The sequence below is a fragment of the Musca domestica genome, unplaced genomic scaffold (assembly GCF_030504385.1).
Source record: "Musca domestica strain aabys unplaced genomic scaffold, Musca_domestica.polishedcontigs.V.1.1 15, whole genome shotgun sequence".
Classification (NCBI taxonomy): domain Eukaryota; kingdom Metazoa; phylum Arthropoda; class Insecta; order Diptera; family Muscidae; genus Musca; species Musca domestica.
Window position 1 is genome coordinate 12,421,669 of NW_026712207.1, and position 111,616 is coordinate 12,533,284.

The 111,616-nt window shown below is 34.4% G+C and overlaps 2 protein-coding genes, 3 non-coding genes and 1 pseudogene across 5 annotated transcripts; 3 read left to right on the forward strand and 3 right to left on the reverse strand.

The window, feature by feature from the left end:
• Window positions 1-2,186: 2,186 nt before the first annotated feature.
• Window positions 2,187-2,352, reverse strand: LOC131801320 (U1 spliceosomal RNA). Its single transcript, XR_009341785.1, has one exon. It is a non-coding gene; the product is annotated as a U1 spliceosomal RNA (small nuclear RNA).
• Window positions 2,353-2,862: 510 nt separating this feature from the next.
• On the forward strand, window positions 2,863-3,026 carry LOC131801314 (U1 spliceosomal RNA). The gene has a single exon (XR_009341780.1). It is a non-coding gene; the product is annotated as a U1 spliceosomal RNA (small nuclear RNA).
• Window positions 3,027-3,885: 859 nt separating this feature from the next.
• LOC131801318 (U1 spliceosomal RNA) lies at window positions 3,886-4,050 on the reverse strand. The gene has a single exon (XR_009341783.1). It is a non-coding gene; the product is annotated as a U1 spliceosomal RNA (small nuclear RNA).
• A 1,174-nt stretch (window positions 4,051-5,224) lies between these two features.
• Window positions 5,225-5,359, forward strand: LOC131801315 (U1 spliceosomal RNA; annotated as a pseudogene).
• A 5,971-nt stretch (window positions 5,360-11,330) lies between these two features.
• Window positions 11,331-90,399, forward strand: LOC101896165 (Sporozoite P67 surface antigen). Its single transcript, XM_005181268.4, has 5 exons — window positions 11,331-11,490; window positions 29,271-29,385; window positions 85,792-85,988; window positions 88,835-89,201; window positions 89,590-90,399. Exons 2-5 carry the CDS (start codon window positions 29,383-29,385, stop codon window positions 89,941-89,943), a joined length of 921 nt encoding a protein of 306 aa, XP_005181325.1. The 5' UTR covers window positions 11,331-11,490; window positions 29,271-29,382; the 3' UTR covers window positions 89,944-90,399.
• Window positions 90,400-106,332: 15,933 nt separating this feature from the next.
• LOC101897219 (cuticle protein 7) lies at window positions 106,333-107,663 on the reverse strand. The gene is made up of 3 exons (XM_011293278.3): window positions 107,439-107,663; window positions 106,839-106,982; window positions 106,333-106,673 (listed from the first exon to the last, which is right to left on the reverse strand). Exons 2-3 carry the CDS (start codon window positions 106,968-106,970, stop codon window positions 106,395-106,397), a joined length of 411 nt encoding a protein of 136 aa, XP_011291580.2. The 5' UTR covers window positions 106,971-106,982; window positions 107,439-107,663; the 3' UTR covers window positions 106,333-106,394.
• Window positions 107,664-111,616: the final 3,953 nt, after the last annotated feature.

The window sequence follows — 111,616 nt, forward strand, 5'->3', positions numbered from 1 at the left end:
CTTCTTAGGTCCAAATCTGATATTGTAGATCTCGTTTTTGAAATAATGTCATAAAGCCCTGCCCAAGTGTCTCCTTTGGTTTTTGATCGGACGCTTTTATCTTTTGTCCATCGTGCTGATAAGTATTCAAAACAAGTTCACGCGGAAGTTATGGCCAATTTTACCCGCTAAATATAATCCAGTGGTCATCCAAAATGGCAGATTGCCCTGCAAAATCAGGAAAATTTTAGTTTTTTTTTTTTTTTTTTTGGCAATTTGAACCCTTACATATACATCTTCGTAAACAATAGGGTTCAAATTTGACCCTAAACCTACCAAAATTCAAAATTGAGTGAGGATCGGACATAGTGTTATGGGGTGTAAAAAGCTTTTTAAAATGCCGAAACAAGTAATATATCGGAGGTAAATCCTCCTTATCATTTCTACTAAATTTTATGGTGGCATTTCTGTCTTAACCGATATTCATATAAATCCATCCTATTCGAACTTTGATTTACTTTTTCCTCGGCTAAATTCGTTCGTATGTGCCGAAATCCATTCAATTTGGGCATATATAAACATTTGGTGCAAATAAACTTGAAATCGAGTAAAGAGCTATATTCAAATCTGAGCCAATGCCAAATCTGGCTTAAGCTATGTCTGAACCTATTTTCAAAAATTTTACCTACTTTCTTCTAGGCTTAACTTGGTCGTATGTGTCGAATCCCATCCTATTTGAAATAATATTACACAGTTGGTGGACAATAAAAGACAAATCGGGCATAAATTGACTAAGAATGATTCTAGCAGATCATCAAAGGGAACTATAGATCTATCTCGCTTCCTTCTCCATGTTACAAACAAATGCACCAAGTCATAATACCTTGACCACAGTGTGGTGTAGGTATAAAAATCGCATGCAATATAAAAAATGACAAAAAATAATGAACAGGCCGAATTTTAAATAACCTCCATCATTTGGAAGGAATTTTGATATTAAAAAAAACTGTTAAAATCCTTGAAAAATACGGTTAAAATCATAAAAATACCGAACAGGTACAGAGAGGTACTGTTATTTGAGGGCTATACGAAGACCTGGAATATAGTACTATTATATGCAGGCTATATCTAAAAGAGGACCTATATAATTTTAATACCAAAAGTCCTGCAGACCAAATAAACATCGGAGTAAAATTTCATCAGCATCAGCAAAATCAGACAACTTTTATGGTTTTGGTCAATTTCAATCACTAAATCATCTCCAAAAGGAATATGCTTCTCTTTTGGCTCTAACCCCACCTCCATGCTAAATTTCGTGAGGTTCGGGAAATAATTGCGACATGTACGTGATTACAAATTAATATGGACAGACGGAAAGACATACACAGCTAGATCGACTCAGATCGATCGAAACAAGGCCAAGGGACCAAGAGGCATAACCTGACTTCTTTTAGTCGCATGAGCCCAGATTACATCGCAAGGCATTATTGGTGTCAGCATTGCTAAGTTCAATAAATCCGTCCCGAAATTCCAGGGCATCTGATACCAAGACACAGTCAATTCGTCAAGGAAGTAATAACGCTTACCATCAGCGTTATTACTTCCTTCACGATATAATCTGAAGCCCAGGCCTAACTGGGTGAATGTAACTCAATATCGACGTATAACAACCCTACCTTCAACAGGCTTCGTAAGGCCCTATGCCCCTAATTCAGGGGTGCTCAAGAAGAAATGTCTGTTTTCAGTCAAATTTCTCTTTGTTTATTTAAATCAAGAACAAAACAGTGTTAAGTCATTATTTATACAAATATTTTTTATCCATTTGCTTTATAAACTATTGCCAAACATTCGTGTTTAAAAACAATTAAATAGAACAGTAAAATATAAAGAAAAACAGAATTTTAATTTTCTCTTTAATTGTCTCTTTTTTTTCTTCATGTTCTAGAACGCGGTTTTGAGCACCCCTGCCCTAATTACATTGTGGGGCATTATTGGTGTCTGCTTTGCCAAGTTCAACAACTGTGTTCCAGCGCATCTGATGTCAAGTCTCAGTTAGTTATTTCTCCTCAAGCTTTGCCTCTGTCGACCAAACATAAATCCTCTCATGCCTAAACCTGAAGCCAAGACTCTTCGATGTTGACACCAATTTGGAGAACCAAGATTGCAGTGGAACATTCCCTACAAATTTATCTCATGTATCGGTATATGTCGGGACGGCGCGTACGCCATTCCCGGCTAACAAAAATTACACGCACGAGTTATTCACATTAGGAATAATCGCGGAGGTCAACTCAATCGTAAAGTGCAATGATTAAGCCTCACTCCGGGGGAACCGCCTTCATGATCACGGTAACCCCTACGCCAGGTAAGTATGCTTTGCTCAGCTCTTTCTGAACATCTTAAGTGAGTGCAGTCATCAACTGAATGAGAATTATTTGTGTGTGACAAAAATGCACTAAGAGACATTGCCACACTAAAGGAAAGGAATGTAGTAAAAATGAGTGCAGAATCGTTGTAAACCAAACCAACAGTCAGAATATTTGGGGTTGAAAAGATTTTTAAGTTAGGATAGGTAGAAACTATTTCATTCTCTTGAACAATTAAGGATGGAAGGGATGGAAAAATTAAAATACAAAACTGTTTTTTTCTATTTATGTTGGCAAAGTTCAGCGTGTGCGCAGTGTGATTTCCCACAGAATGTTTGCTACCTACATACGTTGTGGATAAATTTGAGAAATTCATCCCTAAAATAAACTGCTGAACCAATTACTGGGTTGTCTCGTTTGCACATTTCCTTTTGTACTTCTTTTGGTTTCAATGTTACATCAGCCTTAACAATTAAATGTAATGAGGAAATAATTCTCATTAAGTTTATAAAACTTCATATTGCCTGGCGTAGGGGTTACCGTGATCATGAAGGCGGTTCCCCCGGAGTGAGGCTTAATCATTGCACTTACGATTGAGTTGACCTCCGCGATTATTCCTAATATGAATAACTCGTGCGTGTAATTTTTGTTAGCCGGGAATGGCGTACGCGCCGTCCCGATTTAATTCTGATAAATTTGAAAACTTCAATGGGATTATTTTAGTAGAGGTAAAAAATTGGCTATGACAATTATGTAATTATAGATTAATATAGAAGGCTACAGTAATGCTGCGGATTCGGAAACATTTTTTTAGAAAGAAAATGATGACGAATAATGTCTTTGAAGTATTGAACTTGTAGTTTATAGATGAGATGAAGAAATATATGTGAACAACCTGCAAACTAGCTATTTACGTCAGATGTAATTTCTTTTTTCGTTTTTTTCAGTTGTAAATGTAAAAGAGGGAGCTGCTGATAGACGAAAAGAGACTTATTCATAAACAGTTTGTGTTTTTAATAAGTACCAATTTTTCCTTTTACACAAAACACATTTGCCAATTATAGATACGTAACTGGATCTTCCTTCCTGGATCACAAAATTGAAAATTTTTATCGACTTTTGATTTTGCTATTGGGGCTGATGATACGACTTCCTTTCAGTCGACTTTTCGTATTGAAATGTTTTAAAATCGACTTTTGCTTATAAAAAAAAGTTGGATTTCGATTCTGTGATCACAGATAGTTGGTGGATTTTTTTACAATTAAGTGCTTGAAGGTCAATATAAATTCCACTATTTGTTGACCAACAAATCCTGGCGTAGGTTTCGACTTCGGTTTGGAAAGTAAAATCAGGTGATTTTGGAGGTGTTTTTATTGAAGGAAAAGTTTGAATTTTGCTCTTGACTACCTATCCCTAGAAAAAATAGAATCTTCGCGGATTGTTAAGTCAGCTGTTGCTTCGAATCCTTCGCATGAATTTAATACTTTCCAGAGGAATTCCCAAGGGAATTAATATAATTTTATCATATGTATCGATTTGCGTCGGGACGGCGCGTACGCCATTCCCGGCTAACAAAAATTACACGCACGAGTTATTCACATTAGGAATAATCGCGGAGGTCAACTCAATCGGAAGTGCAATGATCAAGCCTCACTCCGGGGGAACCGCCTTCATGATCACGGTAACCCCTACGCCAGGTAAGTATGCTTTTCGCTGCCAATGGGATACTACTTTAGTAGAACGTTTTCTCAAGTTAATGAGAATTATAACCTATATTGAAATCTAATGCTTGCGTTGTTGCAGTATTGAAAACAAAAACTACCATGGATGTGTGTACATGTAAAGGGATTTCAGTATTAAGAATTTTAGGGGTTGAATTTTTCTATTTGGTAACAAGTATTTTTCACAGAAATACACACACACAAAACTCCGCCGGAAAAGAGGCATAAAATATCCCTGCGGGACTTTTTTCAACCAGTTGAAGAAATCGTTAGTTATAAATGCATTATTCTACAACTAACTTCAAATTGGTTGAAAAGTCATCTGGATATCAACCACTTTAAACACCAAAAGGAAAATAAATTGCAAAAACAAAACACATATAAGTTCTCTAGAGAAAAAACAGCCCTAAAAAACAAAGATGATTGGTTATATCAGACTACTTTGCATAATACATTTCCAAAAATACTTCGATATAAATGCAACGTGCAATAATACAAGCTAGTGCTGCTAACCTTAATACACAAGTACATATGCTTAGAAAAACAGTGCAGCCAGGATATCTGAAAATAGCACTCCTCCTTCAAATAGAAAACAAAGAATTTGATTAACAAAAAAAAAAAAAAATAAAATAAATAAATAAATAAAAAAATTAAAAAGGAATTTTTGAAATTTTTTTACATATTTTTTAACTGACTAAAAATTGGCTTAAAAGTAATTGGTTTATAGTTAGTTTAAAAGTAACTAGTTTATATTTAGTTTCAAAGTAATGCAGGAATGGACAATTGTCCACTGCCTAGCTCATCCCCATGTTAAAATAGTTAGTTGGCGTAAAGGAAATAAATCAAAAAATAACTAGTTGTGGTTTTATTTAAACTAATTTTAAATTAGTTTTAAACCAATTTATTTCTCCGCAGGGATTGCTTTGATGAAAATTTTCCACCCTTTTTAGCTGGCCTAATACAAAAACATCAATTCTACCTAACCCAACATATTTTCAACCCCTAATACGTTTATTGTGAGTTAAATTTCCTATTTTCATTAAATTTCTTTGCTTCGATGCAACAGGGACAACTTGTTTACTTTGGTTATTCAAGAATAATTCTCATTTATTTGAAAATTGTTGTCACTTAAGATGTTCACTGAGAGGTCAGTAAAGCATACTTACCTGGCGTAGGGAGTGAGGCTCGATCATTGCACTTTACGATTGAGTTGACCTCCGCGATTATTCCTAATGTGAATAACTCGTGCGTGTAATTTTTGTTAGCCGGGAATGGCGTACGCGCCGTCCCGACATATTCCAATACATGAGAATTTTACAAAAGCTAATGGGTGAGATGAAAAAACTGCAACCAATTTCAGACTGCTGTCATTGCTAAGCCACTAGTCCGATAGCTGTTTAAAATATTCCAGTGACAGCTCAATATATATTTTTTAAAACATACGAAGACATTTTAGTGAGAATTTTCCGGAAAAAAAGTTATTCGTGATAGAATTCAAGCGTGTTATAGTTTGATTTCTTTATATTCGGCAGGAAAACCACAAGTTCCAATCGTTAGAGCATTCCAGCATTTAAATGTGAATAAATCTTTTTTGTCTCGTACCATCGCTCGTTACCGTGATACTGGTAGCGTAGCCCGACGTCAAGGAAGTGGACGGAAGAAAACAGCAACATCAGCAGAAATGGTTCGAAAAGTAAAGAAGCGACTTGATCGAAACCCACGATGCAGTGGCCGAAAAATGGCTCGTGAGCTGAAAATATCGCAATATTCAATTCGGCAAACATTGAAAAATTAGCTCGGGGTAAAGCCATTGAAATTCCAAGAAGTGCGAGAACTTACACCGCAATAGAAAGAAAATAGACTCAAAAGAAGTAAAGAGTTGCTTCGCTTGGCCGAAAGTGGTGAACTGCCGAATTCGTTGTCCAGCAGTATGTAAACAAAACAAAAGGATCGTGTTTACTTGCCAAAAAGCTCAGCTGAAAATCTGCACCTTCGGTTGGCCACCAATACCTTCGGTGTGGGCCGCAATAATAGCCGATGGTCGCTCTTCGCACGTATTTATCGATCGTGGCTTCAGAACAAATGCCGAATATTATCGCCAAAAATATTTTGGAGGGTGTATAAAGCCTACGGCACGCAATTTTTTGGCCGCAGACCTTTAACATGCCAACAGGTGGGACTCAGCAGCATCGCACTCAGCACGCGCCACCCAAGAATGGTTACAAAATGAGGTTTCTCTCTTCATTTCCAGCGCACAATGGCCACCATAATCTCCGGATACCAATCCGTTGGACTATTGTGTCTGGAATATTTTAGAAAGCAGGTATTGGCACTTAAAAATACCAAAGTGTCGATAACCTCAAGCAAGCGCTTCGCCGGCAATGGGCCAAAATACCGCAGAGCAACATTCGGGAAGCGTATGACGGTTTCATTGGCCGTTTGAAGGCCATAATTCGTTCCAGAGGTGACCAATTTGAAGAAATCTAAACTTATTCTAAATTTTGATTTTTTTTCTGACATTCAATAAAATTAAAAATATATGTAAAAATTACGGCGTTTGACTTTCTTGCAATTTTTTTATCTCACCCTGTATACTACTCAGTGTAGGGGCTAAAGGAAATATTGATATGTCTCTTATGATAGGTGCGTTCTCATCGAATGAAAATGCAGCAGCTGAGTACTAAGTTTGAAGCTTTTATACGTCACCTACAAATCAATTAGCGCGCACACACGCCCCTTCATCTGATCGCATAAATGATGCTTTTAGCGATTTTAAATGCACCCATGACGTAAATTGCTAATTAACAAGAATTTGAAATATTCGCTTCAAATAATTAGGGTGGTTTTTGGCGAGATGCAGTGATTTCGAGATAAAGATCCCGATTGGGTATTGAATAATTTTACTCGCAATGATTAATTTAAGTTATAGCATCTCCATATAAAGAAAGAGCTTCCTTTAAATGGAAGTGATGCGAAAGGGAAAAGCAAAAAGGTCGAAAGACATGCTAATAAATAAATTAAAAACAAAAAGAAAAACAAATAAAACACAACATTATCGCCTCAACGAATCTCTTCGTATAAAACTGCTGTTTTACTTCCACTGATTAATTCATGTGAATTATCCAGCAATCACAGAACATCTGATGACAGTGGAATATTTGGCTGCCCATTGTGTCCCGAAGAGAAAAAAATAACAATTTAATTTTTTTATATTTAATTTGTTGTTATTGTTATTTATTTATTTTACTCACATTTCACCTGGCGGGGGTTGTTCGTTTTTTTTTGGTCTTCCTGATTCGTTTTAATTTTTTTTTGGGAATATCTCCTTATCTCTTCCTGAATAATATATTCATTTTGTTGTATTTATTTTTAATTACATTTATTTATTTAAATAAATTTCAATATTTATTGGAAATATATTGAAAATGGAAATGTGCTTATTACGTTGACAACCTATATAAAGAATATTTTATAGCCCCTTCAAATTTTGAATGATTCCATTCAAAAACGCCTACTATAAGAGTCGGGATATATTATAGTTTCCATTCTGTTTTTGCCGTAGATTGTCATGATTGCCTTGAACTCAGGAAAAGTTTGTGCTGAAGTTCAATTTATAATTTTTGGGAAATTAGTAATCATAAACGAGTCATACTATTGATCTACACATTCTTGTGGTGTCTGATATCAACATTTTCTAGAAAACTTTCGACTTATTTTGGGATTTGGTTTATGTAAAAAAGTCTTTGTCAGAGATTCTAAATATAGATAGGTTCAGATCTTTATTTCGACAAAGTCACTTAAAACTCGAATTAACCACATGACATTTAAAATTATGATCAACTCAGTGGTTCCAAAAATTTGAAAAATTTGTCATATTGTAGCCTTTAAAATTTTGGAAATTCTTAAAAAATATTTCAAAGACATTTTCTGAATATTAAAATTTAAAGATTTAAGATTTAAGCCGCTTAGACTGGGAAATGTGGCAGGACCTTCACAATATCTTAAGTCCGTTGTTATTACATGCTATTCCATCGAAAATTGGACCTGAAATTAGGAGGTGCTCATGGCTATATCCAATAGGTTGAATACCTACACTGAACCCAGGTATTTTATACATACACGATCTTCTATTGGCTTTAATATTCTAAAGACCTTTTATAGGTCTTCCATACATAAAGGGCATTTACATGTTTTCCGTACAAAGAGTATTTTCTTTCAATAATTCTTGGACTCCAGGGAGTCCACAGAAATGAATTTCGAAATATTTAGGTTCAACTAGCGTACTTCAGAACTTCCATGTTTCTCCTTTAGACATGTAGCAGATCTTTTGCCATCCAGATAAAAAATAATTTCTGCATGTGCTTAATACATAAGAGACCTTCTGTACGCCCTTCAGATTAAGAAGACCATCATATGAAGGTCATAGCCTTCTGTAGGTCTCATCACATAGGAAGCCCCTGAACATAATTTGAAGGAAAAATTCAATAATATTCTTGCGTGAAATCCACGATGTCTTACCAGAAAATGCTTGAGGAACTATCAAAAATCCACAATTTCAAAAAGTCCTTGGTCATATAGACTTTTGAAAATGTTCACATTTTTTTTGTCCTGATAGTCCTTGAAAAATGTATTTAACAGAAATATCACCACTTTGTTGCCTGGGAGCTCTTTAATAAAATCAACTCATTACTTTTTTCGTATAAAGTCTTTGAAATCCACAACGTTCTCAAGAATATCCTTAATGTTTATCCTTAAAATCCATTACTTCTGGACATAAAGTTTTTTTTTTTTTAAATGTTTAATATTTTTATATATTTTTTTTTTGGCATGCAAGTATTAATAATTCAAAGTTCAGGACTTTTATTCCTCACAACACTTTTAGTAGGTGCGTTTTTAAGTTTGATTGGGCAAAAAAGTTTGCAACTTCAAGTGTCCAATCAGGGTGAGATAAATCAATGCAACAAAGTTAAACGCCTTGATTTTTACATTTTTTTTTTTTTTTAAATTTTATTTTATTAAATCTTAGAATAAGTTTTAATTTGTTCGAATTGGTCACCTTTGGTACGAATTATGGCTTTCAAACGGCTAATGAAACGGTCACACGCTGCCCGAATGTTGCTCTGCGGTATTTTGGCCCATTCCCGGTGAAGCCCTTGCTTGAGGTGATCGAAACTTTGGTATTTTTTAGTGCCAACCTTGCTTTCCAAAATACTTTAGACACAATAGTCCAACGAATTGGTATCCGGAGAATTTGGTGGCCATTGTGCGCTGGCACAATAGTCCAACGAATTGGTATCCGGAGATTTTGGTGGCCCTTGTGCCATTGTGGAAATGAAGAGAGGAACCTCATTTTGTAAAAATTCTTGGGTTGTGCGTGCTGAGTGGGAAGGTCTGCGGCCAAAATATTTGCGTGCCCTAGGCTTTAATACACCCTCCAGAATATTTTCGCCATAATATTCGGCATTTATTCTGATGCCACGGTCGATTAATACAAGCGGAGAGCATCCATCGGCTGTTAGGGCGGCCAACACCATAACCATTGCCGGCGCTTGAGTTCTGCTGGCCATCCGAAGGTGCACATTTTCAGCAAGTAAACACGATCATTTTGTTTGTTTACAAATTGCTGGACAATGAATGTTTTCCCATCGGAGAAAAATAAATTCGGCAGTTCATCACTTTCGGCCAAGCGCAGCATCTCTTAAACTCTTTTGAGTCTATTTTCTTTCTGTTGCGGTGTAAGTCCTTGCACTTTTTGGAATTTCAATGGCTTAACTCCGAGCTCATTTTTCAATATTTGCCGAATGGAATATTGCGACATGCTCAGTCGCCGAGCCATTTTTCGGCCACTTTTCGAACCATTTCTGCTGATGTTGCTGTTTTCTTCCGTCCACTTCCTTGACGCCGGGCTACGCTACCAGTATCATGGTAACGAGCGATGGTACGAGACACAAAATATTTATTCACATTCAAGTGCTGGAGTGCTTTAACGATAGCTTGAGTTCTATCACGAATAACTTTTTTTTTTTGGAAAATTCTCACCAAAAGGCTTTTATACGCTTGTAAACAATATAATGAGCTGTCACTGTCGAACGGGTGGCTTAGATATGACAGCAGTCTGAATTTGGTTGTGGTTTTTTCATCTCACTCCGTAATAGTTATATCAGACTTAGAACAGATATAAAATTGATAATATTGGGCGGAACGTCCTCCTCCTTGGAGAAGCAACAGTTGGAGAAAACATAACGCATGGCTGAGGGTATACATCTGTAGGCATCAAATCGATAAAGAGAAAGGCTCTTCAAAATATTCCTTATCTATGGTGCCAAAATGTGAACATAAGTTATAATTTTCGCAGAAAGGGTTATTAGTTTTTATGAGGCAAAATTCGGTTAAATTTATTTCCAAAATATGGCTTAGTCTTGAGAGATACTTAATATAGAAGTTAATTTGTATCTGGGTTTACTACAGAAATCTGAAAATCAAACTAAATATCTATCAAAAATATGGCAACGTCTGGTGGTAAACATGAATCTCCGCTATCGAACGTTGTTAAGGCAACGTATATAAAAGGCAAGAACGTATATAAAAGGTAATAAATAGGTTAGTGGAAATACCCACAAGTCCCTTTTGCAGTTTGTTATACCAGGTAAATATCATATTTATAAATATTTTAGAATTTTTTGTATTATGATTTCAAAAATACAAAAGACTTAAGACACGAGCATTGTCCCTTCAAGACATACTAAGTTTAGTTTGATCTCAGTTTAGTAATTGACAATAAATATTGTAGAATTAGAGGTAAATACAATACAAAAAAATATTAAACAATAATTAACACCGGCTTCAACATTCCTACAACCATTTAACGTTGTGTTTCAGCAACATGTTGTTCAACACCAAAGAATTTCATTTATTTCTACTAAAAATGTAAACAATTTCTCCATTACTTCAGTTCCACTCTGTTTTGGTTGGTTCTTCGCACATAACTATTACCTTGCTGTGGGATGAGCGGCTGGCCAACTGTCTCTCAAACATGTTGCCGAGAGCTTTTTCGCTAGACAATGCCCTTGTTGTTGTTGTTGCTGCTCTGAGAAAACCCGGTTTGATCGGTTGATGTACTCACTCTTTTGTTTGTTGTCTGGCTGCTTGTTTTGATGAAAATACAATAACCGCTTTGCTCAGACGTGTGTTGTTTTGTTTTATTTTTTTTTTCGCAGCGATGTTTGCTGGCGAAGTACGATTTTCATTTCTCAACTGTAGGGGGAAAAAAGACTTGGAGTTGAATCGTTTGCATTTAGCAAAATCAGTGTGACTCGTGTCTTCAACGTGTTTTGTCACGCCAAAGCGTATGATCGCGTAAATCGTTTGTCGAGAAAACAAATTTATAAACAAACTGCCCAAACTGTGTTTGTGAAAGAATAATTGTAAGAATTATTGAATGAAAAAAAAAATAATTAATAAACAAAATTCATAAGAATATTAAAAAAAATAATTGTTGGAAAAAAAAAAATATTAAAAATTTACAACACGAAAAACAAATTTAAAAAATATAAAAAAATATTGTTTTTTATTGAAGACAGTGTTGTGTGAAAAAACAATAAAGCATTACAAATTGAATGGAATACATTTACTTTAAGGAATAAATCATTGCATCTGAACTATTGGTTTGATTCTGCAATTAAAAGTTTTATGCGACTTTTTAATCGAATGAATGGGTTCCTTAATATTTTTTAATGAAAATAATAAAATGTTAAATGTCTATTTTTCTTTTGAGCAGGCTTAAGCCCAAAACTTTTTGTTCTATAAATGTTCAAATTTTATGTTCTATAGGGTTCATGGACCTTCAGACCCCAAAAAAAAAAAAATATTGAAACTTTGATAATAATTTTTCTGACATTCTTTCCCAATACGATAAACAAAAGACTTAAGACACGAACATCTGATCAAATCTTACACACAAAATCTCCTTAGGTTATTGGCACAAACACATATGATATATTTAATGAAAGTGAAAGAGCTATTTTCTGTAACATTTGTTTATCTTGTTTGACAAAGACATCCATTGGAAAGTATGACACATGTATAATATGAGGTCGAATCAGCTTGATGCAAATTTGCGAACATTGACAGCAATTAAATTATTCTTATATTTGCATTTGCTCATAATTACAGCGAACATGAATGTGAGGCCAAACGAGTTAATCATATGGATACTCTTGAAGATCACATGGAAATTTCTCCCGACAAGAGATTTTGCGAGGACGAATTATTACCACTATTACACTTCAAATATGTGATAACTGAATTTTATGAGTATAGAAAGAAGTCAGGGTACATTGTAGCTTGGTACATCGATATATTTTAATCAAATTTAGTTCGAGTTTGGAGAGGGTCAATCTCGGTCCACTCTTTCTGGTATCTTTCCCACAAACGGGTCCTAGGTCCTTCACGGTACTCGTCTACCGGTTGTCTAACCGTCTGATTTTTTTAACTATACAGTTTTGGAGAGTCTTTCGGGAAGAATACTACCTTGGTCCCTATCCTATTTAAGTCCCTATCGTGATTTGTAAAGTTCGGGGAATCGGAGACTGATTTCAAATATCATGGGAGTTAAGATTATTTGAATTCAAGTGGGACCTAAGATTGTTACGACATCTAAATTTTGACCAAATCGCCGTGTTAGATCTATAATTTTTCAAAAAAATTTAACATTGTCACATTGATATAAGCTGAATTTATTATAAGAATTTACGAACTTTGAAGAAGAAAATCGGAGGAAGTTGTTACACTTTGGTGCGGTTATTTTATTCAAAATTTAAATACGTTGTGTTGATAAATATTCAAATTAAATAAATTTTTATCAGAAATTTTTTATCAGAAGCATTGGACTGTACTCGAAAAAAATGTTGCTGAAAATGTTACGCTGTACAAAGCCTGGACAAAATCGAAAACATACGTCAACAGTAGCCTCGCGCCGCATACCCACCCAGCTTCATAATCCAAAATTATTGCCACATGCAAGATATTACAGCAGTATTAGTTATATATACGTACATATTTGCGAGGGTATGTGCAGCCATTCAGATTTCAAAAAACACTAAAAATTACGGTACTGCTATGTGAAGCTTATGTCAAAACGAATACATTTTTTGTAAAATATCTAGAGGTACACCCACATAAAAAAAAAACTAAATCCAAACCCTTCGAACTACCAAAAAAAGGATAACGTTATATGGAACCTTAACCAAAGAAATAAACCTCGGACCATGATTTAGACAGAATTTTCGGTCTAACCCTCCTAAATGCCCAAATGGGGTTATAAAGGGTGAGATAAAAAAACTGCAAGAAAGTCCAACGCCATAATTGTTACATTTTTTTTCTAATTTAATTGAATGAAAGCAAGAAATGTCGGAAATGGCATCAAATTTTAGGTTTGTTCGAATTGGTCACCTTTGGCACGAAGTATGGGCTTCAAACTGAAGGCTAATGAAATCGTCACACGCTGCCCGAATTTTGTTCTTCGGTATTTTGGCCCATTCCCGGCGAAGCGCTTGCTTGAGGTGATCGAGGTGATTTTTTTGCGCCAACCTTGATTTCCAAAATCCTCCAGACACAATAGTCTAACGGACTTTTTCACGGAGATTTTGGTAGCCATTGAGCGCTGGCGCGTGCTGAGCACGATGGTGCTGAGTCCTGTTGGAATGTTCAAGGTCTGCGGCCAAAATGTATGCGAGCCCAAGGCCTTAATACACCCTCCAGAATATTTCCGAGATAATATTCGCATTTATTCTGATGCCATGGTCGATTAATACGAGCGGAGGGCGACCATCGGCTGTTATGGCGGTCCACACCATCAACATGGCCGACGTTTGAGTTCTGGTCTCATCGGAGAAAACCAAATTCGGCAGTTAAATACTTTCGGCCAAGCGAAGCTACTTTTTAGTTCTTTTGAGTCTAATATTTATTCACATTTAAATGCTGGAGTGCTCTAACGATAGCCACTAGTGTCTTTCCGGCCAAATATAAAGAAATCACAATTTCACGCTTGAATTCCAACAAGAATATTTTTTTTCTGGACAATTCTTACCAAAATGTTTTTGTACGCTTGTAAACAATATAATCAGCTGTAACTGGAATAATTTTAATAGGTGTCGGACGAGTGGCTTAGAAATAACAGCAGTTTGAAGTTGGTTGCAGTTTTTTCATCTCACCCTGCAATTTACCATAAAACTTCTGTAGTGTTATGCCCTTGGAATACAATCAACGATTTCGTCGAGATACTGGGATATTGGTTTGGACTTCATCAAAAATCATTCGAAATATCAAGGTTGACTGTCCAATTTTCGGTTAGTAGGGCGTATAAGCAATGTCTTCACTCAAATTGTGATTATTTGGCAATCTATTTTTCCAAATTTCTTTAAATTTAAGTCTATAAAGAAGGAAACAAGTAAAAAGGGGCTTTAAATTCGACAAGGCCGACATTTTTATATCCTTCACCATTTAGAAGGACCTGGCAAAATGTTAAGAAAAATACCGTTTTTCGACATATGCTATAGTACCCATGAGGACCTTAAAATACAAAATTTAAAAACCAAAAAACTGAAGTACCGTTTTATGCGCGGTATGCGAAAACAATCTTCCAATACGAAGTTTGAAACAATTCCGGTCTACAATATCGCTAAAATCACCCAATTACCAAATATTTAGAAGTGCTGTTATATGGGGACTATACGAACACGTGGACCGAAATGATCCATTTTTGAACTCAATCTGAACCAAAATACACATGTGTGCAAAATTTAAGCCTTCTATCTCAATTCGTTCGAAAGATAGCGTGATAACAACAGAGAGATGGGCAGATAGGCAGACAGGGTCTAACATGAGTTTTTCGAGGAGTTACAAACAGAATGACGAAGTTAATATACCGTCCATAGTATCACCCTCCACGATACTATGGACGGTATATTAACTTATTTTAAATTATATTCGAAACTTTGGCAGAAGGCTTCAAAATACCGAAAACCGGGAACTACCATTAAATGGGGCAATACAAATCAGCCTGCATATACTATGAAACTTTGTGCCAAATTTAAAATTTTAGTTTAAATAATGCGGACTTTAGCATGATTTCACCTGACAGATAAGTGGACATCTCTAAATCGTCTCATAATTTAATTCTGATCAGACCCATTTTTGGGGGTCTCCGACGAATATTACGAGGTGTTGTATGTAGAGGGTATAAAAATTTGGTCCATTTCATCCCCTGAATATTTTGCGAACTTCTCCAAAAATTATAGGCCTTTATTAAAACCGTACCCTGACTCCATCTAAAGTCAAAAAGTGGATCTGTACTCAAAATTTTCATAAAAAAATAAACTACCTACCAAAAAACCGATTGCCAAAAGCTCTCTAAAAATTAGAATACCATCAGGAGGCACCAATAGCTTCCGCTTCAACTTTATCTTCAAAGATGACATGAATAATTCACCAAGAAACATTGCCTGTAGGCTTATGAATAGAAATACGGAAACTTGAATAGAAAAAATTAGGGATTAAAAATATAATAACACCCAGACTTAGTTAAGTTATTTTTTCAACTCCGACTCAAACAAAATTACTCGACTCCGTCGCTGGTATGAGGTAGGATTTTCGCTTAAACTTTCAGCATTAGCAATTTTTGTATATTCAAAATAAAAGTATTTTAAAAATCTCGTAAAAATGTTATTATTGTAATATTGTGAATCTTACATGGATGTTTTTAATTGGAACAGTCTTGTTGTGATCATTTGCCTTGTTCTTTAAAATTAAATTTTATGAACAAATAAATGGGAGCACAAATTCAGAAACCAGTTCCTGTTCCTTAATAATATTTTTACGCATTCCATTGTCGCTGTTGTTGTTGCTGTTGTATCAAAAAATTGCATCTGAAAACGCAAATTTTTAGGCTTTCTCTCGTTCGCTCCGGGTTTTTATTACCCTTCGAAGAGCATTGACCAGCAACACATGCCCAGCCGTTTTGGGCCCATAATTAGTAGAATTAATTTATGGCGAAAGGTTTCCTTGTAAATTCACCACATGCTGCAAACACCCAAGATAGGCTATCGCAGTCACGAGTTTATGAACCTCCCAAAACGCACCCTCTCCAAGGCAGACAAAACAAACGCGAAACAAGCAAAACAAAACAAATTGGTAATGTATGCGGCGTAATAATTGCAGCACCTTTTGCCTTTTTGGAATTATCGCAAACATGTTGTGTGACACTTTTTTTTTCATTTGACTTTTATCAAAGCCGAGCGATCTTCAAATTTACGATTTATCTCCGCAGACACGAGGTTGCAAAAGAAAATAAAACCCACGAGGAGGAGGAGGAGCAGCAAAGAGGGGTGGAGGCGAGCAAAGAAGCACCGACAAATGAAAGTCATAAAATAAATGCATGAAATAAAGCTATTTAAAAAAATTAGTTTGTCGGCTATTTAGGTAATACCTGGTTGGCTCACAAAACACCCAAGAAAACCAAATGCCATTAAAGGTTAACATTTTACCGCAACGTCATTATGAAGATGAATGGTTTTTGTTACGGTAATAGTGATATGGTGGGTGAAGAGATTTCATTGCGGGTTCCCTACGACATTCGGTGGTGTCAAATGAATTTGGGTCACCGATTTGTTATACATTGTCAAATATAAATCTGATTGTCAATTAGGTAATCTTAATAATGACTTATGAGTCTCTCTTTGGGTCTTATAGAAGACCAACATTTGGACTTCTACGAGAAGACCTTTCCTCACGCTCTTTTCTGAGCAAACGATTTAATTTTTTTGTGAGGAGACTTTCGTGTCATCTTTGAGATGATCTTCGAATCTTCTGTGAGAAGATCTCAACGGGTTTTCTTTGATAAGACCTCCATCGGGTCTTCTATGAGAGGACCTCCATCGGGTCTTCTACGAGAAGACTTCTCATAAAAGACCTCCTTTGGGTCCTTTGGGTCTTCTTTGAGAAGACGAGAAAACCTCTTTCTGGTCTTCTATGAGAAGACCTCCTTCGGGTCTTCTATGAGAAGGCCTCCTTCGGGTCTTCTATGAGAAGGCCTCCTTCTGGCCTTTAATGAGAAGACTTTCTGGTATTCTATGAGAAAACCTTCTTGTCTTCCATGGGAAGATCTTCTGGTCTTCTATGAGAAGACCGTACGGTCTTCTATGAGAAGACCCTGCGGTCATCTATGAGAAGACCCTCTATTCTTCTATGAGAAGCCCTCTTGGCTTCTATGAGAATACCTCCTTGTCTTCTATGAGAAGACCTTAATTGTCTTCTAAGAGAAGACTTTAATTGTCTTCTAAGAGAAGACCTTAATTGTCTTCTAAGGGAAGACCTTAATTATCTTCTAAGAGAAGACCTTGTGGCCTTCTATGGGAAGACCCTCTGGTCTTCTATGAGAAGACCTTGTGGCCTTCTATGGGAAGACCCTCTGGTCTTCTATGAGAAGACCCTCCGGTCTTCTGTGGGAAGACCCAACGGTCTTCTATGAGAAGACCCTCCGGTCTTCTGTGGGAAGACCCAACGGTCTTCTATGAGAAGACCATCTCCTCTTCTATGAGAAGAACTTCCTCTCTTCTATTAGAAGACCTTCAATATGGTCTTCTTTGAGAAGAACTTCTGGTCTTCTATGAGAAGACTCTCCGGTCTTCTGTGGGAAGACCCAACGGTCTTCTATGAGAAGACCCTCTCCTCTTCTATGAGAAGAAGTTCAATATGGTCTTCTTTGAGAAGACCTTCTTCTCTTCTATGAGAAGACCTTCTTCTCTTCTATGAGAAGAACTTCTGCTCTTCTATGAGAAGACCTTCTCATCTTCTATGAGAAGACTTTCTACTCTTCTGTAAGAAGAACCTCTGGTTTTCTATGAAAAGACCCTCTGGTCTTCTATGATCTGGTCTGGTCTTCTATAGTCTTCTATGAGAAGACCCTCCGGTCTTCTATAAGAAGACCCTCTGGTCTTCTATAAGAAGACCCTCTGGTCTTCTATAAGAAGACCCTCTGGTCTTCTATAAGGAGACCTTCTGGTCTTCTATGAGAAGGCGCTCTGGTCTTCTGTGGGAAGACCCAACGGTCTTCTATGAGAAGACCCTCTCCTCTTCTATGAGAAGAAGTTCAATATGGTCTTCTTTGAGAAGACCTTCTTCTCTTCTATGAGAAGAACTTCTGCTCTTCTATGAGAAGACCTTCTCATCTTCTATGAGAAGACTTTCTACTCTTCTGTAAGAAGAACCTCTGGTCTTCTATGAAAAGACCCTCTGGTCTTCTATAAGGAGACCTTCTGGTCTTCTATGAGAAGGCGCTCTGGTCTTCCTTGAGGAGACCCTCTGTTTTTTTGTAAGAAGACCTTCCGGTCTTCTATGGGAAGACCTTCCGGTCTTCTATGAGAAGACCCTACGGTCTTCTATGAGAAGACCCTACGGTCTTCTATGAGAAGACCCTACGGTCTTCTATGAGAAGACCCTACGGTCTTCTATGAGAAGACCCTACGGTCTTCTATGAGAAGACCCTACGGTCTTCTATGAGAAGACCCTACGGTCTTTTATGGGAAGACCCTACGGTCTTATGCCTTCTTCTATGAGAAGACCCTCCGGTCTTCTATGGGAAGACCGTACGGTCTTCTATAAGAAGACCCTCTGGTCTTCTTCTATGAGAAGACCTTCTGGCCACCAATGAGAATACCCTCCGGTCTTCTATAAAAAGACCAGCTGCTCTTCTATTAGAAGATCCTCTGGTCTTCTGTGAGAAGATCGTCTGATCTTCTATTAGAAGACCCTCTTGTCTTCAATGAGAAGACCATGCAGTCTCTCTGCTATTTTGTCTGTTCTTCTTCGACTTCCCTGAAAAACCCTCCGGACTTCTGTTCTGAAGTTATGGGAAGACACTATGATTTTCTATGGAAAGATCCTGTTATCTTCTCTGAAAAAAATGTCAGGTCTTCTTTTAGAAAACTGTCTGGTCTTTTTTCAGGATGTCTTCTGGTCTATTATGATAAGATATTCTGGTCTTATAAAGGACGAATATCTTCTCTGCTCTTCTAGTTTTTGGTTTAGGGAATACTTTTTATAATTTTAATAGGAAAGGTTTGAGAGACATTCGATATTCTCTACGAAGCCCTTCCCGTCTTTTATAGGAAAACTTCGAGAGACTTTCGATCTTCTAAAAAAGGATCTCTTGATAAGAATACCCTCAGATTTTTTGTTTAATGTTGAAGAATGGAGGCTTTCAGATTATTTATTAGTCCTTTAGTCTTTTATTAAAATTATTTTTGGTCTTCTATATGAGATCCTCTCTTATACAGAGCTTATGGATCCCCATAACAACTCCTTCCATACATCTGTCAGATATTCCCAAGCCCTCTATAAGCCCAGGTTCTCGTTTTCTCTGAGAAAACCTACTGATGTGAAAATCCAATGAGACCTTAATCAGAAGTCATTTCATGTACAACCCACTGATATTTCTCTGAATGGTTTTCTCTGAGTAGGGCATTCCTTAGCTGATTATGCCTTCTTGAAGTTTTGTTGGTTTGTTTGCTTTTTCACCAAGAGAAGGTGGCACGCATTAAGGTCACAACATTAATGTTAATGTCCAAAATTGTTATGGTTAACATTATTTTATGGCTGGAAGAAGATTTATGTAATTTGCGAAGAAAAAAAAATAAAAGAGTTTTTCTTTTATATTTCAGTTAATTTCCAACAAACTACCGTAAATGTTAAAGGCATAAAAGCCATACAGAGGAAGTAACAATAAAATGCGATTTTCAGGGACTACTTAAATATCTTTAAGAAGTAACGTTTTCTTCAATGTGTCCTTCTAGCCAAAACGATCACTTTTATTAAAATAAGCACTCAACTGCATACAGACCGACCAGATGTTAAGTGTGTATTCTTCCACAAAAATCGTGCTGTTAATTAAAAATAATCATCACGTAGTTTGCTCATATTTTATCAAATCATCAAAAATTTACGCAAAAATAAAGAATCAACTCAACAAAGCAATTCGAAAAAATTGCAGTGGTCAAGTTTGTTGCTTAAGTCTTTTGTTTTGGTCTTAGCACTTCCATTAAACGCCAGTCGACTACCTTCCTTCCCACGACTGCCGTTCAAGTTCTTTTGCACATAACTTGACCATTTTTCAATATATTTGACATTAAAATGTCATGTCGGATTTCCAATAACAACAGCAACAACAACGCCGCCGCCGACGACGATGGTTAGCAACAAATCACAGTGATGATAAAACAATAATTAACTTTTCTAAATACATTCTGGGCCAAAAGCGCACAACAATAACAACATGTTTGTTTTACAGTTGCTTGCCAACTTTATCTGACGAGAAAAAAATCACAGCAAACCTTGTTCACGGGTTAACAGTTTTATAACAAATTTCCACTAGAAACGCACATTTGCAGTTGGAAGTGGCGGGTCAGCGATGTGATCGGTTTCTTGATATTGCGATAGGGCGGTTAGTATGAAAAAGTTGGTTGTGTTGAAATAAGGGACAACGATTTCAATAAGGTAAATTTAAATTGGGATGTGAATTTAGGCTAGTCCATTCATTAAAGTCGGATGTAAACTCAATGTGTTTAAACCACCGTAATGAAGAAAATTTTGAATATTGAGAATAGTTTTCTCTACTTCTACTAGCTAAATTTATTTATTCGACACACCATTGAATACAATAACAATCTTAAAGAAAAAAGTCGTTACGTTTAATAGGTAGCATTTGATTTTTTATACCCTACACCACAAGGTGGTCAGGGTATTATGTCTTTGTGCATTTGTTTGTAACAGGCAGAAGGAAACGAGATAGAATCACATTCTGAGTCGATTTATGCATGTCCGTCCGTCTGTCCATGTATTTTTATAAACAAAATACAGGTCGCATTTATTGCCCTATCCAGATGAAATTTTGAACAAATCAAATTTGTTTGACCTAAGGACGAACCCTATTGAATAAGGAGATAACCGGTCAAAATTTAGATATAACTCCCATATATATCTTCGTCCGATTTGCTTTTTATTGTGCGCCAAACGTGTAATATCAGACCGAATAGTATAGAATTTTACACATACAACCAAATTAGGCCTGAAAATAAGTATGCCAAATTTTATCGAAGTCGGTTCAGATTTGGATACAGCTCCCATATAAAACTTCGACTGATTTACATTTTATTGTGCACCAAACGTCTAATATATGTCCAAATGGGATGGAATTTGGCACTTACGACTGAATTGAGTCTAGAAGCTAGTATGTCAAATTTGGTGAAGATCGGTTTAGATATAGCTATAGCTCCCATATATAATGTTCATCCGATTTGTTATATTTGTTATACACAGCCATAATATGCACTCCGTGACAACGATATTCAGGGAAATATATCAAATACAGCTCAGAAATATCTTTGCCAAATTTTATTGAAATCGGTTCCGATTTGAATATAGCTCCCATACATATCTTTATCCGATTTCAAATTAATTCTGCACCAAATGGGCAATACAATTCCGAATTTAAAAGATACAAATGCTTCGGCATATGTAGTCCTTTGAACTTTAAATTATAATTTAAAGTTAATTATAATTATAATCATTGCGTGTATGTTGAATTCTCCCATTAAAACGTTTAATTGTTATGCGGAGCTCTACTAAATTAGCAAAGTGGTGTAGGGCATCATAAAGTCGGCCCCGTCCGACTTTAAGACTTTCTTTACTGGTTTTAAAATATAGACATTTTGTTAATCAGCGCGCAAATGGTCAGCACCTTTTTCCGGCCAAAATTCTGAAATTCTAAAATAAAAAGAGCCCAAATTCGGTTTAGTCATTGCAGAGGAATTCAGCGTACATGAATTTATTACTAATTCGTATTTTGAGTGTTTTTGTTTTTCTTCTTCCAATTAATAAACGTAGGATATAACAAATATTAGTTTGAAAAAAAAAAAAAAAAAAAACGAACCCAATATCTCTTACGGTTTTCGAGAAATTGATTTTTAGTTCTTCTGACTTTTGTTTTTTTTTTGTGGTTTCCTTAGTTTTAATATGTCTGCTTTCGTGCACTAAAAATTTAGGTTTTGGCAAAGGACTTTGATCCCTGAACCATTGTGTGAAGCAGCAATCTTCTAAATATAAAACAATGTAAAATCTGATTTAATTTCTTTGCATATTTTGGAGTTTAATAACGAGGCAGATCTAGAACTTATTCCCGGTCATACAACAATCCACAGAAATCCTAAAAAGAGTCTTTAACTCACAATTGATCTGAAAAAATGTCTTAAGAATACTGTAAAAAGGAGAGGGCATTCGGTCAATAACAGACTTGGCCAATAAAAGAATAGATTTGAAGACACGAAATAGTCTAAAATTCTTCTTCATAGCACCTCTGAAGAAATCAGTGGCTTTAATTTCTTATGTTTATATAGAACCTGAAAAGAACTCATTCATTATACAGGGTGATATAAAAAACACTACAACAATGTCAAACGCCATAATTTGTACATTTTTTTTTTTTTAAATTTTATTGAATGAAATCAAGAAATGTCGGAAATAGCATCAAATTTTAGAATATGTTCAGATTTGTTCGAATTGGTCACTTTTGGCACGAATTATGGCCTTTAAAAGGCCCATCAAACCGTCAAGCGCTTGCTTGAGGTGGTCGACACTTTGGTATTTTTTAGTGCCAACCTTGCTTTCCAAAGAGACTCCAGACACAATAGTCCGGGTCTCTCTGAATCACATTCGTTTCAGGACATTTGGAGCTGATTTAAGGTTGTCCGTCTGTCTGTACAGGGTGACATAAAAAAACTGCAAAAAAGTAAAAGGCCCTAATTTTTACATTTTTTTAAAATTTTATTGAAAAAAAATCAAAAAATGCCGGAAATAGCATCAAATTTTAGAATAAGTTTAGATTTGGTCACCTTTGGCAAGAGTTATGGTCTTCAAAAAGCCAATGAAACCGTCAAACGCTGCCCGAATGTTGCTCTGTGGTATTTTGGCCCATTTCCGGCGAAGCGCTTGCTTGAGGTGATCGATAATTTGACACTTTTTTGGTGCCAACCTTGCTTTCCAAAATACTCCAGGCACAATAGTCCAACGGATTGGTATCCGGAGATTTTGGTGACCATTGTGCGCTGGAAATAAAGCGAGGAACCTCATTTTGTAACCATTCTTTGGTGGCGCGTGCTTAGTCCTTTTGGAATGTCCAAGGTCTCCGGCCAAAATGTTTGCGTGGCCAAGGCTTTAATACACCCTCCAGAATATTTTCGCGATAAAATTCGACATTTATCCTGATGTCATGGTCGATTAATACGAGCGGAGAGCGAAAATCGGCTGTTTTGGCGGTCCACACCATCACTATGGCCGCCGCTTGAGTTCTGGCGGCCAACCGAAGGTGCACATTTTCAGCTGACCTCTTTGGCAAGTAAACACGATCATTTTGTTTGTTTACAAACTGCTGGACAACGAATATTTCCTCATTGGAGAAAACCAAATTCGGCCGTTCTCCACTTTCGGCCAAGCGAAGCAACTCTTTAGCTCTTTTGAGTCTATTGTCTTTCTGTTGCAGGTGTAAGTTCTTGCACATTTTGGAATTTCAATGGGTTCACCCCGAAGTTCATTTTTCAATATTTGCCAAATGGAATATCGCGATATGTTCAGCTCATAAGCCATTTTTCGGCCACTGCGACGCGGGTTTAGATCAAAACGCTTCGTTACTTTTCGAACCATTTCTGCTGATGTTGCTATTTTCTTCCGTCCACTTCCTTGACGCTACGCTACCAGTATCACGGTAACAACCGATGGTTCGAGACACAAAAGATTTATTCACATTTAATGCTGGAGTGCTCTAAAGATAGCCTCTTTCTGGTTTTCCAGCCAAATATAAAGAAATCACACTATCACGCTTGAATTCAATCACGTATAACTTTTTTCCGGAAAATTCTCACCAAAATGATTTTGTACGCTTGTAAACAATATAATGAGATGTCGCTGGAATAATTTTAACATCTGTCGGTCTGAAGCTATCTGAAGTTCGTTGCTGTTTTTTCATTTCACCCTGTACTGATAGGATACCTAAAACTAACATGCTGTTCCATTCACTGAAAATATAAAAATATACTTACTTTAGAATACCTTTATAGGCTTCTGAAAATTGCCTTTTTTGTTAACAAGTGAAAATAAGGCATGTATAACCTCCCCATCAGTCCGACACTTATACTACTGGTCTTCCTGACTACCTCAAAGGTACATAAATAGATTTCGATATGATTTTCACCATAAATTAAAATTTTCGATAGTAAAAAATATCCTTAGTTCAACCGGGCCGAACTTTTAATACCATATGACAGGAACTTGAAAATGAAAACCACTTTATATTGGGGCTATACGAAGTCAAGGTCATGCATACGCAATTTTTTGTCATGTGCTGTTATTCCTAATAAGATCTTCAAATACGAAATTTTAAACAATTCCGGTGAATGATGTCACTAAAATCATTAAGATATTGAATATCGGGAGGTACCGTTATATGGGGGCTATACGAAGACGTGGATCTGAATTTTTTGTCATGTGCTATAGTACCTATTTAGATCTTCAAATACAAAATTTGAAAGAATTATTATCCACTCATTCAGGAAATCAAATACCTCCCCTCTAGTATTTTTATACCCTCCACCTTGGAAAGGAGGGTATATTAAATTTGTCATTCCGTTTGTAACATCCTTAAATATTCGTCGTAGACCTAAAAAAGTATATATATTCATAGGTAGTGCGCCAAAATTTAGCAGAGCAATTTGTATTGTGTTTAGGATGGTTGGTATGGAAAATGAGATATATCGGTCCACGTTCTGGTATAGTCCCCATATAACAGTACCTCCCGATACTCGGTATTTTGATGGTTTTTGCCACAATTTTTCACCGATTTGTCTAAAAATTGATGTTTGTGGGTCATAATGGGTCCTAGTTCGTGTAGCGAAATATTGTATGTATAGGTCCACGTTTTGATATAGTCGCCATATAACGGTACCTCCCAATATTCGGTATTTTGATGATTTTTGACACATTTTTTCGAGAATTTCTCTGAAAATTGGTAGTTGTAGATCATAATGGGTCCCAGTTCGTGTGGCGAGACATTGTAATTTTAGGTCCACGTTTTGGTATAGCCCCCATATAACGGTACCTCCCGATATTCGGTAATTTGATGATTTTTGACACATTTTTTACGGATTTGTCTGAAAATTGGTATTTGTAGGTCATAATGGGTTCTAGAACCTTTGGCGAAACATTGCATGTGTAGGTCCACGATTTGGTATAGTCCCCATATAACGGTACCTCCTGATATTCGACATTTTAATGGTTTTTGCCACATTTCTTCTAATGTTTCCTTTACCCTAGGGTGGAGGGTATTAAAAGTTTGGCCCGGCCGAACTTAATGGTTTTTACATTTTTTTTACAAAATTGTTGGAACATTTTCAATAAGATTTTTGAAGATCTCACAATTCATTTACCAATAGCTTGACATTTATAACATTGTGCATCATTTTAAGGTTGTTCTCTGGACTAAAAATACCTGCTGAGAACTAGTTGTGTAAAACGCCTCAAGAGTTTTTTCTCTTGGAGATGCCAAAAAAATTGTTTTCCCAGACTGTTCTCTGTTCCCAAATAATTTGTTTTGTATATATTTGATTTAATGCCAACTAACTAAATTATCACACCCACCCCGCTACTAGGTGTGACTAGGTCATCTCTGTAGGCTCATTGTATTTCTGACTTGTCAAAAAAAAAAAAAAAAAACTCTACAAGACATTTTAATTGATTGTCATAAAATTGTTGCTGGGTATTTTTTCGTTGATTTGCTAATGTTTCCGAATGCGTACACACAATTAAATTAATTTTCGTTGCATTCGAATCGATTCGAATGCGATTTGGCCAAGGCGGTGTTGCAAAACTTTTGGGACATTTTTCAATCAGTTTATGGTGGTGGAGTAGATGTTGGCTGGCGTGTTTCTTGTTTGCATTTAAAGTTTAGCTAAAAATTCCAGGCCAAAATAAGGGGCAACAGATAAAGACTTGTGGGTAGCGGCTACTGCGTTGGCGATTTGGGGAGAGTTGTGAGAAACAACAATCGAGACGGGCTACAACAAATTAACCACCAATGACAAAATCATCGCCATCACTGCTGACAGCGAGCAATGAATACCGATTGGATTCGAGTTGACATTAATTACTGGAATGTGGTCATAAATCTTTGCAATGAAATTTTATACATAACTAGCAGAAGCAACAACAACAACAACAGCAACGATAACAACAATGCTTATGCGATGAAGTGTAACTGTAATTGGCAGCTGCTTTGATAGAATTTCATGTTATGAAATGTTATGTAAAACAACAACAACAAAAAGGGCTTTAGAATTTTCTGTTTGTTGCGATCCCGCCAAGATTTTCATTGTCGTTGTTGTTGTAATGCATTGTTTTCGTTTCCACTCTGTCAAATGAAATTTAATCAAATTGTCTTTGTCGTCGAGTTTTTTTTTTTTTTTTTTGCATTGATTCCCTTATGGCTGAGCGTACGAGCGCCACGAGCATTGCTATTGAATTTGAAACTAGCATTCAATACTAAAAATAACAAATGTTGAAAATCTAATAAAGCAATAAACATATTAAACAACGACAGTGGCAACAACAGCAACAACAACGCCAATAACAATGTAACTAACAACCTGCTGTTGGACAACAAACGAACAAACATTGATGCACGTTTCCAGTTCCAAAGGTGTTTGTTTTCATTACCTTCACATATCAGATAGACTAACAGGTAGGCAGGCAGGCGGACAGACAGACTAGAGTTACATCAATGGAATCACAATCATTGATGAAATAATTGGAGGCTGCATCTGGGAATCGAACTGGGTACCGAAACAAATCATGTGTACAGTGGAGCAGGGTTAGGATGAACTAAGGATTTATATATTATGCTTTATTTTAAAACAAGAAAAAGAGCAGTAAGTTCGGCAGGGCCGAACTTTGAATACCCTCCTCCATTTTGAACGAATTAGAAAATTTGAAAAAAAAAATCCATTGAAAATTCTGTTAAAATCTTTAAAATACCTAATATCGGAAGGTGCCGATATATGGGGGAATATACGATATTGTGGACCTATATAGACATATCTATGTCTGGGGGTAAAGTACTCACATGGAACTCCTTGTGTGGATTTTCAGATAATTCCACTAGGAAATGTGGCTAAAATCATCAAAATCCCGAATATCGGGGGTACCGTTATATGGGGGATATACCATACTGTGGACCTATAAAGACAAATCCCTTTCAGCGGGGTAAAGTGCTCACAAAGAACCCCTTGTGTGGAATTTCAGACAATTCAATTGAAAAATGTGGCTAAGACTATCAAAATACCGAATATCGGGGGTACCGTTATATGGGGGCTATACGGTATCATGGACCGATATAGCCCATCTTCGAACTTGACCTGCCTGCAGACAAAGGAGAGATCTGTGCAAAATTGTAGCCTCCTATCTTAATTCGTTTAGACTGTAGCGTGATTACAACAGACGGACAGACGGATGGACATGGCTAAATCGTCTTAGAATTTTACGCTGATCAAGAATATATATACTTTGTTGGGTCTAAAATGATTATTTCGATGAGTTACAAACGGAATGACGAACTTAATATACCCTCCATACTATGTATGGTGGAGGGTATAAAAACTGCAACCAACTTCAGGCTGCTGTCATTTCTAAGCCACCCATCCGACATCTGTTAAAATTATTCAAGCATTTTGCTGAAAATTTTCCAGAAAAAAAAGTTATTTGTGACGAAATTCAAGCGTGATAGTGTGATTTCTTTATATTCGGCTGGAAAACCACAAGTGACTATGGTTAGAGCACTCCAGCATTTAAATCTGATTAAATCTTTTGAGTCTCATACCATCGCTCGTTACCGTGATACTGGTAGCGTAGCCCGAAGTCAAGGAAGTTCACGGAAGAAAACAGCAACATCAGCAGAAATGGTTCAAAAAGTAAAGAAACGACTTGATCGAAACCCGCGTCGCAGTGGCCGAAAATGGCTCATGAGCTGAACATATCGCAATATTCCATTCGGCAAATATTAAAAAATATTCCATTCGGCAAATATTGAAATTTTAACAAGTGCAAGAACTTACACCGCTACAGAAAGAAAATAGACTCAAAAGAGCTAAAGAGTTGCTTCGCTTGGCCGAAAGTGGTGAACTGCCGAATTTGGTTTTTTTTCCGAAGAGAAAACATTCGTTGCCCAGAAGTTTGTAAACAAACAAAATGATCGTGTTGACTTGCCAAAGAGGTCAGCTGAAAATGTGGACCTTCGGTTGACCACCAGAACTCAAGCACCGGCCATGGTGATGGTGTGGGCCGCCATAACAGCCAATGGACGCTTTCCGCTCATATTAATCGACCGTGGCATCAGGATAAATGCCGAATATTATCGCGAAAAAAATTTCTAAAGGGGTTATTTAAGCCTTGGGCACGCAAACATCGTGGCCGCAGATATTGGACATTCCAACAGGACTCAGAACCATTGCACTCAGCACGCGCCACCCAAGAATGTTTACAAAATGAGGTTCCTCGCTTCATTTCCAGCGCACAATGGCCACCAAAATTTCCGGATACCAATCCGTTGGACTATTGTGTCTGGAATATTTTGGAAAGCAAGGTTGGCACTAAAAAATACCAAAGTGTCGATCACCTCAATCATGCTCTTCACCGGGAATGGGCCATAATACCGCAGAACAAGATTCGCGCAGTGTGTGACGATTTCATTGGCCGTTTGAAGGCCATAATTCGTGCCAAAGTTGACCAATTCGAACCAATCTAAACTTATTCTCAAATTTGATGCTATTTTCGACATGTTTTGCTTTTATTCAATAAATTTAAAAAAAATCTTAAACTTATGGCCTTTGACTTTGTTGCAGTTTATTTATATCACCCAGTATATGCGTTTGTAGTCATTTTTTAAACCACGACACTATCTCACTTTTTCAGTTTGCAAAATAAGGGCATTTGTAATTTAATGCGATCGATGCATTAAATAATTAAAAACTAAGCTATTGAAAGTGTTTTGTTTTTGTTATTATTTATCGTCTTATTGAATTGTAATCCAATTGTCTCTATTTTGCATTTCCAGAGCTGCCAGCAACCAATTGAACATCGGAAGGCGATAAGACGGAAAGGATTAACTGCACCTGGTTATTTGAATCGTAGACATTCTCTCCTCCGTACACAAATACACACACAAAATGGTAAGTTAATATATATGTTTGTAATGTTTGGAGTTGAAACCCCGGCAGGAAATAGTATCAGTAAAAAAATTAAATAAAAGGGAGAAAAAAATTAGTTCAATTGTTTTTAATTAGACGTGAATGCTACAGGGTTTTCTAGTTTGCTTTTTAGTTTTCTATCAGAGTTCATCATTAATGCATCTTGAACAGAGTACACAAAGGCGATTTAATAAAATAAGAAAAAAAATAAATAAATGGTGGGAGCGTTTATTAAGGGATATATCAGAAATCTCTGTATTTCTCTGATATTTAATACAGTATATGATTTTTAAAGCTGGCGTAATATGGGCTTGCGAAAATGTTTTCCTTGACTTTATATGTGTCATGGTGGAGGGTATCAAATTTTCGACTCTCGGAACTTATAACTTTTTTTACTTGTGTGATTTCCTGTTACCATCTTGTTGTCCCTCCACCCTAAAAGATTTCCATTTCAACAATTTAATTTCTGTAGGGTACATTAAGTTTGTCATTCATTCTGATGGCAACTCGTCGAAATATTAATTTTAGACCGAAATATTCATTTTTAGAACAAAGTACAGGGTGAGGTTAAAAAACTGAAAGAAAGTCCAATGCCATAATTTTTAATTTTTTCTTTTTTTAAATTTCATTGAATGAAAGCAAAAAATGACGGAAATAGTATTAAATTTTATAATAAGTTTAGATTTGTTCGAAATGGTCACCTTTGTCACGAATTATGGCCTTCAAACGGCCAATTTTTTTCAATATTTGCCGAACGGAATATTGCGATATGTTCAGCTCACGAGCCATTTTTCGGCCGCTGTGAAGCGGGTTTCGATCAAGTCGCTCCTTTACTTTTCGAACGATTTCTGCTAATGTACGAGACACAAAAGACTTATTAACCTTTAAATGCTGGAGTGCTCTAACGATAGCCACTTGTGGTTTTCCAGCCAAATATCACACTACCACGCTTGAATTCCACCACGAATAACTTTTTTTCAGGAAAATTCTCACAGTATAATAAGCTGTCACTGGAATTATTTTAATAGCTGTCGGACGAGTGGCTAGGAATTTACAGGAGTCTGAAGTTGGTTGCAGTTTTTTCATCTCACCCTGAAACGCATTTTTGGACAGGAGTAAATCTACTCATAGGAAACCCAAAATATTCATTTGCAACTTTTTTTTGGGAGAAGTTTTACAACCTCCAAGAAACCGAAATGTAATATTACAGCTGACTTGGTTCGAAATACCGAAAAATCAGGAGGAACCGATTTGTTGAGCTTTATCAAAAAGTGGATAAACTTGCATTGCATTTTCAATACCGAAAATCCTAGAACCTATCAAAATATCGCACAAAAGACAAGAAGGCGGACTGCTGCTTTAAAATGTTTGAATTTTTGTCCCAGGAAGTCTGTAAAAACAGCCAGTAAATATAAGCAATATTGTCAGTCAGGAAGCTTGGAAATGAATCGTAAAACATCCACCGTTTTTGATCAGGAAGTCGTTGTATAATGGACTGATTGGCAAATTTGACCTAAGATATAGATACGATTTGATAATTATCTGGATTTTCAAATCCCCTGGAAAATAATATAATTAAATTTACGTCTTTAATTGGGAACCATGGGTCCAGGGTTCCCTTCGCAAAAAACATGCATCTGGTCTTTTGCTAATGTTGTTAAAATGTTGTCATGGTATATATAGAAATAATTTATGTGTACAGTGGATCTGCGAATAATTTTGGCCACTATGTAATACGAAAAAATTCTCATTCATTCCAGGCTTTTATTTTAATGGTTAACGACTTAAATAAAGTGTCTTTTATTTTACCGACGAAATGCTAAAAATAAATATTAATCACTACCTACTATTTGGACTCATAAAAGAGCACCTTATTATTTTAGGAGCAAATTTAATAGTCTATAACAATTTTCCAATTAGCAAAGCCCATCTTCATATAATAGCATCAGCAAACTCGAGGTCTTAGCTGATGGTAAATGTAGGATGCAATGCTGATGATGATGGTGTATTTCATTTGTGACCATCGGCATGACAAAAAGGCCAACCATTGAAGATGCTGCAATATTTCCGCCACAAATAATGAATGAATGAACGAACAAACGAAGGAATGAATGAGGCATTAATGTTCGAATATGTAGTTGACCCGCTGAACCTGGCCATTAACACCTTTTGGTCATTAACGTCTACAGCAACACAGCCATTGAAGTTTGCGTACATTTTGTTTTGCCTTTTTGTTTGCTTTTTTTGCAAATAAACATTTAAAGCTTATTGTTAGATTTGCTAAAATTTGCTGTTCGTGCATTGATCAGCAAGTTATGTTTTTGATAAAAATGCCAAATATTCTCAGATAATGTGGCTAGGAAATGTTAACAAAATGTATTTTTTTTTGATTTTTTCCAACATTGCAAATCATGTTTGTCATGAACATCAGCCACACTGTAATTATAACCAAAAATCATCATCATCAATGGGCAATTCAGTCATTGATGTTGAAGACACATGTTTGATGATGAGTGGGACACAAAGTCGAGTTATGTAATTACTTGCAATGTGGAAGATTTTGAAACAGGTCATAAAGGTTATCTTTAATCGCATAAAGATATAAAATCTGACATACGGATGAAAGGACATGACTTAATCGACATAGAATTGTATGGTTATCAAGAATATATCTATGTAATTTCTTGGGTAACCATTTTTACTTCGAATAGTTAAAAATGGAATGCCAAGCTTAATAGGCCCCCGCCGAAACATGGAAGTAAATCAACAAAATAAACCATACTATCGTATGGCTTTTTGGTAGATATCGCCTACAATGCAGAATCTGCTCAGCTTCGAGCTAATTTTACTCCCACTCGAAAGGGAACAAAACATATGGGCTCGTGTTCGAGAGGAAAAAAAAAAACATATACTCGCGGGAGTACTTCCGCTCGAATTCAAGCGAGTTTTGCTCTATATGCGTTTTGTTACAAAATAGATGGAAATGCTAAAAAAATGTGTTAATGCTTTTCCAAAAAATGATGAAGTCTAAAAGTCTTCCAATCAACTTTCAAAATAAAGGTATTTACACCCTCAGTCATATGGCTACAGAGGGTATATAGGATTTGGTACGGCCAAACCGTGCCTCATCCAAATAACGGTTTTAGACACTAGGTCTCTTTGGATCAAATCCATTTCAGGGCACTTGGAGTCGATCTAGTGGTGTCCGTCTGTATGTCTGTCTGGCTGGCGCGTACTTAACTCTCGAAGGCAGTATCCGATTTGGTCCAAACTTGGTAAATCGTAAAATCATTTCTAAGCTTAGATCGAGTTCGGAGATGCATAATATCGATCCACTCCTCACCCACAAAAGGTTAGAATTTTCAAAGACAATATTTGACTGCACAGAAAGAGAAAGGATCATCCGATTTTGCTCTAACTTTTCAAACCCTAATATTTGCATCAGTGTTATATCAGGTGCGAAAATGGTCAATATCGATCCACTCCATCAAATACCTACCTCACAAAGGGATTTAATTTTGAAACAATTATAACTCTGATAAAATGCGACATAAGAGTCCGATTGTCTTAAAAATTACACACATCACAATATTTTTATTAACCCAAGGTCTGGTGTGAAGATGGAATACATAGGTCCACACCTTCTGGTACTTCCCCTATAAAAGTTCAAAATTTTGAATGTCCACGAAGCTCATAAAACGCCAAATTAACATCGGATTCCATTCAGACTTGGTACATCTCAATATTTCTATCAAAACAAGATTTGCTGTGACGATGGGGTACATCGGTATATTCCTTCCGGTACCTCCCCAACAAAGTGGCAAGGTTTTGAATAACCAAAACGGCCATAAAATCCAAAATAAGCAACCAGTTCTCTCCATATTTCACAAATCTCAATATTTCTACCAACACAAGATTTTCTGTGAGAATGGGATATATCGGCGAACTCCTTGTAGTACCCCCCCTAACAAAGGGTACACAATTTTGAATATACAAGGAGCTCATATACCTCTCCTACAAGGGGCCAAAATTTAGAGAAACCAAAACGATCATAAAATCCGAAATAACCATCCGAATTTCTTTAAATCTCCTACATACCACTATTTTACTAACACAAGATCTACTGTAAGAATGGGATATATCGGCGAACTCCTTCTGGTACCTCCCCCCCACAAAGGGTCAAAATTTTGAATATCCAAGGAGCACATAAACGCGAAATAAACATCCGATTCCATTCAGACTCATTACATTTCAATATTTCCATCAACACAAGATGGTAAAGATGGTATATATCGGACCATCCCTTCTGGGTCCTCCCCCCACAAGGATCAAAATTTTGAATAACCAAAAGTATTATAAAATTCGAAATAAGCATCCGGTTCTCATCAAATTTCGCACATCCCATTATTTCTACTTATCTGCTGTGAGAATGGGTTGTGGTATCTCCCGCACAAAGGGGTTAAATTTTCGAATAACCATGAAGCACGAAATTTAAACAATTCCGGTTAAAAATGTCGTTCATCAAAATGCCAAAAATGAAGGTACCGTTATATGGGGGCTATATGAAGTCCTGGCTGTAGTATCCATCACGAAGTGCAAATACGAAATTTGAAATAATTCCGGTTATTAATATCGCTAATATCATCAAAATACCGAATATAGGGAGGTTCGGTTATATGGGACTATACCTAAACGTGGACCTATATAGCCCATGACCTGGCGAATATGGTTTTCTCCGATGAGAAAACATTCGTTGTCCAGCAGTTTGTAAACAAACAAAATGATCATGCTTTCTTGCCAAAGAGGTCAGCTGAAAATGTGCACCTTCGGTTGGCCACCAGAACTCAAGCGCCGGCCATGGTGATGGAGTGGGCCGCGTCTCCGCTCGGATCAGAATAAATGCCGAATATAATCGCGAAAATATTCTGGAGGGTGTATTAAAGCCTTGGGCGCGCAACCGGACTCAACACCATCGCACTCAGCACGCGCCAACAAAGAATGGTTACAAAATAAGGTTCCTCGCTTCATTTTCAGCGCACAATGGCCACCAAAATCTCTGGATATCCATCCTTGACACAAAATATATTAAAAATATGACAGAGCAGCATTCGGGCAGTGTATGACGGTTTCAGTGGCCGTTTGAAGGCCATAATTCGTGCCAAAGGTGACCAATTCGAACAAATCTAGACTTATTCTAAAATTTAATGGTATTTCCGACATTTTTTGCTTTCATTTAATACAATTAAAAAAAAGGTTAAAAAATATGGCGTTCGACTTTGTTACAGTTTTTTTATCTCACCCTGTACATACTTTGTGGGGTCCAAAATGCATATATTCGAGGTGTTACAAACAGAATGACAAACTCCTTATTATGGTGGAGGTTATAAAAATGTTTCAATGTTTTCTTTTCCAAAAATTTGATAAAGTTTTAAAGCCTCTCCAACGACTTTAAAAATAAATGATTTTTTTTTTATTATCACCCAGTGATTTTGTCCATTATAATTCGGATATTTAAAAACGCATTGCAATTTTGAGAGGTGACATCAATATATTCCACACCACATATCGTTATTATTATACCCTATGACTTTTAATAACATTTTTCTACATAATTGATGGATATTTCAAAAACCAACTCATCTCCGTGACGATGATGAGGCTAAAAATGACAGACAAAAGAGGCGTTACGCTTCATTATTTCCATTCATAGTCAGAAGTGAAACAAAACCAAACTATTTATTAAATTTGCAAAGATTTCAAAAAAGGAACTTCGGTGCTGATTTCCATATTGTTTGGCATGCCACAAAAACGCATGCATTTGATATTCAAGTAATTTTAATAATTTAAGCATTCGCATGGCCTCTGCCAATGCAATTGAAAGTGTGGGAACCAAAATATTTTTTTAACTGAAATTATGTGGTATTTTATTTGTTTGGAATTTATTTCGTTGCTCATATTTTCGTAATAATTGACTACGCCAATCCAATAACGGCAATCAATAATCATTGGAGGAAAAACGACGCTCATTGTTGTCTAGCTTTTTGTAATTCGATTTGTTATGGTCATCATTTCAATGAAGTTGTATAAATTTTCTGAGTTTATGTTTCGGCAAACAATAGAGAGCAATGGGGTATTGAATTTTTAAATAACAAGATCCAATCACCATCGGAAAAAAAGCTTCTTCAATTATTTACACCTACAAAACATAAATAAACGTCTCAATTAGTATTGACAGGGGGGGGGGGGAATATAACAAGACAATGGAATAGATCCTGAGAAAATATATATTTTTTTGTCGAAGGTGCTGATTTCCGTGTTTCATCACCATGGAGTTGTTCAATGGTATTTCAAATATTCAACAATGAAGGTATTTAAATCTATTGTTTCTTTAGTTTAATAGAAAATTGTTTAAATGACCATGGGAAGTACTGGGTAATTTTATAAGATATGATGGTACTTCTTTCGAATATGCCGAATGAAGGGTAATCTAAAAAAAGAAGATCTGTAGATATTCTCATACATGAGCTGTAGACTATTTAAAGAGGAAATGTGAAACTTTTAATAGAGGTTATACACGTGTACAACTAAGGGAAGGCTTCTACATATTTCGACAGAATAGCTGTATTTTACGAGTTAAGAAGATGGATTTTTCGGCAGATAGTCTGAAAACTATCTGGAGAAAGAGCTATAGGTATTTTTCCAGAAGTTTTTTAAATGCTCTTATATAGGGTTGCCCATATTAGACGGACCTTAGGGCTCTTTGGGCCCATTCCAATCGACGAGGCTTGTCCGCAGGCAACATTCTTTGCGTCAATTGAATTTTGTACGGGAACAAATGCAAATCAATGCGAATAATCCGTTGTAAAGTGAACCGAGCCATGCCCAACTGTTGAGAACGGCGTTTTTGGGATGTTCTTGGGGACCTCTCAACACTGGCACGTACGGCAGCGATATTCTCGGCCGATCGCTTTGGTCGACTTTTATATGGCCTCTTCGGATTAAAAAGAGCCCTACCTGTCGAAAATTTTTCGTATAAACGCTTAATGGTGTTCTTAGAAGGCGCACTTCTCACATTTTTTAATGTTTTAAAAGCACGTTGAGTTTTCACAATTGACTTCTTCTGTTGAATGTAAATTTCAACTATTTCAGAGCGCTCGCGTGGCGTGTATTGGTTCATGGTAAAAATCTGCTTGGACTGACGCTTCAAACGCGGTATGTCATTAAGCGATGTGACATCTCTGTCAAAAGTTATGGCGTTGCCAGATGGGTCCATCCAATATGGGCAACCCTGTATGCTGATTTTCTGACAAAGAGGATACATAAAAACTTTCTATAGAATATCTGGAGACCTTCATACAGAATCTTTGAGATATTTCTAAAGTGGATCTGGAGGTATTTCTGGAGACGAGTTGAAGATATTTTCTGATGATCATCTTATGGAAGCTTTGTCAATCTTTTGAAGAGACTATATTACTCTTCATATCGGATATCTGGTAATTTTCTTATAGAAGGTTTGAGATATTTCTCCACAAAATCTCGAGATTTTCCTATATAAAATCTGCAGATATTCCCAAAATATCTGGAGTCTTCTTAAAGGAAAATTTCGATATATTTTACTGAAGAGTTGAAAACTATTTTAAAAGAAGGTCACTTGATTCCCCTACAGGACATAGGAAGATTTCTAATGGAACACCTGCTGACCTTTTTGTATAATAAATTTTAATATATATCTACTAAAGATCCGATGACCTTCCTACGGAAGATCTCATTTGCAATTGAAGATCTTTCAATAGACAATCTTACGATTCTTTTATAGAAATTCTGCTAACTTCTTACTGAAGTCTTTTCCTTTAAAGATTTTTAGATCTTTCTCTATAAAAGAACCTCTTGAAGATCTGGAAATTATTTATAAAAAATTTGAAGGCCTTTCTAAACAAGATTTTTCTAAAGAACAGTGTTGGTATGTTTGTTCGGGATACCGGTTGAAATAAAAAAAACTGCAACAAAGTCAAACTCCATAATTTTAAATTTTTTCAATGCCGGTAATAGCATCAAAATTTAGAATAAGTTTAAATTTGTCACCTTTGGCACGAATTATGGCCTTCAAACGGCCAATGAAACCGTCACACGCTGCCCGAATGTTGCTCTGCGGTATTTTGGTTAATTCCCGGCGAAGCGCTTGCTTGAGGTGATCGAAACTTTGGTATTTTCTAGTGCCAACATTGCTTTCCAAAATACTCCAGACACAATAGTCCAACAGATTGGTATCCGGAGATTTTGTTGGCCATTGTACGCTGTAAATGAAGCTAGGAACCTCATTTTGTAACCATTCTTGGGTGGTGCGTGCTGAGTGCGATGGTGCTGAGTCCTGTTAGAATGTTCAAGGTTTGTAGCCAAAACGTTTACGTGCCCAAGGCTTTAATATACCTTCCAGAATATTTTCGCGATAATGTTCGGCAATGATTCTGATGCCACGGTTGATTAATACGAGCGGAGAGCGACCATCGGCTGTTATGGGGGCCCACACCATCGCCATGGCCGGCGCTTGAGTCCTGGTGGCCGGTGGCCAACCGAAGGTGCACATTTTCAGCTGACCTCTTTGGCAAGTAAACACGAACATTTTATTTGTTTGCTGGACAACGAATGTTTTCTCATCGGAGAAAACCAAATTTGGCAGTTCATCACTTTCGGCCAAGCGAAGCAACTCTTTAGCTCTTTTGAGTCTATTTTCTTTCTGTTTAGTTTAAGTGAGTTCTTGCTCGACCTCATTTTTCAATATTTGCTGAATGGAATATTGAATATGTTCTGCTCACAAGCCATTTTTCGGCCACTGCGACGCGGGTTTCGATTAAGTCACTTCTTTACTTTTCGAACCATTTCTGCTGATGTTGCTGTTTTCTTCCGTCCACTTCCTTGACGTCGGACTACGCTACAAGTATCACGGTAACGAGCGATGGCACGAGACACAAAAGATTTATTCACATTTAAATGCTGGAGTGCTCTAACGATAGCCACTTGTAGTTTTCCAGCCAAATACAAAGAAATCACATTATCACGCTTGAATTCCATCACGAATAACTTTTTTTTTGAAAAATTCTCACCAAAATTCTTTTGTACGCTTGTAAACAATATAATGAGCTGTCACTGGAATAATTTTAACCGCTGTCGGACGAGTGGCTTAGAAATGACAGCAGTCTGAAGCTGTATAAAGATAATAATAAAAATATTGCCCTTAAAAAAGTAAAGTACAACTGTAAGGTACCTAGTACGAACTTTTCAGTATCTTAAAATATTTGGGGCTTGAACATTTTATACCCTTGTTTGGACCAAAATGACGCAAATGGCCTAATACATACTTAATAAACATATAAGATGTTCAATATTTTATTTCCTATCTCACATACTACAGATAGATCGACCCTAACTCCTATTATTTTTATTTTTATATCCTACAACACTATGTGTAGGTTTCCCACACAGGAAAGTATATATGGATCTTCCTATCTCGCCGAGCTGTGTCGATCTAGCTATGTATGTCCGTCCGTCCGTCTGCCCATGTTAATTTGTAATCACTCTACAGGTCGCAATTATGGCCCGACTTTCACGAAATTTAGTATGGAGGTGGGGTTAAGGTCGGAATAGAACCCTATTTCTTTTGGAGATGGTCACATAATATTTAGGGGTCGACATGGAACAAAAACTGAAAAATCCTGATTTTGCAGTTGCTCTACAGGTCGCAATTATGGACCAATTGACGCGGAAATTATTAAGGGGCTAGAGCTCAAGGTTGGGCAGAAGCCCTCCAATTTTGATGGTCATCGGGTAGTATTTAGTAGGTGAAATAGACCATAACATTTGGGTTAAATAAAAGTCAAATTTTCCATTAAACCGCGAATATTTTTAATCCCGGCGAAATCACAAATAGACGAACAGGTCAATTCTGACAGTTACGTAGATGCCGATAGTAAATATATCGGATATATATAGCGAAATATATAAAATGTGTATATACAAAGGACGGGGATGTTAGTTAGAATGCTTATATCTCAAGAATGCCTGGACCGATTTTTGACAAATTTTGTCAATTCGAAATGCCCTCTTGACATAAAAGTATAAAATCTAAAAAATCGCAGAAAAATATGCCAATAATGATGTAAATATAGAGTTTGTAGTATTTTGTGACAATTTTTTTGTTTTTCATATTTTTTTTTTAGTTTTTCATATTCTTATAATAATCTTTAATATTTTTTCACCTTACAACACAGGTTGGATTTATTATATAAGGATTGCAAATATCGTCCGATCCTCACGAAAAATTCCACAAGGGTAGGGTTGGGCTCAGAAGGGCTAGGCCTATTGTTTTTAAAGATGTCTGCAATATATTAGGGGTTGAAATGGACCAACAACTAAACATTTTCCTGAATTTGCAGCCGTTATAAAGGTCACAAATTGAAACCAGAGGACACGAACCACTTAATTTTTACTTACGAATATAGCCAAATGTCGTAGACAAGCAAATCATATAAATGAGTCCCAATTTGGAGATAAAGAGGAGATGCTTTTCCAAAATGGATTTGGACATAAGGGGGCTTCTAAGATATTGTAGTGTTGTAGGGTATCACATGGTCGGGCCCGCACGACTATAGCCTTTGCTTACTTGTTTTGTCTACATTTTATACAATGAAATAATATCTCTTTTTTCGCAATTAAACATATCTATGTCATCGGGGCCACAATTGAACTGTTCGTGTCGCGGAATGAACACATTGGCAATTTGTTATCTTAATTGATTGGAACAAGGGGCTAAAGCGTTGCTCTCATTTATTAAACGAATCGATTATAAAGTTATGATAATGCGGGCGTTTAAACCGCAACCATAAACTGCACATAGAGACACACACATGAGTGAATATATTTAAGCGTTCTGCTAATCTCTTGAAGCAGGCGGACAAATAGCCAGCCATTCAGATGAAAAATGAATCATAATTTCTAAATATTAAATGCTTATTGAACTTAAAAAAAATTCTACAACATTTAATTATTCAACATAAATGAGTGATAATTGTTGTGGTCCGGCTCAAAGTCATGGTTAGTCAGGCTTCAAGTTTCGGCTAACGCCTTCCTCAGCAGCTAAATGCAAATTTTATTGTGATACTTGAAAGAGTTTATTATTGTTTTCATTGAATACGAAATTATGTAAATTTTTGTTCGTTTTATTTGATGTTGTGAAATATTTGTTTATATTTTGAAGATTTGTGCTTCACTTTCGCAGATTTAATTGTTTTGAAATTAATTTCTTTTGAAAAGGGACAACTCAGAAAGCATTCATTGATTTTATTTACCCAAACAGTTCTCCGACCAACAATTTAAAAATTCATTAAAAATGTGTGATTTTTTTTATGGCATTGCATTTTCAGCTGCATACATATTTTTTGTGAATGAAATATCGAAAACTTGTTCTCGAAAAAGCTGTCTAAAAATTGTTGCTTGTTTCCGTAAACAACTTCCAGTCCGCTAAATTACAGTTTAAATGCCTTTTTTGTTTTATTTATTCGGTAATAAAGACATTCAATACTAATTTATGAATTAGCGTACCTTGCGAAAAAGACATTGACCCAATATCGTTAATGATTACATCAACTTTCGATAGGGGATCAGTAAAAGATTCGAAGTTCTCAAGAACTTTTAAAATAAGAAGTTGTTCATACAAATTCTTCATGAAGATATACAGTGCTTTTACATAAAAATATAGAGATGTTATCGACAAACATATACAGATTTTCCAAAGAAAGATCGATAGATTTTCTATAGGAAAGGGAGAAAAGGGGAGAAGATCTTCTATAGGATATATCTTTATTCTTTTATAGAACCTGCAGATCTTCTAACAAAAGAACTACAGTTCTTTTTTCAGAATAACCCCCTATGGTCTAACAGAAATTTACGAATGGACCTACATAGACATAAGCCATTAGAATATTCAAATGCGAACCTTGAAAAAAAAAATCGGTGAATAATGTAGCTAAAGTAATCAAAATACCGAATATAGGGAGGTATCGTTATACGGGGGCTGTACGAAGACGTGGACCTGCACAGACAATTTTCTGTCATGGGCTGTAGTATCTATTACGAACTTCAAATGCCAAATTTGAAACAGTTCCGGTGAATAATGTCGCTAAAATCATCAAAGTACCGAATATCGGGAGGTATCGTTATATGGGGGCTACACCAAAACGTGGACCTACATGGCGAATTTTCAATACCAAAAGTCCTGCAGACATAATATACATTTCGGAAGATAGTGTGATTTCTACAGACGGACATCGCTAAATCGACAAACAGGATGACCTGAAAAACAGCAACCAACTTCAGCTGTCATTTCTAAGCCACTCGTCCGAGAGCTGTTAAATTATTCCACTGACAGCGCATCATATTGTTTACAGGCGTACAAAAGCATGTTGGTGATAATTTTCCAGAAAAAGTTATTCGTGATGGAATTCAATGGTGATGGAATTCTTTATATTTGGTTGGAGAAACCACAAGTGGCTATCAGTAGAACACTCCAGCATTTAAATGTTAACAAATCATTTATGTCTCGTACCATCGCTCGTTACCGTGATACTGGTAGCGTAGCCCGACGTCAAGAAAGTGGACGGAAAAAAACAGCAATATCAGCAGAAATGGTTCGAAAAGTAAAGAATCGACTTGTTCGAAACCCGCGTCGCAGTGGCCGGAAAATGGATCGTGAGCTGAACATATCGCAATATTATATTCCGCAAATATTGAAAAATGAGCTCGGGGTAAAATCAAATTTCCAAAAAGTGCAAAAACGTACGCCGCAACTGAAAGAAAATCGACTCAAAAGAGCTAAAGAGTTGCTTCGCTTGGCCGAAAGTGGTGTACTGCCGAATTTGATTTTCTACGATGAGAAAACATTCGTTGTCCAGCAGTTTCTAAACAAACAAAATGATCGTATTTACTTGACCACCAGAACTCAAGCGCCAGCCATTTTGGCCGCCCTCCTCTAGTATTAATCGTCCGTGGTATCAGAATAAATGCCGAATATTATCGCGAAAATACTCTGAAGGATGTATTAAAGCCTTGAGCATGCAAACATTTTGGCCGCAGCCTTGGACATTCTAACAGGACTCAGCACCATCGCACTCAGCACACGCCACCCATGAATGGTTACGAAATGAGGTTCCTCGCTTTATTTCCAGCGCACAATGGCCACCAATATCTCCGGATACCAATCCGTTGGGCTATAGTGCGTGGAGTATTTTGAAAAACAAGGTTAGCACCAAAAAATACCAAAGTGTCGATCACTTCAAGGAAGCGCTTCGCCGGGAATGGGCCAAAATACCACAGAGCAACATTCGGGCAGCGTGTGACGGTTTCATAGGCCAAAGGTAGTCAAAATCAATCAAGCGAACAAATCTAAACTTATTCTAAAATTTGATGCTATTTCCGATCTTTTTTGCTTTCATTCAATAAAAATTAAAAAAGTAAAAATTATGGCGTATGGCTTTGTTGCAGTTTTTTTATCGTTACATCGATACTGAATTTTGTTGTAATCAAGAATTTATATATTTTATTTTGAGGCATTCCTAATGGAATTACAAATTTAATTAATCCCTCAAAATTTAAAATTGTTGAACAAAAATGTAAAATCATTTGTATTATCGCAGTTGTAGAGGGGTTACCTTGGTATCATGGTATCTAACCAGTTAAGGTCGCATCTCGGCGCTAAGCTCAACGATAGATTAATTTGTACAAATTTGTAGAACAATTGATTTATTGATTTTTTTCTAATTTATTTATTTAGTTTTTTTTGGGAACGTTGTTTTGTTAAAATTAATTTGTGTTATTTTGTGTTTTTTTTTTATGTTTTTCCAGTAGTGATTTATGTAGGCGAATCTACTCCACCCCTTATTGTTGTTGTGTAATAATATTATTTGTTGTTTGGTTCGTTCGTTTGTTTGTTTTGCTGCAAAAGCTATTAATAATATTGCAGTTTTTTTCTCTCTATCGGACATCCCCATAAATTCTTTAATAATAATTTTGACCTATTGCATGACCCTATGGCAATAGACCTTTTTTACTTCTGTTGTTGGAGTTTTTTTTTTTTTTTGAATTTTGGTTGCAGCTGAAAGCCGCAAACTACTGTTTGGCATTCGAGGCAGTTGAGCTGGGTTTTTCTTTGTTTTGAGATAATAAAATTTAACTAAGGCTTATTAAAGTTTTGCCTTAGTTTTTCCATGTAATATTTACCTTTCGCTCACAGAGAAGCAAAAAATGATATCTTAAACAAATGGCTGGCATTAATTTGTTAGACAAAGCAAAAAAAAAAAAAAAAAAATTAGTAGCAAAAAAAAAAAAAATAAATAAATACAACATTTGTATTTTTCAATCAAATATGCAATTACACATTTGTTTCTTCGTTGGCTGGCTGCCTGGCCGATTGTTTCAAAATAAAACTTATTTATCATACCACCATTATTACGTCTTACAATGTTTTCTTTCATAATTTACAGTTTAATTGTTTGGCTAATTTATGCCGAATCATTTAAAATAATAATAACAGAAACAACAATTCTTAGAAGAAGTAATGAGAAAAAAATTTAAGTATTTCAAGTTGTTCGCATCGGCCACTTCTAACCCTTAACCTGTTCTATTATGATTTTTATGTTATAATTATCTCTTATTAACAGCACGGCATGCTGTCTCCGCTTTAATTCCATTGTGGATTAAATCGCCATAAGGTTTGTTGCTTAAGTCTTTTGTTTTGTTGATCGCAGTAATCTTCAAATTTGGCTCTGGGTTCAATACACTTTGTAAATTAAGTGCGCATTGTTTCTCTTGCTCTCCTTTCTTTATGATATTGAAACATTTGTATGTATGTACAGGGTGAGACAAAAAAAAATTGCAACAAAGTCAAAAACCAAAATTTTTAATAATAGCATCAAAATTTAGAATAAGTTTAGATTTGTTCGAATTGGTCACCTTTGGCACGAATTATGGCCTACAAACGGCCAATGAAGTCGTCACACGCTGCCCGAATGTTGTTCTGCGGAATTTTGGTCCATTCCCGGCGAAGTGATTGCTTGAGGTGACCGACACTTTGGTATTTTTTAGTGCAAACCTTGCTTTCCAAAATACTCCAGACACAATTGTCCAACGGATTGGTATCCGGAGATTTTGGTGGCCATTGTGCGCTGAAAATGAAGCGAGGAACCTCATTTTGTAACCATTCTTGGGTGGCACGTGCTGAGTCCTGTTGTAATGTCCAAGGTCTGCGGCCAGAGTGTTTTCGCGATAATATTCGGCATTTATTCTGATGCCACGGTCTATTAATACGGATTAATAGCGGAGAGCGACCATCGGCTGTTATGGCGGCCCACACCATCACCATGGCCGGCGCTTGAGTTCTGGTGGCCAACCGAAGGTGCACATTTTCAGCTGACCTCTTTGTTTGCTTACAATCTGCTGGACAACGAATGGTTTCTCATCGGAGACGGAGAAAACCAAATTCGGCTGTTCAACACTTTCGGCCAAAGCGAAGCAACTCTTTAGCTCTTTTGAGTCTATTTTCGTTCTGTTGCGGTGTAAGTTCTTGCACTTCTTGGAATATTAATGGTTTTATCGCGAGCTCATTTTTCAATATTTGCCGAATGGAATAGTGCGATATGTTCAGCTCTCGAGCCATTTTTCGGCCACTGCGGCGCGGGTTTCAGTCAACCTGCTTCTTTACTTTTCGAAGCATTTCTGCTGATGTTGCAGTTTTTTACCAGTATCATGGTAATTAGCGATGCTACGAGACACAAAAGATTTATTCACATTTAAATGCTGGAGGGCTCTAACGATAGCCACTTGAGGTTTTCCAGCCAAATATAAAGAAATCACACTATCACGCTTTTTCCGAACACGAATAACTTTTTTTCTGGAAAATTCTCACCAAAATGCTTTTGTAGGCTTGTAAACAATATAATGAGCTGTCACTGGAATAATTTTAAAAGCTGCCGGACGAATGGCTTAGAAATGGCAGGCTGCTATCATTTCCAAGTCACTCTTTCAAAAGCTGTAAAAAATATTCCAGTGAAGTTTGTTGCAGTTTTTTCATCTCACCCTGTATATGATTGTCCATAAATCATGGAACATTTATTTTATGTTTTCCGATATAATTAAAAATTCAAGTTCAGGGTCACCATAAAATAACAACAGAAATGGTAACACCAACTCAATATTAATGCCATAGGCTTTTTTCCTCAACGAAAAAAAAAAAAAAAACAGAAACAACAAAACGAACGTGTAAACATAACCAGACCATTGTCTGTTACAATTTCGTAGTTTTTTTTTTTTATTTTTTGTTTCACCCATTGTTTTTTCGTTGTAAATATATATGTCTGTATGTGTGCCATGCCTGTATTTCTTTTTTTTTGTGTAGTCTAGTCCAGATAAATAATGGTTATTAAGTTAAACAATGCCTAGAGCAATATCAAAACACTCAACAATATCTGTGCAAAAAAAAAAAAAAAACGACTTAATAAATAGTTAATCGTTATTCCGTACACTTCATAATGTACGATTTCTTGTGTGTATGTACGGTGTACTGCCCGTTGTCATTGCCTCGAATGTGGCATTTGTGTGTGGCATTGCTTTTTTTTCCTTTTTCTGTTTTTGTAGTTTCGCTTTATTCGCCAAGTGATATCTTGTCGGAAGCAAAGAAAAAATGATTATTTATGTTTTGTAGGTGCTAAATACATTACTTATCGCGCGGATGATGGAGTTTTGTTTTATTGACTGAGGGGGATTTTTTTCAATAATTATTTTCCAAATGATGGTAGTATGACGGAAAGAAGAATTGATAAAGTTATTATCACGCATCAAAGATTTGAGAACTACACAAACTGAATAACTCTTCCCGACATACGAAACTATATATGGATCTTCCTATCTCGCCGAGTCTAGCTCTGTATGTCCGTCCGTCCGTCTATCCATGTTAATTTGTAATCAAGCTACAGCTTGCGTTATGTCCCGATCTTTACGAAATTGAATATGAGTTAGGATAAGGGTTAGAATTGAAGCCTATTGTTTTTGGAAATATGTAGGGGTTGAAATGGACAAAATATTTTTCTTAATTTTGCAGTTGCTCTACAAGCCACCAATGGACGCGAAGTTGAGCACGGAGTTAGCGGTTAAGGCTGGGCAGAAGCCTACCAATTTGGATGGTCATCGAACAATATTTAGCGGGTAAAATAAAGTTGATCTTTTATGTCAAAAATACATATATTTCCACTAAACCGCGAATATTTTTGATCCCGACGAAATCACAAATACATTAAAAGATAGCTTCTGACAGTTACAGTGATGCTGATAGCCAAGATATCGGATTTGCTATAAATCATTAAATTAAGCACAATATATATGACACAATATAAAATAAATTGATCTTGGTTAAGTCAAGAACCGCTGGGCTGATTTTGATAATTCTCACCATTTTGAAATGACCTCTTCCCAGAAAAAGATAAAATCTAAGAAAATCTCAAAATAAAAAAAAAAATTCGATAAAAAAGTGACCATTTTTTGTTAATATTTTTTCAATTTTTTTGTCATATTTTTTATCGCATGCGATTTTTTCAATTTGACTTACAATTTTTAATTTAAAAAATTTTAAAGTTATTTTTTTACACTCTACAACACTATGTGTTGAGTGTATTTGTCTCAATGTCTCAAATTTATTTATATACAGGTCTCAATTATCTTCCGATCCTCATTGTTTTAAAATATGTACATTTAAGGGTTCAAATGGATCAAAATATAAAATATTCCTGATCTTGCAGTCGCTCTATAGGTCACAATTTGAAACCAATTGCGCGGAATTTTGCATGAGGAGAGAATTAAGGACAGGGCAGAGGTCCAGCATTTTGACTAACCATTGGAGCGGTAAAATGGATCACACCTTTCGGGTGAGTGCCTATCAGCACAACAGAGAACGAATATACAGGGAAAGTTCCTCCCGGTCACAAAACAAACGTAACATTTGTGCGGGGCTGAATGACATTATTTCATTTGGTCCTGCACGACTATAGCGTTTCCTTATTTGTGTTTTTTTATAGATTTTGTCCACAACCTTATCTCGTGCGATAGGCCTTTGTTAGAATAATGTGTTGGTAGTGAACATTATTGTGGGGAGATCTTCTGATTAGTATTCAGTAACACCATACACTCAGCCACTGGTACGAATATTATTTTTTCCATTTTCTTGTTTCTTTTCTGGCATGGAGCTTTCAACCAGTGTCTTTAGGTTATGCACTCCGACGGGCTTATGTTATGACAGAATTACTCATTACTTGGAATTACTCGTTAATTGCCTAGTAAATTTTGTAGGAACAACCAATAACTTTTTGTTTACTAGTAACGGATAAGGTAAATATTTGTCATTATTTTTGAGATGCAGGCTATGCAGAGGATATGTGGTAGTCATTTGCTGGGTCGCCAAGAGTCAACTTTTTAATGCCTAGAAATAACTAATTATTTCTAGTGGCAAACCCTGTATAAAAAATGGTTTAATAGGGTGGTAGGAAATCCATTCCTTGTTAATGGAGTTTTTTTGTTGGGTGGTTCTTTGTTTTCCGGAAGAACCAAGTAAAGAGTTCCCAGAAAATATTTAAAAGGTTTCTCTTTACGAAAGCCCTGCATTAGAACTTCTAAACGTACGGTGTAGACAGGAACTTGTATTATTCCATACAAAATGCACACTTTTACTAAAGATTTCAAATGGAGTTTTTTTCACACAACATTTTTAAAAAGTCCTTGATCTATAGAAGACTTCTAAATTCTCTTTTTTGATCAAAAGAAAAATTTAATAAAGGTCTATGGAAAACCTTTTAATGGTGATACTTCTGTGGGAGTTCCGTAAAAGAACTATGGAAGGTCATCCATCTACAAATGAGTTCGAAAAGGTCTGTTGTCTACAGCAGACTTCAAGGAGGTTTTCTTATATAGAAAGCCTTCTCCAATCAAACGAGGTAATCTCAATCCAATAAAAAAGACTATTAAAACTTTCAAAGGCGGTTTCTTGCTATGGAAAACCTTAGAAAAGGTATTACCATTATGGAAGAGCTACGATAGAGATTTATTTTTATAGAACAGCATTGATATGATCTTCCTTCTATAAAATATGAAAATTAATTATTCCTTTTTACAGAAGACTTTGAAAATAAGGGGTTCTTTTAACGGAAAAATCAAAAGACATTTTTCATATAAATAAGCTTTTTTCTAGAGATGTCCTTTAGAAAAGAGCAATTGATATAGAGGACATTGATAAGGATCTTAGAAAAGGTCTTATTTCTATAGCAGAAGGTTAAAATGTCTTCCTCCTTAAAAGAAGAAATTGTATTCTCTTCATATTCTTCTTTGTAAATACCCTTTAAAAAGGATTTTTTCTACAGAAGAACCTATAAAATATCCTCTTTCATTAAAGTGGTAGAAATTCATTTCTTCATAAACAGGTCTTCATGAGAAAGACTTGAAATTAATTTCATATGAAAGACCCTTTAAAAGGTCTTCTTTCTATGGAACACATTGTAAAGGAATAAAAAAAATTGGAATACTTGTAAGAAATTAGCTTTAATAAATTATCTTTCAAATAGCGGTCTTTTTATAGAATACGATTCTTCAGTCTACGAGTAGAAAGACTTAACAATCTTTCTTCTACGAAAAATCTTCAAACAGACTTCCTTCCACAAAAGACTTATTTTTTTAAAAGCCAATCTTTTAAAAAAATCTTTTTCTATAGAAAAATAATTTTGGTAGGTCAACTTTTTAATTGTTAAAATCCTTCTTTTTAATGAAAAGTTTTAAAAGACTATCTTCATAATTTGTTCTTCTATAGAAGACCTCAAAATGTATTTTTAAAAGTTTTAAGAACATCTGTGTTCCATATATCCCCTTTAAAAAAGGAATATTTTTGTACAAGAAAAAAGTACATGTAGTTTTCTCTCTTTTTTCCACAGAAGACCTCCAAATTTTTTTATGTCTAAAAAATGTTTTATAATGTCTTCTTTGCAAAGAATACTTTCAAAACATGTAATAAATTTATGAGATCTTCCCTTTTACTCTTACAAAATAACCTTTTTCAGTAGATGACCTTTAAAAAGCTTTCTGTTTACTGAAAATACTTAAAGTATTGTATTTCCATAGAAGCATTTCATAAGACCTTTTTTCAGTTCCTAACGGTGCAAATTTCTACAGAAATCTTTCAAAAGGTCTTTAATTTATGATCCTTCAACTCGACAATTTACGTATCTACTCGCTATAGAATACTTCTGATGTCGTTCAAAAATATTTCTTCAAAAAAAAAAAAAAAACAAATAATCAAAAATCAGGCAATTTTCCACATTATCTTGAAACGGTTCTGTAAGGAGTATCCTGTTCAAAGGAGATCTGTAATGGTTTACCCTTAGATATCTTCTGCAAACGTTTTCTGGCTATAGAAGAGCTGTAAGGCGTACTCTGGCTATTGAAGGCGTGTTTTTAGAGAAAAACTTAGTGATCATTTAACATCACAGAACGCTTTAAAAAGCCATTCTTTTTACAGAAGACATGTCTCTGTGTCTTTAAAAGATCTTTGAAAACTATGAAGACCGTCCAAAGTTATTTTAGAGAAAAGCTTAAACAAATTTTCTGTCTAAGAGTTCACTTATGTATAGAAGACCTGTAGACTTAATTGCTATGGAAGAAACATAGTCTTTCGTTTGAATATCTAAAAAAAATTGCCTTCAGAAGCCCTTAAGAAGAACCTATTTCCATAGGCCAGAAATATTCTCTCTTCTCTAAAAGATTATACATTTTTTCTGTATATAGAAAATGTGTAGAAAAACTGAAAATCTATCAATCTATAGAAGATCTGTTAACGATTTTCTGTTTTTTTATGAAGCCCTCTAAAAGCACCACTTCACTTAAAGGTCTGTAAAAGTCCTCCTTCTAGGTTATCTGTCTTTAGAAGACAGTATATAGAAAAGCTTCTAAAGATCATCGTTAATAGGAAGAAACCTTCAAAATGCCTTCTGTCTATGGTATATCTGTTAAAGTTCATGGTATATCTGTTCTAGACGGGGTTTCTCCTATAGGATAAATGTATTTTCACTTTAGAATATCTTTAACGATTTTTTGTCTTCAAAAGATCAATAACAGTTATTGTTATGAACATCACAGTAGATCGATCTATGAGAGTAAAATCGAATTTATCTTTGTCTTGAAGGCCTTAAATATCTATCTATATATTTTCTATCTATAGTATATTCTTAAAAGTTCTGCCATCTAGAGAAGAACCCTATCGTGTTTTTTGGAGCATTTATTGGATTACTAGTAGAAAAACTAATAAATTTGACGTTTTTCCTAATTTTTTTTTTAGGATTTCCGGACTATATAATTTTGCAAAATATTTTTGAAGAATTCCCCGGCTATATTTTCGATTTTTTTACTTTGAATGTATTAATGTATTATGTATGACTAATAATTTTAAGGACTTATATTTTATATTTTTAAATCAATCAATATAAAAAACGTGGTAGAATACCTCCAACCAACTTCCATCTTTTTCCTAAAATTAATATTAGAACCTCTTCAATTAGGCGTCATTGAACTCTTTTTACTGTTTGCAAGTGAAGATCATGAGTTATTCTTTGTTTTTGCTTCTAAACCATAAGAATAATGAAAAAAAAAAAAACATACAAATATATCATTCCACAAGACAGCACACATCTATGGATTTCCGGTTATATTTCCCTTTCTGCGGATGATGATGATGTTCAAGAACATTAACATTTAATGGTGATGATGGAGTGATGTCTTCAGGCAAGACTGCATGAAGTCATGGTCTTTTAGCAGACTTTGTAATTTTTCCCATTACAATGGAAATAAACCAACACACCCATAGATATTAAAACAAAGCAACAACGGCGCACAAAATTCTAATTAAAATCTGCATTTTTTTTTACAAAGACAGCAAATCATTGGGAGTCAGTCATTCAGTAAGTCAGGCAGTCAGTCAGTCAGTAGTCAACCACAATACCACCATGGTTGCGATGTAAACACAGTTGTTATATTTCAAACGATTTAACACAGTTTGCCACTCATAAATTATTAATTTTTCCATTGGTTCTATCAATTTTATGCTAATTTGAATTTATGCATATCCAACGTTTCGAGTGGGGTATAACATTTTTTTGTTTGCTTCAAACTCATTTCAATAATATTTACAATTCTTAATGAAAATTTCAATCCATAAATCACTCATAAATAAATATTAAAAAAAAAGAAAAAAAAAATGATTTCGATTTTACCTCTTCTCGCGGTTCATGGCAAGAGTGTGTGTGTTTGCACGCGTGTGTGTTTGTCTAATCATTCTGTATTCATAGATTTTTACATTTATCAAAATTAGTTGAAGAACCTGTTTTAGTCGGATATTTAAATCAGTTTTGTTTTTTTTTTTTAATTTTTTTCGAAAATCACTAAGAACTTAAATTAAATTATATATAATTATATGGAAGAGCGGTGATTTTCAACAAGTATGTTCTCTGTTCGAATCTCCGAAGTGGTACGTGCTTGTAATTTTTATTAGTGCTTGCATGTCGAGCGGATGCCATACGCTACGCTTTGATGTTTGTGTCTTGAGTCTTTTGTTTTAGCTGATGCCGATTTTCGGAATTTTAATGCGAATGGCATGCGAGATAATAATATGACCACTTTACTGACAATTGATTGGTTTTATATCTTTTGTTAGAAAAATAAAGAATTATTGCGATAATTATTATATTATATAATAAATTTGTTTGTTCTTTAAAGAAGCATTAAGAAGATATACCAAAATTATATATTTTTCACAAAAGAGACTACCGTATTTTATTCAAAGTAATTTTAGGATTTTCTGCTTCCTACTAATTTTATACATTTTAGAGAATTGGAATTAATATATAATGGTAGTTTTAGATAATTATTTAGTATAATCCGTATATTTGTTGTTCATATTTGAAACGTAATATTGGTAGCTAAATGGCGAAAATAGATTTTATTTTAAATTGGAAAATAATGAATCCAAAATAATTAAATTCCAAAGTCACTTAAGTTCAACATTTCAAACTATTTTCCATATTGTTGAGGTTTTATCTCGAAGGATCGTGGATTGTTTAGAAATGGGGTTTCAAGGATCTTCTGCCAAATTATAATTCAATTTTAAATCTATTTTTTTAAGAATTTACCGTTATAGAATCCTTAATTTTTCGAATATTTTTCGGAGAGATTTCCTATTCAAGAAAGATTCATTTTTATCATGGACGTTGAGAAAAATGTTGAAGATTTTCATGGCCAAAAATCAGGGATTTTTAAAAATATTTTTTTTTTAGAATTTCCATGCCAACAATCCTGGGGGTTTAAGAACTTTTTCAAGTACTTCCTTGCAAATAGTTGTGATTTTTTTTTAATTTATTTTAGCACTTTTTGGTTCTTTGGATTTATTTCTAAATGTTCTTATTGGTCCAGATTCGTGAACTTTTATCAAAAAAGGGGCCAAGAATCGATAATATATTTATCCAAACAGAGAAGTTAAGAAATCTTAGATTAAAAAAAAATTTTTTTCAAGTACAAACTGGACCAGCATGCTAATTTTAAAAGAAATTCTCAATGAAAATCGCAGATTTTTTCAAAAGTTATGGATTTTCTTAAAGATTTTTAAGGACTACCATGGCAAGAATCGTGGACTTTTTAGAAGAATTTTTCAATAACTTTCATGTTAGGTATCGTGGTTTATGTAAAAGAATTTTAAAGGCTATGACTTTGTAAAAGAATTTTAAAGGGTTAATTATTAAAATAATTTATCAACGACTTCAAGGCTAGGAATCGAGGTTTGTTAAAATATTTTTTCGAGGTCTTCCATGACAGGAATGGTGGATTTTTTAAAAATAATCAAGGATTTCTAGGCCAAGAATCGTGGATTTTTTAAAAGAATTTCTTAAGAAATTCCAGGCCAAGAATGGTGGTTTTTTAAAAGTTTTTGTTTTAGGACCTCCAGACCAACAATCGTGGATTTTTTAAGGGTCAAAAATCTTGAATTTTTGAAAAGATCGTTTCAAGGACTTCGAGGACAAAAATCATGGATTTTTGCGAAGATCGTTTCAAGGCCATTAAGGATCGTGGATTTTGTGTGTGGATTATTTTTAAAGAATTTTTCAAGGACTTCCAGGCTAATAATCATTGATTTTTTAAAAGATTTTTTTAAGAATTTCAGTTCAAGAATCAAGGATTTTTTAAAAGATTTTTTCCAAAGAACTTCAGGCCAAGAATTTTGGATTTTTTAAAAGATTTTTAAAAGAATTTTCTAAGAATTACAGGTCAAGAATCATGGATTTTTAAAAGATTTTTTTCAAAGAATTGGAGGTCAAGAATCGTGGATTTTTTAATAGATTTTTTTTCAAAGAATTTCAGGTCAAGAATCGGGGATTTTTTAAAAACTTTTTTGTAAGAATTTCAGGCCAAGAATCTTGAATTTTTAAAAGACTTTTTAAGGACTTCCAGGTCAAGAATCATGGATTTTTAAGAATTTCAGGACAAGAAACTTGGATTCTTTAAAAGACTTTTTGAAGGACTTCCAGGTCAAGAATCATGATTTTTTGAAAGATATTTTTAAGAATTTCAGGACAAGAATCATGGATTTTTTAAAAGACTTTTTGAAGGACTTCTAGGTCAAGAATCATGGATTTTGGAAGATTTTTTCAAGGTCTTCGAGGGCAAAAATGGTAGATTTTTGAAAAGATCGTTTCAAAGACAACGAGGATAAAAATCATGGATTTATGAAAAGATCGTTTCAAGAACATCAAGTATCGTGGATTTTTGAAATATTTTTTCAAAGACTTCCGGGCCAGGATTGTGGATCTTCTAAAATAATTTTTCAAGCAGTCCTAGGCCAAGAATTATTGATTTTTAAAAAGAAAATTTCCATGCAGTTCGTTGATTTTCAAAAGAAAATTTCAATGAAAATTGCGGATTTTCAAAATAATTATTCAAGGACTTTCAGGCCAAGAATTGTGGATTTTCAAAAGAATTGTTGAAGTGCTTTCAGGCCAAAAGTCGTGGATTTTTATGATGATTTCATAGTATATCTGAATTTATTTTTATAGAAAAGTTATTTTCGTAGACACAGAAGTCCATTCTACGGATAAGAAGCAGGCAACCAAATGATAATCTTATAGGGAACAAGAAGTTCCTCCTATAGAATATCTTTTTTAATGGATTTCTTATGGGGGGTCTTATAGAAAATAATATGATATGTAAGATAAAGAGTTTATCTTGAGGTTGACGGGCGTTCTCACAGAGGACCAGAAGGTCTTTTTATAAGGGTTATCTTAGACAAGATCACAATGTCTTCCTAAAGAAAATAAGTTTTCTTCTATAATAATGTGATCTTTGGAAGGTCTTGGGTTAAAAAAAAAATCCAAAGTTTTCTCAGCAACATAAATCGTGGATTTTTCTAAACTTCCAGGGTACTAAAATCGTGAAGCTTTAATATATATGCTTTCCAAAAAATACAGAATTTTTTAAAACCGTAATTTTCTTTATACAATTAGTCACCTTTTTACAAGATATTCTTACCAAAAATTGTGGAACTTTTAGAAAATTTTACAAAGACTTCTGACAAAAATATGCAGATAATTTACAATTTTTTCCAGGACTCTGTGGAAAAGATCGTAACTTTTTACAATTTTTTAAGGCTGAAGAATATTCTAATTGTGGAATTTTATCATAATAAGAAAATAAGAGAGATACCATTACGTTGCGATATGTATCTGTGGGATATCGAAAATATTTTTTTAATTTTACTTTTTTAATAGTTGTGCTTAATTCCACTGTTGTAGTTTTTATATCATAAAAACAACTTTTTCTTGTTACTAGAGAACAAGTGGGGTTATATGCCAAAGGGAAAAGCTATGCTTTTGAAAGTCTGTTCCCTTGGTCCATCTTTCTTTCCCCCTACAAATATTTCTAATTTGTTCGGGATTATTTTTTTATTTAGAAATAATTGACGTTTAACGATTTCAAACCAAAAACAAAATTGTTGCTAATCAGATCATCTTCTCAAGTTATATTTTTTTTTTATTACAACACCGCTACAAAGTTCATAATTAAAAACTTATAAAACAGCCAATTAAAAATTAAATTCAAAACATTTGTTTTCTATATTAGCCTTGCATAATAGAAAGGAGCGACATCTTTTAATGACATTGTTACGTTTTCTCGAAAAAAACCTTAGAGGCACTTAAAAAGAAAAATAAACTGTTAAAACTCATTACAACAGCTGTCAAATTTTACAATGTATTCCATTCTAAATTAAGTTGCTATTGAACTGAGGAAAAAAAGGTAATGTCACCTCTCAAGTGCAAATGCCTCACAACTTCTAGAGGCAAAGCGAAAAAACGAATATCAAATAATTTTATCACCTTCTAATATGGCAAACCGCCACCAGTAACTAACTTGGCTTAATTAACAACTCAGCATTTATTTGTAAAGTGAATTATGGTAGCAGCAAACATAGCCTCTTACGGTTGCAAAAGCAAATAATCTACTTATCTAAAATACTTTCGATTATTTTTGTAAATTGTTTTCGCATTTCTTGAATTGAAGTGTTGACAGCGAGTTTGTTTCTTAAGTCTTTCGTTTGTGCGGCCGTCTTTGCCCGTCATATCTTCTTAAATTATATAATTCCACTTGTCAAGCGTTCCAACTCAAGCCGTTTATTGCCTCTCTCATATTAAATCACAATGACAACAAAAGCAGAACTTCTTCAAGAAGCTTAGAATTATAGATTTAACTAACGATTGCAATTATTTTTAAACATCGGCGGTGTCGTAAATATGTTCGCCGCCAGTTTAGCAGATGATGACTCCACTTGGCTGCATGTCGAAGCAAGTTGTTGTTATTATCGTTACCGCGATTAATGATTGCGACAATGGCTTGACAACGGCGAAACTACACTTCACTTGACTTGACTTGACTTGAGTTGGCGAGGCATGTATCAAGTCTGCCACACGACAATCAAGGTTGACGGTAATTGATGAGTTTAGTGTGAAATGTGTTCATAAAAAAATAACAACAAACACACTGGCATATTTATCCATAAATACCGACACACAAACATATGTTGAGTGTGTAAAACTACAACAATTGTTAGCGAAGAGAAACTCCGATACAATGACTTCAAGCATTTTCATAACCTTGAACTTAAAACAGAAACCCCCAACAACAGACGTTTTCACATTCACACTCTTGGGGGAGAGCTTCACAATTCTATACCAGCCGATGGCAATGCATAGAAATGTCGGTTTTTTGTTTTACATCAACTGAACATCATTCAATGACATGTAGGTGTGTGACTGCCAATGATTTGTTTATTCTCCCGATGCCACATTAATATGCAAATTTAATTTGAAAAAAAATGAAAAACAAAATATTCAAATAAAACCGAAAGCCATTATTAAGCAAATGAATGATTTAATCATGATTGAGTGAATGATGTTTGAAGCAAACCACCAATGGTTCGTCATGACAATGTGAGGATGACGATGATGATGCTGCTAAAATGCCTTCAAACATTCACTGCGGGAAACAGTGGTTCTGCTCAGTGTTTTTCTGAATGAAAGGGAAATTGTTAAGGAATAAATTTCCTCCAATACAGGTTTTTTCCAATGACAATCAGAAACATAAACATAGGAATTTTCTCAAGGACATTCAACAACGACTTTCAGAGCAATAAAAGTGAATTTTTCCAAGGACATCCAGAGCCAAAAAGTGGGATTTTGTATATTTTAAAGAATCTTTGCAGGGAAGGACTTTAAAAAAAAAATATTTCCAAGGACTTTCAGAATGATGAATGTGGATTTCGCATACCCATAAACATTGATTTCCAAAGAATTTTCTGAAGACTTTCAGAGCCATAAACGTGGATTATTTAAAGAATTTTCTCAAGGGCTTTCAGACCCATAAAAGGTTTTTTTAAAGATTTTTTAAAATACTTTCGTGGAATCTTTAAACAGTTTTTGGATGATTTTTAAACCCAAACGTGAATATTTTAATTAATTAGCTTAAAGACCTGCTTAAGGACTTTCAGAACCATGACTTCATGGACTTGCGGGCCATAAACGTGGATTTTTTTAAAGAATTTTCTCAAGGACTTTAAGGGCCATAAACGTGGATTTTTTTAAAGAATTTTCTCAAGCACTTGCGGGGCCATTAACGTGGATTTTTTAAAAGAATTTTCTCAAGGACTTGCGGGGTCATAAACGTGGATTTTTTAAAAGAATTTTCTCAAGGACTTGCGGGGTCATAAACGTGGATTTTTTAAAAGAATTTTCTCAAGCACTTGCGGGCCATAAACGTGATTTCTTTAGTGAATTTTCTCAATGACTTTCAAAGCCATAAACGTGATTTCTTTAAAGAATTTTCTCAAGAATTTTGAGAGCCATAAACATGGACTTTTAAAGAATTTTCTCAAGGACTTTAAGGGCCATAAACGTGGATTTTTTTAAAGAATTTTCTCAAGCACTTGCGGGGCCATTAACTTGAATTTTTTAAAGAATTTTCTCAAGGACTTGCGGGGCCATAAACATGGACTTTTAAAAGAATTTTCTCAAGGAATTTGAGAGCTATAAACGTAGATTTTTAAAGAATTTTCTCAAGGACTTTAAGAGCCATAAACATGGACTTTTAATGAATTTTCTCAAGGACTTTAAGAACCATAAACGTGGATTTTTTTAAAGAATTTTCTCAAGGACTTTAAGAGCCACAAACGTTTGATTTTTTAAAGACATTTCTCAAGGGCTTTAAAGGCCATAAACGTGGATTTTTTTAAAGAATTTTCTCAAGGACTTCAAGGGCCATAAACTTGGAGAATTTTCTCAAGGACATAAACGTGGATTTTTTAAAGAATTTTCTCAAGGACTTCAAGGGCCATAAACTTGGAAAATTTTCTCAAGGACATAAACGTGGATTTTTTAAAGAATTTTGTCAAGGACTTCAAGGGCCATAAGAATTTTCTCAAGGACATAAACGTGGATGTTTTAAAGAATTTTTTCAAGGACTTGCGGGGCCATAAGAATTTTCTCAAGGACATAATCGTGGATTTTTTAAAGAATTTTTTCAAGGACTTACTGGGCCATAAGAATTTTCTCAAGGACATAAACGTGGATATTTAAAGAATTTTTTCAAGGACTTGCTGGGCCATAAGAATTTTCTCAAGGACATAAACGTGGATTTTTTAAAGAATTTTTTCAAGGACTTGCGGGGCCATAAGAATTTTCTCAAGGACATAAACGTGGATGTTTTAAAGAATTTTTTCAAGGACTTGCGGGGCCATAAGAATTTTCTCAAGGACATAAACGTGGATTTTTTAAAGAATTTTCTCAAGGACTTTAAAAGCCACAAACGTTTGACATTTCTCAAAAACTTTTTTCTAGGGACTTTCAGAGCCATAAACCAGGACTTTTAAATAATTTTCGCAAGCCCTCTATGTGACTTTCAGAGACATATACGTGAATTGTTTCAAGAGACTTCCCAATGACTTATAAAGAAGACTTTTAGAGTCATAAATGTGGATCTCTTACACGATTAAAGATCTTAGGCCCTTTTAAATTACTCTCAAAAATTGAATAACTGAGACTCTGAAACTCCCGAAAAAAATATTTTTTTTTCTATCTAATACAGCTTTATTTGTCTCAGAATACATTTTTTTGAAAAGTTGATAAACAAGTATAATACCTCAGATAGCCGTGGAAAAAATTTGCAGAAGACCAGGAATACTTTTTCACTGTGGAGTGAGTCTTTCATGAGGAGGTCTTCATATAAATGACCAGCAGTCTTGTCATGCCTAACAAAAATTAATCTCATAACCAAGGTTTTTTTTAAGAAGAGAAGTCTTCTTATAGAATATTGGGTCAATATCCAATAGAAAATATTTCCATAGAATACCAGAATATCTATTCCAAAGCACACATGACTGAACTTGAGCTACAATGTGGACTTTCCAATTAGACGAAAATTATAAAAGGTCTTTTTTGACAAGAAATACGAGAATACCCTCTGAGATTGTTGTTGTTTGTTTTCAATAATAAACATTTACTTTCTTCAAAAAGTAAACCACAATTTAGCAAGCGTGTTCCTTATATTCTTATTTAAAAATCAAGTTCGTAAAGAAATATTTCTTTTGTTATGGCGTCTGAATGCCTTCTATTCCAATTATGTTCTAAAAATAGTATGTTAACAATAAACAATACCAAATAATAACATGTATGATTTTATGATTTGATACCCCTTGTCAATTATTTGCTTAATTCTCAAAAATAATTAAAAAAAAAAAAAACAATTAACAACCAGCATCACTGGAAGCTCATAAAAATTATAAAAAAGAACTCGAGCCATTCATGTGATCACATTATAAAAATATGCAGACATAAATCAATCAATTTATTAAATTTTCAATAAAAAAAAGAAGGAATAAAAACAAATATTGCAAGGTAATTGCTATCGAAAAAAAAGAAAACCAGTTGATACGTTTTTTGAAATTAAATACTTGTTAAGCTCATTGTTGAATGTCACAATAGAATTGATAAATTTCGAGTGCAATTTATCAATCAACGTTAAATCAATAAATCGGATTTAGCTGGTATTGTTGCAGTACTCACTGATGACAAATATTCTAAAGGTATATGCTTTTTTTCAATTTATTTAAGCAATTGTTAATTAATAAATTTTATTTATATGAGATTTCTTTGTTTATATAAAAGTAACACATGACAAAAAAAAATATTTTAAAATAAGAAAATAAAAAAAGTAATAAAAAAATAAATAAAGAAAACATGGAAAGTTTTTGGGAATTTTTTTAAAAGCATAAGTTTAATGCATCAGGGGCTGCTCAAAAGTATTTTTTTAAATACTTAAGAAATAATCCATTAAAAAAGTTCGTCGTTTGTAGTGTGAAAATCCTTTAAAAAATTCATTAACAAATCTAAGTTTATGACCCTAAAATATTTCGAAAAAATCTTTAAAAAATCCGCGTTTTGACGTCTTTTGGAAAATGCATTAAAAAATCTAAATTTATAGTCCTGGAAGTCCTTTGAAAAATTCATTAAAGAATACATGTTTAATGCTCTGAAAGTCCTTTGATAAAATCTTTGGCCATTTGAAAAAATTCTTTAAAAAATCTAAGTTTATCACTTAGACCTTTGTTTTTCTTAAAAAATCCACGTTTAAAAAAAAATGTTTAAAAATCTTAGTTTAAGACTTGGTTTTTTAGAAAATTTAGTTAAAAGAGTCCCTTGAAAAATTCTTTAAAAAAAAGTTAAGAATTTATAATTACAAAAAGTTGAGAAATTTCTTTAAGAATTCACGTTTAGAAACTTCTTTAAAAGCCTTAAAATCCTTTAGATTATTTTTTTAATTTATGTTTATGGCTCCAGACATCCTTAAAAAAAACTATTTAAAAATCCATGTTCTTGTGAAAATTCTTTAAAAACCCCACGTTAACGTCTTCAAAAGTCCTTGGAGAAATTTTTAAGAAATCCAGGTTTATGGTCCTGAAAGTCCTTTGAAAAAATCTTTATAAAATCGCGTGAAAATCCGAAAGATTCTTCAAAAAATCCACGTTTACGGCTCTGATATGGAAAGATTCTTCAAAAAATCCACGTTTACGGCTCTGATATGGAAAGATTCTTTTAAAAATCCACGTTAATGGCTCTGATGGTCCTTTAGAAAGATTCTTTAAAAAATCCACGTTTACGGCTCTGATGGTCCTGTAGAAAGATTCTTTAAAAAATCCACGTTTACGCGATCTGATGGTCCTTTAGAAAGATTCTTTAAAAAAATCCACGTTTACGTGATCTGATGGTCCTTTGAAAAATTCTTTAAAAAAATCCACGTTTATGGCTCTGAAAGTCCTTTGGAAAGATACATTTAAAAATCACTTTTGTGGTCCTGAAAGACTTTTGAAAAATTCTTTAAAAATTTACGTTGATGGCTCAGAAAGTCCTTGGAAAAATGCTTTAAAAATCCAGTTTTATGGCTTTGAAAATCCTTGGAAAAATGCTTTAAAAATCTAACTTTATGACATAGAAAGTCCTTGGAAAAATTCTTTAAAAATCCACGTTTATGGTCTGAAAGTCTTGGAAAAATTCTTTAAAAATCCACGTTTATGGTCTGAAAGTCTTGGAAAAATGCTTTAATATGATTTGCAAGTCCTTTGGAAAAAATCTTTTAAAATCCACGTTTAAAGTCTGAAAGTCCTTTGAAAAAAATCTTTAAAAGTCCACGCTTAAGGTCTGAAAGTCCTTGGGAAAAAGCTTTAAAAATCCACGTTTATGGCCCTGAAAGTTCTTTAAAAATTATTAAAAAAACCGAGTCTAAACGTGTTTTTTTTAATAAAATTTCTTTAAAAAATCCACGTTAATGGCCCTGAAAGTCCTTCGAAAAATTTGTTTTAAAAAATCCACGTTTATGGCCCTGAAAGTCCTTCGAAAAATTCGTTTTACGAAATCTACGTTTATGGCTCTGAAAGAAATTCTTTGAAAATCTACGTTAATACCTCTGAAAGTCCTTTTAAAACTCTTTAAAAAATCCATGTTTATGGCTCTGAAAGTCCTTTAAAAATTCTTTGAAAAATGCATGTTTATGGCCGTGGAAGTCTTTTGCGAAATTATTGAAAAAATCTAGGTCATGTTACGGAAAATTCTTAGAAGAATTCTTAAAGATTTCCGATTTATGGCTCTGTAAGTTCTTTAAAAAAATGTTCGTTTATGGCTTCGAAAGTCCGATAAAGAAAGATCCACCTAGTATAATATTAAAAAAATATATTTATAAAATAGATGTATTTTGAATCGAAATAACTTTCTAAAAAAAATAGAATTTTGACCTCAGAAATATATTTAATATCCCAAAATATTACTTTGAAATCTGAATACATTGATCAAGTGTAGGGTATTCAAATGTTGAAAGTTAATACGCCAATCAAAGCGTTTCAAAAAAAAAAAAAAAAAAAAAAAAAAAACAATATCATTACATTTGTAATAACAAACAATAACATGAGTCACATTTTACAAATAACATTTAAAAATGAATATTTATTAATAAGACATAAAAAATGGCTTTATTGGTTTTACTCCCTCTCTACTCGTCGACTGCCATGGGTATTCGTTGTGATTTCATACAATTAAGTCATTTTGTATTTCGTTTTTTTCATTTGCTAATGATTATTTCGTTCAATACCCTGTAATGGCTATATAAATGAAAATTGTAAAACATTCTTGCAACACCGAGTTTGGTTTGGTTTATTTTTGGGCCACTCCAGTTTTTTGATTGGAGATAAAAGATCTGCTCACAAAGCTGTCGTGTGATATTTGTGGCAAATTATGGACTAGAAACATTTTTTCTTTGATTACCTTTTTTTGGCACACTTATTTTCCTTGTGTTCCCTCTCTCTCTCTCCCTCTCTCTCTCTCACTCTCGCTCCTGGTAGAAGCTAAATTATGGTCAATTTAGTTAATAAAAATATAAAATTAGTGAAAATTATAAAGCAGGCCATGTTGTTTTTTGGCCATTGGCATTTGGGAAAAAGGCGGAAAATGGTAACGGTTATCAGAGTTAAGAAATCAATGCAGAAAAAAATAGAAATAAACAAAAGACTTAAGAAACGAGCGCGTTTTTTTTATAAATTTTAAGATTCATTGATTATCTGCAGCGAATTAAAGAAAGACAAATTAATTATTCGTTTCATAAGTTTCATTTCATTATTTATTTCTTAATGTTTTTCTCATATTTGCCAATAAACTGAATTCATCTTTTAAAAATGCATTTCGTTGCGACTTCCAATTATTTTTTCATTATTTTTTTTTATTTAGTTTTGATTCGTTTAACAGTTCATTTTCACAAATGTCTAGGACGCTGTCTAAGGTTGAGCGGCGTTAATTATACAGAAGTTAGAAGTTTAATGTTGCAACCATGAGAATGTTATTGAAACATAACAATGACAATGCGAACATTGAACGCCGAATAACGAACGAATAATGCGGTGGAAAAAAGTGATTTACTCTTTATGATTATTAATTAATTAAATAACGCAAATAATTGTTTGACAGTCATAATCATGAAAACAAAATAATTTCCGTATAACACGATTTTTGTGGGGGAACATAACATTTTTTAGTAGTCTTCAAACTGTGGGTGAATCTTGAAATTATGTTATGCAAAATAACGGAGGTGGTTTGAGAATATACTCAAAAAACTAAAACAAAAATTAACAAATAAATATAAGAAGTTCCTCAATATAGAGGAGTTCTTAAAGTGTATCTAATCAAAAATTTTATGAACAATCTAAGTTTATGGCTCAGAATGTACTTGGAAAAATTTATAAGTTTATGGCTTTAAGAAAACTACGTTTTTGATTCTAAAACTCCTTGTAAATTAATGTCCGTCAAGATAAATTTAAATTTAATTAGCAAAGACACAAACCAAGGTGATTTTTTCTCCGGTTCACAAAGGGTTAATAAAGAGAGAGAGAGAGAGAGAGAAAGAGAGCGAGGGAGAGATAGAGAGAGGGAGTAGTAAACCAGAGAAAATTAAAGGTAAACTGAATTGTATTAGTTTTCATCAAATTTCATAATTTTCCCTACAAATTTCAAATTTAAAATGAAATCGCAAAATAAAAACCTAATTAAAATTTACGTTGAAAAACTTTGAAACCCTTAACTCTATATTTAAACCGAGAACAAAATATTTAAAAATGAAGCGGTGTCGAGGCTGGGCACAAATGAAAGGTCTCGAGGAGTACTTTCCGAATCTGTGGACCTTATAGTCGAAAAGAATTTCAGACTTAGGAATTTTTTTCATTTTCTGAAGAATTATCGCTCAATTTTATGGAAATTGCAGATAAAAGCGTCCACAGAACAGAAACTAAAAATGAAGCGGTGTCGAGGCTGGGCACAAATGAAAGGTCTCGAGGAGTACTTTCCGAATCTGTGGACCTTATAGTCGAAAAGAATTTCAGACTTAGGTATTTTTTGCATTTTCTGAAGAATTATCGCCCAATTTTATGGAAATTGCAGATAAAAGCGTCCACAGAACAGAAACTAAAAATGAAGCGGTGTCGAGGCTGGGCACAAATGAAAGGTCTCGAGGAGTACTTTCCGAATCTGTGGACCTTATAGTCGAAAAGAATTTCAGACTTAGGCATTTTTTGCATTTTCTGAAGAATTATCGCTCAATTTTATGGAAATTGCAGATAAAAGCGTCCACAGAACAGAAACTAAAAATGAAGCGGTGTCGAGGCTGGGCACAAATGAAAGGTCTCGAGGAGTACTTTCCGAATCTGTGGACCTAATAGTCGAAAAGAATTTCAGACTTAGGCATTTTTTGCATTTTCTGAAGAATTATCGCTCAATTTTATGGAAATTGCAGATAAAAGCGTCCACAGAACAGAAACTAAAAATGAAGCGGTGTCGAGGCTGGGCACAAATGAAAGGTCTCGAGGAGTACTTTCCGAATCTGTGGACCTTATAGTCGAAAAGAATTTCAGACTTAGGCATTTTTTGCATTTTCTGAAGAATTATCGCTCAATTTTATGGAAATTGCAGATAAAAGCGTCCACAGAACAGAAACTAAAAATGAAGCGGTGTCGAGGCTGGGCACAAATGAAAGGTCTCGAGGAGTACTTTCCGAATCTGTGGACCTTATAGTCGAAAAGAATTTCAGACTTAGGCATTTTTTGCATTTTCTGAAGAATTATCGCTCAATTTTATGGAAATTGCAGATAAAAGCGTCCACAGAACAGAAACTAAAAATGAAGCGGTGTCGAGGCTGGGCACAAATGAAAGGTCTCGAGGAGTACTTTCCGAATCTGTGGACCTTATAGTCGAAAAGAATTTCAGACTTAGGCATTTTTTGCATTTTCTGAAGAATTATCGCCCAATTTTATGGAAATTGCAGATAAAAGCGTCCACAGAACAGAAACTAAAAATGAAGCGGTGTCGAGGCTGGGCACAAATGAAAGGTCTCGAGGAGTACTTTCCGAATCTGTGGACCTTATAGTCGAAAAGAATTTCAGACTTAGGCATTTTTTGCATTTTCTGAAGAATTATCGCTCAATTTTATGGAAATTGCAGATAAAAGCGTCCACAGAACAGAAACTAAAAATGAAGCGGTGTCGAGGCTGGGCACAAATGAAAGGTCTCGAGAAGTACTTTCCGAATCTGTGGACCTTATAGTCGAAAAGAATTTCAGACTTAGGCATTTTTTGCATTTTCTGAAGAATTATCGCCCAATTTTATGGAAATTGCAGATAAAAGCGTCCACAGAACAGAAACTAAAAATGAAGCGGTGTCGAGGCTGGGCACAAATGAAAGGTCTCGAGGAGTACTTTCCGAATCTGTGGACCTTATAGTCGAAAAGAATTTCAGACTTAGGAATTTTTTGCATTTTCTGAAGAATTATCGCTCAATTTTATGGAAATTGCAGATAAAAGCGTCCACAGAACAGAAACTAAAAATGAAGCGGTGTCGAGGCTGGGCACGAATGAAAGGTCTCGAGAAGTACTTTCCGAATCTGTGGACCTTATAGTCGAAAAGAATTTCAGACTTAGGCATTTTTTGCATTTTCTGAAGAATTATCGCCCAATTTTATGGAAATTGCAGATAAAAGCGTCCACAGAACAGAAACTAAAAATGAAGCGGTGTCGAGGCTGGGCACAAATGAAAGGTCTCGAGGAGTACTTTCCGAATCTGTGGACCTTATAGTCGAAAAGAATTTCAGACTTAGGAATTTTTTGCATTTTCTGAAGAATTATCGCTCAATTTTATGGAAATTGCAGATAAAAGCGTCCACAGAACAGAAACTAAAAATGAAGCGGTGTCGAGGCTGGGCACAAATGAAAGGTCTCGAGGAGTACTTTCCGAATCTGTGGACCTTATAGTCGAAAAGAATTTCAGACTTAGGCATTTTTTGCATTTTCTGAAGAATTATCGCTCAATTTTATGGAAATTGCAGATAAAAGCGTCCACAGAACAGAAACTAAAAATGAAGCGGTGTCGAGGCTGGGCACAAATGAAAGGTCTCGAGGAGTACTTTCCGAATCTGTGGACCTTATAGTCGAAAAGAATTTCAGACTTAGGCATTTTTTGCATTTTCTGAAGAATTATCGCTCAATTTTATGGAAATTGCAGATAAAAGCGTCCACAGAACAGAAACTAAAAATGAAGCGGTGTCGAGGCTGGGCACAAATGAAAGGTCTCGAGGAGTACTTTCCGAATCTGTGGACCTTATAGTCGAAAAGAATTTCAGACTTAGGCATTTTTTGCATTTTCTGAAGAATTATCGCTCAATTTTATGGAAATTGCAGATAAAAGCGTCCACAGAACAGAAACTAAAAATGAAGCGGTGTCGAGGCTGGGCGCAAATGAAAGGTCTCGAGGAGTACTTTCCGAATCTGTTGACCTTATATTCAAAAAGAATTTCAGACTTAGGAATTTTTTGCATTTTCTGAAGAATTATCGCTCAATTTTATGGAAATTGCAGATAAAAGCGTCCACAGAACAGAAACTAAAAATGAAGCGGTGTCGAGGCTGGGCACAAATATAGAAATTAATTAAAAATGTGTTGCAATTATTTTTGTATTTTCTGTATTTATAATTTGAATTCAACAATTTTTTGTCAGTGCATGTATATTACCTTCGGTTCAATTTTAACTCCAATCAATGCTCTCACTATTTTTCGAAGTTCGAATTGAATTTGTTAGATTTGATTTTAGCTTTACATTTGCTCTCAGGAAAGCTCTAAAAGCTTTTACAAAAAACCGAAAAATTTAACAAATGTTCTTCATGTATAGCAGAATCGTTAAGAGGGAGAGAGAGAGAGTGAGAAGGAGAAGCACGATCCTGCGTAAAGTTTTTGTGAGAAGACAAAGAACTAAGTGCGCGCTCCCAAAATGCGAACGTTACTATTTCTCTTTTTTAGGATTTTTTTTTTTTTTTTTGTTTTAAGAAAATGCTGCGCCAGAAGAGTGCAATCCGGTGTTGGAAAACATATATTTTTGTACACATGAGCCATTATTTCGTTTATGCTTATTCTGCACTAAGTTAATTTTACACCAACAAATAGTAGGTTGTAGGAAAAACGTGAAAACACTATTTTTTATTTCAAATATTTAATTTTTATTTTCAAATTCATACTTTGATACAGGACAAAAATTACTTTTTTATTTGTGAAAATTAATGTATTAAAAAAATAAATTAGATAAAAGAGTTTAAAATACAAAAAATAATAATAAGTAAATCAATCCAATTGACATATATGTAAATATTTACATATATATATATATATATATATATATATATATATATATATATATATATATATATATATATATATATATATATATATATATATATATATATACATATATATATATATATATATATATATATAAATATATATATATATGTGTATATATATATATATATATATATATATATATATATATATATATATATATATATATATATATGTATATATATATATATATATATATATATGTAAATATTTTCATATATGTCAATTGGATTGATTTACTTATTATTATTTTTTTGTATTTTAAACTCTTTTATCTAATTTATTTTTTTAATACGTTAATTTTCACAAATAAAAAAGTAATTTTTGTCCTGTATCAAAGTATGAATTTGAAAATAAAAATTAAATATTTGAAATAAAAATAGTGTTTTCACGTTTTTCCTACAACCTACTACTTGTTGGTGTAAAATTAACTTAGTGCAGAATAAGCATAAACGAAATAATGGCTCATGTGTACAAAAATATATGTTTTCCAACACCGGATTGCACTCTTCTGGCGCAGCATTTTCTTAAAACTAAAAAAAAAAAAAATTCTAAAAAAAAAAGAAATAGTAACGTTCGCATTTTGGGAGCGCGCACTTAGTTCTTTGTCTTCTCACAAAAACTTTACGCAGGATCGTGCTTCTCCTTCTCACTCTCTCTCTCCCTCTTCACGATTCTGCTATACATGAAGAACATTTGTTAAATTTTTCGGTTTTTTGTAAAAGCTTTTAGAGCTTTCCTGAGAGCAAATGTAAAGCTAAAATCAAATCTAACAAATTCAATTCGAACTTCGAAAAATAGTGAGAGCATTGATTGGAGTTAAAATTGAACTGAAGGTAATATACATGCACTGACAAAAAATTGTTGAATTCAAATTATAAATACAGAAAATACAAAAATAATTGCAACACATTTTTAATTAATTTCTATATTTGTGCCCAGCCTCGACACCGCTTCATTTTAGTTCCTGTTCTGTGGACGCTTTTATCTGCAATTTCCATAAAATTGAGCGATAATTCTTCAGAAAATGCAAAAAATTCCTAAGTCTAAAATTCTTTTCGACTATAAGGTCCACAGATTCGGAAAGTACTCCTCGAGACCTTTCATTTGTGCCCAGCCTTGACACCGCTTCATTTTTAGTTTCTGTTCTGTGGACGCTTTTATCTGCAATTTCCATAAAATTGAGCGATAATTCTTCAGAAAATGAAAAAAATTCCTAAGTCTGAAATTCTTTTTGAATATAAGGTCAACAGATTCGGAAAGTACTCCTCGAGACCTTTCATTCGTGCCCAGCCTCGACACCGCTTCATTTTTAGTTTCTGTTCTGTGGACGCTTTTATCTGCAATTTCCATAACATTGAGCGATAATTCTTCAGAAAATGCAAAAAATGCCTAAGTCTGAAATTCTTTTCGACTATAAGGTCCACAGATTCGGAAAGTACTTCTCGAGACCTTTCATTTGTACCCAGCCTCGACACCGCTTCATTTTTAGTTTCTGTTCTGTGGACGCTTTTATCTGCAATTTCCATAAAATTGAGCGATAATTCTTCAGAAAATGCAAAAAATGCCTAAGTCTGAAATTCTTTTCGACTATAAGGTCCACAGATTCGGAAAGTACTTCTCGAGACCTTTCATTTGTGCCCAGCCTCGACACCGCTTCATTTTTAGTTTCTGTTCTGTGGACGCTTTTATCTGCAATTTCCATAAAATTGAGCGATAATTCTTCAGAAAATGAAAAAAATTCCTAAGTCTGAAATTCTTTTTGAATATAAGGTCAACAGATTCGGAAAGTACTCCTCGAGACCTTTCATTCGTGCCCAGCCTCGACACCGCTTCATTTTTAGTTTCTGTTCTGTGGACGCTTTTATCTGCAATTTCCATAACATTGAGCGATAATTCTTCAGAAAATGCAAAAAATGCCTAAGTCTGAAATTCTTTTCGACTATAAGGTCCACAGATTCGGAAAGTACTTCTCGAGACCTTTCATTTGTGCCCAGCCTCGACACCGCTTCATTTTTAGTTTCTGTTCTGTGGACGCTTTTATCTGCAATTTCCATAAAATTGAGCGATAATTCTTCAGAAAATGCAAAAAATTCCTAAGTCTGAAATTCTTTTCGACTATAAGGTCCACAGATTCGGAAAGTACTCCTCGAGACCTTTCATTTGTGCCCAGCCTCGACACCGCTTCATTTTTAGTTTCTGTTCTGTGGACGCTTTTATCTGCAATTTCCATAAAATTGGGCGATAATTCTTCAGAAAATGCAAAAAATGCCTAAGTCTGAAATTCTTTTCGACTATAAGGCCCACAGATTCGGAAAGTACTTCTCGAGACCTTTCATTTGTGCCCAGCCTCGACACCGCTTCATTTTTAGTTTCTGTTCTGTGGACGCTTTTATCTGCAATTTCCATAAAATTGAGCGATAATTCTTCAGAAAATTCAAAAAATGCCTAAGTCTGAAATTCTTTTCGACTATAAGGTCCACAGATTCGGAAAGTACTCCTCGAGACCTTTCATTTGTGCCCAGCCTCGACACCGCTTCATTTTTAGTTTCTGTTCTGTGGACGCTTTTATCTGCAATTTCCATAAAATTGAGCGATAATTCTTCAGAAAATGCAAAAAATGCCTAAGTCTGAAATTCTTTTCGACTATAAGGTCCACAGATTCGGAAAGTACTCCTCGAGACCTTTCATTTGTGCCCAGCCTCGACACCGCTTCATTTTTAGTTTCTGTTCTGTGGACGCTTTTATCTGCAATTTCCATAAAATTGAGCGATAATTCTTCAGAAAATGCAAAAAATGCCTAAGTCTGAAATTCTTTTCGACTATAAGGTCCACAGATTCGGAAAGTACTTCTCGAGACCTTTCATTTGTGCCCAGCCTCGACACCGCTTCATTTTTAAATATTTTATTCTCGGTTTAAATATAGAGTTAAGGGTTTCAAAGTTTTTCAACGTAAATTTTAATTAGGTTTTTATTTAGCGATTTCATTTTAAATTTGAAATTTGCAGGGAAAATTATGAAATTTGATGAAAAGTAATATAATTTAGTTTACCTTTAATTTTCTCTGGTTTACTACTCCCTCTCTCTATCTCTCCCTCTCCCTCTCTCTCTTTCTTAACCCTTTGTGAACCGGAGAAAAAATCACCTTGGTTTGTGTCTTTGCTAATTAAATTTAAATTTATCTTGACGGACATTGTAAATTATCTATAAAGATCCGACGTTTATCGCCCTAATGGAAAGAAAAACAGATTAAAGTCTTCAATTTACGAAAGGCCTTTTGGAAGTCCCCTACCTTTGGAAAAATTCTTTAAAAAATCCATGTTTATGGGCTGCAAGTCTATTGGAAAATCTCTTAAATGATACACGTTTATAACTCTTTGGACCGTTTTTAGAAAATCCATGTTTATGGCCCTGAAAGTCGTTTGGAAATTTCTTTAAAGAATCCATGTTTTTGGCCCTGCAAGTACGTTGGAAAATTCAGTAAGAAATCTACGCTTTTGATTCTAAAACTCCTTGTAAATTGTCTTTAAGGCCCTAATGGAAAGAAAAACAAGATTAACGTCCTTTATTTACAGAAGGCATATTGGAGGTCCCCTACCTATAAACAATTTTCTATAAACCTTGAATAAAAATTCTATAAGCTATTGAAAAGATTTTAGCAATATAAGGATTTTTATTTGTAAATATAAACAATTACTGAAGAAAGCTGTAGAAGAGCTTTAGAGGGTATTCTGTCTGTAGAATAGCTTCAAAAGGTCTTCTTAATACAGTGAAGCTTAAAAAGGGGTTGGTCTATAGTCAGCTTAGTTGTAGGTGTGCTGTAAAATTATTTTTTTTCCGTATGGACTTCCGTCCATAAGTGAGCTTTGAAAGCGTTATCGTCTATAGATTAACTTTGAATATTCCTATGTACAAGGTGAGATAAAAAAACTGCAACAAAGTCAAACGCCATAACTTTTACGTTTTTAAGTTTATTGAATGAAAGCAAAAAATGCCGGAATAAGCCAGATTTAAGAACAAGTTTAGATTTGTTTGGCACGAATTATGGCATTTAAACGGCCAATGAAACCGTCACACCTATTCCTGGCGAAGTGCTTGCTTGAGGTGATCGACACTTTGGTATTTTTTAGTGCCAACCTTGCTTTCCAAAATACTCCAGACATAATAATCCAACGGATTGGTATCCGGAGAATTTGGTGGCCATTATGCGCTGGAAAAGAAGCGAGCAAACCCCATTTTGTAACCTTGGGTGGCGCGTGCTGAGTGCGATGGTGCTGAGTCCTGTTGGAATGTCCAAGGGATACGGCCAAAATGTTTGCGTGTCCAAGGCTTTAATACACCCTCCAGAATATTTTCGCGATAATATTCGGCATTTATTCTGATGCCACGGTCGATTAATACGAGCGGCAGCCCACATATTCACAATGTTCCGCGTTTGAGTTCTGGTGGCCATTTTCAGCTGATCTCTTTGGCAAGTAAACACGATCATTTTGTTTGTTTGCAAACTGCTGGACAACGAATGTTTTCTGATCGGAGGCAGATAAAACCAAATTCGGCAGTTCACCACTTTCGGCTAAGCGAATCAACTCTTTAGCTCTTTTGAGTCTATTTTCTTTTTGTTGCGGTGTAAGTTCTTGCACTTTTTGAATTTCAATGGCTTTACCCCGATCTCATTTTTCAATATTTGCCGAATAGAGTATTGCGATATGTTCAGCTCACGAGCCATTTTTCGGCCACTGCGACTCGGGTTTCGATCAAGTTGTTTCTCGTCTTTCTGGAGAAGATTTATGGCTTTAGAAGGTACCTATCCATATATATAAAGTCTTCGGTCTACAGAAGACCCCTAAAGGCTCTATAGAAATGCTTTACAAAGCTCCCATCGGCCTATCGAAGATCTTTAAAATATTTTCTCTATAGAAGGTATAAAAATGTTTTTTGTCTGTTGAAGAGCTGCTGAATGTATGTTCTTCATAAAGGAGCTTTAAAGACCTATACAAGGTCTTCTGCCTATAGAAGACTTGTAAGAGATTTTCGGCTCATAGGATACCTGTAAGAATTGTACTTCTGTAGGATGGCTGAAAAGGGTCTTAACACGGTCTTTTATATGAGCTAGGACTTTATAACGTTTTATGCAATTAATCTATACAAAACCTTTCAATTGTTTTCATCCAGACTCTGTAAAAGGCATATTTTTGCAAAATAATACCTCTAAATAATATTTTTTCAACAGAACAAATTATCTTCTAATTATGGAACACATAAGGTCTTAATATTCATGTATTCTACTTGTCTTCTGTTAAATACACACCTTCTATTAAGAAAAAACAATGTAAGAATCCCCCTTTAGAATAATTTACATATATTTTGATATTTTTAATATGTTTGGTCTCCAAATAGCTTTATTTTCTAAGTAAAACTGTGCTCAATTTATGGCAGCATTTCCTCTGGAAGTTCTATTCTTTTCATTTAACATTTCCAGTACATTCCAAATCAACCACTTGTCAGCAGTCATCTCATAGAATTGTTTTAATCCTATTTATAAAATTTCATGATTGATTTATACAATTAAAAAATTCAATTCACTTCTATTGTGACATTATACAAGAAGCTTAACCAGAAGCTTAATTGCACAAACGCCAACTGGTTTTCTTTGGGGTAAAATTAAATTCGCATTATTCAAATGTTCTTGCAAAAATGTTTTTTGATAATGTGATTACGGAGCATGACAAAAAGTTCAGAACAACTATTGAAGCCATCAACTAGAGCATTTGCATTATATTTAATCAATTCATTTCATTATTAATTCGTCAGTTGTTATAGTTCCATTAAATCAATCACTTATCTTCGTGGATTCAACTTCTAAGGTCAAATTTCATAATAATTTAAGAGTCTGAATAAAAAAAAAATGAAAGCGCAGTTCATGCTATTGCAAATTACGTTCCCAATTTCAAAGGTATGTAGCATTTTTTATTATTCAATTCAAGATTACTTTATTTGATTTCTTTTAAAAACGTACAAAAATTAATATTTATATGGTATATGCTTGAGAGGATATGGAAGAAAAGGATTCGCGTTAGGGGAAATATATGAATGTCTTTTAAGAGTTGTGTCGTTCTGGGACGAAATATTTGAAATGAACTATTCTACGAAAGGAATTATATATTTAGTTACTTATGCACATGCATACAAATACAACAAGGGTATTCCAACTACTCTAAATGAGTGCTCAACAAAAGTAGAATCAGCTGCGATTTCGGACGTATTGAAAATTGTGACACTTTGTGTATTAGGTACCCGAAGGGGTTCGCAGATTTATATCATCTTCACAGCAGACCTTGTGTTAGCAATAATGTTTGTGTCTTTACAACAGATCTAGTGTTGATGAAATCATTGAGATGTACCAAGTCTGAATGGAATCGGATGTTAATATCTCGTTTTATGAGCTTCAAGGATATTCAGAAATACCTCTCGAGATCAATTCCTATAAAGGGTGAGATGAAAAAACTGCAACAAACTTCAGACTGCTGTCATTTCGAAGCCACTATTCTGACAGCTGTTAAAATTATTCCGGTGACAGGTCATTATATTGTTTACAAGAGTAAAAAAGCATTTTGGTGAGAATTTTCCTGAAAAAAAAAAAAAAAGTTATTCGTGATAGAATTCAAGCGGGATTGTTTGATTTCTTTATTTTGGCTGGGAATCCACAAGTGCCTATCGTTAGAGCATTCCAGCATTTAAATGTGAATAAATCTTTTGTGTCTCGTACCGTCGCTAGTTAACGTGATACTGGTAGCGTAGCCCGACAACAAGGAAGTGGACGGAAGAAAACAGCAACATCGGCAGAAATGGTTCGAAAAGTAAAAAAAAACGACTTGATCGATACCCGCGTCCCAATATTTCGTTCAGCAAATATTGAAAAATAAAAAAGAACTTACACTGCAACATAAAGAAAAGAGACTCAAAAGAGCTAAGCAGTTGTTTCGCTTGGCCGAATGTGGTGAACTGCCGAATTTGATTTTCTGCGTCTCCGATGAGAAAACAAACGTTGTCCAGCAGTTTGTAAACAAACAAAATGATCGTGTTTACTTGCCAAAGAGGTCAGCTGCAAATGTGCACCTTCGGTTGGCCACCAAAACTCAAGCGCCGTTCATGGTGATGGTGGCTCTCCGCTCGTAGTAATTGACCGTGGCATTAGAATAAATGTCGAATATTATCGCGAAAATATTCTGAAGGGTGTATTAAAGCCTTGGGCACGAAAACATTTTGGCCGCAGAGGACAAGACAGCACCATCGCACTCAGCACGCACCACCCAAGAATGGTAAAAAAATGAGGTTCCTTGGTTCATTTCCGGATACCAATCCGTTGGACTATTGTGTCTGGAATATTTTGGAAAGCAATGTTGGCAATAAAAAAATACGAAAGTGTCGATCACCTCAAGTAGGCGCTTCGCCGGGAATGGGCCAAAATACCGCAGAGCAACATTCGGATTGTGCATCAAATATTTGATGTCAGCCATGATTGACTGGGGTTTTTGCCAAATTCAAGCGAATTTTTTCTGAAAGGAAATACGACATTTGGGGAAACCTTGCTCACATATATTAATGGCTCCGATACATAGTTTTTAATTTAGAATTTGTTGAAGTCATATTATATACCTTCACATATTAATAGGGGAATATTAAAAAATTATAATAGTTGCAAAACTGACAAATCACAATATTATTAGAAATTATAAACCGAGTTTCTGGTAATGAGAAACTAGTAGGATCTGGGGCTGAATTTTTGTTCTATGAAAATATAAAATAAAAAATATTTTTTTATAAAATTTTTAATTTGACAGTTTTTTTTCGTTATAAGAGTTTCCGTATTTTATTTCCATAGAACGAGAACTGAGGCCTTGGTCTATTGAATTGATGGTTTATTGGAGGCATATAGTTAGTTTTAACTGCAAAAGTATTTTATATCCAAAGTTAACAATTAAATGTATTTCCGAATGTGAGTTTTTCAAATATTTTGCAGGAACTACTATCTATGGCCTTTGCGGCTCTGTTCATGAACAAAAATTATACTTTTTTAACTAATCGAAGTATAATACTGATAAACGTCGATTTTGGTATTTTTAAAATTAATTGGCTTTAACTGCAAATATATATTTTCAATTCACATTTCCGCCGAAATTTTGTCTCTTTATTCTCTGTCATATATTCGATTCTCTCACGTAACATTTTGATATTTTTTATTTTTTGATTTTTTTAATATTTCCCAAGCCTTCCAACTTCTTTCATTAATTATAATGGGGTGAACAGGGTAATAATAATTATTATCTCATTTTTATAATGATGTCTTATAAATTATAGAACATTTCCTAGCTGTGTTACCAAAAGACCCAGACGGTTTTTTGGCAATGTAAGAGTTAGAGCTTAAAATATTTCTTGGATAAAGTTAATGTTCTTCGCCAGCCAACAACGAGAATATTATTAATTTGCACAATTTAATTTCATGTAATTACCAGAGAAGCCATTCATTTTGTGAACATCGCCATCACCGTCGTCAGTCAAATTTGTACATTCAAATCACATTCACATAGTGTGGACATAAAGTGTTGTTTCGACAGTGGAGACTTTCAAAAACAGAGAAGCCAACATGGTTTTTTCTTCAAATTCTGCTGTAGGCTTCTATTGCCGCAACTCCAATTGTGCCTTTCTTGCTTTTGGCTCTTGATATGCAGTAAATTTTTTTTCTCAGCTTTTGGGCAGTTTCAAGTAGCATCTGATTATTAATAGCTAAGCATTTTGTTTGTGGCCGTTGTTAGGTAACTGCCTTAGAAGATATTTCAAATTATCAGAAAGGCAAGAAATCATATGCCTCCCAAAAAAACCGAAAACCAACTGTTGATGATCATTTGCCAATCATGAAAAATCTTCATTATATGCTTACTTGTAAAGCTGGCTAGCTGACAATCTGATGTTTTTGGGCAATTCTGTTCAAACCATACAACGATGATTGACTGCATGGAATTGATGAAAATTCAGACAACCGATGGAAGGCAAATTTCTCATTCATTACACGAAGCTATAATTTGGCCAATAACTACATTTTTTTCGTCGTAGTTGTTGTTTCATGTTGCAAACTAATATTTATTTAATTATAATTAAATTCCCAATAATGAATTGCACGAATCGGCGACTAGAGAAACCAAGCCATGACAAATTCTTGCCATATTTAGTAAGGGAACATTGCAGGTTGACAATATGCAAATTTCTGCAATGGCTAGTCTTCGCCTTGGCAATTGTGTGACACGCAATTATTCGATGTCATATTTCTAATATGGAAATATAAACAATGTTTTGTTAATATGTAAATGTGTTTTCTGGGTCTGAGAAGTTGACAACTGGCCACTACTTAAGAAGCAAGAATTTTGTTGTTTCGTTTAAAGATTTAGTATAATATTGGCATTACAGAATATCATTAATAGATTTGATTGTGTTATGGTAAAAATCGGAATGGTTTAAACATTATGTCAGATATGGAGCGGAAATTGTGGAATAATATATATATGAAAAAAATTTCGTATTCTCTGTATATTTATATATGCTAAATAGATAAAATTGTAAAGACTTGACAAAATGCATAGTCTATAAAAAAACATAAGCCAGCGCTGCTCAAAACACAGGCATGCTAATACAAAAAAAATAATTAATAATAGTAAAAATAAAACAATTAGAGAATAATATAAATGATAAAATATTTAAAGATAAGGTCTGTTCTAAAATTGTAAGAATGTACAATTTTTTATTACGATAACCGATTTCCCCTTTATGACATCCAAAAATGTTGCAAAATTAGTAGATTCTTGTAGGTTCTGGAACAGGCCAACAAATTCAGGCTCAACATTTAATTCCATGGACGTTTTCAATGAATTGAACGTTGTTTTTGCGTTCTGTTAATATATCGTAACAAAAGAAGTAAATCCACCTATTGTCAATATTTTGACAATACGTAGGATATAAAAAAACATATGTTTGGGGGTAAAAGTTTAAAAATTTAAATTGAAAACCTGTCAAATTAAAATACCGCTAAAAGTTTCAATTTTAAAGTTATTCTGTGCAAGTCTAAGAGCAGGTCAAAAACTCATTTAACACATGATCAATAGAACGACATCTATACTTCAAAATTGCACATTTTTCTTTAGTATTATAGTAAGACAATTGCATACTTTTAGGGGCAATGCCATTGCATATTTAAGTAGTTAAAAGAAGAGAGCGAATAGTTCAGCGATATGTTGAGATGATTTAAAAAAAGGATTCTAGATTACAAATTGAAAAAAAAAAATACTGGGAGATGTCATTCAGGGCTTCTGATATAAAATGGATACATACTGATTGCTTACAAAAAATCGCCATCTATTTTTAAATATTATTTTTATAGACTCAGTCATATGGCTACTGAAGGTATATACCATTTGATACTTTGAACCAAATCCGTTTCAGGACATTTGGAGTCTATCTAGCGTTTGGAGTCTATCTAGCCTGTCTGGCTGGTACGCACGATAATTCTTGAAGGGAGTATCATAAAACGCGAAATGAGCCTCCGACTACTTTTAAGCTCGACAATCCAAATACTTATATCAGAACTAGTTACCCTGGTGTAAAGGTGGATTATATCGGTCCATTCCTCCCCAAATATAAGTCAAAATTTTGAATAATCATGAAGCTGAAAAAAGTGACTCTGGCTGACGAGTGATAGATAATCAGGACTTACTATGTAGGTGGTTGGCATGTTGATGTCCAGGTCTTCTGAGATAGATTGGGTACTCGTGGTATGGGGGACGGCAGTAAGCCTGAAAATATTCGGGAGAATATATCCAGGTTGTTTTAGACTTTTCGGGTAGGGTAGGTATGTTTGGGAGCAGCTCAGCTTTCTGCGGTTATGTCCAGGATCCGATGTCCAGGCCTTCTGAAATAGGTCGGGACTCATTCAGGGTCGACAGCTAACTGAAGGTATGTTCGCAGCCGGTGTCTAGGCCTTCGCATATGAATTGGACCACTTTCTTGGTTCTGCAGCACACTGTGGGTATTTTCTTGTTTAACTCTTTGGGTCGTCTCCAATAGCTATACAATTATTCTAGCTAGCCCTACGGTTAATGACAACCTTCAATTTATTACCAATGTTTGAGCTCTAATATGGTACAACGACCCGAAGCTCCTATGTAACAACGAGCCAAAGCCGCTGAGAAATTCATAACATGCTAATCAGATTAATGAGATCCTGTTCAAAAAGGATTTCCAAGCCTGTTCCCTCGCAAACCCAAAGCGAACACTACATGTGAAGTGAATGAGAATTATTTGCCATATACGGTTAAAGGCACATTGTCGAAAACTGAATTGTCAGTTACGAATTGAATGAATTCGTGACGTTGCTGACACCCAACGACATATATATTTCAGTATTACATATTATTTCTTAATAGCGTTTTTATACCCTCCACCATACTTAAGTTTGTCATTTCGTTTGTGACTCTTCGAAATACTTATGTTAGACCCAACAAAATATATATTTCTGATCAGCATAAAATTCTATGTCGATTTAGCGATGTCCCTCTCCCTGTCTGTTAAGGACAGACCAAAATATGTGTATTTTCCCAGCAGGCAGGTTAAATTTGTAAATGGTATAACGAAAACTTCGGTATTCGGTATTTTAATGATTTTTTACATTATTATTCGAAATTGTTTCAAATTTCGAAATTCGCAATGGATACTTCAACCTATGACTGAAAATTGTATATACCAGTTTACGTCTTCCTATAGCTCATATAAAACGATACCCCTCTTTATTCGGTATTTTAATGATATAAGCGACATAATTCACCGGAATTACTAATGTTGTTCCACGTATTCGTATAGCCCCATGTAAGGGGTTTTCATTTGAATGGTATTTTTCGACGGATTTTTTTTTTTTTTTTTTTTTTTGAAAATTTCAAATTTTCTTTCAAATACGCCATTTTAGTACGTATTTTAGGTGCTAATGTATAATGGAACCTCTTAGTAGTTAAAGTACAGGATGAGATGAAAAAACTGCAACCAACTTCAGACTTCTGTCATTTCCAAACCACTCCGACAGCCGTTAGAACTATTCCAGTGACAGCTCATTATATTGTTTTGTTCTACAGGACTTCTTGTACAAAGAAAGGCGTTTGAAAAAAAAACTATGCAAAACGGGAAAGAGAGAAGAGGTCGGCTTGCAGACAAATATATAGTCTCAGCTTTTTTATATTTGTGCGACACTTATGGCGAGAAACATATAAACCAATATAAGCCAGCATAGAACTTAATTTAAGTTAAGAGTGGAAGAAGAACTTAGGCATCGAAAACGAAAAATATAATAAGTGTTTTGTGATAGGAGTTATTTTTAAAATAACTCTGAGGAGAATATCCTAGATAGAAACAAGGTCTTTCCGAAACCTAGCTATTCTATGCCTTACACGCTGGTAGACATTACCATCTTTCTCCACTAATAAATAAACGTTGTTTTTGTAAAAACAACAATATTGGGATTAAGCCTAACTTATTTACAACAACAAAATACTACGGTATCCCGAACAAACATCCCAACACTGTTCCATTTTTTGAAAGCTTTGATACTATTCAAAGGTTTTAACATTTGGAGGGAGGTCGTCAACTATAGAGCATTTTTCTGGCTAATAAAATGTGCTATATTTTTAGTAGCAGAAAAGAGAAACTTTGGAAATTATCACAAAAACTAGGCATTTGGAAGTAATTTACCTTTAAAATCACTTAATAAAATTTTCTTGTTTCAGAGTCTCTCTTATCGACCCTCTACAAAAAAACAACAGACAACACCAATATCTCCTCTACGTAATCGTCTATGTCCACAAACCACCACAAATTTTATGACTATATTAAAAAATGTATCTCCGTTCTGCGATCAGTTAACATTAATATTTATTAGGCAATTAAAACAATATCACTTGCATTGCACCATATTTTTCTCAAGATTTATAGGTCTTCTTTGGCAACTGCCATGGTTACCACGACAGCGAGTTTATCAAAACCTTTAGGTACCAATACCGAACTCATTACATGTTTAATTTTCAATCAATCGATTACAGAAATTCTTTCCTAAGAAATATAGTTCGTTTTTGTTTCGCTTAGATAATTAAATCTAAATAAAAAATTCAGATTTCAAGAACACACACAGACAACGAAATACAAAAACAAAACAACCTGCTGCCAACAGTTAACGATTCCAATGAATGAATATTTATTAATTTCCGTCCAACTCTGCCTCTGTGGGCGCTAAAGGCAACATGTGAGACAAAAGCAAAAATCACAGGCTGGCTAGCTTAGCTGTTGTCCACTTAATTCAGCAAACTCGCCAATAATGAATGTTTGAATTGTGAAATGGAAGAATGTGTAAAATAAGTGCACACTTGCATTGTCGACTCACGACACTCTGATTGCAATGGTGAAGCCGGTGATGGTGGCAGTGGGTTACTAGTCTCAGTCCCAGGAAACATGTTTCACCCGGCCGAGATGTGTCGTCAATGGGGAAATGTTGCATAAAAATCACTAACCATGAAATAAAGAAATGAATAATAATAACAACAAAAAGTTTTTTTATTGTTATGTTGTTTTGTGTGTGTGCGTGTATGTGTCTGTCTATCAGACAACCTGTCGATTTGTTTGTTTGGATTGTGTTATGCATTGCAATACGAGTTGAAGAACACATGCATTGTAATCAATAACAAGTTTTGTGCAACAAACTGATATCCGAACAATGTGAATTGATGGGAAGTTATTCAATTATCAACACCGTGCACAGTGGAAACTCTGTATGTTGAATCTTGATGGTCACGGAATTCATATCTGGAAACATGAAGGAGGTCTTTTATCTACAGAAAACCTAAAGTTGATCTTTTGTCTATACCATAACAATTTAGGGTTTTATGTATACAAAAAACCTAAATACGACCTGTAGAATGCCTCCTACCTATGCCTGTAAAGGTCGTCTGTCTACCGAAGGGCTCTAGAGGAGAACTGTAGACGGTATCTACAAAATATAATCTGTTTTTCTTTCTAAAGAAGACATATATAACGACTGTCCATGAAAGAAGGTCCCCTATCCATAGGAGTTCTGTAGAAAGCCTTCTCCATTTAAAAGAGGTATGGAAGAAATGTTGAAGATCTTATATATAGAAAACAGAAAATCTTCTATAAATAGAGGATTTCTACATATCCTCTCTATCCACCCATCCATAGAAGTCATGTAGAAATTTTTCCATAAATATTGTTCTGGCTATGAAATAATTGTATAAGATTTTCCGCTTATTAAAGACTTGTAGAGGGCCACGTAAGAAGTCTTCTGCTCACGGAAAACTAGGGTCGAAAATTTTCACAAAAAGTTTCTTTTGAAAGACCTATAGACTCTGTTTGGTTCGCGGATAAACGTGGATTTTTTAAATATATTTTTGCAAGGACCGACAGACCTCAAAACATGGGTTTTAAAATATATTTTTTCAAGGACCAACAGACCTCTAAACGTGGAATTTTTAAATATGTTTTTGCAAGGACCAACAGACCACCAAACGTGGAATTTTTAAATATATTTTTGCAAGGACCAACAGACCTCAAAACATGGGTTTTAAAATATATTTTTTCAAGGACCAACAGACCTCTAAACGTGGATTTTAAAATATATTTTTTCAAGGACCCACAGACCTCTACACATGGATTTTTTAAATATATTTTTGCAAGGACCAAAAGACCACCAAACGTGGATTTTTTAAATATATTTTTGCAAGGTCCAACAGATAACCAAACGTGGATTTTTTTAATATATTTTTTCAAGAACCAACCTCTAAACGTGGATTTTAAAATATATTTTTTGAAGGACCAACAGATTTAAAATAGATTTTAAAATATATTTTTTGAAGGAACAATAGATTTAAAATGGATTTTAAAATATATTTTTAAGGACCAACAGACCTCTAAACGTGGATTTTAAAATATATTTTTTTAAGGACTAAAAGACAACAAAGATTGATTTTTTTCACCTTTTTTTTAAGGACCAAAAAAACAGTAAAGATCGATTTTCTAAATATATTTTTTCAAGGACCAACAGTGAGGTCGTTTAGAAATCTTCTCCTATGGAGAGATGGTGGAAAGTCTTATTACTAGAAAAAGTCCTGTGGAGGAAATTCTGTCTTTGGATGGCCGAAACAAAGTCTTCTGGTTGTGAAAGCCATGAAGAAGAGGTCATTTGTCTTCTGACCTAGAGGTTGTTTGTCTTCTGACTCATAGGTCAGCCATTTTGTCTCTGGAAAACAAGCAAAGGGAAAAGTTTCTGCAATAGAGTTGTAAAAGATATTGTCTTTATTTAAAGCTGTAGAAAGAATTTTAATCGATGAAGGTCGAAATATATTCTATCTTCAGAATACATTTATGAGGGCTTCAGTCAATCGAAAAATTTCTGAAGACATTTTATTCTACTTCCATTTTTTCTTTTCCAATCATTTGAAAAATCTTGGATATTTATACGGTCGAGAAAAAGTTATATGCGTCAGGATCTATAGGCTGTAGAATATCATACAAAGTCCTTTAGAAGATGTTTTTTTCTTTGGAATATCAATGCCTATATCAGACTTGAAAAATATGTTATGTATAAAAACCAGTATAAGGTCTCATATTTTGAAAAGAGCACCAGAAGCTCTTCTCTATGCAGAGGCCCGGTGAGAGATCAGGTAGAAAATAAAAAAAGGCTCGGAATATGGAAAACGATAAAAGAAAACGGTTCTGTCTTTTTTAGAAGTCCTGTCCACACCAGACCTGTGGAAAATCGTATAAATATGGAATAGCTTTAAAATTCTTTTTTCCGATGATTTATTTATCTTCCACGTTCACTATAGAAGATCTTCTGTCGTTCGGTTAAAGGGAGATCTAAAGAACCCTCAATGTTCACATAAAACCCCAAGGTTTATGAAGTACCTTAAGAAGGGGTTTTGTCTCCGTAGAACTGGCAAAGGGCAAACTTTCTGCAATCGAGTAGAAGATATTCTCTTTATTTAATGCTGTAGGAAGTCTTTAAAGCAAACATGTAAAAAAATAGTAAGTCCTGACGGTTCGAACTTTTAAAACCCTTACCATTTGGAAGGAATTTGGAAATTAAAAAATACGTTGAAAAATATTGTTAGGTATAAATCATAAAAAATGCCGAACATAGGTAGTTGCCGTTATATTGGGGTCCTTTCGAATACGTGTACTTGCACCGCAATATTCAAATACAAAACTTAAAAGAATTCCGGTGAATAAATATAATCGCTAAAATTATCAAAATACCTTTAATAAAGTCGCTTTTTTCGTCGAAATACCGAATCTAGGGAGGTACTGTTATATATACCAAAATGTGAACCCATTTTCAATACCAAAATTCCAGCAGAACAATCACATATCTGAGTAAAATTTTATCAACCAAATTTATTTTATTCGGAAGCTAGAGTGATTTTCACAGAAAGGCGGACAGCTAGACGGATGGACATCGCTAAGTTGGCATAGAATTTTATGCTGATAAAGAATATAAAAAATTGTGGGGTCTAAAATGTATATTTCGATGTATTGCAAACGTAATGACAAACTTAATATAACCTCCATACTATGGTGGAGGATAAAAAAGGCACACAGAAGATGATTCATCTCCAAAGAATTTCGGAGAGTTTTCAGTTAATCGAAAATTTTCTAAAAAATTTGTTTATTTAGAAGTCATCTGAAAGGTCAAATTAAGGACTTTTTCGATAACTACCTTTCTATGAAATTTAAAGCAAATTTTAAAAATATATTTCCAATTTCCAACTTGTTAATCATATCAAAAAATTAAATCGACAACCATTCTTAGTGACTAATTCCGTCGACTTGAGTTGATTGCCATTTTGATTGAGTTTTACGCTCACACATGGTTAATGTGACACTTGTTGAAATCGAACATGTTGGTGCCTTGATATCTATCACAATGGCGCATGTAATGGCAGAGCAAAAAAAAAAAAAAAAAAACACCACAACAACGAAAAAAACAAAACACAAAAACCAAAATAATTGCCAATTACTACAACAAATTGAATTATGGTGTCAAGTTCATATCAAATCAAATGAAATTAAATATTGAAATTGAAATGTGTAATTAATTGTTGGGCTAAAAAAACACAAATGTTAAACGACATAACTAAAATAACAACAATTTAATATCAAATATGAAACAATGAATCTATCCAGTGTAAGTTCGCGACAGCCAAAGATAATTGAATTTTAATTCTAAGCCTTTGGAGTGGAACTAATGAGACAACAATGCTGTGAAGCCCACATAAGGCAGAAAACAAAAGACTTAAGACACAAACCTGAGCACGATAATCTTCGTGAGCAACGGCTTAAGCGGGTATTTATTCTTGTTTTTTTTTTTTCAAATTTCTTTATGCCAGAGCTGTTTGAAACACCCTCAACAATTTACGTTGCATTTGGATGCATTATTTTAAGTGATATGTTCAAAATGTCACTAAACTAAATGAATTATATGTCAAATTTATAAAATTGTCACATACATCATTGTTTGTTGGCTGGTGTTGCTTGCCTGACTGCCTCCCTGCCTGAGCCACAAAAGGTGTGAAGTAATAATTTTCGTTTAAATAATAAACAAATTATTTACTGGTCTGTTTGTCACAATGACAATCACGACACTGACAAAAGACCCAATTCGCAAAACAAATGCAACCAAATCCTCCAGCAATTCACCAGAGTTGAATGTTCGTTGCGCCGTCATGTTTGCTCGGCTACTGCTGCAAAATCATGATTTTGAATTTTTTAGAATGTAAAATGAGCAGTTTTTTGTTTGTTTCTTCAAATTGTATTTGAATATGTTAATGTAACGATACTTATGACTTATTTTTTGGTTTGGTTTTCGTTTTTTTACAGCTTACAGGAATCAGTTACCTGCTAGTCACTTGCTTAGCCACCATAAGCACAGCGATACGAGTGGATTGGAATACAAACACTGGTCCCATTATACCACCAACACCTCGCACCACAATCAGACCAATACCGCCATTCCGGGAGCCAGCGCCCGTCTGGGAGGATCTTAGCAATGATATACCAAATCCAAATCCATATGTGTGAGTATGAAATTAAATTATTTTAAAATCGAGGTGTATGCATAATTCGATCCGATGGACTAGGAACATTGAATGGCTAAAATCTATTATTTATAAGGACGAGAAAAAAATTCATGTGAAAAATCTAGCCGAAGAAATGGTCCAATAGCGTCTTTGAACGTGGCCTTTATTTCTTGAAAATATTTAAAATGTTGGAAATCTCATCGAAGGTCTCTTCGGAACAAGTCCTTTCCAGGTCATTTGGAGTCGATCTAGCGATTTCCGTCAATTTATTCTGTTGACTGGCTGGTGCATACGATAACTCTCGAAGGGAGCATCCGATTCGGTCCAAACTTGATACGTCGTAATATTATAATCAAACTTAGATCGATTTCGGAGATGGGCAATATCAGTCCACAAACCACCTCCCCCACAAAACGTCAAAATTTATAAAAAATATTTTCCTGCACAGAAAGAGAAAAGATATTCCGATTTTGCTCCAACTTTGAAAATCGTCATATTTGCATCAGTGCTAGGTCAACTTTAACCCACAAAGGGTTAAAGTTTTGAATAATTATAACCCTTATAAAATGTGATGTAAGAGTCCGATTGTCTTCAAATTACACACACCCCATTATTTCTACTAACACAAGATCTGCTGTGAAGATGGAATATATCGGTTCACTCCTTCTGGTACCTCCCCCACAAAGTGGTCAACATTTTTAATATCCACGAAGCTCATAAAAAAACCTCGAAATTAACATCCGATATTATAAAATTCGAAATAACTATCCGGTTCTCTCCAAATTTCACACACTCCATTACTTCTACAAAGACAAGATCTGCTGCGAACATGGGATATATTGAACGACTCCTTCTGGTACTTCCCCCACAAAGGGTAAATATTTTGAATACCCATGAAGCTCATGAAAGGCGGAATTAACATCCGATTAAATTCAGACTTGACTCATCTCAATATTTCCATCAACACAAGATCTGTTACAAATATGGTAGAGATCGGTCCATTCCTTCTTTTATCTCCCCCAAAAAGTTTGAATACGCATGATGTTCGTAAAACGCGAAATTTACATTCGATTCCATTCAGACTTTGTACATCTCAATATGTCCATCAACACAAGATCTGTTGTAAAAATGGTAGAGATTGGACCATTTCTTCTGGTACTTCCCCCAAGCATCCGTTTCTCTCAATATTTCACTCATCCCATCACTTTTATTATCTCGAATTCTGCTGTGAAGATACGATAATCGGTCCACTACTTTTGGTACTTCCTCCCACAAAGGCTTCAAATTTTAAATATCCATGAAAGCGCGAAATTATCTTCCGATTTCATTCAGACTTGGTACATCTCAATATTTCTATCAACACAAGATCTGTTATAAAGATGGTAGCGATCGGACAATTCCTTCTGGTACCTACCCCACAAAATTTTAAAATTTTGAATATCCATGAAGCTAATAAAAAATAGTGGTAGAGATCGGACCATTATTTCTGGTACCTCCTCCAAAAAAGGGGTCAAAGTTCTGAATAACCAAAACGATTATCAAATTCGAAATAACTATCCGATTCTACTAAAACAAGATCTGCTGTGAAGATAGGATATATCGGCACATTTCTTCTCGTACCTCCCCCCATAGATCGATTTTGAAAAACAAAATGCTCAAAGAAAGCCGAATAAGCCTCCAACTCTCTTATGAAGATGATATATATCTTCGAACCCCTTCTGGGTCCTCTGCTACAAAGGGTCATGATTTTCAATTCTTTTATTTGTCATTACAAGCGAAACAAGTCGGCGATTATTTACAACTTCCTACATCTACATTTTTCTCTTCACCAAAAACCTGAGATGAATATGGAATTTATAATTTCGCATAAAATTGATTATAAAAAATTCGATTTTCTTGTATTTTTGCCCATAACAATATTTTGAGCTGTTTTAGAAGAAGTACGAAAATGGAATCCTACGGTCGACTATATCTGGGACAAAAATTTTCTACAAAATTATCAAATATCTCATATAAAGTGAAGGAAAAAGTCGATATAGTCCAAACCTGTCACCTCGCAATTTTTATATCATATTTATTTATGTCCGATACGAAATTGACAATTTTGGACCATTCCTTCGGAACACACTCCATAGAGGGTAAACGATTTGAATAACCATAACAGAGGTCAAATATATGTTTAAATAATCGAACTTCCCTTTGTAATTCGAAACAATTTATTTGTTATTTGAGAATTTTATTTGAGATTCGTAAAATTCCACTTGAAATTCGAATTAATCCATTTATAATTCAAATTATTCCATTTGAAATTCGAATTATTCCATTTGAAATTCGAATTATTCCATTTGTAATTCGACTCATTTATTTACAATTCTCAAATAACAGAACAATGTGGCTTGTTTGTTCGGGATACCGTAGTATTTTGTTGTTGCAAAATGGTCAGGCTTTATCCCTTTATTGTTGTTTTTATAAAAACAACGTTTGTTTATTAGTGGAGAACGATGGTAATGTTTACCAGGGGGTAAGGCAGGGAATACCTAGGTTTCGGAAAGAGCCACCAGTCCTCATCAGTTCCCTTGCTTTTTGTCTCAAAAAACAATTAAAGTGTTTCCAATTACAAATGAAATTCTCAAATTTTGCGAATAAATTCTCCAATTACTATAAATATATTGCGTATTGCAAAGGGATTTTTCTCGAATTTCGAATAAAATGATTCGAATTAAATCTGAAAAATGTGTATGAACATATAATTCATCTACCAATTTATAACTTCATTCCCTTTCTTTTCTTCCTTTTTTTTTTTGTTTCACTTTGTTTTTTTTTTTTTTTTTTGGTTTTTCCAGTTATGTATTACCGCCACCCTCACGACCCAAACAAAGGCTCAACACCAATGTCAATTACGATACAAATCCCAACAAATACGGAACCTTGATCAGGCCATCGCTACAAACCACCAACTACTATCAGCAGCAGAGCAATACCCCACAACAAGTTGCCGGGCTGGCGCCACAATACATTCCCAATGTGGGTACACGTTATGTGGCGGTGGTGCCCAAAACCTCTGGAGTGACAGGAACTACGAGCAGCACAGCAGCGAATGTACTTTCTCCCAACGACAATGAAAACAACTACAAATTCCAGGGCAAATACAATGCCAAGACGAAGAAATACAAGGTCTATGAGAAAGTCAAATATGTGCCAATTAATTATGTAAGAGTCTACAATTATCGTTATTTTTAAGTTAAGAAAATTGCAACCTTATACTGCCTCAGTGATGCTTTTTATCTCTCCTCCCCCACACCTTTTTTTTATACATACTTATATGTGAAATTTAGTATTTTTTTATTATTATTTCTATCACATCTGGCTTTAAAAGTCTGTGGATGTTCTATTTTAAGTTCACTCTTTCGAAAAGCAAACACAAAAAATAAAATGAAAATTTATAAATAATTTTAAATTCTTTATTATTTTTGGTGCTTATTGCAAAATTCGTTTTTATTTTCATTTTCCATTAACTAACCAAAATCATTTGTTTCATAAACCAAAAAAAAAACCAAACATTTTGCATGATTTAACAATTTTTGTCATTTATCTATAGTATACTGAACTAGAGGAAAATGATAGTGTAAGTGAGGCCACATCCAAGCGTAATTTGCCAGCTGAGATTCCCGTTTGGGCTCCTTTTGATGACGAAGATTTGCCAAATGTAGAATACACGGTTAAATTAGAGAATCTCTTGGCAACGGCCGAAAAACTTTCCGGCACGACACCTGTTACCACCACCAGTACCACAAATACATCGATGGCTTCATCGACCCCTTCAACATCTGCGGCTCCTTCCTCTTCTTCGACACCAGCCCCCTCAAAATCCTCATTTAAATTCTACTCGAAACATATTTATCCCAAGGATTCTACGTTGAAACTCAAGGAAAAACTCAATAAGAAAAGTTGAATTCTCCCAGTGAGGAATTGAAATAGCTCTAAGTCCAACACCACCACTACTACTACTTCTACACATGCATACATGCAAAAGTTCCATTTGTTAATAATTTGCAAATTGTTATTAAAACTTTTCCACACAAATATACCTACAAATTTGAATTTGAAGGCCACAAACAGCAACTAATACTATTTCGAAACTATACCGTTCACCTACACACTAATACACACATATGCATACGTGTTTGCCATATTTTCTTTGGTAAATGAAAATTCACAAATTGTACATAGCGAAAGTATTAATCTGTCATTCAAAGAAAACAAAAACCTATTAAATGTCCAATTTGAAAAGCAACTGCTCAAAAGAATTAGAAAACAATAAAAACCTATCATGTTGTTACTTTTTTTATATATATAATTTTACATGTAAATAAATATAATCATATATATTTTATATACAATAAATAAATGAAGGTTTTTTATTTAAAAAGAAAGATTTTATAACACAAAGTAAGTTGTGCCAGAGCTATTGGAAATCATATATGGGTAAATATTTTAGAGACCTTTTTCACGTTATAAAGTTCGGCCGAAAATTATTTACCCTATAATATTCAAACTTCTGGTTCCAAATAGTGATGTAATACATATTAGCGAATTGTAACTCCAATTCAGATAGGATTAATAAATAGAGAAATTCATTGAACAGAAGAAAAAATTAAATCCCAAAAAGGGACCAAAAATTATAAACCTCTAAATAAAAAAAATACATTGAAAAAGTTTGAAACCTTTATCACCTCATTTAAAGCACAGAATATAGGATTAAAATGAAGCAGGCTGGTCTCGAGGAGTACTTTCCGAATATATATGAGCAAAACGAATTTTAGACTTGTGAATTTCCCTAAAACTGGTAAATTTTTATTTCATTTGAAAATCCCAAGTCCGTAATTCTTTCTGCCTATAAGGACCATATATTTGGAAAGTACTTCTCGTGACCTTTAATTTGAGCATAAAATCCGCTTCATTCTTAGTTTCTGTTAAGTGAATTCCTTAATCTATAATTCCACGAAAATGAAGCGATAATTTTTGTAGAAAATTTGACATTTCCTTAGTCCGAAATTGTTTTGCCTATATATCAGGGCTTTAATTGAGGAGCTAAGAGTTTCAAACTTTTTCAACGTATTTTTGTAATTTTTAATTATTGTTTTTATTTAGCGATTTAAAATTTGTTTTTCTTTTTTTTTTTTTGAGATAAATTTATTTTAAAATGCCTTTAATTTTTCTCTTGTTCACAACCTCTCTCTCTACAATAATCCTTTCGGAACCAAGAAATAAATTGGTCCAATATAGGAATTCGACATTGTGAAAAATTTGAGGCGTTCCATTCGGTTTCTCTTACTCTCTCTCTCTCTCTCTCTCTCTCTCTTGTGAGGAAAGTGTAAAATAATAAAAGTGATGCAACACGCTTTGTTATTTCTGTTGTATTTGTTATTAGTAAATTTGAAGTTACAATACTCTGTCTTTAGGATTGTCGCCAAGATGCCAAATTTCATTTCATTATGCTGTTGCACAATAAAAAATCGGACAAGGATATATATGGGAGTTATAATTTAATCTGAAGCGATGGACCGACCAATTTCAATGGGCATCGTCTGGGATGATTTGTGGATATTTCATCTCAATTGGACAATTAGCGCGACCTATATTATTTCTACAAAATAAATTGACAGACTTACGTTCGGTCATGCACAAGACCCACAAAAAAGCAGTCTGGGTTTACCTTTACCTTTTGGATGTTACAAAGTCGCAATACCCTCTACCATTTAAGTTTATTGAAAATTCGGGCAAAGACATTGAAAATATCGCAAATATGGGGAATTTTTGCATGAAAGTTTTACAAAAACCTATACAATTTTTACGAAGAATTGGAAAAAGGGGTCAAAAAAACACATGAGGGCACCTCACCCACAATGGGTTAATATTGTAAAAAATCGTATTTTTGTAAAAAAGTGAAATAATTGCTAATTTTTCCAAACATCGTACAATTTAATGCTTTTATGAACGTAAGCTCTTACGGATATATCGAATAGAATGAACCATGGTACAATGAAGACAAGGTAGGCTATCATTGAAAAAGTTGTGTGGAGATCTGGCAACACTGATATTGAGTAGTTAAGTTTCTATGGTATGAAATTGTCATTCGAAATCTAAGTAGGCATGCAAAGGATTGTATGATTTTGGGTTTTCGAGAAAAAATAAAAAGAATTAAATTGAAAACGATTAAACGTAAAACTGTGTGTGTTTGTGAACCGCGGGTCATTACATTGGCGACGAAGGTAAATATTTAATTGAGCTGGAGGAATGCAATATTAATTGCATCATATTGTAAGGAAATTTCAAATTCCTTTGCATTAATTTGCAGCGGAAAGACATTAAATTGTAAATAGTCATCTGAAAAAAGGAAAGAAGAAATATGTAAGTGCAACATTTAATTGTAGCAAATGGAGAGACATTTAATTGTTTTGCATTTAATTGCAGATAAGGAGAACTTGGGACATTAAATTGTCGGGACATTAAATTGTCAGAACATTAAATTGCAGGACATTAAATTGTCGGGACATTAAATTGTCGTCGGATTGCATTACATTTAATTGTAAAGACGTTGGACGGCGTGAGTCCGAGGTTGTGTAAAGAGATGAGCTCGGTCGGTATATCACCTTTCCTTTGTGATGCCATAGATAAGGCACTTCTGCGAACAGAGTGGGAAAAATGGTATCGTTCATTTTCCATATATTTGGATGCAGAGGAAATAAAAGACACTGCGAAAAAGAGGAACAAACTTCTGTACTTGGGTGGCACACAACTTCAAGAGGTTGTATACAACATTCCCGGAGCACTTGTTGAGTCTGACGATACAACTGGAGGTGTTGATGTGTTCAAAATTCTGGTAGAAAAACTCAACGTATATTTTTCACCAGAAAGAAACTCAACGTTTGAAAGACACCTTTTTCGATCGCTTAAGCCTGAAGGAGGTGAGTGTCTGAACAAATTTCTTGTTAGACTACGGAACCAGGCCGCAAAATGTCATTTCGGTGAGACAAAACATGAGATACTGGGTATAAATATAAAAGACAAGCTAATTGATAATTGGGCCCCAAATGATTTAAAGAAACGACTCCTAGAAAAAGAATATACACTCACAGAAACCATCGAAATGTGTCATGCCCATGAACAGATAAATAACCAGACAGAAACAATGAAATTGGGCAATGTATCTATCGATATTAACAAGATTGAATCAAAGAATCAACAGATTGAATGTGGCAGATGTGGTCGGCAGGGGCATGAAGGTACAAGTATTGACTGTCCTGCTAAAAATTCAAAATGCAACAAATGCGGGCTTATTGGACATTTTGCTCGCAAATGCAAGTCGAAAGGTTTGAAACGCAAGCAGCCGGGGTTTGGATATACAGATGCGAAAAAGCGGAAATATTCAAACATTCAATTTGTCTCAAGTGACGGTGTGAAAGAAGTTGGATCTATGGAAAATAAGTGGAAAGAACACAATTGTTTCCAAATTGCAGAGAAGTTTAACGGGCACATGGACGAAATGATAGAGTGCTATATAGGGGGTCGGAAGATTCACATGCTGATTGACTCTGGATCACATCATAATCTGTTGAGTGAAGTGGATTGGGAATGCCTCGTTAATGGAAACGCCACGGTTTGGAATATACGGACAAAATCTGAGAATCAGTTTCGTGCGTATGCTGGAAACAATTTACTCAAGGTGAAAGCTGTCTTCGAAGCGGTAATTGGCCTTGATCCAGTTTCAAATTTGATCTCCTCATTTTATGTAATTGAGAACGGCCGTCAATCCCTGCTGGGTCGAGTTACTGCTATCAAATTGGGCGTTTTGAAACTAGGACGAGGGGTAAATCAAATCGAGAACTGTCATGTCTTTCCAAAAATAAGAGGCATTAAAGTTTCGCTGACAATTGACAAGTCTGTCAAACCTGTCCAACAGCCGTTGCGGAGAGTACCATCTGGCTTAGAAGAGAAGGTAGAGAGAAAATTGAATGAAGCTTTACAACAAGATATTATAGAACCCGTGACAGGACCCAGCCCATGGATATCTCCAATAGTAATTGTATTTAAAGGTAACGGGATATCCGATTATGCATCGACATGAGACGTGCGAATATGGCCATATTACGGGAAAATTATCCGCTACCAACATTCGATTCCTTCATGACCAAGCTACAGGGTGCTGAATATTTTTCTAGGTTGGATCTGAAAAATGCATACCACCAGTTGGAGTTAGAGGAAGAGAGTCGCGAGATAACCACCTTTATAACTTCAAAAGGCCTATTCAGATATAAACGATTATTGTTCGGCGTAAACTCTGCACCAGAAATTTTCCAAAGGATTATGGAAAGCATTTTGGCGCCGTGTAACTGCGCTATAAACTATTTGGACGACATTATCGTGTTTGGGAAGACAGAGGCTGAACACGACGGAAATCTTAAAGAGGTGTTGGCAGTTTTAGAAAAGGCGAATGTCATGCTGAACAAGGATAAATGTATTTGGAAAGCAAGAAGGCTACTATTCTTAGGCCACATTTTGTCTGACAAAGGCATAAATCCAGACCCTGAAAAAATTGACACCATCATGAATTTTCGTCCACCAACCAATAAAGAGGAATTAAGGAGTTTCCTGGGTTTAGTCACCTATCTAGGGAAATTCATTCCAGATTTGGCTGATCTTACGGATAAGCTCAGGAATTTAATAAAAAAAGATGTTAAGTTCGACTGGGGCCATCGGGAAGATGAAGCTTTTTTAAAACTTAAACAACAACTGGCCAGGACTCCAACATTATCATATTTCGATCCAGAAAGGCGCACTCGCTTGATAGCTGACGCAAGTCCAGTGGCCCTTGGAGCGGTTTTGCTTCAATTTTGCAACAACATGCCACAAGTCATATCATTTGCGAGCAAAAGTTTATCTGAGACAGAACGTAGATACTCACAAACAGAAAAGGAAAGTTTGGCTTTGGTTTGGAGCGTCGAACGATTCTACTATTATCTGGCCGGCATCGAGTTCGAATTGGTAACAGACCACAAGCCTCTGGAAACAATTTTCAAACCTACATCAAAGCCACCCGCTCGGATAGAGCGATGGGTGTTACGCCTTCAGTCATTTAGATTTAAAATAATTTATCAGGCTGGTAAATATAACATCGCCGACTCCTTATCCAGATTATGCAAAATTGAACATAATACGTCTTTTGATCAACAAACTGAAATCAGTATATGCTCAATAATTGAAGAAACCGTTCCACGAGCAGTGTCAATTCTTGAAATCGTGGAAAAGAACCAGTTAGATCTTGAGCTAATGGAAGCTGTCGAAAGCATCAAAAATAATTCATGGACTTCGGCTACATCCAACCGCTATTTTCCGTTTAGACTTGAGTTATGTACATTGGGCAATATTCTCCTACGAGGTACCAAAATCGTAATTCCTGGCCCGTTAAGAACGAGAGTTTTAGCGTTGGCACATGAAGGTCATCCAGGCGAAACGGTGATGAAGCGACGGGTACGATCAAAAGTATGGTGGCCACTGATAGATCGAGATGTTGAGAAACATGTGAAGAACTGTCACGAATGTTTGTTGGTGTCAAGACCACCACACCCAGCACCGATGACTCGACGTGTTTTACCAGAAGGGCCTTGGTTATGCCTAGCAATGGATCTGTTAGGACCATTACCAAACAATGATTTTATATTTGTGGTCATTGATTATTATTCAAGATACCAAGAGGTAAAATTTCTAAAGAAAATTACGTCAAACGAGATAATCAATTTTCTGGATGAATTGTTCTCTCGATTGGGCTACCCAAAGTCAGTTACCACAGATAATGGTCGTCAGTTTGTCAGTGACGAATTCAGGAGCTATTGCGCTAACAAAAACATAGAAATCGTGACGTCCCCACCCTACTGGCCACAAGCGAATGGAGAAGTAGAGAATATGAATCGTTCGATTGTCAAACGCCTGCGAATAGCTCATAGTAATGGAACGGACTATAAGAAGGAAATTCAAAAGTTCCTGCTAATGTACAATGTCACCCCTCATGGAACAACTGGAAAAGCTCCAACGGAACTGCTTTTCAATCGAGTAATTCGGGACAAAATACCATCTATATCTGATGTCGGTGAAAACATTTTGGATGCGGAAGCCAGAGACTTAGACGCGATCAATAAAGAAAAAGGAAGAGAGAAGGCGGACAAGGTTCGTGGTGCAAAACAAAATAATATTCAAGTTGGTGACAAAGTATTGGTGCAAAATGTGATTTTCCCAAATAAGTTGACACCGACATTTGGGAAAGAACCATGTGAAGTTGTCGAACGGAAAGGAAATGATGTCACCATTCGTAAGGATGGCAAGCTATACAGGCGCAACGTCAGTCACCTTAAGAAATTGCCTATAACGCCGGAACCGGGTGATAATAATTTGTTTGCAGATCGTGTTGAGACACAAATAGGTCAAGATCAGGTAAATCCAAGACTAACGCTGAAGCTGAAAAACATAGGAGGGATGTGGAGATCTGGCAACACTGATATTGAGTAGTTAAGTTTCTATGGTATGAAATTGTCATTCGAAATCTAAGTAGGCATGCAAAGGATTGTATGATTTTGGGTTTTCGAGAAAAAATAAAAAGAATTAAATTGAAAACGATTAAACGTAAAACTGTGTGTGTTTGTGAACCGCGGGTCATTACAAGTTGCAAGTAAAGGGGCTTGTTTTGCTTGTCATGTCAGAATTGCTATCAAAACAATCAAAAAACTAAAGCACTTGTTGCATTGAATTTAAATAAATAATTGAAATCCGTGAAAACCTAAAGAAAGTTCAATTTTTTAAAAATCATCTTCTATATATCTCTAAAGGTTTATTTCGCTACAAAAACAGTAGATTTTGCCGATGCATGATGTGTATGTTTCAATAAGCGTTTTGAAAAAAAAAAACACACGAAATTGAAAATTGTCTGAACAATTTTTTTTATTATTGAAAACAATACAAACAAATAAAGTTGACATATTAAGCCAAGAAAATAAACAAGTTAAAAAGCAGTAAGTTCGGCCGGGCCGAACTGTGAATACCCTCCATCATTTGGAACGAATTTGGAAATTTTCAAAAAATAAAATTCTCAAAAAATTCTGTTAAAATTTTTAAATACCAAACATAGCCGTTATATTGGGGTTTATATGACTTGCACCTACATAGGCATTGTTTGTCATAAGCCATTACCATATTCAAATTCGAAACTTGAAATAAACGTTGAATAATGTACCGTTATATCGGAGCTGTGCGAAGACCTGCACCTGCATAGACAATTTTCTGTCACAGGCTGTAGCATTCATTACGAACTTCAAATACCACATCTCAAACAATTTCTTGGGTATTGTACCTAAAATCGTCAAAATACCAAATATAGGGAGGTACTGATATATGGGGCCTATAGGAAAATTTTCTCTCACAGACTGTAGTTCTCATAACGAACTCTAAACACGTAATATGAAACAATTCCGGTGAATAATGTCGATAAACTCATCAAAATACCGAATATCAGGAGGTACCGTTATATGGGGGCTATATGAAAACGTGGACCTACATGGCCCATTTACGAACTTAACCTGCCTACTGGAATTTTAGCCATCTATCTCAATTCATTCGAAAGATAGCGTGATTACAACAGACAGACTTTCAATTGGATAGTCTTCTTTGTTCCTTATTGGTAATATTGGCCCACGCCTTCTTGTACTTTATTGAAGGGTGATTAGATGTTCAGACTCGTATTTAGGATGTGTTTATATGTACTCATGTTAAATGAGTAAATGCTCTTATCCCCGCCTATATATTGCAGCTAGATAAGACAGATAACCATATGTAGGGCGTATGATATCATTTAGAGGTCTTTCTACTTTCCATCAAAACTTACTAGTAAAAATCTAAATTAATATCTTGCATCAGCCAACATTTCGTTTGGGTGTTCACTAATATTTTATTTAGAGAGTTTGACATGAATCAACTTTTCTTGTCGATACTTAGGAAGTGATAAACATATTTTCCTTCTGAAACTTCTCTAATAATTTTACGAACATACAAACGCTTGCAAAAAAATTGTTACAACAAAACGGTTCATTAACCTAAAAAATGCAATTACTGTCAATTTTTATGCACATAATTTTTTAAAAATCGATAATTAACTTTTATTTTTTATTTTGTAAACATAACATAAACAATGAAAGTGAATATTTTACTTTTTAATGTGAGAAAATGTATTTGAGATGCAAGTTTTTCGAACAGGATATTTATTAGTACTGCCTTAATTTTGAAAAATAATGAGTCAAGCTTACCTTGTTTATCATTGATGTGTAGTGTGCCGATATTTTTCTCGTTCTCAGCCGTTGGTAAAACACCTAACAAAGTTATATTTTTTATAGTAGTAATTTCTACACAATTTTGTATTTTAAACTTTTCTAAAACATTGAAAATTGGAAAAAATAAGAAAACATTTCCCTGATAAATTATTACTCTTCGTATTATTATTTTTTAACATATTGCTTTTATTAGTACAATTTAACAATATCCAATTAGCATCCACCGATAGAAGATAAAACTCCCCTAGTAACACTCTCCAAAGGCCACTCACTATGGAATATGTCAAACAAACTACGCGACATTAATTTGTTTACATAAACATACATAAAAAACCACTCTCGTTAAAACGATGTTAACTCTCCTTGTTAAAGCCGATCAACACAATCCACCGGAAGCAACAACAACAACAAATGAGAAACTCTCATTAGAATATACACCAGGGGTGCTCAAAACCGTGTTCTAGAACATGAAGAGGAAAAAGAGATAATTTAAGAGAAAATCAAAATTCTGTTTTTCTTTATATTTAACTGTTCTATTTAATTGTTTTTAAACACGAATGTTTGCCAAAATAGTTTATAAAGCAAATGGATAAAAAATATTTGTATAAATAATGACTTAACACTGTTTTGTTCTAGATTTAAATAAGCAAAGAGAAATTTGACTGAAAACAGATATTTCTTTTTGAGCACCCCTGATATACACACACAAACTCTTTCACACACAAAAAAACGAAGCACAATAGTTGCAATCTCATTGCAAGCAAAAGGAAAAACACGATATTTAATGAAATGCAAACGAAAGCAATTTTTTGACGCTTATAACGTTAAAGAAGTAATGGATATAAATTTTGCACACTTTTTTATTATTTTTTTTTTATTAATTTATTAGTTTAATATTCAACTTGCGATTACGAATGACTATTCGCGACCGACCGGTAGTAGAATTAATGACAACTGAATTAAGGAGCAGTAGGAGAACAAAACAGTGTTGTCAATATACGAAATATTAGAAATTGTGTTGTATTAATATCATGGTAGAAGAATACAGGTTGATGCATCGCTTGGGAACATTGACATGTCAACATTTTTTAAATGTTTTTTTTTTTTTTTTTTCAAAAAGAAATAAATTTTAAAACAATCGTCCATTCCAATATTGGTTTGTCCAAGCATATGTATCGATTCGACTGTTTTTCTTCCAAAGATTTATTACATCATTGTTTTTAAAATTTTCATTCATGTTTTCAACTTTTTGTGTAATCGTTGACATTTTGAACATATTTTTGAAATTTTCTATTTTTAAATTGTGCTGGAGAGACACTTGCCAAACATTTTTTCTGCCGATAACAACATTTTGCCATTATTGCCTCTTTTGTTTCCAGTTTTCTGTGGAAATTTCAACTCGAAAATTTTACAACTTCATTAAATTTTTATATTTTGAATTTTTAAATGTCATAATTTATTTTTTCGATAAATGCTCTCATTTGTTAGGGATGGCACACATTTCATCTTAGTTCTGAGAGTGATTTGAATGGCACAAAGAACAAAAATCTTTGTTCACTCAGCAAATTTGTGAACGAAGCCTAGTGCAATGGCAGCATGATTCAAATTATTTTATTATTAAAGTAAAATTCCCAACTAGTTGAACAGAAGTTAATTAGTTTAGTTTGGGTTTTGCAATGGTTTGTTGGCAGTTTTATAAGATTAGTCGGATTATTTTTGGCAATCATGAAAATTGTTTCATTATTTATGCCAAGAAGCTTGTTATCAACCAACAAGTAAATTATAAAATGATATTAATTTATGTATTACATTTAAATAAATTGTAATAATGAAATAAACGATTTTTTTGATTTTATGACCACATCTGTCACACAGAGTGTTATGTGTGTTCTAGCACGTATTGACATCACTATTTTCTTTTCCCAATGTTCCTTGCTTAGTTGCCGTTTATTTCATTACCTGTCGGTCGCAAATCGTGTTCGTGAAACTAATAAAAACTATGAAATACTGTATTTACATTAATTTTCAAACTAAATAAATGAAAAACTAAAGAGTTTTATGTGTATTTCATTAAAGAATAGATATTCTTCCTTTGCTTGCAATGAGACAGCAACTATTGTGCGTATATTCGTGTGTGTATATTCTGATCAGAGTTTCTCTTTTGATGTTGTTGTTGCTTCCAGTTGATTTTGTTGTTCGGTTTTAATATTGTGAATTTACATCGCTTTTATGGAGGAGCATAGACAATGCATTTTTTGTATACAAGTTAATGCCGCGAATTTCATTTGACATATGAGTGTCCCTTAGAGAGTGTTACTAGTGGAGCCCCAATTGTATTGGTGGATTTTAATTCGATTCTGTTAAATTGTGTTAAAAATTTATGAACACGGTGAAAAACATTAATTTTCGCATTATTGTAAGAATTTATCACGGATACGTTTCGTTTTTTGTTTTAATTTTAAAATGTCTTAGAAATGATTAACAATTGTATACAAAAAACTATTATACACAAAATATTCTTGTTCGGTGTTATAGCAGCGGTAGAGGATGAAACAAAAAAATTACACATGGCTAAACATTAATGATAAACAAGGTAAGCCTGACTCAATTTTTTATGTTATGTTTACAAAATAAAAATCAGATAAAAATGAATTACAACATTTTAAAAAATTGTGTGCATAAATATAACAGTATTTGCAAAGTTATGTCCCAAGTGTAAATATACTGTATGTTTCGCAATAAATATTTGATATAACTTTTTTGTAAAAGTAAATTTTTTGAAAATTTATTAGACAATTTTTATAGGAAATTAATTGCTTGGTGCACAGGAATGGAAAATTGAATGAATTGCTAATAGTAAGAAATATGGATTGGTGACCATCCAAATGACATTTCAGGTTCGTAATCCTTTTTATAAAGATTTTTTAAAAATTTGCCTAGAATTTTATAAAAAATGCCTAAAATTCTTTGAAAAGGTAAAGTTTAACTTATATGACCAAATTAAATATAATAATAAAAAGCTTTACAAATCGAGCCATATGATTATTATGTAGCATAAAATAATGCCAGGGTTTCTTTTTCATATTAAATGTAAAGAAAATTTGGACACATTGTTTGGTTTTGCGTTTTTAAATTTGCACTACTTTATTTCTGGCGCGTATTGACATCACTATTATCTTCTCCCAATGTTCCTTGCTCAGTTCCCGTTTATTTCATTACCGGTTTAGCTTTATTTTTCGCATTAGTGTAAGAATTTATTACAGAAATGTTTCGTTCTTATTTTTAATGTACAATGTATTACAAAATATTATTAAGATTATATAGTTCAATACACAATACAAAATATTCTTCATCGGTGCTTTAACAACGGTTGAAAAAAAAAACAACTACACAGCGGTAGACATCAGTGATAAACAAGGTAAGATTGACTGTTGGATCGTTTGCATCTACAATGCAATTTTCTCAATTTAAAAAGTGAAATATTTAACTTCATTGTTTATTTTATGAGTACAAAATAAAAATCACATAAACATTAATTAAAACATTTTGTGCAGAAAAATAAGAGTAATTGCAAATTTATTACCAAAAGGTAAATGAACCGTTTATTTCGCAATAAATATTTGATATAGGGTTTTTGGTAGGCGTCAATTTTATTGAAAATTTATTAGACAAGTTTCAAACGAAATCATTTCACCCTTGTGGTCGATTTTATATGTATTTGTTAAAAAAATTGTCTACAATTTTATTAAAAATTTTTTAAATTCTATAATAAAGAAGGAAAACATGTAAGGAAAGGTTATAGTCGTACAGGTCCGACTATGTGATACCCTACACCACTACAATATGGTAGAAGTCCCCTTATGTTCAAATACATTTTGGAAGATTTGGCTGTAGAAATTATGTCATAGAGCACTGCCCAGATATTACCCTTAGTTTTTTGACCAGGAACATTTGTCCAATATTTACGCATTCCATCGTGCTGTTAGTTGTTGTGGTCTATTTTTAAGCGAAATGTAATCCAATGGTCGTCCAAAATCCTAGACTTCTCCCTGCTCTTAAGTCTCTTGTCATGCAAAATTCCATGTCGATTTATTTCAATTGTGTGATCAGGAACATTTTTCTGTTTTTGCAAAAGGCCAATACAAAAATAGTAGTCCATAATCTGGTCCTGAACTCCAACTTCATGCGAGATTTCGAGTCATTTGGTTTATATTTGTGACCTTTATAACAGCTGCAAAATCAGGAACATTTTTAGTTTTTGGTCCATTTCAACTCCTAAATAAATTGCGGAAATCGTTGAAAACAACCTAGCCTTGTGAAATTTTCGTGGGGATCGGACAATAATTTTCATCTGCATATAATAACCCCAACCTGTGTTGTAAGGTGAAAAAATATTACACAATATATACACTTCAATATTATAAGTCAATTCGAAAAAATCGCTTGCGATAAAAAAAAAAAAATAAATAAAATAATGTCACAATATACCAGAAAATCTATATTAACATCATTATTGACACCTTTTTATGCGTTTTTTTTCGATTTTATACTTTTTTGCCACGAGGGCATTCTGAATTGACAAAATTTGTCAAAATAGGTCCAGCCATTCTTGAAATACAAGCATTCTAGCTAACATCCCTTTCTTTTGTATTTATAGTAGGTGAGCGATAAAAGGTCGCAAATATAAAACTTCTCAAGTAATGCTCTCAAAGGGCACTAATCACAGCACAGATAATCAGCTTAAAATAATACCAGTATTTCTTTTCTATATTTAATATTAATAATTAAGCAAATGTGAACGTAGTCCAAAATAACACATAACCTTTGCCCCATTGTTTGGTTTTGCGTTTCTAAATTTGTACTACTTAATTTCTTTCGTGTATTGACAACACTCTTTTCTTCTCCCAATGCTCCTTTCTCTAGTTGTTATTGAATTGCATTACCGATCGGTCGCGAAAAGTTGTCGTTAATCAAAAATTCTTAAATTTTTAATTAATTGCATAATATGAATAATATCAAGTATGCAATAATTTGCAACTATTGTGCTTCGTTTTTTTGCAAAAGAAGAGAGTTCTCCTATGTATTTCAATAAAAAATTGCCTTCATTCCCTTGCCTGCAATGTGACAGCAACTATTGTGCTTCGTTTTTTTGTTTTTTTTTTTATTTTTTTTTTTTTTGGTGCAAGAGTTCGTGTGAGTGTATATTTTGATGAGAGTTTCTCATTTGTTGTTATTTTTTCCTATGGATTGTGTTGTTCGTCTTTATGTTTGATAATTAACATCGGTTTAACGAAGGTGGTTTGGCGCAATAATTGGGCCATGGAAGGAGTGCTTTTTATGCATTTTTATGCTAAACAAATCAATGTCGTGTAGTTCGTTTGACGTATGTTAAAGAGAGTGCCCTTAAGAGAGCGTTGTTGGGAGTGTTTTATTTTGGATTTGCTAATTTTAATTGGATACTTTTAAATTGTGTTAAAACTTTATGCAAACGGATAAAAATACATCATTATGAATAGTTGACATTTTACACGAAAATGTTCTATTGTTTTTTCTTCAATGTATTCTATTTTATAAAGTATATTTACATTGAACAGTGCATAATAGAAATTTGTTTGTAAAATATTATCATATAAAAATATTCTTCTTGGGTGTTTTACCAACAATTGAGAAAGAGGAATAAAATCTCACCACATTAAAGGTAAGCTTGATTCATAATTTTCGAAAATTTAGGAAGTACAAAACAACATTCTTCTGGAAAAACTCGTATGTCCAATACTTTTCTTTTGCTTCTCCTTAAAAAGGTGAAATATTCACCTTTATTATTTATGTTATGTTTACTCAGTAAAAATCACATAAAAATTAATTAAACATTTTTAAAATATTGTGTGCATAAAGAGTGACAGTAATTGCTAATTTTATTTTCTGTCGGTTAATGAACCATCTGTTTTGTAATAATCATTTATTATGGCATTTTTAGTGGGCGTTTATATTTTCGAAAATTTATTAGAAAAATTTGATCAGAGACAAAATGCTCTTCAGTTGCTGAGGGTAAATGAGACAAGTTGACTTTAGTGCTTAATGCCTGAACTATGTTTTAGTGAAAGCCCAAACGTAACGATCAAAAATAGAATTAAAAAAATAGCATAATGTCAAAACTTAATTATGACTCTTATTAATAATTGTTGTTTGAAAAAAAAGAATAACTATGAAATTATAAAAAATCGTTTTTTATGTTGTTTTATGACCACTGCATAGGCTGTGACATTTATTGGCAAGATCTAGGTGGCGATAAAAGTGTCCAGTCTTTTTAAAGAATATCTTGTTTTCAAAAAATGTCGAATTTCCTGTAAATTGGTTGTTTGTGCTCCTAGTATGACAGACACACCCTTGTAGAGAATTGTCTAAGATTTGGTATAGTCTCCATATAGCGGTAACTCCAGATATTCGGTATTTTGATATTTGGATTTCGTAATGGGTACTACCTCCTATGGATAACTTTTTCGCATAGTCCCTATATAACTGAACCTTCCAATGTTAAGTAATTTAACGATTTTAGCCACATTTAGAATTTGCGGTATGCCGTGGGTACTATTCCTATGACAGAAAATAATTTACTTTTGTTACCAAATTTCAAATAGATAAGTTTTTTATAATGTTAAAAAAAGTGAAATAAAATAAATACTTATTTAAAAAAAAAAAACTGTAAAAATGGTTTTAAAAAAGTGGATTTCTGACAAATTTTATAGAGATCGGATATGGATATAGCTTTCATATATATCATCACCCGATTTATTGTCCACCTTAAATTGAGTTTACGCCTTGTTGGCTATTTCTAACCCGATAAATTAAATAACAGCTTCAAAGTGTCACCGCAGGTAAGGTTTTGTATCCTGATTACAACAATAAAACATGCGGGGGGTGGGTCTATACTTGCCCCAGGAAGTCTATATAGGTCCACAATATCGTACAGCCCACATACAACGGTACCCCCGATATTCGATATTTTGACGATTATGGACAGGTGTTTCAAACTACATATATAGAATTCGCAATGGGTACTACAGCCTAGGACAAAAAATTGTGTATGCAGACCCATGTCTTCGTATTGCTCCATATAACGATACCTCCCAATATTCGGTATTTTTGATAATTTTAGCGACATTTTTTACCGGAGTTGTTTCAAATTTCGTATTTAGAGTTCGTAATGGGAACTACAGTATATGCCCGAAAAATGTCTATGCTGGTCCAGGTCTACGTATAGGTCTCATATATTCGGATTTTTAATGTTTTTAGGTACAATATTCACCGAAATTGTTTGAAATTTCGTATTTGGATTTAAATACTACAGCCTTTGACAGAAAATTGTCTATGCAGGAGCAGGTCTTCGTATAGCCCCCGATATAACGGTACTTACCTTTATTGGGTATTTTGATGATTTTAGCTACATTATTCACCGGATTTTTTTTCAAGTTTCGTATATGAATATTGCTATGGCTTATTACATTCCTAAAAGTTTCATATTTAATATGATCTGCTTCACTTAAATACGCAATATAAACGTTTATTTATTTACATATTTAGGTAGGACATTTTCCATTTGTATTTGACACAATTTTTTCAGAATACAATGACTTTAAGAATTTCTAATTCTTGAAATTAATCTATAAATCTTCGAGAAGATTTTAATAAAATCCCCTCTCTCATTCAAATAAAATATAAATTTCTTGCCCTAACAAAAATGATGCATGCATTCCTGATTATTTCATCATCATTTGTATCTGCCTGTAGCTTCGCAACTTCATTTCGTATTTGCTGGGAAGTGATTGAACCACAGAATAATCACATTTGATATTTTCAATCTAACAATTATAAATTCCGCAAAAAAAACAATCAAATAAATGAGAAAAATTAATGAGAACTGACATGCAATTTTTATTGCTTTTATTAAACAAATGAAAAAAAAAAAAACAATAATTCAAAAATTATTAAATAAACTCATTAAAGTATAAATAAAATATATAAACAAATTTTAAATGACAGATGCTACCGGCTGTTGCAGCAGTATCGGCTGCAATGGCTGCTTGTGACTCATCAATCGTATGTGGCTCGAGCTGTGTGGGGTACGAGTTCTTACGACACTTTCAAAGCCATTATCACCCACCACCTGATAGTGGACACTGCGCACCATGCCATTGGGTTCCAGAAGGCCATATTGGCCGGTAACTTTGTCACCATGTCGCTCTTCCATGTGCATCATGTGGACCTTGGAGGGAGCGTGATCTATGTAGTAATGGTATTTGTAATTTAGCTAAAGGAAGAAAACGGGGAAATAAACAATGGATTGAAATGTCATGAATAATTTTAATTTATTGCCTTTGTTAAATTAATTTCACAAGGACTTTTACTTTCTGCTACCAAAGATACCAACAACTTCCTGTGCCAAAATTAAAAACAATAACGCTTTGAAACTCACCTTATCATCATTGTGGAAGTCATGATAATTTGCATAATATTCCATGTAATAGGGAGCCAAACACATGCCGCTCCTTGCCATAACCAGCAGTACAAAAGCCAAGCTTGTCAATATTTTCATTGTTACTTTCATTGTTGATTCCAGCTGGAAAAAATGGGAATCAAAAGAAAACACCATTAAAATCTGTAAAATAGAAATTACAAAAACTAGCCGATACTGTCCCTTTTCTTTCTTTTTTGCCTTTTCGTTTGGCATCGCCTAATGGTGTCTTATATAATAACTCAAAACAACCGACAACAAAGTTTAGTTAAATTTCGCCCCTAACGAAACGTATATCTCAGTCACGTTATAGCATTTTCGCCATAAAACGTTTTGCAAATTATTAAAATTTTTTACACTTGTTGCCACTCAAAATGTTCGCCGCAGCCTGCCATGGGCGTTGTGCTCCGTTTTGCTGCAAAAATCTTTTGTCTTGCATTTAATCAATTTGTTGCATTGAAACACTTCTCCTGTGGCTGGTGGTTGCATCAAATCATATTTGGCCACAATCGCTACTGTCCATTACCGGTGGCTTGAACAGCAGCAGCAGCAACAACGAACCTCACTCTTACTTCTGCTAATGCGATAATCTTGCGAACATCTATGAAATGTTTGCCATTTCTATGATTTGTGGTTCAATTGCGATTGACCCTATTTTGTTTGGCCGGCCATTCGTGTCGGGATTCGTGTAAATAATCGCAATTTACCAATTGTTTTGATTATTTAGCTTAAAGTGTTTCCTTACGACTCGAAATAATAACAATCATTTGTAGCCAGCAGAGCGGGAATGAAATGAAACGAAATACTATTTTTCACACTTTAAATTACGCTCACTTAATGTTGATTGCGATTTAGCATTGGGGTTATTTGAAAGCTTCTGTAGAAAATCTAACACGTATAACTTAGCCATTATTGTTTTTGTGACCTCAGCCATACGGTTTTACTTTTATTTCACATCTCACCCTACTACCCTACAACACTATGTGTTGGGGGTATTATAAGTTTGATTGGGCCAAAAATTATGTAACACCTCGAAATATTGGTTTCCCACATAGGAAAGTATATATGGATCTTCCTAGCTCGCCGAGCTGAGCCGATCTAGCTATGTATGTTCGTCCGTCCGTCTGTCCATGTTAATTTGTAATCACTCTACAGGTCGCAATTATGGCCCGATCGAAATTGTGCACGAAGGTGGGGTTTGGGTCAGAATAGAAGCCTATTTCTTTTGGAGATGATCGCCAAATGTTAAGGGGTTGAAATGGACCAAATACTGAAAAAATTTCGGATTTTGCAGTAGCTATAGAGGTCGCAATTATAGACCAATCGACGCAGAATTTCGCATGTAGCTAGAGTTAAGGGCGGGGAAGAAGCCTACCAATTTGGGTGGTCATCGTATAATATTTAGCGGGTAAAATAGACCATATTTTTTGTGTTGAAAAAATTCAAAATTTTTCATTAAACCGCGAATATTTTAAATCCCGGCGAAATCACAAAGCCATGACAAGGTTACTTCTGATCTTTACCTTGATGTTAACATCCAACTAATCGGATATATAGCAAAATATGTGCGATATATATGTCTATCAAAGGAGATATGCTTGAAAGATCTCTTATATGTCGAGAACGGCTGAACTGATTTCGACAGTTTTCATTAATTCAGAATGGCCTCTTGGCAGGAAAGAAAAAACGTCTAAAAAATCGCATAAAAATATCTCTCTAAGATGAAAATATTGATTTTGTAAAATTTTCTCATATTTTTTCAATTTTGTCATATTTTTGGCATATTTTCATTTTGAATTAAACGTTTGGTAATATTTCTACAGCTAACCAAAACTAAGTAGTTAGGATATCAGGATATCAGATACAGATCGCATTTATGACCCGATCCTTACGAAATTTAGCATGGGGATAAGATGAGGGTCAGAATAGATGCCTACTCTTTTTGGAGATGATCGTTATATATTTAGGGGTTGAAATGGACAAAAAACTGCAAAATTGTCAGCAGGTCGTAATTATTGCCCGATCCTCACGCACATTTGGATGGGGGTTACCGGACATTGCAAAAGCCAAGCAGTTTTGGATGGCCATCCAAAAAATATTTAATGTGTGAAATAGTTTGCCAACTTTTGTAGACAAAATACGAAAATGTCCATTCCAGTGACTTTTTGGAGAATTCACAAATACAGAAAAGACGCACTTCTAAAAACCAATAATAAATGTTAATCTTTTGCCACGTCTGAGGGATTATAGGTCTTTGGGAAATATTGGTTCCAGATCTAGGAAGACCATTTACGTGCAACATCTACCAATAAATTGGAAATGAGCAAATTAGTTAAATTGCTATTATTCGAAAATTGGAGAACGAACCCTGATGGTTTTCTTTTATTATTTGTCACAATATCTTGTGGAGTTCCTTCGAGTATCTCGCCTATATAAACTGTATCGTTTATTATAGTGTTGTAGGGTATTCAACGGTCGGCCACGCTCGACTGTAGCCTTTGCTTACTTGTTATATCCTCAGTCATATGACTAGAGAGGGTATAGATCATTTGATACGGCCAAAACGTTCCTCATCGAAATAACGGTTTTAGACCCTAGGTCTCTTTGGACCAAATTAGTTTCAGGAAATTTGGAGTCGATCTAGCGATGTCCGTTCGTCTGTCTGGTTGGATGGTGCAAACGATAACTCTCGAAGGAAGTAACCGATTTAGTCCAAACTTGACACATCGCAATATTATTATAAAACTTAGATCGAGTTCGAAGATGGGCAATATCGGTTCACTCCTTCTGGTACATCCCCTACAAAAGGTCGAAATTAAAAAAAAAAAAAATATTTGATTGCACAGAAAGGATAATCCAATTTTGCTGCAACTTTGGAAATCCTAATATTCACATCAGCGCTATATCAGGTGCGAAAATGGCCATCAAGTACCTCCCCCACAAAAGGTCAACATTTTGAATAATTATATAAAAAAATGTGATGTAAGAGTCCGATTGTCTTTTCACTATATTTTTATTAACCTAAAGTCTGTTATGAAGACAGAATATATCTGACGACTTCTCCCCCACAATGGGGTTAAAATTTTGAATACCCATGAAGCCTATATTGAATGCAAAATTAACCTCCGATTTAATTCAGATTTGGCACATCTCAATATTTCCATCAACACAAGATTGTTATAAAGATGGTAGCGATTGGACCATTTCATCTAGTACCTCCCCCACAAAGAGTCGACATTTCGAATAACCAAAGCGAATTCCGAAATAAACATCCGGTTATCTTCAAATTTCACGCATCCCATTATTTATACAAACGCAAGATCAGCTGTGAAGATGGGATATATGGATCCACGCCTTTTGGTACCTTCCCCACAGAGGGGTCAAAATTTTGAATATCCATGAAGCTCAGGAAATGCAAAATTAACATCCGAATCCTTTCGGACTCGTTAGATCTCAATATTTTCATCCACGCAAGATCTGTTATAAAAAGAGATCGGACCACACCGTCTGGTACCTCTCCCACAACGGGTCCATATTATATCTCTTATTACATGGGAAAAAGCACCGACTATTAACACAAAATCGGGTGTGAAATTGAGAAATATCGATCTACTCCTTCTGGTACCTCCCCCATCAAAATTTTAATAACAAAACGGCTTAAAATGCTAAATAAGCGTCCGATTTTTTTAAACATCACACATCTCAACATTTCTACTAATACAGGATATGTTGTGAAGATGATAGCTATCGGCCTACCCCTTGTGGTATCTTCCCCACAAATGATCACGATTTTAAATACTGCGAAACATCCCGCGATTCCATTCATTTTTTTTTACTTGATATGATTTTAGCGGTAATTGTTTTGAATTTTTTGATTTTTTAAGACGATGGTGGATCTTTTAAAACATTTTTTTTTTCAAGGAAATCTCGGCTAATTAAACCAAAAATTTTTAAAAAATAATTATTTCAAAGATTTTCCTTGTAATATATAAATCGAGAAGCGAATTTTTGAAAACAAACTTTTAAGGGACTTTGTTTTTAATATTTTCAGTCAAATCATGGATTCGTAAGATATTTTTTTAAGGATTCCCAGCTTAAAACATTCTGTACGACCATTTTAAGAACGTCCAGGCAAAAGGGTCTCTCAGATACTTGACGGACCAAATATTAATTTTTAATTAAGATGTCCCATTTTTTTGCGAAATTATCAGCCGTAGCTCTTGCTACTTCGGTGTCAAGGACTAGGAAAACTTGTCAAAAATTGTGGATTTTCTAAAAATGTTATGTTATGCATTTTGAGCTTTGTAAACAATTCAAACAAAACATACGAACGAATTTTATTCGGAAAATAATTTTTTTGGCTGATTGCAAACCTCTTCTCACCAACCTGTAATTGTCTTTAAATGTATTTCGAGTGGCTTTTTGAGAATAGCTGATACTTTTTTCCTTAACTTTTTTTGGTTTGTTTCATTAATATTGCAAAATATTTACATAAGTTAAAAAGCCGTATCTTGTTATTCGAATACAGTGTACATCACCGATAGCCCCCATGTCCATATCGGAAACTCCCTCAAAAATTTTTTTTACACTTTTTGAACCTTTTGAATGACCCAATTCATATTTCAATCCAGTACTGATAAAGAGATTTGAAAAAAAAAAAAAACTAATGTATGAATGTCTTATTATTGCTGAATAGGTTAGTAGCGGATATTCAATAATATAAGCCCTTTGCAATTTCC

Excerpts from the sequence above, each read along its gene's own strand:
- LOC101896165 (XM_005181268.4), top strand. Across the intron at positions 85,989-88,834 it reads CCAAATCCAAATCCATATGT|TTATGTATTACCGCCACCCT; the intron begins GTGAGTATGAAA and ends TGGTTTTTCCAG. Across the intron at positions 89,202-89,589 it reads AATATGTGCCAATTAATTAT|TATACTGAACTAGAGGAAAA; the intron begins GTAAGAGTCTAC and ends ATTTATCTATAG.
- LOC101897219 (XM_011293278.3), bottom strand. The coding sequence starts at position 106,970 with ATGAAAGTAACAATGAAAATATTGACAAGCTTGGCTTTTGTACTGCTG. Across the intron at positions 106,674-106,838 it reads ACTTCCACAATGATGATAAG|CTAAATTACAAATACCATTA; the intron begins GTGAGTTTCAAA and ends TTCTTCCTTTAG.